This window comes from Capricornis sumatraensis, chromosome 2, assembly GCF_032405125.1.
Source record: "Capricornis sumatraensis isolate serow.1 chromosome 2, serow.2, whole genome shotgun sequence".
NCBI classification, from domain to species: domain Eukaryota; kingdom Metazoa; phylum Chordata; class Mammalia; order Artiodactyla; family Bovidae; genus Capricornis; species Capricornis sumatraensis.
This window is the reverse complement of record NC_091070.1, coordinates 88,120,227-88,245,700: the sequence shown is the minus strand read 5'-3', so window position 1 is coordinate 88,245,700 and position 125,474 is coordinate 88,120,227. Positions and strand designations below refer to the sequence as shown.

Genomic DNA, 125,474 nt, shown 5'->3' with positions numbered 1-125,474 from the left:
GTTTGATCCCTGGGTCAGGAAGATTCCCTGGAGGAGAGCATGGCAACTCACTTCAGTGTTCTTGCTAGGTGGCCTAACATGTTTCCTAAACGAGGGGAGTCAGAAAGCCAGCTTCCAATAATACTCAAGCCAGGTTTATGTATATTTAAACTTATGAATATACAAACAAGTACTCACATAATTGGGAATTAAAGGAAATCTCTCTGAAAATGGCCAATATGGGGCTCTTTATTGTATGCGCAATTAAGTTAGAGAAATCCAGCTTGATATAATTTTTTTTTTTTCTTTTCAGAATTCTGACCTTAAAGAAACAAAAGCCCTTCTAGGGAGAATTTGTAGTTCTCTCTTTGTGCTTTGAGATGTGAATGTGCTGCCTGATATTCTTAGCTGGGCGTGTGTGTGTTGAGAGCTTGGTCTCTGTCATCTGGAAGGTACACATATGGTGTTCATTTGACAGCTGGTTGAATAGACTGGAATTCTGAGCAGTTTGTTTGTTTTTTGGTCTTTCTGGTCTGACTGTGCCAACTCTTAGGGAAATTTGTCATAGGGGCCCAGCCCAGAAGGGGCCTTTGTCATCTCCACCTTCATTGCATCCACCTGTACAGTGGCTGTACAGGTCCTTTACTTTCTTAGACTGTTTTTGGGAATAAGCTTTCTAGATTTTGTGGAGTCTACATCTTTTGCACTCTGTCATGGGGATGCCTCTTGGCATCTTACTGGTTTGAGTCACTGTTAAGACCCTACTCATCAGTAGCCAGACAGTGGATCTTCTCAATTGAAAAAGCTTCTCAATTGACAAAATTTTTAGAGAACTCTCATTATAACCAGCTGTTCTATTGGTACCTATGAAAAAAACAGATTATAAGGTAGAAAAAATACATACATATAATGATTAATCCAATGCTCCCTTATTTAAAACAAATAAACCAGTTTGGGAAGCCTTATTTGTGGTTTCTGCTTCCCCTCAATGGGTCTTGCTGCTGCTGCTGCTAAGTCACTTCAGTCGTGTCCGACTCTGTGTGACCCCATAGACGGCAGCCCATGTGTGACTCCATAGACAGCAGCCCACCAGGCTCCCCCGTCCCTGGGATTCTCCAGGCAAGAGCACTGGAGTGGGTTGCCATTTCCTTCTCCAGTGCGTGAAAGTGAAAAGTGAAAGTGAAGTCGCTCAGTCGTGTCCGACTCTTCGAGAACCCATGGACTGCAGCCCACCAGGCTCCTCCATCTATGGGATTCTCCAGGCAAGAGTACTGGAGTGGGGTGCCATTGCCTTCTCTACAGTGGGTCTTACAGGTCCTAATAATAAACATTAGGATAATTAATGCTAATTAGGTTGATTAATAGGGAAATAAGGAAAAACTGAAGGGAAAGTCTAGAGACTTCTTCCCAACAAGGTGGAAATTTTAAATGGACTCATCCCAAAAGGATAAAGAAATCTTTAGATGGTTATTAAGAAATGGGGTAAATAAAATGGACATTAATAGGATTAAAACAGAAGGTTTTGATACAATACTACTTAGGGTTGGATAGGCCAGAGCAACCTCATATTGGTCCCCAGAAGGCCCCTTCTCAGTTTAAATACTGGGAGATATATGTACTGAATATGTATATACTACAAATATATATTTACTGACTCTTGATTTTCAGTATATATTTATTTAAAAGTCTGGAAGAAGATTATACTGAGCTACCTGGCCAACAGTTACTTGGGGCCATAGGCCAATTAATAAAGTTAAAAAATTGACGAAAGGGCCTGGTCCCTCAGTCCCTCCATGGGGACCCCAGAGCCTTTTATACAAAAATAGATAAAATGATTAGGGGATAAAAAGAAAGGCAAGTTCCTAGGACTCCTTGTAAGACCAAGGCTTATTGATGGGGTCCTAATGGGAACTAAAGTTGATAGATTTGAAATAAAGCTTATAAAAAATTGGTATATTTAAATAAGCTTTATCTAAGATGCTTATATCTCTTTTGCCTAATTATATTGTGGGGGTAGACATTGTATCTTACTGGGGAATGCTTCCCCTGCCTGGTATTATAAGATAGGGCATATAAATCTGCTTGTAGACAATATTAACGAAATATGCTAAAGGAAACCAGTAGGGTTACCTGAGTTTGCACTATACAAAGTAGAAGCTGGGAGTTGATATTCAGGGGCTAGTAAAAATAATAATAGAGATTTGTTTTTTTGCTCTGGGTTTAACCTGTACACTCAGATAGAGGACCTTTGTTAAATGCCTTGTACAAACTTCTGAAGGCATGATAAATTGAGCTAAGTTCTAGAACATAGCACTTTTGATTTTCAGTTTAGTTGGAAATCTTTTCCTTGATATACAGTATATACATATATATAGAAAGCAAATTAAAGAGAATATAGTTGGGCAAATTAATATTTTAATATCACTTAGGTGGCAGACCACTTCTTTGGGGGAATTAGAAGCAACTGTCTTTCCCTTGCAGATCTCTACAAAGCACAAATGTAAATACAGCCTCAGAGACTGAGGCTGAGCCTAATTAGCTCAGTCAGGTAGGATCTAAAACCAAAAGGAAAAAAAAGACTTTTTAAAACTCAAACATTGGAAAGGCTCCATTACCCAAAATCTAATTTATAGCCTCTGTAAGAGTTTGTTGTGCACAAATGCAAATCTTAAAAATCTGTTCCACAAATAGCAAAGCCTTAGTCATTTAAGCGAGCAAATTTAACTCATTCCAACTGTTATTTATAAACTAGAAAGTTTATATTGTGGTGCCTGATTTGTATTTGTTAAAGTGAAGCTATGAGGGGAATTTCCTGGAGGTCAAATGGTTAGGACTCTGAGCATCCTCTGCAGGGGGCCTGGGTTCAATCCCAGGTCTGGGAACTAAGATCCTGCAAGTTGTATGACACAGCCAAAAAAAAGAAAAAAAGAAAAAGTGAAGCTATGAGATTTCTCGTTTTGTCTGTTTATATGTCTGTGTGTAGAGAGAGATGTCTCTACCTCTGGAGAATATTATCAAAATAAAAGTATGAGAGTTCTATTTAATTGACTTTAAAGTAAGCACTTACAAATTAAATATTTCTAAATAAAAAGGAATCTGGCCAGAATAAATTTCAGGTTCACATAATTTAGGAAATAGTCAATATTAAATTCAGTCCAGTCACTCAGTGGTGTCTGACACTTTGTGATCCGTGGACTGCAGCATGTCTGGCTTCCCTGTCCATCCCCAACTCCCAGAGCTTGCTGAAACTCATGTCCACTGAGTCAGTGATGCCATACAACCATATCATCTTCTGTCATCCCCTTCTCCTCCTGCTTTCAGTCTTTCCCAGCTTCAGGATCTTTTCCAGTGAGTCAGTTCTTCCCATCAGGTGGCCAAAGTATTAGAGCTTCAGCTTCAGCATCAGTTCTTCCATTGAACATTCAGGACTGATTTCCTTTAGGATTGACTTGTTTGATCTTGCAGTCCAAGGGACTCTCAAGAGTCTTCTCCCAACACCATAGTTCAAAAGCACCAATTCTTCGGTGCTCAACTTTCTTTCTGGTCCAACTCTCACATCCATACATGACTACTTTAAAAACCATAGGTTTGACTAGATGGACCTTTGTCAGCAAAGTAATGTCTCTGCTTTTGAATATGCTGTCTAGGTTGGTCATAGCTTTTCTTCCAAGGAGCAAGTGTCTTTTAATTTCATGGCTGCAGTCACCATCTGCAGTTTTTGGAGCCCCCCAAAATAGTCTCTCACTGTTTCCATTGTTTCCCCATCTATTTGCCATGAAGTGATGGGCCTGGATGCCATGATCTTCGTTTTTTGAATGTTGAGTTTTAAGCCAGCCTTTTTACTCTCCTCTTTCACTTTCATCAAGAGGCTCTTCAGTTGCTCTTTGCTTTCTAAAATAAGAGTGGCGTCATCTGCATATCTGAGGTTATTGATATTTCTCCTGGCAATCTTGGTTCCAGCTTGTGCTTCATCCACCCCAGCATAATAAGCAGGGTGAAGGTATACAGCCTTGACATATTCCTTTCCCAATTTGGAACCAGTCTGTTGTTCCATGTCCAGTTCTAACTGTTGCTTCTTGACCTGCATACAGATTTCTTAGGAGGCAGGTAAGGTGGTCTCGTATTCCCATATCTTTAAGAATTTTCCACAGTTAAATTGGTGTTTGGTATTATAGCTATCTTAAGCTTGTTGGTTTAATCAATACAGACATGTCTTATTTTTATTATACCTATGCTTCCCTGATGGCTCAGATGCTAAAGAATCTGCCTGCAATGTGGGAGACCCAGGTGCGATCTCTGGATTGAGAAGATCCCTTGGTGAAGGGAATGGCAACCCACTTCAGTATTCTTGCCTGGAGAATTCCATAGGCAGAGGAGCCTGGCAGGCTACAGTCTGTGGGGTCACAGAGTCAGACATGACTGAGCGACTAACACACACACACAGATGTACTTACGGTCAATGTGTATGTGTTAGTTGCTCAGTCGTGTCCAACTCTATGCAACCCCATGGACTGTAGCCCACCAGGCTCCTCTGTCCATGGGATTCTCTAGGCAAGAATGCTGGAGTGGATTGCCATGCCCTCTTCCAGGGGATCTTCCTGACCTAGGGATTGAACCTGGGTCTCCTACATTGCAGGCAGACTCTGGCATCTGAGCCACAAGGAAAACCTCCAAAGGTCCATAAATTCATGTTATTTTTGTTGCAGAATTGTCAGCAAGAAAAGAAAAGAAAACTTGGTATGATATTTTCACAAGTTATTAAAGTACAATACATGAGATAAGAGTTTTAAGATGAACTCTTTATGAATAATTATGTTTTGGGTATATCTATCTAAAACAGTTGCTTCATATTCTTAGTAACTTACAACTTTAGAGTTTTGCCAAATTATGTTAAATAATGGGAATTCATTGAATATTTAAATAAGATAAAACACTGGAATATTAATTACTAAACTGGTCTAAATTTATCTACTTTTGTATTCCTATGAGAGGAAAACTAAAGATGTTTGGGGTTTATTAGACACATGTCTTGGAGAAGGCAATGGCACCCCACTCCAGTACTCTTGCCTGGAAAATCCCATGGGTGGAGGAGCCTGGTAGGCTGCAGTCCATGGGGTTGCTAAGAGTCAGACATGACTGAGCGACTTCACTTTCACTTTTCACTTTCATGCATTGGAGAAGGAAATGGCAACCTACTCTAGTGTTCTTGCCTGGAGAATCCCAGGGACAGGGGAACCTGGTGGGCTGCCATCTATGGGGTCGCACAGAGTCAGACACAACTGAAGCGACTTAGCAGCAGCAGTAGCAGCAGACACATGTCTTGCACTACATTGAGAAAAAGAATTTTGCCATGAAGAGATCTATATTTAGATAGAATATTTCTAAACTTGCCAACCAGGAAATACTGGTATGACAAAAATTATACAATTACTTGCTATTGGTTTTATATAAAGATCAAGGTTCTTAAGGGTTAAAATTGTAATATGTAATTAAAGTTACTAGAAATAATAAAGGAAATGTTTCAGTATTTCCTTCGTCAAGGAAAATAGGGTGTGCATTTTTAGCAAAAGATATGGAGAATGGAAGTGTATTTTGTTAAGGGGAAAGTGGTTTTGTGCTAAAGCTGATTATTTCTAAATGGAAAAGGAAATAAAAGGTAAACTAATAGAAAAGTTGTGAAAGGTTTTTGAAAAGGAAGCCCTGAGGAAAAATTTTGTACATGCTAGGCTGGGATTGATTAAATTAATTAGGTAAAGGAATTTTGCTATTGAGAGTGGGCTAGTGCAGGATTAGTGTTTGGTTTTCTCTCTATTAAGAGAGCAAAGGTTCCTGGAATGTTGAGCTACTTTTGACAACAGATTGTGAGGTTTTTTGCTTTCATAATAATCTGTATTTGTTTTAAAAATCTTTTCTTGTCACTTTGGGTGGAAAGTAAGTATTATTTCACAGTGACCTATGATCCTATTTGATCAAGTGCTTTAAGACCTTTTGATATTTTTGACAAACTTCCTTTGGTCAAATTCTAAATAAAGTTCCTTTGACTTCCAGCTAACTTTGGGATGCTTCAAAGGGCCTCTGAAACATCACAAAGAGAGGAATATTAAACTAATTGGGCTTATTTGGTGTGTTAAATTATTTGAGAAGTATTGTTAAGTGATTGGAGATAAATGTTCTTCGATTATATTGTGTGGGTAAATGTCATTAATATAGATATTTCAGTTTATATGGAATTCCTAAAAGTTTGACATATCCTGGTAGTATCAGTCATATTCTAGTTATTATCTTAACATATTGTATGCTGCAGAAATGTCCACGTTTCTTGTTAATTGTGTTGTAATCCAGTCTTTAAACATGCCATTTTAAGTCTTTTGTCATTCATAGACCATTGTTGTTTTACTCTGATGCAGCTGTAAAATGAAGGTTTCCAAGAAAACTCATAAAAAAGTCTTTTTGACAAATATAAATTTCTGATGACTTTTGGATTATATTACTGAACTGGGTAAGAAATTACAAAACTCCAATGGAAACCTGGGAACTTCATCCAGATGAACAAGAATTAATTGCATGGGATTGAATCAACTGATAAGTATGATTTATAATTTTATAACTTTTTTATGAAGTATACTGGCTTTTAAATCTTTGTTTTCCAGAGAACCTTTCCTCTTACACTGTGACCTATAACGAGTTGATAAAGTATCCCTTTGTAAACAAAGATGAAACATTATCTTTTTTGTTTTACCTTATCCCTCCAGAATTTGGCTTCTCTAGCTGGCTCTCTGTGGACTTAATTGCTTATTACAACTAGTTCTACCACTCATTATTTTAATTTTTTATCTCCTGTTGTTTTCAAATTATTTATTCCTTGTATTTCTCACTGCTGTATTATGATTTTATTAACATCCTAGCTGTATTTTTATATCCTATCTATTTTTTGAGATTGTTGTCTCTTACATAAACCAATGTGTAGCTAGGCCTCCAATAAAATTAGTGGTGACTAAAGGACTTCCCTGTAGCTTAGACTACAAATCTGCCTGCAATGCGGGAGATCTGGGTTTGATCCCTGGGTTGGGAAGATCCTCTAGAGAAGGAAATGGTAACCCACTCCAGTATTCTTGCCTGGGAAATCCCATGGACAGAGGAGTCTGATGGGCTACAGTCCAAAAAGTTGGACATGACTGAGCGATTATCACTATGACTACTATGAAATGTCATGAGGCAGCTGATCGTATATATAACTCTGCATAGAATAGTTGTAATAGTGCAACTCGAGGTATGAGAAGCAGCAGCAAGGGAAAATATTTCCTGGATCATAATAGACTAGTAAGATAGAAGATCCAGAGAATGTTTAAAAACAATTATTTATTTATTTACTTTGGCCATGCCATGTGGCTTGAGGGATCTTAGTTCCCTGATCAGGGATTGAACCCAGGCCCTGGGCAGTGAAAGCACCAAGTCCTAACCATTGGGCTGCAAGGGTATTCCAGAGAATTTTAGATTATCAATAGGGCTTGATCCAAAATTAGCACATTAACCTATCAACGGAATCTTTGCTTGATCCGAAGAATTGATGCTTTTGAACTGTGATGTTGGAGAAGATGCTGGAAAGTCTCTTGGACTGCAAGGAAATCAAACCAGTCAATCCTAAAGGAAATCAGTCCTGAATATTCACTGGAAGGACTGATGCTGAAGCTGAAGCTCCAATACTTTGGCCACCTGATGCGAAGAACTGACTCATTGGAAAAGACCCTGATGCTGGGAAAGATTGAAAGCAGGAGAAGGGGATGACAGAGGATGAGATGGTTGGATGGCATCACCAACTTGATGAACATGAGTTTCAGCAAGCTCTGGGAATTGGTGATGGACAGGGAAGCCTGGCTTGGTGCAGTCCTTGGTATTGCAAAGAGTTGGACATGACTGAGCGACTGAACTGACCTGACAGGCCTAGTGCCATGGGACAAACTTGGTCATAAAATGCCTCCTAAATGTTGGTCAGATTTATGACCTAGAGGAGGTGCTATGGGCAAAGAATAACACTTGCCATATCAGTAAACAAAGTGTTATGGCCATCGAGCCATCGGCTTCTGCCTCTGCCGCTGCCCCCACCACCATAGGTAAGGTGCATATCAAAGGAATAATTTCATTAAGCCCAGATTCTTGCACTATTCCATACATAGAAAACTGGTAAACTCAACTTGAGATGTCTGTTTTTCTTTAACTGGCAGTAATCTTTTGATGTTGACTATGTGGGTTTTTTTTTTTTTTTTTTACAAAAACTTCTATATTATTCTGGCACCCCCCATAGCTCTTTGGAACAGTCCCTCAGAGCTATTTCAGAGGCTGTATTCCGGGCTTAAGTCCTCAGCCCAAATAAAACCTAATTCTCCACTTAAAAATTATTTATTTATTTATTGATGGCTGTATTGGGTATTCGTTGCTGTGTGCAGGCTTTCTCTTGTTGCAGCAAGCGAGGTCTACTCTCTGGTTGTGGTCCACAGGCTTCTCACTGCACTGGCTTCTCTTGTTGAGAAGTGCAAGCTCTAGGCACCTGGGCTCAGTGGTTTGTGGTACTTAGGCTTAGTTGCCCCTTGGCACGTGGGATCTTCCAGGACTAGGGATCGAACCTGTGTTCCATGCATTGGCAGGCAAATTCTTAACCACCGGACCTCCAGGGAAGTACCACTTTTCCACTTTAAGGTTGTGCATTTTTTTTCACTTGACAATATGTGCCAGCCTGCACTGGGGTGATCTGTCAGTGGCCTCTCCTCCAAGAATTTCCCTTAGAACTGATAACATATTTTTATGTATGAAATGCTTTAAAGTTTATAAAGTATTTCTTCCACATTCCCTGACTTTTAAAAACTTTTAAGATTTTATTTCTTAAAGCAGTTTTAGATTCACAGCAAAATTGACTGGGTATTCCCTTATTTTTAACTTTGATTTTCATATCCACCCTACAGATAGATAGGACAGGTGTTATTATCTCTGTATTTACATTTAAATTACATTTAGAATCATACAGTAGCAAACAGAGCCTGGTGCTAACTGAGGTCGTCTGATCTTTTAAGCCTCAGATATTTTCACTTGGTTCCCAGAGTGCCTTCTAAATCTTTTCAAATCTATCTTCCCCCTGAGCATGGGAACCGTGGATACCTACTCATTCTCAGAGCTTAGAAATAAGTTTGAGAAGTTCCCACCATTTCCCACTTGAATGCAGGGGCCCACAGAGAACCCACCTATGTCTCTGGTGGAAGGTCTACTCTCTCAGGCTCTGGTAGAGGCAGTGGGACTGAGAACTTGTGCAATGCCCTGATAAGCTTCTTAGAAGCGGGTATTAGCTGGGATTGGATATCCTTCCCCTGAGACGCCCTTCACACCTGACCCTGCCTTGAATTAGGATTCCATAGGGTCAGGAGACAGGAGAATGGGGTGTTTTCTGCTGTACAGCTTCAGACCCACTCTTTGAGACCCTGATTCTGACAAGTTTCCAGAACTGAGAAGACACCCAGATGTCCAGGTTTGAAGGTAAATGATGCGATTAGGTACGAGGGACCAGCTGGGGTGCCAGCTCATCTCTGTTACATAACATCAGAAAGAGATACTCTCCAAAGTTTCTTTAGCAGATTCAGAGTGTTGAATATATGGCAAAGGATAGGGTGGACAGGGAGATGGTGGAAAGACAATTATAGGAATCAAGGACAAAGAAGGAAGTTCATTTATTCCATAAGTCTCCTTTTGCTTTTTAAGACAGCTGTATTTGCATTGCTAATTAGAGGGGTATGTCCAGAAAGACTGGTTCCTTAGAAAGCTCATCTGCACTGCTGCTCACTAGCTATGTGATATTGAGCAAGTCACATCTCTCTGGACCTCAGTTTCTTCATGTCTCAAATGGGGAGTTGTATTAAACAGTGTAATTCATTCCACCTTTAATGACCTAAGATTCTATGTGTTATTCATTTAATTTCTAATATATTACTTCATATACAAAACTGATCATTTCTAGTTATTGTTTTGTAATTGTGGACATTGATTAGAGATTTAATATTTACTTGGACTGGGCCTTAAATATTCTTCCCTTCTGAGTCCTTATATAAATTTAATCCATATGGGGCATCGATTCTGCACAATGCTTTTCATAAACCTTTTGTGTTTTTGCTGTCCCAACATTCCCGTGACATAGGTATTGCTATTGCTATTTACCTATATAGGTATTGTTATTACTATTATTATTTCTATGAAATTAAGTTTAAAAAGTTATAACACACACATGATAAAAAGGTTAAACAGACTAAACAATAGACTTTACTGAAAAGTAAGTCTCCTTCTCATCCCGGATCCTTAGTTTCTCTTTTCCAGATGTCCTTTCAGAGATAATCTTTGCATAATCAAAGTATATGTTAGCATACCCATTTTACAGATGAGGTGCTGAGGTTCAGCCTGTCCAGGGTGACACAGCTAGTAAGCAGGAGGTCTGGGAACCCAACCTTTGACTCTATTCCCCGTATTCCTCCCATGATACCATGCTGTCTGGGAAGCTTTATGACATTGACTTTTAGGCTTTGTCCCCTCTGAATGATGGTGGAATCATTTTAAGTCAGTCCAGTAAAAACACATAGAGCCTCGATGTCTCTGGAACTGCTTTCCATTACTGCCTCTTTCTGTCTAAAGCTTGAAATCATGTCTCCTTACTTCCTTTTTGCCTTTGATAAGTTAAGATCTGTGGCCTGGGCACCAGCTACAGATGAGTGAGCTCTCAGCAACTCTGGCTGGACCTGAGGAGTGTGGGCAGACCTTTTGCAAGGATCCCAAGGAGGGCTGGGTAGACCCAGCTTAGGAACCTGGGCTGCTGGCATGCCTACACAGCAATGAGGACCTCGAGATGCTCTTTTTCCCATGAGGAAGCGTTGTCTCCTGGAACAAAGGATAGTTTTTTTTTTTTCCCCTGCAGAAACAGTTACCTTCTCAACAAAGGCTCCTGTATGAATAGTCACTCTTCCAGATGAGGGTTTGGTGGATCCCAGCTGTCCTTTTAGGAACAAATAACCTTGTCTTTTCTTTTTCTTTCTAGATTTGTGGCTACCCCCTGGCTGGACTTCATGGAGGAATTTTCTCTGCTTTCTAATCTGAATCCCAGAGCATCCCCCATTTTTCTATGGACAAAATGAGAGGCCTTCTATAGCCAGGCATAACTGGCCATCATGGGGAAATTGATCAGGATGGGGGCACAGGAAAGGCGGTCACTCTGGCCAAAGCGGCTTCATTGGAGCCGCCCCCTCTTCCTATTGGGAATGTTGATCATAGGTTCCACCTACCAGTACCTGACGAGCCCACAGGGCCTCCCCACACTGTGGGCAGCAGTCTCTTCCAAACACCCTGTAAAAGTAGCCAGCCGGGACCTTTCCAACAAGGAGATGATGATGGTGAGCAGTGAGACTTCAAAATCTAGCTCTGAAATGGAGGTTGAGGCATGGGCACCTGAAGCCACAGCAGGCAGAGATGGAACAACACCTGGCGTAGCAATGAAGAACACCCCCAGTACACCTAGAAGAACAGCCAGCATCACTCCAACGATACCCAAGAATAACTACAGCCCAACACCAAAAGGCACAGGAAAAGTTAAGGAAGACACCTCAGCCACACCCAGCGGAGAACTGAATCACTACACTCGAAGCAGACCAATGGTAAATAGTTATACCCCCGTGACACCCAGGGGAGAAGTAAAGAGCTCCCACCCAACTCAATCCAGGGGCAAGGTGGAGAAATACTCCCCATCCCCACTTGGTAGAATGGTAAACAGTTATGCCCCATCTACACTCGTGACAATGCCAAGGAGCCATGGGATCACCCCCAGAACAACAGTGAAAGACAGTGAAATTATGGCAACCAAGAAAACGCTGGCGACCAACCCCTCCAAGAGACTAGTGGAGAAAACCACCCCAGCTCCTCTCAAGGAAATAAGTAACACCCCAACCTTCCTGTTAAGTGACTTAGAAACAGACACCTTGACTTCTCCAAGAAATTTGGTAGAAAAGAAGACCCTAACTACCCCCAGAAGAGTGGAGAGTAATATCTCAACCAACCACCAGGAGTTGGTGGGGAAAAACAATCGGACAACACCCCAGGGAATGGTCCTGGAGCACACTGCGGCCGTCTCTGAGGGGCAAGTGACAATAAGCACCATGACACGCAGCAGCCCAGCAGAAACCAAAGCTTCTACTGATGTTTGGAAAGTCAGGAATCCCTTGTCCAGAACCAGTGCACTGACCATCAGAATATCCTCAACCACCTTCAGGGGGCTTTTGAAAAACCCTTCCAAAGCACCCAGCACCCCAGCAACTCCCAGAGTCAGGGCAAATCCGACCGTTCAGGTCCGCCACTGCCTGGTGGTGGAGCCAGCCCCAGTTGCACCCACTGCCCCCTCCCCTAGTTGGACAACAGCTGCGATCCCAGAGATTCCTAGTCCCTCAGGACAGCCAGACCTGCACCCCAAGGCAGAGTACCCCCGAGACCTGTTCAGTGTGGAGGAGCGGAGGCAGGGCTGGGTGGTCCTGCACATCTTTGGCATGATGTATGTGTTTGTAGCCTTGGCCATCGTTTGTGACGAGTACTTTGTCCCTGCCCTGGGCGTCATCACAGACAAGCTGCAGATCTCTGAGGATGTGGCAGGCGCTACATTCATGGCTGCTGGAGGCTCTGCCCCTGAGCTCTTCACCTCCCTCATCGGCGTCTTCATCTCCCATAGCAACGTGGGCATCGGCACCATAGTGGGCTCTGCGGTGTTCAACATCCTCTTTGTCATTGGCACTTGTGCCCTCTTCTCCCGGGAGATCCTCAACCTCACCTGGTGGCCCTTGTTCCGTGACATCACCTTCTACATCTTTGACCTAATGATGCTCATCCTCTTCTTCCTGGATAGCCTTATTGCATGGTGGGAGAGCGTGCTACTGCTGCTGGCTTATGCCTTCTATGTGTTCACCATGAAGTGGAACAAACAGCTCGAGCTCTGGGTGAAGGAGCAGCTCAACAGGAGGCCAGTGGCCAAGGTCATGGCCCTAGGGGACCTCAGCAAGGTAAGAGCAGGTTGGCTTAGGCTTGTTTAACCCCTTTTGGGCAAAAGAACGGAGGGGAGAAGGCAGGTACTGAAGAATGAAAAATGCTGGATCAGACCTCAAGAGATGAGTGAGTGTTCTGGTTCCCTCGCAATTCATTCAATATTTATAGAGTCCTATTCTCTGCCAGTTGCCATGCTGGGCTTTTGCAAGAATGACCTTGGGTCAACACCTAGTCATCCCATAAAATGGTTATTATTATGATCCCCCATTGGCAGGGGAAGAAACTGAGGCCTAATGAAGTTAAAGCACTTGTTCAGTGTCATAGGGAAAATAGGTGGTGGAGCTAGGATGAACCCAGGTTGGTTGGATTGGGTCTTCAGAAATGACATTTGAGCTGGGCTTTGGGGAATGTCCAAGGAGATATCAGGCAGGGAAAAATGATAATCTTTTCCATGTGCATGGTGTTTAGGGTTTATCTAGCACCCTTACTTTCAATTAATCCTGTTTGTTCACATTCCAGATCTGGGGCAGCAGGGCTGGTAGCTTGGTTAGGGTCTGAGAAGGAGGAGGTTATTTGAGTTTGGTTTGGTTTTTAAAATATTGGAGGTGGAAGCTCCTCTCATCCACTGACAGGCCAGGCCTGGGTGTAGAGCTCTGTTTTGGTGCTGACTGGAGATCAGATATTAAGAGCTCCAACTCTGGGGCTTTCTTCTGACTCCACAATTCCGTTCCAAGAATTTCTCTGCCTCTGTGAGGGACCTTCTTGCTAAATTCATTGCTTGAGTCAATAATCTGAACAGTGCGATTTAACTGGAGAAGTGATCTCTAAACATCCATCCCAAAGTTTTTTGTTCCTTGAGACTCAAAAGTGAGAGGACCCTAGGGAACACAGACCTCACTTCTCTCATGATCCTAAAGGTGAGTTTGGGCAAAGGTTGGCTCATAGCCTGCCTATTTCAGATCTCAGAGAAGCCACTAGTGTGAGCAGAATTTTGCGTGCAAAGAGTAGAAGGACTTAGCTGCTTAATCCAGCACAATTTTGATGAGTGGGCAGGATGGAGACCAAACTCAGCAATACATCTCAGAGCTATGTGGTACAAAGGAAATGAAATGCAGTTCCTTTAGGACTTCTGAGATAACATGTGGTGTTCAGAGCATGGAACTGAGTTGGGAAATGTGGGTTCTAATCCAAGGCCCCCTCTAACTATTTGACCTTGGACAGACCCTCTTCCCATCTCTGGGGGAAATGACAGAGTCCAACTAATCATGAAAAGGTTCTGTTTAGCTCTGACATTCATTGTTAATGTCCTGTGTCTAAGTGAGTTCACTTCTGGCAGGCCCAACACAGCAGTTATCTATCTGATCAACTGACCTTCAATTAGTATATTTGTGTGGTGGCCCCAAAAGGAGAAATATCCTGCCCAAGTTTGGATAGCTGGAAGGCTTCCAAAATGGAATGGGAACCTGGTATCCTAACTTCCCATTCAGTGCTAACTTCCCAGATGACTGCTCTAAGAAGCCAGAGGCTTCAAAAAGAAAGGGAGACTCAGAGCATTACCTCGTTTAAACAAACGGGCCTCTCTCCTAACGAAGTTGTCAGGGCAGGCTTTGCTGAAGGTGGCTGTGAAACCTGGTACTCTTTTCTGGGAAAGCATCTGTGGTTTGGTGTATGTTAGACAAACAGTTTTCAAAATGCCTCTGACTTTCCTCCCAGTCCTTTGCAGTAATTCTGTTTTCATTTAAACTCTACAAATTCTCAATTTTCCATTTTATCAGAACTAGAGAAAGCTTGCCAAGCAAGTAAAGTATAATTGTGATTTCAAAAGAGAATTTGTAACTTACTTAAAAGACTCTTCAAGGTCTTTAGTAGCAGCTCTTTGCCAAGCAGTGAGAGCATTGCTAATTACAACTGTTCTTATCTATTTATTAAAGCGGATCCAGTATGAATTTTAATTAACAGCATTATTAAAAAAAAAAAAGTTGAAATACTGGCTGTCCTTGACAGTAAATTTGTGTTTATTTAAAATTGAAAGCCTATAGTGAGGACTTTCTGGCATGAACAGCTGCCTTCTAAAAATTAGTGCAAATAACTAAAAAGCTATAACTATTTAGAAACGGATTTTGAAAACATGTGAATTTGCAGTTTCACCCCAGGTTTCTTATAGCCAGAGACAAGGGCAACTGCTTTTGCTTGTATCGTTAATGTCTGTGTTTGGCTGCCCAAGACCTGTGATCATGTTCAGTCCAGTTCAGTTCAGCCGCTCAGTCGTGTCCCACTCTTTGCGACCCCATGAATCAGGGAGATAAATTAACCTGCCCTTCACTAACAGACTGAGGCAAGCTATTCTGTTTGAATTCTTCAAGGATTCTCTGAAAATCCAATCTTTGATCTGTGTTTTTCTTTTCTTTTTTGGCCATGCCGAGCAACATCAGGATCTCAGTTCCCCAGCCAAGGTCTGAACCTGGGCCATGGCAGTGAAGGCCCAGAATCCTAACCACTAGGTGACCAGAGAACTCCCGTCTTGCAGGGTTTTACTGAAAAGTTGTTGAGATGATGTACGTATGTCACAGGGCCTCCACCAGTGTGGATTCCTTTCCCTACTCCCTTTTCTGTGTTGGTACTCATTTTTGTGATTTATGCAAGGGTGTGTACTCACCCCTGCAAATTACCTTACTTTAACTATGAAACTTTAACTCAGAAAATGAGCTTGCCTTGTATGTCACTCACACTGACCTATCCGTTCACACCTCTTCCCTGACTAATGGGTCCCTTTGAGCATCACTTGGAGAAGGCAGGGAAACTAGGCTTAGTAAGTCAGCCACGCCCCAAAGGTAAGGAAGTAAGAAGTAGGGAAGGGGCAGACAGTGGTCAGGAGTCAAGGAGGAGGAGGGCTGGGGAGGAGTCAGAGCCATAGCTGCTCAGGAAGTTTAAGCAGGGCAAAGAGAAGTAGAGGCCGGTGGGAGCCAGCTCCCAGGAACAGGAAAGACACTTGGGCCTCTCCCTTCTCTCATGGTAGCCGGGGGTGAGGTGTGGCCACAGGATTAGCCTCATCATTGCCATTAAATAGGGGAAATAATCTTTGTGTCTCCCAAAGGGCTAAGCTCAATGCCTCATCCCTAGCAGAAGCTCTGCAAGTATTTGGTTGTTTCCTTAGGGAAACAACCTGTTCCTCTAACAGGTCAGGGTCTCCGGTTTACAGAGAAAAGGGAGTAGGGAAAGGAATCCACACTGGTGGAGGGCCTGTGACATACGTACATCACCTCAATGACTTGTCAGTAGAACCCTGCAAGACGGGAGTCCTCTGGTGGCCTAGTGGTTAGGATTCTGGGCTTTCACGACCAAGGCCCAGGTTCAGTCTCTGGTTGGGGAACTGAGATCCTGCATGTTGCTTGGCATGGCCAAAAAAGAAAAAAAAAAAGAAAAAAGAAAAACCTCTGCGAGAATAGATTGTGATTACCATTTTGCAGCTCAGATGCTTGGAGAAGATAAGTAACTCAGCCAAAGTTGATAACTAGCTGGTAGTCCTTGTCACCAGTTCATGAGCCTGTTTATCTGGGTTTTAACCCTGTTTCCTCTGATAACTTTCCCTGTTACCCTGGGAAAGTCAGTGCAACTTGATAAACCTATATTACTGAGCACTTAGATGAAAAGCAGTAAGAGGGACAGGCATAGACAAAAGCTCCTGTGAAGGGGACATTGTGCAAAGTGCTACAAAGTCGTTTTGCTTTTCTTCCAGATCTCACGCTGTTCATCTGTAAAGTGAATAGGATGAACTAGGGCAGGGTTTGGCAGACTTTTACTGTAAAGGGCCAGACAGTAAATATTTTAGGCTTTTGCAGGCCGTATAGTCTCTATCACAACTACTCAACTCTGTCACCATAGCCTGACAGCAGCCACAGACGATCAGTAAACAAATAGGAATGCCCTGTGGTGTTTTCCTGAGAGTTCTCCCACCTGAACAATTTGAAGGTGTAAGATCAGCATAGAACAATTCATTTTTTAATGAAATATTCACCCAGCTGTTATTTGTAGAGTTTCTCAGCTAGAGGAGCTTTCACTTTTTATTCTGCTCTGATAATCTAGAATCAGAATAAAGTGGCTTTTTGTTTTTTTTGGTGAATGATTCTATTCAGAGTTCACAACTGAAAATATTTCCAGAAAAAAAAATGATATAGTACCAAACACAAACACATAGTAACTAAAGTCTTTCTTTTAACACTGGCTGCAAAAAAAAAAAAAAAAAAAAAAAAAATCAAAGCTAAGAATATTTCAGACAACATTGTCAAACTGATATGTATTGGTTTGAGAGTGCCTTTTATGAACCCAATAAAGAAATGGTAAATGTTTGTATAGTTATCAACACAGTCTAACTTAGCTTGCTCTGAAACTTTTGCACCTGGGTTTGAAGCTCTCAGTGTTATTTGTTCTGGTCCCAAATGATAAATATCTGACCTTCCTTGACCATGCATAGTTGCAGAAAGCTGAAGCTGAGGCTCTAACCTGGCTAAAACGCCTTATTGTGCTTGAAGGATGCTGGGCCCTTCTTTGTAGAGAGAGCTGCAGGCTTAGGTAGAAAGAACCGGCTGTCTGCATGAGATGCTGGCTGGCGAGACAGCCCTTCGCCACAGAGCACGAGAGGTGAAAAGGTATGCAAGCTGGGGAATGAGACTGGCCCAGGCTCCTTTGGAAGCCGTATCCTCATTCTGCCCCCGAGCATACTTCAGAGTGTGAAACCCCAGGAAGAAGTCTGTCACTCTCTTCTTCAGTGTGTTGCAGGCTATTTTCTTCCTGGCAGTTTAAAAAAAAGAAAAACCAACAGGAACCCCAAGCAGACAGACCTGGTGTCTCTTTAGGAACCAGTCTTCCCTTTCTTGTCAGGGTTCACATTTATTCCAGTGCCTGCGCTGCCAGCCAGCCAGCTGTCTGCTGTGAACAAGCAGCAGCCACCAGCGCCCTTCCTGCCTCTGTGGGCCTGCCTCTGCCAGCTTGCCTGTGCTCCCTCCCGAAGCACTCACCCTAGTTAGTCTGAGGGGTTCCCTCCTCTGCTTCTCTCTCTCTCTCTTTTATTTTTTGGCTGCAGCATGCAGCTTGTGGGATCTTAGTTCCCCAACCAGGGATCAAACCCAGGCCCTTGGCAGTGAGAGCGTGGAGTCCTAACCACTGGATCACCAAGAGTTCCTTAAATTCTTAAATAATAGTCAGCTTCCCCCTAGTTATCAGGAAAATATGGCAAGAATCAAATCCTGAGTGTTAAGGCTTCTTTTCCTCATAAAATTCTCTTAAGCTTTCAGCATTCATCTGCTGCTGGGTGCTAGCAGAGAACAAAATGAATCATAAGAAACAAGCAAATATTAACAGAAAAACTCAAACATCCGATCACACATTTAGAATGACTTATTTTTTCCTATAGATGTGTGTAAAATCTCTTCTAGAGATTTTATATCTACTCATACAACAGGGTAATCTTTTTTCCCCTAGTGTATGTGATGGGATTAGATATGAATTTAGGTAATCATGTGAATTTGGCTGTGAAGTCGCTCAGTTGTGTCCGACTCTTTGCGACCCCATGGACCGTAGCCTACCAGGCTCCTCCATCCATGGGATTTTCCAGGCAATAGTAGTGGATTGCCATTTCCTTCTCCAAGGGATCTTCCCAACCCAGGGATCGAACCCGGGTCTCCCGCATTGTAGACAGACGCTTTACCGTCTGAGCCACCAGGGAAGAAAACAGCATGACTTCTGGATGCTCTGCCACCTGAATACACTGGAAATATAAAACTGACAGAAAATGTTTTAATGTGGCGGAGTGGGCATGTGGATGATAGACAAGTAAAATAAGTTAACACGTTTCCGAGTATGAAAAGTGCTGTGAAGACCATAAGCAGTGCACGTGATGGAGAGTGAAGGTAGCGGGCCCTCGTCAGCCAGGGAGAGCAAGGGAGGCCTCCTGGAGAAGTCCAAGTAGACATGTGCAGAATGAGGATTCTTCTGGATTTCTTCCCCATGCTCCATAGGGGACGATGAGGAAACATTTGCAAAGACTCAAAGCAGGGACAGACCTTGATGCATTAGAGGAAAGAATTAGAAGTCAGGATTCTTGCCTGGGGAATCCCATGGAGCCGGGAGCCTGCAGGCTACAGTCCATTGAGTTGCAAAGAGTGGGGATACAACTTAGCAACTAAATAGCAACAGTAGATACTTAGTGAGTAAGGGGAGAGTTGCTTCTTCAGGGCCCTGTGGTTCACATACGGAGTTTGGGTTTTATGTGAAGTTCAGTGGGAAATGATGTAATGAGGAATCATATTTAAAAGGTCACTACCTAACTGCTGTGTATAAAGTGAATGGTGGGTGTGCGAGGGGGGAAGCAGGGAGTCAAGTTAAGAGGTTATTGTAGGTATCCAGCATATATTTGTGTGTGTATCTTTGAGAGGTATTTTGAAGACAGAATCACCTGGGCTTGGTGGTACTGTGGATGTGGAGGGCCAGTGAGAGCGAGGCAAGGAGTTGGCTTGAGCAGCGGGTTGGATGGTGGCACCATCTAGTGAGAAAAGGACGAGTATGGGAAGAACAGTTTCTGGGGAGACAAGTTCCCACCCTGGAATGAGTTTGAGGGTTTATGTCACCTCCAAGTGGATGCCTCTGAGAGGCAGTTGCACAAATGGACTGAAAGCTTATGAACAAGGTCAGGGCTGGAAGTAGAAATTTGTGAATTACCAACAAATGTATGGTTATTACAATCAAGGACCAGCTGATGCTACTCTGAAAGAGAGGGAGAATGGGAGAGAGAGAGTTTAGGATTAAGCCCTAAAGAATTCCAGTGTTTGTTTATTTGGCAAACATTTATGGACTCTCTTTGTCAGAGACCTGTATAGGAACTGGGGATACAGTCAGAAATAAGGCACAGTCCCAGCCCACAAGCGGCTCAGCCTGTCAGAGAAACGAGTTGATCCAGGTTTTGTGGGGTCTGACACTCTTTAAGAAAAGGAATATAAAACCATTGCTACAGAATTAAACATGAGGCCTTGGAAAGGTTTGTGTAGGGGAGAGATGGACCCTGAGGTTTAAGGACCCTGTGGTAAATTCCTCTTAGTGGGGAAGACAGAAAAGTAAGACTAACCTTTACCGTATCACGTGTGATGATATAGTTAAGTGCTGAGGGATTTAGCACTGCTGAGAGTGGACATCTCAACAGAAAGTCAAGGAAGGCTTCGTAGGGGAGGTGATGCTTAGCCAAATCTTGAAGGACAAGCAGGGGTTGGCTGACGGAAGAAGGGATAGGAGTCTCCTAGGCGTGTGTAAAGGCCAGTGCAGCTTCACCATCTCTCCTTCCCCTGGTCTTTATGCATGTCAAGGCACGTTTTTAAATAGTAAAAAAAAAAAAAAAAAAAAAGGCATGTGAAACTAATTTTAATATTGCACTTCTAGCTACTGAGTTCTTGAAGTGAGGCTAGTCTGAATTGCGATGTGCTGTAAGTATGAAAGGGTTTCAGAGGGTTAGTTTGAAAAAAAAGGGGCTTCCCAGGTGTTTCAGTGGTAAAGAATCTGCCTGCCAGTGCAGGAGAGGTGGGTTCAGTTTCTGGGTTGGGATGATCCCCTGGAGGAGGAAATGGCAACCCACTCCAGTAATTCTTGCCTGGGAGATCCCATGGACAGAGGAGCCTGGCAGGCTGTAGTCCATGGGGTCTCAAAGAGTTGGACATGATTGAGCAACTGAGCACGCATGTATGAGAAAAAAGGTAAAATTTTTTGTTAACATTTTAAAATTAATTACAAGTTGAACTATAATTTTGATATATTGAGTTAAAGTACATTATTAAAATTAATTTCACCTGTTTCTTTTACTGTTTAAAAATGTGGCCACTGAAAAAATTAAAATTACATATGTGGCTTGCATTCTGTTGCTATCAGGCAAGCACTGGACTGTAGGTAAGCAGGAGGCTAGAATATGCTTAGCTAAGGAGACTCCCCCCTGAGGACATTGAGCCCCCAAGGTGCAGGGAAGGGACATGATGTCCTTCTCTCAGAAAATCACTCTGGCTGAGGGGTGAACAACGAACCAGAAGAACAGACCAGGAGTCAGGAGGGAGTTATGGGATGGTAGGCAGGAGAATAGAGAAATGAGGCCACATTTGAGGACTTTCAGGAGCTAGGTCTGACAGGTGTACATGAGCTGTGGGGGCAGGAATTTGGGCAGACTTTCAGGTTTCCAGCCTAGACAAATGAGTGGGTCAGGGTGCTAGACTGTATTCAGTGAAGTTATGGCTCAGACCAGGGATTTAGAAAGTCTTTATTGAGTGAATGTCTAAAAGAATATCACAGACTCGCACGCACAGTTTAGGAACTGTGTCTCAGATGATCTAGAAAGGGAGAGGTGGGTCACCTGGGAACGGGAGGTCAGGAGGACAGGCCTTTGAGGGGTTGCCCCGTGTGCCACCATTCCTGTGAGCAAGGGACCCTGCCGCTCATCCTCATCAAGATGCCTCACAGGTGTTGGGGGCTTGGCTGGTATGAAAGACGTCTTTAGTTTCCTCAGCCTCTTGGTTAGTTTTCATGAGGAGACGGTGGGCTGGTGGGGCTGAAGAAAGAGGGGGATGATTGGTGTGATGTGAGAGGTTCATGGGGGAATGTTTGCAATAAGGGCATACTCTGAAAGCACCTCATTGCCGGTGCCAGTACCCGTATATGGACCCATCTGTCACACTGAAATGTAGGCAGACGTTTACATCCATTTACCTGAAATGTCAATAGTTTGAAACAGAGCCACTAGGAAATATAAATTTGACTTCATGTGATTTAGTAAAAGTAACACCAAAACAAACCTCTGAAAAGAGATTAGGAGATGGGGAATTCTGGCACTATTGTGAATGTGGGCAAGTCACAGACCCCTTCTGCATCTCCGTCTTGTTATCTGCCAAGATAGCTATAATACTGGTCTTGTCTGTTTCATAGAGTTAGTATCAAGTGAGAAAATGCATGTGAAGGGCTTCAGAAAGTTAGAAGTGCCTACTGAGGGTAGAGGACGTTGATATGTACAATGAAGACTGAACCCACAGAGGAATACTTTGATTTAAATAAGTCTGAATGGAAGAGAAATCACTAGGCATGTGCTTCTTGGGGCAAAAGTCATTCTCTCCTTTCCTTTTGTGGACAGAACCACTCATCCCAAAGGGTAGCTTGGCCGCTCATATTTCTCAGAACTCACTGGTGAGAATCGGACATCATAAATAGTGAGGTGGCTGGGTTGTGGGGTTTGGTGCTGTAACCTCCTGTATCCCAGTGAAAGAGCGAATTTGTCCAAAAAATCCACAATGCCCCCTTCATAATCATACTGGTTGTTTCTATTTTGTTTCATTCGTTGTATGTTCGTTCATCCATTCAACAGTGTGTGTCCAGGCATTCCAACCTCTACCACCCTTCAAAGATTACCTAGATTTCACCTACTTTTCAGAGGCTTCCATGTCCATCCTAGCACATGTCTCTGTCTATGTCTCTCATTTCTTCAGGCACATTCTGCTTTGTCGTGTGTTGATGTTATCGTCGGTCTTGATTCTTTTCTGTAGCTAGAATCCATGCCCTGGACACCTTTGTATCCCCACAACACTAGCACAGTTCCAGGTAGACAGCAGGTGCTCAGACAATAAGAACTAAATGATGAGCAAATTGGGTGGATAAATGTTGGGTAGCCCCGAATCAGGCAGCATTTTCTGATCAGGCTGAGATGGGAGTGTAGGAAGTCCAGTTCTGCCGCTTTCCATGGAAGGTGATGGGATGGTGGCGGCAGTGCTAAGGTGAAGACGATTACTGGAGGAGGCCATTGGTGACTGTTCACTCATTCAGCCAGTATTTACTGAACCCTTGCTAAATGCCAGGCAGCGTTCTTATGCTTGGCATATAAGCAGGTATCATAAATGAAATAGATAGTCTATCTTTAAGGTTCTAGTGGGACAGTCAATTTATTTGTGTTTGCCAGCACACAAATGAAAGTGACGTGTTAGTCGCTCAGTCGTGCCCGAGTCTGGGACCCCATGGACTGCAGCCCGCCAGGCTCCTCTCTCCATGGAATTCTCTAGGCAAGAGTACTGGAAATGGGTTGCCATTTCCTTCTCCAGGGGATCTTCCCGATCCAGGGATTGGACCCAGGTCTCCTGCATTGCAGACAGATTCTTTACTTCTGAGCCACCAGGGTATCCCATACAAATAGCATACAAATTGGGGAAAGTGCTATGAAGCAAAAGAAGAGGCGTCCGTAAAAGATACACACCTTAGCTTCCCGGAGGAAGATGGCATATAAATGCAGACCTGAGCCATGGCGGGTGGGGAAGAGGGCTCCAAACAGAGGAGGAGGGGCCGTGTGATGCGAGTGAAGAGGGTGGCGCTGAGGGGCTGAAAGACGGTGTAGCTGGGTTGCTGCGCCTCAGCGAGTGGACACATTTGACTGGGAATGCATGCAGACTGAAGCCAGACTGTGGACGTCCAGGCAGCTTATGTCTGGGTGTGTTTCTGTGTTTCCGCACGAGGGCTCCCTGGAGAGAGAGGGAAGGGGGAGGGTCTCTCTAAACATCTTGTGATTCCTGTCCCTGTTTGCAGCTGGGCGATGGGACAGTTGTGGTGGATGAGCAGCAGGATAACAAGAAGCTGAAGGTGGGTGCCATGTGGAGTCTGCCCAGGGGGCCACTGCAGGGTTTCAGAGGACGACCACAGACCCGGGACGCTATGACCCAGAAGCCGGGGATCCTGGGCTGGGCTCAAGCCTGGGAAGCTCCTGGGAACTCTGTCCAGGGTGAGCAGGGAGGGAGCCAGAGGGACTGTCACCTCCAGGTGGCCTTGGAGGGGGCGCTAGCTTGGGAGCTAAGCCCAGAATGTCACTGCTCACTGCCTGTGTGAGCATGGGCCTCAGATTCTGCATCAGGAAAATGTCTGGACTAGACAAACTCAAGTCCCACTTTAGCTCCAACACTCTAATCTAAAAGCTGAATTACTTGTGGCTTTGGAATGCCCTAGAACTAAGAGAAACATACAAAGGGCGGGGCAAAGGGATCTGAGGTTTCTGAAAAACTATGTCTTAGCTGCCTTTGGCCTGTGGGGCATTTGGGAAGAAGTTTGAGGACCTTAGAAGAGGCTGGGTGCTGAATGAAACTTCCCCCATCCTACGAAAATTCCTAGGACTGTTGTGAAGTATTATGTGACCATAGCCACTAGATGGCAGAAGAGGTCAGATCCAGAGGGCTGGAGGAGGACCAAGCAAGCAGTTCGTCTGACTTTGGATGTTTCCTTGTAAATCAGATGGTGTTTCTATGTGTGTCACTAGTGTAAAAAAATGAACAAAAAATCCAACCGAGTCAGTTTAAAGATCAGATTGGCTTTATTCAATAATTCCTGAATTGGGCAGCATCCCATTTAGCAAATAGAAAGGAGTTCCAGTTTGCTTCAGGCAGGGTCACCTTCCTTTGGGGGATAGCAAGGGTCTGTCAGTAGACCACCTCACAAGTGTGCTAACCAGGTCTTTCCAGACTAACTGGTTAAGAGTACGGTCCTGGGAGGGGCTGGAACTGCAGTTAGGTTAGGTGTCTTATGTTTCGGTTTGGTGATGTGAGCAGAGCACAAGCGACTCCATTTCGGGCCTTTGGTCTCTCTTTCTAACGCTATGAATGAGTAGGTGTCACACCTGTGTGTCTGCAGATGCAGACGTGTGTATGTGTGTACCTGTGAAGGTCTCTTGAGCCCATGGGTAGAAAAGAAAGGCCTGATTCCGAAGACCTGAGTCCCCGTCTTAACTCTTTCACTGATGCCCCAAAGACGGATAAGCACTCGGCCTTGGTGACTTTTGGTTTTCTCTGTAGGTGGGTGTCACAGCCTTGCTTGTCTCCGGGGGTGGGGCAGTGACACACCGCCAGGGTGTTCTCTGGGGACTGTCAGGGGCTGTGCGCATGCGCAGTGGGGCTGTCTGTGAGGTGTGCGGGTGAGACTGTTTCTTAGAGGGTGGACTTGCAGGGATGGACCATCCCTCAGGAATGTGGTGTCCTTAATATACATCGTCTGCTCCCTGTCAGGAGCTTGGGGAATGACTTGGTAGGTAGAATTAACCAGTCATGGAAGAGTTGAGGGGAGGCTGAGAAGGGAAGCGCTGTAACTCTCCTGTTGAGGTGAAGGGAGAGGGGACGCCAAGATAAGGCTCTGATCTTTACTTTTCACGAGGCCCCCCCTGTGGTGCCTCCCCTGGCTCTGACGGGGGCCCAATGAGGCCTGTGCGGCTCTTTCCTGTTCAGCTTTCGTCCATGCTGACCCGAGGGAGCAGCTCGGCCTCTCTGCACAACAGCACCATCCGCAGCACCATCTACCAGCTCATGCTCCACAGCCTGGACCCTCTGGGGGAAGGTAAGCAAGGCCTGCCCAGCCCTGCGTGGTCTCCCTGTCCACTCCTTCCCTTCTGAGCTGGACAGAACTGGGGCTTGTGAAGCGCAGAGGCAGTGGAGTGAGGGCGGGAGAGGGTGGGTGGCAAGGGCAGGCCGTCGGGGAAGCCTCACCCAGAGGACCCTGAGGAGCTGAGGCCCTCCGTTACGCACATCCCCTACCTCCCTGTCTCTTTGTCCCTCCTGTGAAACAAGAGGGTTCATCTGCAGTGAGTGAGGCCGTGAGGGTCGCGTGCCCTGCAGTGGTCTCCATGGGGGCTGCCCTCAGTGACTTCTGCAAAGCCCACTCCCATGAGTTAGCTCCAGTGTCCCACAGAGTCTCCAGCCAGGTAGTGTGGCCAAGGTTGCTTCTGGGGGCACCTCCTGTGGGCCCCCACGGCTGGAAGTTCTGGCTGGTACCTTCCTTTGCTCTGTATTCAGCTTTGGAGTCCTAGGAAGCTGGCTGACCCCTCCCTCAGCCAGGAATCCCAAAGGACACCCTGAGAGCCAGCAGGACCACTTCTGGGAGTCGTGAGGGTCCAAAGTCTAACTTGACAAATGATAGAAACAGCTGAGAGTCTCACCATCCACCTATCGCATCTCGCCTATTGCCCCGCTTCCTCAGAGAGCCGTCTTGGACACGCTTTGCGGGCCCCGAAGGGCACTCTTAGGTACACTCCTATTCTCTTGGGGCGCCTCTGTCTCTGGGACGCTGGTACAGAACTGGAGCCGGGCAGGAGGCCCATCAGAGAAAGTTGACTTTTGGGCAGAAGCCAAGGAGTGCAGTTGGGCAGGAGGCTGAGGCCTGAGCTGAATGTGACACCAGAGACTGACCCGTGAGGCCCAGGGACAGATTTTAGGGGCTTCAGATTTCTCAGACCCTGAAGCGTCTTCTTCACATAGGATATTGGTTGTTTAAGACAAACATATTGTACTGTGTAAAGCAGAGTCAAAAATAAGGTGATCAAACCTTCCCTACAAAATCTTGAAGGAGAGCCTCCACAGACATTGGGAGAGGCCACCCCCATGTCAGCTCCAAAAAAACAGCGCCCCTGGGGTTCCGGGGTGCAGTCTGCAGCACCGGCCACCTGCGGGTGGTCCGTGCTGGGGGTGTATCTGGCCAGGGCACCGTGAAGGAAGCTGTATCCCTGGGTTAGGCCTGGCTCTCCTTGTGGAACTGTCGGCTCTAGTAAAGTCCTAAAGATAAAGACTTCTCCCTGAATGGGCCTTCAGGGGCCCCTGCCTGAGCCTCTTCCATGACCAGTAGCTGCCCGCTGGCCTACTTGTCCTAACAGGATTATGTGAAGTCCAGGCCGTGTCCAGGCCAGGCCGAGGTCAGAGGAGATTGATACTAAGGAGATGATCCGGCCACGCTGAGAGCTGAGAAGCCACGTGAGGAAACAAGCGCTGGGGGAGCCAGTGACAGTCATCCCCGGGAAGACAAGCATGTCTTGTGTGGGTGTGTGGCGGGTGTGCAACTGCCCTCCTGGAGAAGGTTTGCTGATGTTGCTGGCGTGCGGCCCTGCTCAGAGAAGCCGGCCCTGATCCTGCACCCCGAGAGTCCATCCAGGAGGGGCTGGGATGAAGGCCTTTGTTCCGAGCACTTTCCAGACACGTTTGTGTTTCTGTATGCTATTTTCAGATGGCTGTCCAGATGTTTCTACCCTTTCCAAGTGTTCCAGCTCTTTCCACAGAGCTGATCCGTGGTCTGAACTCTTACCCTGGGCAGGAGCTTTACCTCTCTAGTACCTCATGCTTCTTCTGGTGACTTCACATGGACGTGTGCGTGTGTATATGAAAGAGACGAAGGAACAGAGAAAGGCCCTGAAGCTGACCTGCATTCCTTAGTGGCGTGGGAAGTGAGAGGTTAGGGCGTGTAATGAAGAAGAAGAAGAAGAAAGAGGGAAACTTGGTTTTCTTGCCAGCCCCTCCAGGCAACAGTCCACAGGTATTCTTGGCACCAGGACAGGGGTCAGGGGAGCCCTTGGAAAAGTTATGTGTTGTTCAGCAGAAGACTGCAGTGCTTGATCAGTGTCCATGGGGGCGCTGGAGCTGTCTGCGTGAGGGAGGCAGTGGAGTACCCACTTGCTGACATTTCAGTTCTGATGGGACCTGCTGAGCAGGCCCACTGGGACAGGATGCTTCACGGGATCACACGTGCCGGAGTGATGGCTCTGTGGGGGTGGAGCCAGTTGCCAGAGGCAGCTGCAGCTGAACCACCCTGATTGCTCAGGAGGCAGGTTGAGAGAAGGAAACTCCAGACCTGCTTCTGCTTCTGGACCCAGGCAGAGTTGGATTCCCAAATCTTGAGTGTGCCGGTGTTGTGGACCAGAGGATCTTCGGGGTCCCTTCTAACTCAGACCCTCTGGAATGCTGGGCCCCAGCGGTGCAGAATTGCTTCCTGGGTGGAACAGCTGCTCTCAGCGAGTGTTGTCAGCTCATCCTTGTTGTCATAGCTAACACTTAGGTAGTATCTTGTAGCTGCCAGGTGCTGATTTAAGCATGTTCGAATATAAATTCACGTATTTCTCCAACAACTCTGTTAAGATTTTATAGGTGAGGAATCTGAGGTACAGAGGATCACCCTGCTGGATCCATAGCTAGCAAGTAGCAGAACTAGGATTCAAACCCAGGCATCCTACTCCAAAATCTAAACTAACATGGCAATATTTAATGCAGCAGTTAAAGTATTTCTGTTTATTTTGTCCCTTGGACCCCCGCATCAGTGTTCTGAGTATATCATATTGTTGCTTCTTTAGAGAGGGGACACTGAGGTGTAGCGGGGGTGCACAGGCTTCCCCAGGCCACCCGGCACCCACGGGGCACCAGCCTGGACCCCAGATAGACCCACGGCCTTGCTCTGTTGCCGTGCCCTTGTCCTTGCCCTGCGGCCGGCCCAGCTGTGAGGAGGGCCCTCCTGAGCCCCTGCAGCTCAGGCTCGTGCCTCTCAGCTGAAACCGGAGCGCTTTGCATGTTGCCTGGAACATAGTCATTGAAAGAGAGTTGACTTCCCCATGTTTCTTTTCTGGAAATCAGGACAGCAGTGTTCTGTGCATGATGCTCTGTGGACCACCAGCAAAGCATAAGGCGTGCACAGGGGTCTGGAAGGAGGCTCTGCTGGTGTTCCAGGTGTCTGAGGTCGAAAGGAGTGTGACAGGAGCTTGATGGTCCGTCATTTCCCTTTCCCACTGGAGAGGGGGGGCTTATGAGCATAGCCACCAGGAGTGCCCTGGAGCCAGAGCAAAGTACATTCATAGATGGCAACCTGCAGACCTTACAGGGGTTGCAGGAACACCTCCCTGTCATTATTTCCCCATTCCCTGCCCATTGCGGACATCACCAATGAATCATGGTGCTCTGCAGCCACGCTTGGAGCAGAATTCTCAATTCAGCACTCAGGCAGCCATCGCTTGAGTTCATAAAGGACATAAATACTATTTGTTGCCCCCAAGTCTAACCATGTCATTTTATCAGAAAAGAAACAGGCCTAGAGCGGGGAAGTGACTAGCTGAAGGTCATAGCCAGTTAGTGACAGTGTAGGGAATCTAAGGCAAAACTGTGGGAATTGGGCACTGTGGACAGGCCTACGGGGACCAGAGTCTGCATGTTGCAACTTCCAGGCCAGACTCCTTCCACCCACGTCAGCTGCTCTGGCCGTCAGCTGACCAGGCTAGCTGAATGGTGTAGCAGGGACACTGCAGTCCTGGATAAGACGTGTTTCCTTTCTCATTCACAGCCCGGCCCTCCAGGGACAAGGAGGAGGAGACCTTGATTCAGGAGGCAAAAGCCACGCCTCAGGCCAAAGCAGAGAGCAGACCAGAAGGTGAGAGGATGGTGAGACCAGTTGGCTTTCTCCTGCCGCCTCCCTCACTCCTGTCACCAGGGTCCGGGCGTGCCTTCTGCCCTCTCTGGGCCAGTCAGCTGGCGTGATGAGCTAGCGCTGCCCCGTGCCCGCTGTCATCCGGCCTCCTCCTTCCACTGTGCTCCCTTCCTGACGTGGCTGCAGGCCCGAGGGCAGCTCTCTGCAGCTCCTTCTGTACCCTCCTCACATAGGGTAGGCGAGGCCTGGCAAGGGCGTTGGACTTCTTTGCTAAATCTTGTCCCAGATGAGAGTCTGTTGGGCTCTGTTTCTTCTTCCTGTCGCTTCTACACAAGGACTCAGCTGCTAGGGAATTGGTATGAGACCAGCAGCCCCAGTAATGGAGGGCCGTCAGGGGTCTGGTGACACACAAGTCCAGCATCCGTGTGGCAGCCGGGACGAGGGACTGAGACAGCTCTGCACAGCACCCCAGGCCTGCCTCATCCACCCAGCCGGCAGGTACAGCAGCATTGTTACCACTCTGTAGACAAGGAAACTGAAGCTCAGAGCAAGGTAGCCAAGAAGTGAGAGAGCGTGTTCCTAAACCCAGATCTCCAGACTTTGCGATTCTCTTTCCCGCCGTCCTATTCCAAGGCTCCCTAGCTGCTGCCTTGGAAAGCAATGGGCTCCTCTCCATGTAGCTGGTTAGGGGGAAGGGCCAGGCGCTGAGGGCTGGGGCTTTGCCCTCTCTCCCAAGCTGTTCACAGTATCCTTGGCCACAGTGCCAGGATGTGAATGCCTGGAAATCCAGGGAGAGTGAGGAGAGCGGCTGCCGGCTGTCCTCACGTGCAGACATCTCTGTGGACAGGACGGGAACGATTCATGTCACATCCTTTTCCTTCTCCGGTTGATGGGGAGTGCCCCCAAACAGACCTTCTGAGACCCTGAAGTGGACAAATCCAATAGCCCTGTAGCCACTCCCACCATCTCTGCCAACTGCCCTCAGCACCCAGCACACTCTTCTGACCTATCCCATGTTTATCCTTTAAAGAGGAGGAGCCGGCCAAGCTCCCTGCGGTCACGGTCACACCAGCCCCTGCTCCATACGTCAAGGGAGATCAGGAGGAGGATCCTGGCCATCAGGTAGGCACAGGCCTCTTCCCAGGTGGCGGAATTTGAGAGGCCCAGGGAAGCACTTGCCATCCAAAAGTCAGTCCTTCCTTGAAGGTTGGAAATGGCTGTTGGAGGTTCATTCCTCTGGGGTAAGCATTGCCCTTTCTTTGAAGATCGAATACCTCATGGGGCCAGTTAATTCACTGTAATACCTTAGTATGAGTGAGATAATATGTATGAGAATATGTTGCCAGCTGTCGCATGCTTTAAAAACGTGAGAGTAACTGTTGAGGGGGGGCGGTGGTTCTGTCAGGCGCTAGGGCACAGTGGAACCAGGCAGTGGGAGGCGCAGCGGGAGGATTGCTGGGCAAAGGCCTTGGGGCCTTCCAGGGTGCCTCAGCCTGGCTCACAGGCCTCCTGAGTTCTGACACTGCTGCCTTTACAGTCTCACAGCCTCTCTTCCACCTTGCTGCAACCACACTGAACTTGTCTCCACGCATTTTACCTCCAGGCCTTGCTTCACATGGCCTTCTCCCTCCAGAATGCCCCTTTCCCCTACATCTTCATATATCCTAATCTCACCCGTTCCTCCAAGCTAGTGTAAATGCCTCTTTTGCCACAAAGCTTCCTTGACCCCACAGTGTGAATGCCCGTGGTGCTCTCTTCCTCTCTTAGGGCCCTTACTGCCTTCCCTGTACTCTATTTGGGAGTCTCTCCGAGTGCCCCTGCGAGGTGGTGAGCTTCCGGAAGGCAGGATCCGAGTCTGAGTGGTCTCTGTCCCCCGCTGCTCCCCTCCCCTCCCGCCCCAGAAACACAGTGCTCTGCATGTGCTCAGTGAGGGGCCAGTGACGGACAGTACCTGTGCATTTGGCTCACAGATTCCAGCCCTGACATTCTCCTCTCCTGGACCCCCAGTAGCACTCAGTTACATCTCATCCTTAAGTCAGCAACTTTGGGTTCAGTGTCTAAGACATCTTCAGTGGTAGCATGAGTGTCCTGAGTAGGCCAGTTACAGCTGGCTTCAGTAAAAGGGATTGAGAGGATACAGAGGCGTCTCCCGGGACCCCAGGTCAGGAAGTGAAACTTGGTCCCACAGTGAGTTGGACCTAGGCCTGGGAAGGCACCTGTGGCCCTGCTGGCCTCCCTGCACGTCGCACGCTCCCTCATGTCCTCCTCCGTGTGCAGCTTTATCACTCCTGGCAGCTGACTCCATCGCTTCCTTATTAGCACACGGAGACCTAAACTACTACCCCAGTCCTCCAGTCCACAATGGGATCATTCAGTGACTGGCTCCCTGTCTCAGAAGACAGCGAATCCATTCAAACCGGGGCACAGGTCAGGGGTCAAGCCTATGTCCAGTCAACTGTGGCAGGGAGAGTGGGGTGCTTTGACTGCAACGTGGGCGAAGGAGCCACCTGTCAGGGACTATTGGGGTTGACAGTTCTCAGAGAAGAGGATGTTATTGATTTAAGTGACTTGTCATTTTCTCCAGATTAGCTTGGGGAAGGGAGGGCAGGAATTATTCATTCCCATCTGAAAGCACAAGCCTCATGGATATTAATATTTGACTTCTTCTTTGGATGGTCTGAACCCTGGTTGCATATTAAAATAATTTGGGGAAACTTTTTAAAAAACCACCCAGGCCCCACTCTCAACCAGTGAAGTCAGGATATCTAGGGTGGGTCCTTGGGCATGAATGTCTTTAAATCCTCTGCTGCTGCTGCTGCTGCTAAGTCGCTTCAGTCGTGTCTGACACTGTGCGACCCCAGAGACGGCAGCCCACCAGGCTCCCCCGTCCCTGGGATTCTCCAGGCAATTAAATCCTCTAGGTGATTTTAATATGCAGCAGAGTTTAGAATCACTGAGCACCCACTGGGGATTGGCAGTGTCATGAAATTTGTTATGGACGATGTACTTCATGAGCACACAGCCCGGGTCATTTACTCAAGGGATTGGATCAGCACATTGTGAAGTTGCTCAGTCGTGTCTGACTCTTTGCGACCCCTTGGACTATAGCCTACCAGGCTTCTCCGTCCATGGGATTCTCCAGGCAAGAATACTGGAATGGGTTACCATTTCCTTCTCCAGGGGATCTTCCCGACCCGGGGATCGAACCTGGGTCTCCCACGAGGCAGACGCTTTAACCTCTGAGCCACCAGGGAAGCCCTGTTATAAGTTATTAGGAGCCTAATCTGAGGACCCTAAGAATCAGTGGCTTATAGAGCATGTGGAGTCAGTCCATGGTACCCAAACATGTCTACAGATGCACTTATTAGAAGTACTTGGCAGCATATGAAAACAGATTCCTGGCTTTCAGTCCTACTTCAGTTGGTTCAGTGGGGCAAGGAAATCTGTATTTCTAATAAGCTACTGGGTTTGGGAACCAAATATCTCATTCAGTCCTGGCATTTGGGAAGCAGGGTAGCTTGGTGGTGAACAGGCTAAGTGTTGGGCGATTCACATTCAAATCCCAGCTTCATTACTGACAAACTGTGTGGACCACGAGCAGGTTATTTAACTACTCTGTACCCTTGCTTCATCTGTCAGATGGGTTTAGTTCTATCTGTATGATAAGTTATTTGACTCAGGAAACCTACTAAGTGCTAGTCGTCGTTGTTATTATTATACTACTTAGCATGATGCCCGGCACATAAAAACCTTCAATGAATTGGTATCTTCATCATCATTTTACACATATAATATTGCTGTTGAGTTTTAGATGGACTCAGAAATGTGATGTAACCACCAAACATGCCATTTTAAGCAACATTGATGGAAGCATTGTATCTAAAATAAGGGGCATGATAATCCTGTTGGATTCTGTGAGGTGTTATTTTAGAAGCCTCCTCATGGGATATAAGCTAACTAGAATGAGTTCATCAAGAAGGGGAGGAGGCTGTAGGACATAGCATGGGGAACCATAGAAGGACCTGGAAATCTTCAACCCAGGGAAGAGAGGCTGTCTCTGTGTGGAGAGTGTTCTTTGTGGCTCCAAAAAGCAAACCTGTACACAGGGGGTGGAACTTTGGTATAAATTTTGGACTTCAAACCAATCAGAGTTGTCAGGAACTGCTTTATGTGGTGAGTTCTCCATCCCTAGAAATCATCAAATAAAGACAGGACTGGGTAGGAGTGTTGTAAAGGGAATTTTGCTGAATGATTGCACTTGTTTCTTCCTCATACTCAAGCTTTTAGATACATTCTGAGAACAACAACAACAAAATGGTGGGGAGAAACAGGAAAGGGAACAAGCAGAGCGGTCATTTCCCATTAATCTGTTGGCTTTGGATTGCAGGGGGTAGGGGCCGAAGCTGAGAGCACAGGTGAAAGGACAGGTGGCAAGGCGGCAGCTCCTGCTGAAGGTGAAAGTGGAGAGCAAAGCGGAGGCGACGCTGCCTTAGAAGGTGAAAGTGAAGGAAAAGGAGAGAATGAAAGTGAAGGTGACATCCTGGCAGAAAGGAGAGGAGGTGATGAAGATGAAGGTGAAATCCAGGCAGGAGAAGGTGGTGAAGTGGAAGGTGATGGTGGTGAAGTGGAAGGTGATGAAGATGAAGGTGAAATCCAGGCAGGAGAAGGTGGTGAAGTGGAAGGTGATGATGGTGAAGGTGAAATCCAGGCAGGAGAAGGTGGTGAAGTGAAAGGTGATGAAGATGAAGGTGAAATCCAGGCAGGAGAAGGTGGTGAAGTGGAAGGTGATGAAGATGAAGGTGAAATCCAGGCAGGAGAAGGTGGTGAAGGTGAAACTGGAGAGCAGGAATTGAATGGTGAAATTCAAGGTGAAGCCAAAGATGACGAGGAAGGTGTAGATGGTGAAGGGGGAGGTGATGGAGGTGACAATGAAGATGAAGAGGAAGAGGAAGAAGAGGAAGACGAGGAAGAGGAAGAGGAGGAGGAAGAGGAGGAGGAAGAGGAGGAAAATGAGCAGCCTTTGTCCCTGGAATGGCCTGAGACCAGGCGGAAGCAAGCCATTTACCTCTTTCTCCTGCCCATTGTGTTCCCGCTGTGGCTGACGGTTCCCGACGTCCGGAGGCTGGTGGGTTTGCCCAGCTGTCCCCAAGTCGCCTATCCTTAGGGAAGCTCTGGGGCCTCTCTGCCTGTCCACTCAGAGGAGGGAGATGATAGGGCAAACCAGCTCTTCGGGGCTCAACCACAGAGGGTCTGGGATGGAACCTGCAGCTCTAGAGGGGACCATGCACCTAAGGGACATACTGATGGACTTGGGAGGCCCTGGAATGAGTTTGTTTCCACCACCGGAAGCAACGTGAAATAATCTCTCCTTAAATTCTCAGTTTCTTGATTTGAATATGGGAATGATGCCACTGCACCCCCTCTATATTTCATAGTGACACTGTGAAGACCTAGGGTTCTAAGTGCTGTTTCTACTCTGTATTCCTATTTATAGGGAAAGGTCTGACTAATGTACTCCACCCAAAGGGGAACCATATTCTGTCTCTGGATCCAGAGAGGGGCAGAGTGGGGAAAAGTTGCTGAAGTCAAACCAATACCCAGATTGGCTGGTCCTAGTGCAAGCATATGGCTCTCTTCATTTTGTCAGTGCTGAACCCCCCATCTAGTCTCATCTAGAGTAGGCCACTAAGCCCATCCTTTTCGAGGTCCTCACTGGAGACAGAGGTCAAACATCTCCACATCTCTGTCACTCCTGCAGATCTTCTGGGGTTCTCTCAGAAGGGCCAGAGCCTGTTAGCCTCTGCAACTTATTTCTCTTCCTTTTCAAACTTTCAAACAGGAGGCTAAGAAGTTTTTTGTTATCACCTTCCTGGGATCCATCCTGTGGATAGCCATGTTCTCATACCTCATGGTTTGGTGGGCTCACCAGGTGAGTGTGGGGCAGGAACTAAATCCTGCATCCATGGGCCAAAAGGACTTTCTTCCTTCTGGGTGAATTTCTGGCAGCCAGGGAATGGTGAGCACCAAGTGAATTTATAGTTCATACATTGTTTGTAAAGGCTTAAAAGTAGACTTTATACTTTATATATATATGCAGTACTTTTCAAGCAGGGCTCTTCTGTCCCGTCCACACGGCCATCTGACGGAAGGCCCTTCTCAGCCTGATGCAGCTGACCACTCCTTATTAGCCTTATTCCCTGCTTTCTGTCCTGCCTCGGCCACTTCTCTCCACCCGGTGAGGCGTACACACTAGAGACAGCAAGCTCAGTTTTGCCTCCTTTCTGGCATTAATTAGTCTTCTTGAGTGCGCATGGCTTTTCTCCTCTACCTGGGACACTGCACTCAGCACAGAGTTTTATTACTGTTTACATGCTTTTCTCTTTTCTCCCCAGCTGTTAGTTTTGCATGACCTTACCTTACTCAGGCCAAGGGAACATTAACTCTGAGGAAGGTGATGGTTTTGCACAAAGTAGTATATGGTTAGTGCTTCAAAGAGTAGGGTCAGTGTTGCACTGTTCATACTTCTGCCTCCAGCCTCTAAAAACTGCCTGGCACATGGCAGGTGTCTGTGGCTCTGGGAAGGGAAACATACCTGAACAGGCCTCTGGAGGAGCAGTTCTTCTGGGAAGGTAGAGGTGTTGTGGTTAGAGTGACAGTAAGTGGTAATCACAGATGGACTTGAGTCAGGTTAGAAAAGTGCATCCTCCTCCTCTGAAGCCTTGAGCAGAGGCCCTGTTCCTTCTCTCCATGGCCCATCTCCCCAGCTGTGAGTTTTGCATGACCCTACCTCACTCAGGCCAAGGGAACATTAACTCTGAGGAAGGTGATGGTTTTGCACAAAGTAGTATATGGTTGGCGCTTAAAAGAGCCTCAGATTTTTCACCTGCTGTTGCCATGGTTTCTCCATTTACCAGGTTGGCGAAACAATAGGGATTTCTGAAGAGATCATGGGTTTGACAATCCTAGCAGCAGGCACATCAATTCCGGACCTCATCACCAGTGTGATTGTCGCTCGGAAAGGCCTGGGAGACATGGCTGTGTCAAGCTCCGTGGGCAGTAACATATTTGATATCACCGTGGGGTGAGTGGCAAACTGGCTTTTCTAAGGCATATCATGGCTGGAAAACACTGTGTTAGCTCTGTCCACTCACTATACATGGAATAAAATGGTGTTTATGTTATTGGTTTCCACAAGGTAACAAAGTATCCTCCTTTCATTCATCAGAGCCAGAAGGATAATAGAACGAAAATGCTGCCTGAAATCTGACTGGAATTTATGGATAAATTGAAAACCGAAGTCCATTAAATTCCATTACCAAATACAGTCAAATGCTTGGCTCATTGACCCCCAAGGTGGTGGAGGTGGGGTTGGAAGGAGCAATGACTTTCTGTCTTACTTCCTGGTATTCCTGCTCCTTTGCATTTGGACTCCTGCCTGCTCAGAGGGTCTAAAAAGCATTTTGTATAAACAAGTAAATGCTGCGTCTTCTGTAAGGATTTGCCTACTGGCTCCTCCCAGCTCCGTCACAGCACCGCGCCTGTTTTCACTTCCCCAGTCACCTCCAGGATTTGGGTGTGGCTGTGATTTTTTTTATTTGAATTTGTTTATGTGTGTGTGTTCGCAGGGTGGAGCAGGTTAAAGGGCTGAGGCGAGCCCGAGCTACAAACAAGTGTCAGTAAATGTCCTGAGCTAGGCCTTATTGTAAGGATTTAAGAGATTTAGGTTAGTCATACAGAACCCACAAAGTATGAAGAAAACAGTTCAGACCCAGAAAACCTGTTTTAATCTAGGGTTTCCAGTTACTATCTGTGAGTATTGGGTACATAATTTTAATTTCCCTGGACCTGAGTTGTTTATGGCAACCCACTCCAGTACCCCTGCCTGGAAAACCCCATGGACGGAGGAGCCTGATAGGCTACCGTACATGGGGTCAGAGAGTCAGACGACTGAGCGACTTCACTTTCCTTTCATTTTCTAACCTTTGACATGAATATTTTCTGTTCTATTTCATGTTTGTGTAAAAATAAGTGCTTTGTAAATTGTGCAGTACTGTTGTGTATGTGGGACTATCATTGACATAAAGAACATTCACACCGTTTCTTCTGTCTTGCAGCCTGCCCCTTCCTTGGATGCTTTTCTCTCTCATCAATGGATTGCAGCCTGTTGCTGTCAGTAGCAACGGCTTGTTCTGTGCAATTGTTTTGCTTTTTCTGATGCTCCTGTTTGTGATCTCTTCAATTGCATTATGCAAGTGGAGAATGAACAAGGTCCTGGGCTTCACCATGTTCCTCCTGTACTTCGTATTCCTGATCATCAGTGTGATGCTGGAAGATCGAATCATATCCTGCCCTGTATCTGTCTGAGTCAGAGTCACTGTTGCTCAAAATGGACATGGATCAGAAAACCACGCCAGAAGTTACTGCACCTCTCGTACATTAAAGAACGAACGAACCTGATCTGGGAGAGGGAAGTGAGTGGCCAAGAACCTCTGATGTGGGTGTGATGGGGGCTGAAGTTTATCTTTGGAAGCACCTGCAGCTCATTGCGGATTAGGACTCTGGAGGGGTGGTGTTCCTACCACCCCTTCAAGGAGGCCAAGGGCCTGAGTGAGAGGCTTTTCTAAAATGAGGTAACTGGGAGGGAGGGTTGGGACAGGCATCATAGCGCTAAGACGAGCACCCATGGGACAGTTCCCTGATTACTCCTGAAGGGCTGCTGATCCCAAACAGGCAGGTGTGGCCTCACCCTCCTGGCCCTTGCCTCAGCACGTGCTGCCATTTGCTGTCTCTTCTGCTGTTCAAAGTACGTGCTTCTAGCAGGTTTGTACTCCTTACAGTTCAATTATTGGTGAGTTTAAGGGGATGAAATGTATAGATTAAAAAAAAGTGTAACGAATCAGTTATCAATCATTACACATCATGGTGAAGTCGCTCAGTCGTGTCCGACTCTTTGCGGCCCCGTGGACTGTAACCTACTAGGTTTCTCCGTCCATGGGATTCTCCAGGCAAGAATACTGGAGTGGGTTGCCATTTCCTTCTCCAGGGAATCTTCCCGACCCAGGGATCGAACCCAGGTCTCCTGCATTGGAGGCAGACGCTTTAACCTCTGAGCCACCAGGTCCAGTAAAATGTGTATCAATGTTTTACAGCTTTTTCAAAGGAGGACATTTGGTCTCATTGTTGTATTTCTGAAAAGTCAAAGTAAGCAGCCCAAGAAATTATAATTTGCTGTTCAGTTGGAAGGTGTGGATATTAGGGGAGGAAAACTATTCTGAGGGTCATTTAAAAATACGTACTTACCCAAGTTTGTGTGGTCTCCATTAGGTGAGCACCTTGAGCAATTAGACATTCTAACAGAGCTGTCCTGGCTGTGCCCCACCCCTCTCATATTCTCACCTAACAGTGGGAGCTGCTGCCAGTGAGGGAGAAGCAAAGTAATTTTTAAAAAGAGTCTAAAGTCAGTAGATCCAAATCTGGTTTACAAAGCAAGAGATCCAGTGGGGCAATGCTATTTTTGTATGTCATCTGAGACAGGATTATAAGCAGGAAGATTGATTTCTTATGTGGATTATAAGTGGATATTAAGGCGATTACAAAGGAGAAATGCTTAACACAGTGCCAAGATGGAGAGGAAAAAAAGTGTTACTACCTTCAAGGTAGCTGGTGTAAAGGACACCTGTGTTTTTAAAAAATTGTGTGGTTAAACATTTCATGTGGAAGCTGAAATGCTTGTATATTAAATATTGCTGCTTGCTGCCTTTTACTGGCATCAAGTTAAGGGGCACATTAAAAATGAAACAGTGCTATGAAGCAGAAGGAGCTCAGGTGAATGTCGTTTATGACAGTGAATATGGCTTCAATTACAAACATGAGAAGATTCACTGAAGACTAGAAGATAGCTGGACAGATGTAAAATGGGAAAAAACCTGAACATTTTGGTGTTGAAGGGCTGTTTTCAAAGTACTTCAGTCCCTAATCCATCCCCTAAAATGGGCTGGTTAATTTAATTCATGGCCTCACTACTCCCAAGATTCACCTTGTTTGGAAATGACTTTTACTAAATTTCAATAAATTGTGAGTCCCAATGATCTTTTATTTTACAAAAATGGATGTGTTCATGGCTCCAGAGAAGACTGATGAATATAGGATCATATTCAAATTCCACATTCTTAAATTGGTCATCTCATTCCTGACGCTGCCGCACTGCCTGGTCTCCATACGCTGTGGCCTAGGAGTGAGAGCGGGCAGTGGCCACGGAAGGGAGCTCCCCCTGCCAGCACCCTGGGCCGCAGCCTGGTCTCTGCCCCCAGTCTCAGCTGGCCTCAGGGATGGCTCCTCCTCACCAACAGCCTGGGAGCCGATAATCTTCCCCAGTACAACTGAGGAGTGATGGACAGTGAAACGTTCGGTAAAGAGAAAGTGCTGGACCACCATTTAATGATTAAAATCAATTAATGATCGAATATCCTTTTCCTGATCAGTTTGCTAAGTTTCTGGCATTTATCTTTGCTGAGAAAGGAAGTTCTGACTTCACACTCTGAAGAAAAGGGTTAAGACATAAAATGAAAGTTGGGTCTTGATGGACGAGCACCTGGTGGGGAGAAGGAGGAGATTGCAAGGAGATGGAAAGCTTGTATAACTTCCAAAAGATCAATTTGTTACGCTTGAAATTAAGATTACTGTCATATATTACAAATTGATAATTTATTAAAATTGTACTCATTTAGAGGTTAAGTACCATCTTAAAATATCAAGATAATGGTTAGATGGTCCTTTCATTTGATGGGTAAAATGACCTGTGTAGCTAGTTACATTCAGCCTGGAAAGTCAGACCTGTCCTACGCGAGTATCTAAATTGGGACCAAGTGGCTGAATAGATGATTTCTCCTTCATCCCTGTTGAGGTTGCATTTCCTTGATGGCCCTGGTAACAGGTTTGGGCCATATTTATAAAAATGTAAAACTCTAATTTAATGGGTAAGATTCTGTATAGTAACAAAGGATATATTCCAAATGTTTTAAAATTAGTATATTTTTTTACTATACATTTTGAACACTCTATTCTCATATAGATCTGAAAATGTTTCTATCAAATCAGAGGCATGGCCTTTTATGATACTATAAAGTATCATAAAAATTCTATATCCCAATTACCGTTTAAAGATTGAGTACCAAAAGAGGCATGAATTGGAATTTAATATTTAAGACATAGCTTGGTAGATGCATTTGAAAAGCAAGTTGGCTTTATGGCTCACAGAATATCCTTAGTTCTGGCCCCCTTTTTGTGGGAAAGTCCCGCTGCAGACGCAGCTTGCAGTGTATTTTTGGCCTGGTTACCGTGAAAAGTATGAGATGAGGATGAGATGAGAGAGGATGAGATGGTTGGATGGCATCACCGACGCTATGGACATGACTTTGAGCAAGCTCTGGGAGTTGGTGATGGACAGGGAAGCCTGGCGTGTGCAGGCTTATGGGGTCACAAAGAGTCAGACACGACTAAGCGACCGAACTGAACTGACCATGAAAAGTACAAAGAGAGGGCCCATGATCAGGGCTGCCCATCCCTGTGGAGTCACTAGAGCCAAGCAGGACACCCTGGCCTGAGGCTGTCCTCAGGGCCTTCTGGGATGAGCCAGTCAATATGGAGAATCTCATTTACAGAAAATTCCATCAGTTGCTCCAGTGGTTTTATCACAGTACTGTGTTTGAAAAGAAAATCTTTAAATGCAAAAGGAAAGAGCCATCCAAATGAATAGCAACTGTGGAAAGGCTACAGTAACTTTATCTGAAGAGTCTGTTACCATCTCACACAGGCACATGGACTTTTTGAGTCAGACAGAAATTGCCATTAATTTGTGCAATACTAACTTTGTAAATAATAATTAAGCTGGCAAATGTACTTACTCTTCAGAGAAAGAAGGTGGTATGAAGGGGTAAGAAGATACCAAGCACTGAAGATATTAAGGTAAACTGACCTGCAGGCACCAGAGAATTCAATTCTGAAATAAAACTTGGACATATCTTAACAGGAAGGGCAGAGCATGCCAAGACTGGCACAAAGGCAGACCAAGGACCCTCTCAACGCGGCAGCCTTGCCCTTCCTGCTCAGTGACAAAGTGCCTAACAGCAGCTGTCAAGTCCCAGTGAGAGAAATAAAGCTGGGCTACTGCACATTCTCACGCCACTCGTCATCTTCTTACCATGTACTCACAAAACATGTAGAAGGACACTATAACTTACGTATGTAGCACTGGCTAGTTGCACTAAGGTATCATTAGTCACCAGCATAAAATAAAAAGCTTATCACTTAAAATTCTGAACCGGCACTTTCACGGGCCGTTTCTCCAGGTACAAAAATGGAAAGATTTTATTAGAAAACCTTATAATAAATAAACTAGCGGCTTTAGGATTTTAAAGCAAAAAAAAAATCTTCCCCCCATCAGAAAAAGAAAGATAAAAATCAAAATACTGCATAACTCCCTTTCAAGAGGAAAAAACTGAATATTCAAATATGATACACAAATTGTGACATTCAAAACACAATGGAAGGAAGTAGTAAGTAGTAAACAAGTTATACCAGGACACGGCATGATTTATTTTCAGCTAGTAAACATATAAACAAAACCAAGAGAAAATAAAAGATAATGTAGTAAAAGGGAATTTCTTTCCAACGTGATTGACCATAATTCTCTACAATGTATGGTCAACAGAGAGAAAACTGAAGAAATGTTTGTATGGAGTTATTTTAAAGGATAATTACATATTTTCTTTTGATCAGGATTTACCACTTTCTATTCATGTTTTAGGTTTTGAGAGAGTAAATTTGTACAAATAATATTCCCTGCAGATTAAAAATAGGGGAAATAGAACCCAACCAAAAGTAGAAACAAAAAACTTGGTGTCGGGGGTTGGGGGAGGAGAAAAAAAATTACATTCACTTTTCCAGATGAGTCTGAATCATCAAGAATGGGCTTTACCTTTTTTTGGTTAGATATTTGAAATCAATAAACTGCTATTCATATATATATTGCTTGTGTTAAAAGACAAGGTAATCAATAGTGAAAGCTGTTCTTATACAAAACAGACTAGAACCGTAGAATTCTGTTTGGACGGATGCTTGTCACCAATGCCAAAAGCCTCATCTATCAAATGTTTCTCTCACTGGATAATTTTCAAATGATTATGATTCTGAGACTGTAAGACTGAATTCGATTGTGAAGTGTGGACCTAAATAGTAAAGAAGGTAAGACAAGAGTGATATTTACAAAGAAGCAGATACATGTGCATAGCACCAGATTTTTCAAGTAAGCAAGTTCAGCCCCAAACTAACTGAAGTAAATTTTACATTTTTAAGTTTTCCCCATTATTTCCCAGAGTAGAAAGCTGTGAAATGTTTCAACTTGGTGTTATTCACCAATGGGGTTTACGCAAAAGTGTTTTTTCTACAGCTGAATGGTTCTGAGTCTCAGCATTTTAAGATATCTCCAAGTCCAAATGTCCTGAACCCTACCGGCTTTGACATATCTAATTTAGGACCATTCATTTTTTCCTTCTTTGACATTGGCTAGAGAATTCCTTCATTATGACAATGTACAAACACACACTACATGAACATATTAAAATCTGTGATTCTAACAGCTAAAGGATACCTTTTTTTAAATCAGAAATTATTGAAAGAAAGTGATCTTAGAAATGATGGGACTATAAGAATTTTTTAATATTCTATTTAATACCCATGATACTTAAACATTCAGTTTACTGTCTTATTTCTGGATATTTTGGATTTAGATTTCATAAACCAGATTCAGAAGGCTTATTAAAAAAGCCAAGTTCCTCAATATGGGAAATTCTATCTGGCTGTCCTTTTAGTGAGTTACTAATTTTCTACCTTTGAAAAAATATTTTGAATATTTATATATAATATATATAAACAATACTCCAGTAGGTCATATTCCAGATAAATATAATTTGTACCATACCCAATATTTTAGATATTAAAATAAAGGTAAAATTTGGGATAAACTGACATATTTCCCAACATAAATGTTCATGTAGAATATTAAAATTTAAATTGATATTTGGCTGTGTAAGCTATTTCCCCTATATATCTAGTAGCAGTAGAGAAAATTCTGGAATCATGGCATACTGAACCTGATTTTGCAGAAGCAGACTTGGAACCTCTCTGGCTTTCCTCCCACAAGGCTCAGTGAGTCAGTCTGGGCGATGTGCACCCCGCCATGACTCACCCACTGCAGTCAGGCTCAGGAGTTCTAACACGTGATCCTGGGACAACACTGACGCCAGCACTGACGTTTTGGAATCATTCTTCCAAGTAATAAAAAATATATAGATATACATACAGAGACCTGCAGCTGCACTAATCACTTCACACAGCAGCAGACAAGGAAAATAAGCACTTAACTGCCTTGCTTCGTAAGTTTAAGTTCATTTTGTTGCTATATTAAGTTTAAAAATTAAAAAAATATCAACTTACTATAAACAATTTAAAATACGTATAATACAACTTCATGGTCAAAACATTTGAGCAGTCTATGAAAACAGGAGATACTCTGATCTTACATTTATGTCCCATACATGATTTTTCAATCTGCCTCTTCCAAGAGAATCCATAAAACAGCTGTCTTATTTTATGGGGACTAATTTTGTTTAGGGATTTTTTTTTTTTTAATCACAAAAATACTTAATTGTTACCGGAGAAGAAGAAAAGAAACGAGACATGAAGTGGCTCTCTCCCACTTATCATTATTTTCTTCTCAACACTCTGTACATAAACTATCTGAACCTCCTGAAACATCTTACAAATGTGTTTTCAAAAATCGAAGAAAAAAGTTTAGAGTCTAAAAGTGTTGTTTTATACACTGACTATACAATACATATTGAAGGTATACACACATACATCTTAAAGATAAGGTTCTCCAAAGGTTTTTCGGCATTCCATCACCCCTGTACTTGGTGGCCTGTCACAGTTGTGGGTGCTCTTGACTTGACTAGGTGTGAGACGATCATATGCCATCTTATATTCTTTATCAAATGCATCTGTAAAAAGTCATCAGGAAAGGCATGAAGAAATTTATATTTGATATTATCCGCAATCGAGTTTTGGTAATACTACAGAACCACAAAATTAGAAGCCAAGAAGGAATATCTAGGTCATTTCTGCCAACTAAGGGACCACACAATTTCAGAGCTGGAACGGGAAACTGAGAGTCCCCAGCGACTTTTTTTAAGTCGACAGGTTTGGAGTTAGGCTGCACAGACCAGTGAAATGTAAAATACTAAGACATCAACTGTTTACAATTATTTTTTCCCCATCTTAAAAAATTTGGTGAAATACATATAAAGTTTGCATCTTAACCATTTTTAGGTGCCCAGTTCTGCGGTATTACATACATTCATAACGTTGCGTAATCTTCGCCATCCATCTCCATACCTCTCTTCATCTTGTGAAACTGAAATCTATGCCCTTTAAACCAGAAGTCCCTAACCTTTTTGGCACCAGGGACCGGTTTCATGGAAGACAATTTTTCCACGAACTGGAGTGAGGAATGATTTTGGGATGACTCAAGTGTATTACATGTATTGTGCACTTTATTATTATTACATCAGCTTCACCTCAGATCACCAGACATTCGATCTTGGAGGTTGGGGACCCCTGCATTAAACAATAATACCCTTTTCCTCTCCCCCGAGCTCCTGTCAACTACCATTCTACTGCCTCTATGATTTTGACTTCTTTAAGTACTTAAGTGCTTCTTAAGTGGAATCATACAGTATTTGTATTTTTACGACTGGCATATTCCACTTAATGTCTTCAAGTTTCACTTATGTTGTAGCATGTCAGAATTTCCTTCCTTAAGGCTGAATAATAATTCACTATGTCTATAACCCATTCTGCTTATCCATTCATCCTTCAATGGATACTTGGGTTGTTGCTTCCACATTTCAGCTATTTTGAATAGTACTGCTATAAACATGTGAGTACTAATATACCTTTGAGACCCTGCCTTCAATTCTTCAGGGTATATACCCAGAAATGAAACTGCTGGATAACGTGGAAATTCTGTATTTAATTTTTTAAGGAAAATGCCATACTGTTTTTGACAGCAGCTGTACCATTTTATATCACAACCAACAATGCACAAGTGTTCCGATTTTTCCATATTCTTACAAACACTTGTTTTTCTGGGGTTTTTGATAGTAGCTATTCTATCTAATGGTATGAGATGGTATCTCATTGTAGTTTTGATTTGCCTTTCTGTATTAGTGATGTTAAGCATCTTTTCATGTACTTAATTTGCCATCCATATATCTTCTTTGGATAAATGCCTATTCAAGCTCTTTGCCCATTTTGCAATGGCTTGTTTTTTTGTGGTTGAGTTTCAGGAATTCTTTACACATTCTTGATATTAATCTCTTCTCAAGATATATGATGTGTAAGTATTTCCCCCCTATTCTGTGGGGTGTCTTTTTACGCTGTTGATGCCACTTCTGATGCACAGAAATCTTTCAATGCCCTATTTGTCTGTCTGACCTTTTGTTACCTGTGTGTTGGGTGTCATATCCAAGAAATCTAACAAATCTATGTCATGAAGCTTTTGTCGTATGCTTTCTTCTGATTGTTTTTGGACTCACATTTAGGTATTCAATCCTTTTTGAGTTAATTTTTGTATAAGGGTCCAAACTGATTCTTTTGCAAGTGGATATCCTATTTTTCCAGAACAATTTATTGAAAAGAGTCATTTCCCCACAGAAGAGTCTTGGCATTCTTGTCAAAAATCATTTTTACCGTAAATGTGAGGGTTTGTTTCTGAGCTTTCTATCCTATCCCATTTGCCTCTGTATCCGTCTTTATCCTGGTACCACTGTTTTGATCACTGTAGCTTTGCTGTAAGTTTTGCAATCAGATAGTGTGAATCCTCCAGATTTGTTCATTTTCAAGACAGTTTTGGCTATTTGGGATGCCTTGAGATTCCATAAATTTTAGGATGGGTTTTTCTATTTCTGTAAAAAATACTACCGGTGACTGTATTAAATCTGTAGATTGATTTAGTAGTACTGATATATTAAGAATATTAGTCTTCTAATTTATGAACATGGGGTGGGTTTCCATTCATATATGTGATTTTTAATTTAGGAAATGTTTGTAATTTTCACTGTACAAGTCTTTCACAACTTCCTAAGCATTTTATTCTTTTTGATGCTACTGTAAATGGACTGCTTTCTTAATTTTATTTTTGTATTATTCATTGCTATAGAAATTAAGCTAATTTTTGTATCTTGATCTTATATCTTATAAACTTGCTGAATTTATTATTAACTCTAATACTTTGGGGTTTTTGTTTTGTTCTGTTTCAATTTGGTTTGGAATCTCTAGGGTTTTCTATATACAGATCATGTCACTCATAAACATAGTTTAACTTCTTTGTTTCCAACCTGGATGCCTTTTATTTCTTTTTCTTGCCTGGCTGTTCAGCTAGAGTGTTGAAGTGTGGAAGCAGGCATCCTTTTCTTGTTTCAGATCTTAAAGGGAAGACTGTTTTTTATCATTGAATATGGTGTTAACTCTGGGTTTTTCATAAATGCCCTTTATCAGGTTGAAGATATTCCCTTCTGTTTCTAGCTTTTCTAGTTTGTTGAATTCTGTCAAATGTTTTTTCTGTGTCTACTGAGATACCATGTGGTCTTGTCTTTATTCTATTAACATGGTATTACATTAATGTAGTTGTTTTTATTCTGAACCAACACTGCATCCTTGGGCTATATCCCTCTTTGTCATGGCATACGATCCTTTCTATACATTGCTGGATTTGCTTTACTAGTATTATGTTGAGAATTTCTGTATCTATATTAATAAGGGATATTGCTCTTCAGTTTTTTTTTCTTGTGACATCTCTGTCTGGGCTTGGTTCAGTTCAGTTCAGTCTCTCAGTTGTGTCTGACTCTTTGCGACCCCATGGACTGCAGCATGCCAGGCTTCCCTGTCCATCACCAACTCCCAGAGCTTGCTCAAACTCGTGTACATCAAGTCAGTGATGCTGTTCAACTCTCTCATCCTCTGTCGTCCCCTTCTCCTGCCTGCAATCTTTCTCAGCATCTGGGTCTTTTCCAATGAGTCAGTTCTTCACATCAGGTGGGCAAAGTATTGGAGCATCAGCATCAGTCCTTCCAATGAATATTCAGGACTGATTTCCTTTAGGATTGACTGGTTGGATTTCCTTGCAGTCCAAGGGACTCTCAAGAGTCTTCTCCAACACCACAGTTCAAAAGCATCATTCTTTGGCGCTGAGCTTTCTTTATGGTCCAACTCTTACATCCATACATGACTAGTGGAAAAACCATAGCTTTGACTAGATGGACCTGTGTTGGCTAAGTAACATCTCTGCTTTTTAATATGCCATCTTATGTTGGTCATAGCTTTTCTTCCAAGGAGCAAGTGTCTTTTAATTTCATGGCTGCTGTCACTGTCTGCTGTGATTCTGGCCTAATGCATAGAATGAGTTAGGAAGCACTTCATTTTCTTCTACTTTTTTAGTCAGAGTTTATGAAGGATTAGTGTCTTAGTTTGGGCTGCTATAACAGGATACCATAGACTGGGTGGCTTAAATGATGAACAATTATTCAAGGTGTCAACAGATGCGGTGTCTGGTGAGAGCACTCTTCCTGGTTTGCAGATAGGTGTCTTCTCCTAATATCCTCATGTTGCTGAGAGAGAGAGGGATAGTTCTCTTCTCTCTTTTTTTTTTTGGCTGGCTTGCAGGATCTTAGTTCCCTGACCAAGGGTTGAATCCAGGCTGCAGCAGTGAAAGTGCTGAGTCCTAACCACTTGGACTGCCAGGAAATTCCCTCTTATTTTTCTTATAAGGATACTATCCCATCCTGGAGGCTCCAACCTCCTGATGTAATTACTTTCCAAAAACCATCACATTAGGGCTTCATAAATATGTGAATTTTGGGAAGGGGGACACAAACATGCAGTCTATAACAAATAGTGTTAAATTCTTCTTTAAACATTTGGTAGAATTCACCGTCTGGTCCTGAGGGAGATTTTTGTATACTAACCCAATCTATTTACTTGTAACAGGTCTATTAAGATTTTCTAATCTTCAGTCAGTTTTATAGTTTGTCTTTCTAGGAATTTGCTTGTCTCCTTTAGGTTATCTAATTTGTTTGTATATAATTATTTATTATAATTCTTTTTATTTCTGTAAGCTCAGTAGGAATTATCCCCCTTTTTATTCCTGATTTCAGTAATTTGAGTCTTCTTTTTCTTAGTCTGGCTTAAAGATTTTTCAATTTCATTGATCTTTTATTTTTAAAATAAAAATAAAATTTTTTTGGCTGCATTGGGAGGTACAGCATGTAGGATCTTAGTTCCCCAACCTGACCACTGGCTTGGTAGCATGGGGTCTTAACCACTGGATTGTCTGGGAAGTCCCTATTGGTCTTTTTAAAGAACAAACTTTTGATTTCATTTTTTCTATTTAAAAACATTTTCCCCCTTTTTTCTCTAATTTATTTATTTCCACAAATATTTATTTCCTTCTCTCTGCTTGCTTTGGGTTTAGTTTGCTCTTCTTTTTCTAGTTTCTTAACGTAGAAACTGCTTTTAATGAATCTCAAAGTTTTGGTATATTGTATTTTATTTTCATTTATCTTGAAAGTATTGTCTTATGACTTTTTGGACCAATCTGTTATTTAGGAGTATGTTGTTTAATTTCCATATACTTGTGAATTTCCTATTTTCCTTCTATTATTGATTTCTCTTTTCCTTGTAGTGTGGTTAGAGAATACACCTTGTATGATTTCCAAGTTTTTAAAGATGTATTGGGAGACTTACTTTCTGGCTTAACGTCTGGTTTCTCTTGGACAATATTCCACGTGCAGTGGAGAGGAGTGTGTGTTTTGTTGTTGGATGGAGCGATCTGTAGCTACTTCTTAGGTCCAGCTGGTTTACAGAGCTGTTTCAGTCTTCTGTTTCCTTCTGACCTACTGCCTAGTTGTTCTACCCATTACTGAAATATCCAACTATTAATATTTTGGCTGAATGTCTATTTCTCCCTCCAATTCTGCTGGTTTTTACTTCAGATATTTGACGGCTCTGTTGTTAGCAGCATATACATTATAATTCTTCTAAATAATTAATAATTCTTGGTGGATTGTTTCATCATTATAAAATGTCCTTCTTTGACTCTAAATTCTACTTTGTCTGATATTAATACAGTCACTCTAGCTCCCTTGTTAGTGTTACTTGCATGGAGTATCTTTTTCGATCCTTTTAAAAACTTTATATTTGTGTCTCTGACTAAAGAAGCCAAGCACAATAACTGAGAGATGATCAACCAGAAATGTTTGAGGCCTCCTAAAATACACACTCAGCTGCCTTACGTCTTTCTGAAACAAGCTTAATGCCGTTAGTGATATGACACAATAGTCAAAAGCACAGGATTGGAAATTAAGGCTGCTTGTTCAAGTATGGCTCTGTTATTGTTGGGAAACCCAAGTTCAAGCTACTTAGCCTCCTGGATCCTCAGCTGCCTCAATAGTAATATGGAAGTGATGACAGTACCTACCCCGTAAGACTTTTGAGAACTACATGAGATAGAGCATGGAAGGTACTTGCTACAATGTAAAGCCCATCATAAGCCCTCAAAAAATGTTAGCTTTCATCATTTATCATTGTTACTACCAACATGACCAAAATATCAAAGTATCTTTTACATTATATTAGGAGAGAAACCATTCTAATATATTAAATATAATCATATTAAACTAATACTACCAGTATAAAAACATTTTGAAAACTATACCATGGTATATAAGTATTATTATGCTGAATTACCTATATCGATGTTTTCTCTTCCCAGTGCCACCAGTGAGAGAAATAGTATTTCTCTATATAAACTCCTAGGGGAGAAAATGAATGGAGAAGACAGATATTACTATTCATACATCTGTATATATCTATAAAATTTTTTATGTTAGTATAAGCATGAGATATTCTAACAAGTCACCAAAGAATATGAATCTGCTTAGAGGAACAATATATTCACTTAAGAGAATGACTTACCTCTGTCTTTTAAAATGAGGACATTTATTCAGTGTGTCTAAAATCTGACTCATTGGTCCATAGACATCATTCATTTTAATGCTTTTTACCATATTTTTCAACAGTTCCTGGTTAAATGAATTATCACCTTTTTGCAATAAATGGACCATTGGATACTTTTGGGCTGTAAAAGAACAAAAGAGCAGATGAACAAAAATGTTCTGTGTATAAAGCAGAATGTAATTAAGCAGCAACTGATAGCTATTTAAAAAGCTACAAAGCAGTAAAAATAAATTAAGGGCAATAGATAAAAGAACTGAAACCTAAGAATGAAGAAAGAAAAGAAAAAAAGGAAGAAATAAGACAAACAATGATAAAAATAAGCTTTTTGTGGTCTCAAATACACAGTAACTAAAAATACTATTTTCCGTAATACAGCCCCTGGAAGGAATTTTAAATCAGCAGCCTGGGATGGAAACAAAAAAAATAGGTAAAAAGAATAGGGACAAGCGATGTGCTAAAGATGGAACTGTACAAAATGTAACCCCTCCACCACACACAGAGCATCACTCAGAAACAAAAACCCCTGGACTTCCATAGCAGATAACACCAAAAACATCAAACTTAACACTCACTCTCAAACAAAAGAGTACGATTTTGACCTGTAAGACAAAAAGTAGTACAATAAAATAAAAGTCAGTTGCACATTAGTTTAGGCTATTTAAAGCAAGTAGAGCGTACTCTTATATGAAGGAAATGGGCATTCTATGACAGCACTTACTATGCGCATTCCAGAGGATGTACAAGGGTTGTCCTGGATCCTGATGTAATTTCATATTGTCCCACAACATCTGTATTAAAACATATTTACTATCTTCAGACATACAGTGGCGAGGAATCTGTGTTGAAGAATAAAAAAATAGTCATTAATGATCCTTACATGATAATGCTTTGTAAATATTTTATAAAGATCCTTAAAAATATTTTTTAGGATGTATGGGTGCAAAAGAGAAAAGAACAGAAAAACCACTGGTTTGTATACATTTTATAACCTACTGAAGGGAGATGACCTGAGTTGAGTTGAGAAGTCAGTGGTCCCTAAAGTCGCAGATTTAACAAAGTACTAAGATCATGAAGAGGTAGTCTTGACCGGCTTTCGACTGAGGCTCCACAGAAAGATAAATCCAGGAGCCCCATTCTCCAACATTTCAAGGCCGTAGCACAGATACTCTGAGTCAACCTCTCAGTCACTCCTTCACTGACAATCCAAACACACGCACAGTCATAGACGTGAAGTACAAGAGAGAACACAAAGCTCCTAAACTGAGACCTTGCCATTTAGTGGCAGTGACAGCATAATGAAAAAGGAAAGAACATATCAAAAACGCAAGTGAACGTACAACAAACTACCTAAATGTTAAATGACAATTTAGAGGAATGAAGAGAACAGCAGCTAGCACACGACTGCAACGCGAATCACAGACGTCCTCCTAAAGCCTTAGGCTTCTTCTTGAAGGAGGTATGAGGCATGAGTGGAGCCAACTCACAAAGTCATCTTATAAGAGTCATTTACAGTTTATTCTTGAGGCTATAACAAAAAGCCAAGCCCATTTTGTGTAAACGTTTGTAAGAAGTCCAAAAAACATGACTGTCTTACTGCTGAACTGCAAGAAGAAAAATTATTTACAAGAATTTTATTGATTTGGATGGTTACTAAAAATATTTAGCATAAAATTACTTTTTTGTCATTAGGAATATGCAAACATTACAGTGGTGATAGTAGCACTGAATTTTAGATAATTCTTACTCTCGTACCTTTGAATACTTGTTACAATGCTCAGAAGAAAGAATCAATCCAGGTAAATTACTGGGTAAGTCAAGACGTCTAAAATACCACACCAGGTTCCAAAAAACAATTGGATGATGGTCCACAAAGTCTGCCACTGTTATTGCACGATCACCTTCATTTTCCAATAAGCTTTCAAGTTCCTTCCATACCACTAGTGGACTAAGATATGGAACAGTGATAGGATCTGGACTTGGGAGGTGCCATTCTAATCCTAAAGAATCCTGTTGAGTAAATAAAAACTGTAAAGAGCAAATACAAGATGATGATACTAAATCATTCTTTTATATGCCTGTCAACGACTTCTACATAATTAGAAATGTAATTGTATAATGTAACAAGATACCCTTCTTAATAAAATTGAAGCTTATGAGGCTGTTTAGTACAAGGGGAACAAAATCAAATGCAAATAATCAATATCCAAACTGAAAAACACTGAAATACGTACTGCAGCGCCTTGTAAAGTAGTTGGCAGGCTGCCTGTAGGAACGAGCTTCTGCCCTCCAATGTCTTCCTTATCCAAGGTGCCATAAGTACTAACACTCCTGGCCATTGGAAATATCGGACATTTTGACATAGCTGCTTTTGATCTATCAGCAGGGATCTGAATACTTCGGGCACATGTATTTTCCAGCGGCTTAGATTTGCTTGGGCATTAAAAAAGGAAAAAAAACATATCATTCTCTAGATTTATTTTCCTCTGACCATGTTCTCTTTAGAATCAGACCTGCAGGTAGCAAAGTGAAACAAAGGAAAGATGTAATCTGGCTTTGGCTTGGGAAAAAGGATACAGTTTAAAGTAGCCTAGTCATGTTAAATTTCCTTTTTATCCTGTAAACTTTAAATATAAGTCATTCATTTGTTCAAAACATTTAGTGGACAACTTATACTGAGAACCCACAGTAGGCCCAGGGATACAAACCAGAAACAACAGGCACCTATTCCTCCAGGAGTCAGAACTAGTGGGAAACAGTCAAAGAAAGGGCCACAGCAGACTTGTGATGAGAGAATGCACACACCCAGACTCGCAGTTCTGTAGTCTGAGCAGTCAGGATCAAAGCAGGCTAGCAGGCCATGCTAGCCTGCCAGTACTACGCATGCATTTTCTTCTGCCCATGCAGTTACCAGTGTGACTTCTGCCCAGCTCGATTCGCTGCAGTTGGCACTTCTCCAAAATGGAGAGGATACTAGCCTTTGTTCTAAGCACAGACTTACTTGTATTAGGCTTACTGTATAATCCTTAGTTTGATTTTGACAGTTCATCTAACATCTCCAAATGTTTTCTTAGATTATTAAATATTCCTAAGTAGAAAATTAAATACTACAAAGTAGAAATATGTTCAGTTCAGTACTGACTTAATTCAAGAGAGAGGACAGAGATAAGAGAAAGATGTTCATTTTAAACTTCAAGTGTTCTACAGAATTTTTACCTTTAAAATAGTAAACATTATCAATCGTGAATTATACAGCTTTAGCTCTGGGGATTGAGGTATAAACGTTTTAAAATCGTTCATTTACTTATGGCTACGCGGGGTCTTGGTCGCTGTGCGTGGGCTCTCTCTAGCTGTGCTGAGTGGGGGCTACTCTCTGTTGGGGTGCACAGGCTTCTCACTGCGGTGCCTTCTTGTTGTGGAGCACGGGCTCTAGACTGTGGGGCTCAGCAGCTGTAGTCACGGGCTTAGTTGCCCTGAGGCATGTGGGATCTTTCCAGATCAGGGATCAAACCCGTGTCCCTTGCATTGGTAGGCAGATTCTTAACCACTGGACCATCAGGGAAGGCCATAAACCATAAACTATTAACTGTTGAAACATTTAGATTATGAGAGAATTTCAGTATTATTTTAATTAGGAATAAGAATTTAAGATAATAAATCTATTATATATAGGGATTTAAATCTTAAAATGGTCAGCTAATTTTTCTGTCATAAATGGAAATGTATATGTTGTTAACATATAGTTCCACATAATCATAATTACCTATTCAGATCAAAACTCCCTTGAACAGAGAGAAGAGATGTGTCAAGACCAGAGGTTGATGTTGAGATGCAAGACTGCCTTGTCTGACTTGAAAAGGAGGATGGAAAATGTATATTTTCTGTAGATGGGCTTGACTTCAAAAAGTATCTGTAATGTGAAAGAAAGGAGCTTTTTGAGAAAAGAGACAGTCTAGGAAGCATGATCCTTAAACACGAAGGGAAAAAAAAACGTAAATCATTACCTTCCAGGTCGTCTTAAATCTCTTATCTCTATATTCAGAAAGGGTAAGAAAAGATTGCCACAAAACGGGCAGGTAGTATTGAGATTTGAGTCATCCGCTGTCCAGCCAGCCATGATTTCCTCATCGTGGACTAGACAATCACAGGTTTTACACCGAGAGCAGCTTGAGATAAGGACCTACGGGAGAAAATAGCACTTTACAAAGTAAGCTAGTGAGTGCATAAAATTATTTCAATTAACAAGTCTATTGGAAAACTAAAATTCAGAATGATTTAGAAGTTACAAACAAAAAAATGGATTATTATCAGTACATTATATAATACACTCATCTTTAACTACTTCAGCTAAGTCTATTCCAAAATTTTTGCTGGAAGGGAAACTTGCATTTAAGTGAGCATCTTTACCATTATAATTATGTACTATAAAATGTGCCATGATTTTATTTGGCTTCCCAGGTGGTACTAGTGGTAAAGAACCCACCTACCAATGCAGGAGACATAAGAGATGTCAATCCCCAGGTTGGGAAGATCCCCTGGAGGAGGGCATGGCAACCCACTCCAGTATTCTTGCCTGGAGAACCCCATGGACAGAGGAGTCTGGAGGGCTACAGTCTACAGGGTTGTAAACAGTTGGACACAACTGGAGACTTAGCACAGCACACACACAAACAAACACACAATTTTATTAATGGAAAACTAAACCCAAGCATTCATTTATTAATACACAAAACAGGTACTGGTAATTCCATGTTATAGATCTGTGCTACTCAAAGTGTGGTCACCAGAGAAGAGGTGGTCTACAAACTCTTACTGGTTTGTGAGGAGCTAAGTAAAGAAATTGAGAAGAGGATCTGGGGACGTATAAAGTAACTGGTCATTCCTGCAACAGCTAAGTTGGTGATCAACAGATTTTACAAGTGTATCAGCCATGACAGATTGGAAATTAAAAACAGCAACAACCAAAAAACCCCTGGTCCTTCATTACAGACAGTTTAAGAAGCACTGCTAGAGAGAAATGCAAATACTGTTGTCATTACATTAATAAAATATAGAATTCCTGAAGCCATCAGAAACTCTGTAAATTGCAACATTAGTGTTCATTATTTATTTCCAACTACATGCAAATTTATTTTCCAAATTTATGCAAATTAGTGTGAAATAGCAACACTCACAAATGTATCTGAAGCAATTTTTGCACAAAAATTAGGGGAAAAATTTCAAGTATAAAAGTAAAACCTTTCACTGTGAGAAAATGGGATATAGCAGCATATCCAGCAGATATATATATTACACTGATACAAAGAATGGAAAACATGATGGAAAAAGTGGACACAAATGCCAAAACCGCTCCCAGTATCCTCATCCAAAAAGTGTGCCTACACAGTGAAACTAGTTAAAAGTGTTTGAGAAGCGAAATAACTATTGAAAGAGGACATACATAAAACAAGGGTCAAATATAAATGCTGAAAATAAAAGTGCAATCAAAGTATGGAATTTTTCTAAACAGAAAGTCATAGACATTTTAAGTTTATTCAGGTGTAATATACATTCTGAAATTTTCAGATGCCATATATTTAATTTTATCACTCTACCAGAGACTATCAATATTTACGAAATTTTATTAAGTAGCACATGAAGATATTCTTTTGATTAAAATTGTACCTCCATTGCATAGTTCTGGAAGATATTTGTATTACTCGTGTTGCAGGAAGATGCCACCTCTGATTTCCCAGGTAAGGCAAACTTGGATAAGGATCCTGTTCATTATTAAAAAACAAACAGCAAAACCATTAAAATTAATAAGAAAGGATGTGAGAATCTCTCACTCTCATAAATTCTCTGGTAAAATATCAAACTGTCCTATTCAAAATTTAAGAAAAAACACATAAATAATGAAAAATGCTTTCCAAGTATGCATTTGTCTTTTGCGTATACACCTAAGGAAGTGTGTTTTAATTCATTACTCACTTATTTTCATTACTCACTTATTAAGCACATTGCATGTACAGGCTAGAAAGCATACTGGTTGTTTGTAATTACTATTTTGCTGTTTCTGTTCTTACATGTTTAAGATATAACAAAGTGTTTAGTTCTAAGGCTTAAAAAGTATAAACAGCTGATCTTATTTCAGATCATGAAAAGAATTATTGGCAACTTTCTGCCTTGTAAGACTCTAAAATCTGTAAGAGTAATCTTGCTCTTAAGCACTAGGGAAGAGTCTCCAAGTATATTCTTAACAGCAAAAAGATATGAGTAGGTATTAAAATGACAGCAACAAAGAGTGAGAACAGTTCTGTGGTCGATTGCTGACAGTGGCTCTATCTAGTTAGGAAAACTGGAGGTAATCTATACTTCTATACTTTTTCCTCTGTAGTTACTACATTTTATGAATGAACACTGGTATTTTTTATAAATATAAAGGTATTAAAACAAAGTAACGGTATAAACTAGCGGTTCCTGAAACAGAGAGGAAAGGAGAACATGAAATACCACCATGGGGATGCAATCAGCAGAATCCAGACTAATGATCCAACTGCTTCAGCAAATAAATCACAAGAGGAAAAAAGCTCTAGACTGTCCATTAGCCAAAGCCCCTGCCTCAGGGAGATGCAGAGAGCGCGGAAGCCTCGTATCATCCTGGATGCTTAGAAATGGTCATCTGTAGTTCTTTCCTGATGGTCGCCCAAGAACCTTCTGTAATTCCGCCTCCCTCTGCTAAAGCTAGTTCAAAACTGCTCTCTATTAGCCTTGACTAATTCAGTCATTTATGCTGGCAGTCTACCTTTTGTATCTGATCAATTTACAGCACAGAATATTCTTTTTAGCAAAGTGAATCAGGATGTGAGGTTATCTTAGTTAGTTCAATAAATTCTTCTTGTATGTTAGAAAAAAATAAGAGGGGGGAGCTAATCACCTGAGTATATGACAAGGGAGGGAAAATACAGGGAATGAAGATGAGAGGGAGTTAACAGACATCAAACAATGCAACAAATAGATCCTGTCTGGGTCTCAACTTGAACAAACCATCTATAAAGAGTTTTATGAGATAGTTGTGAAAGTTTAAACTATGTATATATTTTATACATTGTGTAATAAACCTTGACACATTAAGAAATATGATATTAAAATTTTGTTTTAAAAAATGAATGCTTCACAAAAGATACATACTGTGAAAAGTGAAAGTTGCTCAGTCATGTCCGACTCTGTGACCTCATAGACTATACAGTCCATGGAATTCTCCAGGCCAGGATACTGGAGTGGGTAGCCTTTCCCTTCTCCAGGGGATCTTTCCAACCCAGGATTGAACCCTGGTCTCCTACACTGCAGGCAGATTCTTTACTAACTGAGCTATCCTCTAAGGTCTAAAGGGCTTCCCTTGTGGCTCAGCTGGTAGAGAGTCCGCCTGCAATGCAGGAGACCTGGGTTCAATCCCTGGGCTGGAAAGATCCCCTGGAGAAGGGTAAGGCTACCCACCGCAGTATTCTGGCCTGGAGAATTCCACGGACTGCATATAGTCCATGGGGTTGCAAAGAGTCGGACAGGACTAAGTGACTTTCACTTTCACTTACATACTGTATGAATTCATAAAAATGTTGACAAATGGCTGGCTATAGTGTTAAGATAATGCTCACCTGTGTAGGGAGTGGTGAGTAGATGTGGACATGAGAGGGGGATCTGGATGCTGCTACTGAACTGTTATCTTAACCTGATACTGGTTATTCAGTTGTTCTCATGGACAATATTTACATGCATAAAAATGCACACAGTACATGTATAACAGAGTAAATAATAAATTTCTTAAAAAAATAAGTAACTTTAATAAAAAGTTAAAAAAGATATAACATTAAAGTCCTTATGTTTTAGAAATACACGCTGGGATGACCCACAGAGATGTTATGGGGAGGGAGGTGGGAGGGGGGTTCATGTTTGGGAACACATGTAAGAATTAAAGATTTTAAAATTAAATAAAAAAAATTAAAAAAAAATACACGCTGAAGTATTTATGAATAAAATTGTATATTGTCTGGGATTAACTTTAAAATAATTCAGTGGGGCAGGAAAAAATGCTGGCAGCAGAAGACAGAGGGGATAAGATAAAGCAAGACTGGCCATTTGCTGATAAGTGTTAAAGCTGCATGAAGGACACACGGGAGCTCATTGTGCTAGCCCTTCTACTTTTGTGACTGTTTGAATCCTTCCGCAAGAGCTTTTTAAACCAGTAGAGATGCAAATTTAAGAAATGTTATAATGCGTTCATTCCTCACATCATATACCAGGAGAAATTTCAAATGGATTAAATGTCTAAATCAGGAGTCAAATCGACTTTTGTTTAATCACAAGAATGATTTTTACATTTTAAAAGCACTGTTAAATATATATATATATATCCCACAAAACTTAAAACTATTTACGATATGGCCCTTTATAGAAAAAGTCTGCTGATCCCAGAAAATGTTAAAGAGGGAATGAGAGAAGTATTGAAGAAAGTAGTGGTGAACCTAGGGGAAGGGAAAATCTTTTCCAATGACTCAAAATCCAGAAGTAATAGGGCAAAAACTGATACTTTTAATGATACAAAATTGAAAACTTTTATGTGGGGGAAGAAAACCCCGAAATTTGACACCGTTGGAAAAAGCATCTGCCACTGATATAAAAGACAAAGGATTAATTCCCTAATTTAAAAAAGAGTGATTAAAACTTAAAAAAAAAAAAAAAAGGTGGTGGGGGGACCAACAAGTGAAAGTCAAATGTAGGCAAAAGACAGTTCACAGAAATAGTTCCTGAATGTACAACTAGATATGCAATTTAATTTATAAAATAAATATAAACAAATATTAATTGAAATACACTCTTCACCTATCAGACGGCAAATTCCAAGTGTGCTAAACATATTTTCTTCACAAGGCTGCTGGGAAATAGGTATTCGTCTATACTACCTGTGGGAATACAAAATTGTATACCCCCTGAGGAAGGAACTTGGCAATATCACTTCAAGGAAGAACTTGGAAGCATCTTCTAAAGCTACCCTGGCAAAAATATAACATGGCATATGTGCATCATAGCATTATTCATAACAGTTAAAGACTGAGAATTTAAAGCCCATCAACAGGGAAGTGGCTAAAATAAACTGATACAGTCACACATGATGAACTGTGCAACCTTAAAAATGAAAGGGGGACAATGCTATGTGAAGATATGAAATGTTCTTCCGAATACAGTGTTAAGTGAAAAAAGCAAGTCACAGTTAATTGTTTAACAGTTATGTTACCTTTTGAGTAAGAAGACAAGGAGGTGTGAAGAACACACAAACACAATACACATGCTTTTAAAGAAGTATATATTTTTCAAAAAAGCAACAATGAAAGGATAAATCAAAAATGAACAAAAATGGCTGCCTCGAGGGACAAGGAGAAAACAAGCTGAAGGGATGAGGATGGAGGCCAGCGTTCTCTGCAAGTGTGTTGGTTCTCTGTTGCTTTGAGCCATGCAAATCTTTTACAAAATTAAAAATGTAAAGGAGAAAAAGTAAAGGTACCACATATCAAATGCAGGATGACAGAAGGGTTTGGACAAACCTTCTAAGGAGGCAGAACTTTCCAGGCTTGTTCTGCTGAAATCAGCTCCCTTAGTCCCTGAAGCGGTGCTGCTCTCCTGAGAAGTGGCTCCTTCCAACTCATGGCAGACATCTTCATCTGTTAAAGAGGTAGATTCAGAATCCTGGGCTCCCACTGAAGAAAGACTGGTACGGTCAGAACTTTGATCCTAAGGACATAATTATAAGCTTAATTTCCTTCATATTTAAAGTTATTTAAAAGGTCACTTCTAAGGCAGAGGAAATGCCTAATTACTCAGATGATCAATTAATCAACATTGTAACTTCTAGGGGAAAAATAAAACCAACCAACTTTACAAGGTCATCCGAATTTGGACAAACATGAGCTGGAGATCAATTTTTATGGCAGCATTTCTTAGTTAGATCAAAGCAGATACCTGTTAGATAACTGTTAGCTTTAAGCCTTTGTTTATTGTTAATTTTCTTTCCTGCAAATCCTAGTCCAGGGTGATATCACCAGAAAACTACATTTTATTCTCTTTTATTCGTTCACATTTTATTCTTTTCCATAGCAATCCAGGTTATTATTTCTGGATCCCATGAAAGTTACTGTGTAGTCTGGGTACTGTTATATTCTCTTGGAGAATGTTGTACTATTGTTTTAGCAGACAGTCAACTGAGTTATGTTCAGCTTTTAATTTGTGTTTTGATTTTTGTAGGTGGTGATTTAATACTCAGTTTAATTCTCTAAGCCTTGTCCTCCATGCTGGTCTGCAAGTATGCCATGTACGTGTAAGCTCAAGGGTGAGGCAGATACTTGTGTGAGCCATACACAGAATCAGGACTCCTTCTTTCACAGCTTCCCCTTGTACTCTCCTGCCCAGAGACCCCCCTTCCCTGGTTCCTCTCTCCAGGAAATATGGGGACTCTCCTGACGTTTCAGCTGCCAGGATGCCAGGCCACACTGTGACTGGGACCTGCTCTTGGGGCAAAGATGCATGAGAAAGAAAACAGGAAATTTTCTTCACAATCTGTCGCTTTTATTTTTCAGAATCCTTAGATAGTTGCTGTTTTGTATTCTGTCCAGAGTTTTTAGTTGTAAGTTGAGGGATTAGTTTTAGTGGCCTTATGTTACCACAGTGGAACTAAAATTTTCACCCAAATTTTTAAAGAATATTTTTGCTGGGTACAGAAAAACACGTTGGCAGCATTTTCTTTCAGTACTCTGATCAAGATGTTTTTCCGGCATCTTTTGACATCACTTTCTTTTCAGAAGACCACTATCCGTTTTCTTATTGTTGCTTTTTTTTTTTTTAAAGAAATTAAAGCTTTGAGAAACTTACTTCCAAATTACTTTTATGTGTTTTTAAGTCATAAGGAGTACCCAAGAAAAAAACATATACAGTTTCCATAGGAATAAGGACAAAAAAATAGGGTTGATGACTGCCCTAAATGATAGTTCCTAAAGGAAAAAAAAGTAATATGTTTTTTTGAGGCAGGGTAAGTGAACTACATACATCATAAATAAAATTTTCTTATTTTACAAGGAGGAAGGACTATGATCCTGTTTTTGAAGCATATTAAATACAAAATCCACTGTTCTGATCAAGATGAGGGAAAAAAGATCATTCTTCAACACTTCAGTTCTCACGCAATGAAATCCAAAGGTCTGTTGAATCCACCTTTTCAACTTATGTACTGCCTATCCTTTCTCTTCTGAGATCCATTTATGGCATAGGCCTTTACAGAGCCATCCACCTTTTTCCCTTTTGTGGAGGCAAATCCCATTAACGTCACCATTTCTACTCCTCTCTCTGTTGTGCCCTCTGTATTCCTCAGTTATCTGACCTTCTTTGCTCTCTGTTTCTTCTCCTCAGCTCTTCTTTCTTTCAGTTGAGAAGGGTAAGGAGATGTGGATCTCTGGCGTCTTGGGGACCTGGAACGCCTTCTGTGCGGCCGGAGAGTGGCTCCCAGGACCAGGACCTTTCTCGGCGCCTGCGTTCTCTTTCCCAGGATGCGGCCTGGGACCATCTAAGTACCCTCTGTGGGGAGCGGCTGCGGCTGCGACCCATTTGGAATCCTCCTTCAGTACTAGTTGCCCCGGAAACGTATTGTTGCTCTTTTGAAGGTAATATATCTCTTTTCTTTGGCTCCTTTTAAGATTTTCTTTGCATTTCATTTTCGTCTAACGTTAGATGCCTATTTTTTTTTTGGCACTTATTCTGCCCGACATTCATTTATCTTCTAAATATGTGAGTTGACATCTTTAATCACTTTTGGAAAATTCACGGCAATTAGCTTTTAAATTTTTCTTTCTACCCTGTTCTTTCTTTTTCTGGAACTCAATTACGTCAGTGTTAGGCAGTTCCACTAAACTGCACATTCTTTTCAATATTTCCCTCCCCTCTTTTTTTCTATCTATACTTCCGTGTGGATATTTTCTATTAACTCCCATCGAGTTCACTAATCTTTCTTCTGTGTTTTGTTTGCTGTTAAATCCAACAACTGTATTCTTAATTTCATATCTTTTTCGCTTCTAGAATTTACACTGGTTCAATAGATGATTATCTGGGGAAATTTTCCATCTTTCTAGCTTTTTTTTTTAAACCCTTTCCTCTATTTTCTTGGACATATTGCAATTACTTCCAAGTTCCTTGCTAATTCAAATACTTAGATCACCTGCAGGTCTATTTCCTCCACCATATGGTTTTCCTTTGTTTTTAGCTATGGGCCTTGTCTCTCAGTATAGCTGTTTTTTCTTCTGGCTGCACTGGGTCTTCGTTACGGCGCGTGGGCTTCTCTTGCTGTGCGGCGCAGGATCTCGAGAATGTAGACTACTTGCCGCACACGGGCTAAGTTGCTCTGTGGCAAGGGGGATCTTAGTTTCTCAACCAGGAATCGAACCCATGTCCTCTACAACGGAAGGCAGAACCACTGGATCACCAGGAAGTCTGTCAGTATAGCTATTTTTAATTGAGTAACAGAATATAAAAAACCACGTAGAAAAAACTGTAACTCCAGTTAATGTTCTGTTCCTCTGGAAAGGACATACTTTTTCCTGTTAAAGCAAAGGCTGATTGGTTTGATCTAATCACAGACTGAGCTGAGTCCAGCACAGGTTGCAGTTTTGGTCAAGTGGAGTTTACCTTTGGTTTGCTCGTGTTCCTAAGGCATAGCTCTGCAAGAATTTGAACTAAGGGCCTGGTCTGTGTACCAAAGATTCCCTGCCTCCACTCCTCTCAGCTCTCAGCAGTTAAATTATTGTATTCCCAGCACCATAAAATTGCTGAGAACTTTGTTTTATCAGAGTCTTCTTGCTTACCTTTTCATACTCCTGTTTCATGCATTATTTGGAAAGCGTCTTGAAAGAAAAAAACTTGTGCATCTGAGGACTCTCAAATTTGTCAAAGGGACAAATATTTTTGTCTCTCTAGTTCCACAAGATCCCCAAAGTCCTGCTGGCCCCCTCACTTCTCCACAGTCCTCTGATAAGACAAAGCCTGAATTTGCAACCTTTTACTCTGTGCTCAGAATAAGCAAATACTCTCATGGAAAAAAGTAGCTATAGGACTTCAGCTCATCTCTGCAATTCTCCTCTCTAGAATCTTGCCCATCTATTTTCTAGTTGTTTTAGCCGTTCTCTGATGACTTTAAGCAAGTACTTAAGGGTACCTACTCCAGTATTCTGGCCTGGAGAATTCCATAAACTGCACAGTCCATGGGGTCGCAAAGAGTCGGATGTGACTTTCACTTCACTTCTCTATTTCATCTAGCTTTTTGCTTTGGGAGGTATGTGGGTGTATCACAAGGTACTCCACTCTAACCAGGAAGAAAAATCCTATGCCTAGCTGGTCATTTTTGAAGGCAATAAATAATGAAGCTCAGTAAGCATTTTAATTCCAGCTACAAATCACTTTCTTTCAAAACTGAACTACAAATAAAACCTTAGTTGGTGAATTCTTTCCTTTTGAAATTATTATTCAAGTTCAAATTCTTATACTTACAAACCTTATGCATCCCAAGAGTCCTTTCTGTAAAGCTGCATTTTAGGAGAATGGGAAAAACACATCTTTGCAAGTAAGGGACTTCTGGTGGTAGAGGAGGGTAAAAGGAAACGTAGAAAATACTAATAAACCTACCTTAGATGATGCTGTGTACATGGTGAATCTTGAATACCATTTGCTTGCTTTCTCTGCAACTCCTTTTCCAGCAGTGAACATACTGTTTCTTAGAACATCTAGTTTAGGTACTAGCAGTGTATCTAAATTAAATGAAGGTGATGAGTGGGTTAATGCATCCTGAGATTCTTCCCTAAATGGACAAGTAGGTGAGAAGGCTGGAGAAGACCAGAGCCTATCCCTTGGCCTGTCCTCATTTTTTGAGTAACTTTTAGATTTGGTAAGTCTCACTGGTCTGGGAGAATGAGGAGGCAGGCTGGATCTTCTGCATGCCTTGACCAATGTTGGACTTCTCTTAGTGGTGACTTTATCATCACAGGCCCGTTGTAAATCAATGCTTGGTGTTCGACTTGTCAAAGGACTGCTCATGTTATTCATATACATCTCAATTTCTTCAGCTAAATCCCGCCTAGCAGATGGTGTTGAAACACCTTTGCTATCATCTTCCTCCTCTTCCTCCTCCTCTTTTTGCTGCTGTTCAGTCTCAGCAACCAAAAGTGAGAGGGGATCAAATCCTGTGGCAACATCAGTTTTTTCAAAAGGTTTCATTGAAAAGCTGCTGTTCAAGCGTTGTCTCCTCTTGGGATTTTGTGGAACAATGTACCTCACTTTTGAAATATCTGTTTCATTGTCTAAGTCTTCTAAGTCAAAAATAACAGGAGAATCCACTTTATCTGCCAAACAATTAGAACCGTCAAAAGGTATATCATCATCACTCGATTCCTTTTCTATACTGTCTCTCTTTGATCTTAAAGATGGTTTTCCAATATTAAGACTATTTGGTCTTGTGCTTTTTGAGATTACATTTGAAAGAATTTTTGCATCAGCTCCTAATTTTTCAACCATATTTCCAGGGTTTGCTTCCTGGTTAATTCTATTGAGCATAAGTCCCATAAGTACTCCTCCACTAAGATTGCGGTTTCTATTTGCCCAGGACATTTGCTGCTGCAAATTAGGCTCATTGTCACTTTTATGTCTTTTCCTGAAGCATCTACTTTGAATGTTTCCTGTTTCATTTGTCTCCTCAAAAGACGATATTAACAGCGGCTCAGATGTGCTTTCTAAAAAACAAGAAAAGTGCTTTAGCTATGAAAAATGTAATATGCAAATATAAGTTGTCTTAAATATTTAAGATACCAGTAATAAAAATGATAACAGCAAGAATTTATCAAGTACCTGCTATTTCACAGATGCTATACTAGGCACTTTATTTACATTATCCACCATAATCATTCCAACATCCTTATGGGTGGAGGAAAAGCTTATACTCAGAAAGATTAATTACCTAGCCCAAAGTTACCTAGCCATTAAGTGACAGAAGTAAGTTAGTAAGTAAGTGTTAGTCACTCAGTCGTGCCCGACTTTTTCCAACCCCATGGACTGCAGTCCATCAGGCTCCTCTGTCCATGAGATTTTTCAGGCAAGGATACTGGTATGGGTTGCCATTTCGTTCTCCAGGGGATCTTCCCAACCCAGGAATCGAACCTGGGTCTCCTGCACTGCAGGCAGATTCTTTACCCGCTGAGCTACAAGGGAAGGTCTGACTGGGATTCAAATCAAATATGAAGGGTACGCTCTGAGATTTAAGGATGCACTACTTTTTAAAATTTATAAGACTAATATTTACCCTTGGTACATTTATAATAACAACAATAATAATGCATTTGTGTCCATTTCACCGAACTGATTAAATAACAATGGTTATACAATTGTGGTTGTGCTAGATAACCTTAAGATTCTGAGTCTTCTGCCTATAAAAAGAAAAATGAAACCAAAAACACTAAGCCAAACCAAAGACAGCTATGTGAGCTTTATAAATAAAACTTAATTTTAAAACTCTAAATCCTCATGACCATAGATGTGGCTAAATAATTTTACTTATTCTTTAAATATTGATTCAAGTTTATAATACTTGAATGTGAACAGCCAGTTTCTGTTCAGAAACACTGTTCGCTGCTTCTAGCCAGAAGCAGAAATCAAGACTTTTGATCACTTTAATTGTCCTTATTATGTGGGAGTCTCCTAAAGCATTAGTCAGGCATAGTATTGTCAACGACTCTTTTTACATGTTTTATACAACAGAATTAGCTCTCTATACCCAGGCAATCACTAAAAATGGGCCTTTTTTCCTGTCATATGATGCATTCAGGTAACAGGATAGGAAATAAAAAGGGACTACTAGAGACCTTAAAAGCCTACAAACTAATACTGTTTAATACACATATATTAATAGCATTAACAAGGAAAACAGAATAGTAGAGAGGTAAAGTATATTCTTTTTTTCCTATATCAGCTTATGATTAAGACTATAAGAAACCAAGAATACACTTTCTTCTAATATTCTGGGAACTTTCTACTGGACAGGTTATATATTATCAAAGACCTAGAGGAATCTTATAAGCCGAAGATAAAACTCAAGGACTGCATTCAAATAGAAGAGCAAGGGTTCCTTCACAAAGTAAGAACTATGCAAATGGCCTAAAGACAAATAAAGCTGGTTATCCAATTATACCAGGGGTCGGCAAACTGCACCATTGAGCAAACCGGTCTGTGGACTGTTTTTATACAGTCTCAAATGGTATTAACATTTTAAGAGTTGTACACATGACACACGTAAAGAACAGGCACCTGGATTTCCCAGTGGTGCGGTGGTCAAGAACCCACCTGCCAATGCATGGGACACAGGTTTGATTCCTGGTCTGCAAAGATCCCATATGCCACAGAGCAAGTAAGCTTGTGCGAGTAAGCCACAGCTACCGAGCCTGCGCTCCAGAGCCCGGGGGCTGCAGCTACTGAAGCTCATGTGCCCTGGAGCCCGTGCTCTGCAACCAGAGAAGCCACCACCACAAGCAGCCTACGCACTGCAGTGAGAGCGCAACCCCCACCTGTCACAGTCAGAGGAAGCCTGTGCACAGCAAGGGAGACTCAGTGCACTTCAGCAAAAACCCAGCATAGCCAAAAATAATGAGAAATTAAAAAAATAGAACAGGCAATAGAGGCTGTATGTGGCCTCTAAAGCAAAACTATTTACTGTTTGGCCATTTACAGAATAGTTTACCTGATTCTAAGTTGATATGCATGCTAAATGCTACCGGACTAGGCTGGATGCTGCTCTGGCCCAGGGGGTGCCCTGCTTTAGATCTGTGAACAAGCTGTATTCCCTCCTACTATACAGTCCTGACACACTGCTTCCCATTGCCTGGAATGCTCCGTTTCAACTTCTCCTTCAGAACTCCTGTGTGCTCAGCTGCTCAGTCGCGTCCAACTCTTTGTGACTCTGGTGGACTCTAGCCCACCAGACTCCTCTGTTTATGGGATCGTCCAGGCAAGAATACTAGAGTGGGTTGCCATTTCCTCCTCCAGAGCATCTTCCCAACCCAGGAAGTGAACTTGTGTCTACTATGTCTCCTGCACCAGTAGGCAGATTCTTTACCAGTAAGTCACCTGGGAAGCCCACATCCTCATTTATTTTCTATTCATTCTTCAGATGTAAGCTCAAAAACTGTATTACCAAGGAAGCTTTCTTGACCAGTTTCCCCTAAATCCAGGATAGCTTCTCTATTACATGCTCTCACCCTTCTTGACAGTATTTAATATCAGGGTGTTTTCACATTTGCTTGATGTAAATTAGATTAATGTTAATTAATGTTATTACATTAATGTTATTAATGTTTTCTCAACCCTCCCATGTGTTTCTCTATGAAGTCAGGGACCCATGTTTATTTTTTATTCTTTACTATACCCTAGGTAGCACCTGGCATATGGTAGCAGGTAATAGGTGTGCAAAAAAAAAAAATATTGCTGAATGAATACTGTCTTCTGGGAAACAACTGCAGCCAACAGACCAACCCAGACTATAACATAGCAGAATATATTACAATATGACATGTTATAGCTAAATGTAGTAGCTAAAGATAAAAAGCTAAAACACACTTAAAGCAGAATTAGGCCTAAGAACATATTTCAAAGTATGTTTTCAAGTTTAGAGTATGTTTCACTTCAGAGTAAATTTTTTTGTGCTTGAACGCTCAGTAATTCAATATGCATTTATCAAAATGTTAAAATTCCTGGGCTTCCCTGGTGGCTCAATGGTAAAGAAACTGCCTACCAATGGAGGAGACTTGAGTTTGATCCCTGCCCTGAAAGGTTTCACACACTGCGGAGCAACTAAGCCTAGGCGCTGCAGCTGCTAAGCCCATGTTCTAGAGCCCAGGAGCCCAGTCACCTTTGGTAACTGCTGCAGTCCGCGTGCACCAGAGCCTGTGCTCTGCAACAGGAGAAGCTGCTGCAGTGAGAAGCCTGCACACCGCAACTAGAGAACAACCCACCCAGCAACGAAGACCTAGCATAGCCAAAAATAACTTTTTTAAATGTTGAAATTCCCAAGATAATCATGAAGTAACTAACTACAGGGTGATGCTTTTAACTATCAAACATTAAAACATGTCTTTGGTTATTCCATTCCCACGTCTTTTGGAAGCTGTTATTTATTTATGTAATGATGTAAATAAAATATACACATATTGTACTGCAAAACATAAAGAAACTTGAAAGGTGTTTTGAATCCTAGGAGTACTGGTACACAAGAAAAAAGATACAGAAAAGTTAATTATTCCTATAAATCCCACATACAGTCTTTGGTAGGAGTGGTAAACCCAAAGTACTTAACAGATAGAAAAGTTTTCAAGTCAAAAATCTTAAGGATAAACTAACAACTCCAGGAAACACCTAGGAAACCTATCACAGGCTTTGAAAAAGTGACTTGTTCAGCACAGAGGGCAAAATCAAAAGCTATATGCTGAGTCAGATGCTGATGACTCTGACAAAATGTCAGAAATACAGGTTCGTTGACAATCATGTGAAAATAGAAAGTTCACAAAAACAGATCTAAGAAAACCGCGAGCACGAACAGAAAGGAATAAAAGAGCAAGAAAGCAAAGATTACCGAAGGCCAGTTATTAAGAGTCAAAACTAGACAGTGATTAGGAAGAACTAAATGGCTGTGAGGCAATCATATGATACCAATGAAACAATTTTTAATCTTTAAGTTATAACAATTATCTAACAAAGAAATGTGAAGACAGACGGCTGTAGATCATTTAACACTTTTTTTTTTATAGCTGCAGCAGGGTCTGCACACTTTTTCTGTCAAGGGCCAGACAGTAAATATTTTACCCTCTGCAGGCCATACAGTCTCTGCGGCGACTCCTCAGCTCTGCTGACACAGTACCAAAGCAGCCACACACAAGACGGAAGCAAATGAGCTGGCTGTGCGCCAGTCAGCCTTTGTTGATGCACACTGAGCTGTGAGTCATTTAATTTTCATGTGTCACAAAATCAGTGGTAATCGTCTTGATTTTTTACCATTTAAAAGTGTGAAAAACCATTCTTTGCTTGTGGACCTGTACACAAACCAGGCTGCAGGCCCACTTTGGCCCATGGGCCACAGTTGGCTTACACCTGAATGAGAGGCATATCTACTTATGCTGCAGAAAAACGGACATCATAGCAGCAGGGCCATTTACAGAGATATCTCAGCCTTCAAGCACAGGTCCTTCAATAATCGTCTAAGTTAAAACGATGCAGAACTGAGCTAATACAAAAATAAAATAATTATGAAATCAGACTGAAATACTAGAAACACTGAATCTTAGGTCTGTTTTGTTCCCTCACAAAGTTTGTGAGACCAAATATTACCCAGGATCCTAAAATGATTTTCCCATTAACTAACTGACAACTTATGTGACATGCCAATAGTCTGACTATGCCCAAGTTTTCTCATCTTTGAAAGCGTGCTAATATTTCCTCTCTCACTAATATAAGCACTGCTATAATAATAAATATAAAATACTATATATGAAGTGCTTTGGAAAGAAAAAATATTACATATTCTTATCTAAACTATCTGAAGAACTATCCTTTTGCCTCTGAAAACCAGGAATAAGAAGACTAAGGAACTCATTTAAAAACTGGTGAGATGTATAGTACCCTCAGAACTGATCATCTTACTTGCTTCCCATTTCCCCTCCCCCAAACTTCGCACATTCCAAACTCAAAAGATCGTTCGTGGCTTGTATGTCCCCTTAGTTTGTTATAATAAAGCTTGAACAAACTGTATTATAAAATACAGAATTTAAACTACTAAACTGTACTGTTGAGAGGCGGCACTAATATAAAACAAAAACAAAAACAAAAACACCCTGGAGAATTAAGACTTTAAAACTAGTCGCTAGAAATACAGACGCAAGGTACTCTGCACGTAACAGGAGGGTACTATTCCACTTACCTGTGCTTTCTCCTGATATTTCATCAGCACTGTTATTTGTACCACTGAGGCGAACGATACTGGAAGAACTTTGATAACTGAGCTTAGGAAGGCAGTCGGCACTTCCTTTTGCACTCTCGCACTCTGACACTGTAAAGATTAAAATGCAATTTGTTTAGATGTAATCTATACACATCAATGGAGCCATAAGGAGAAGTGGCTTTTAGTTCTAAATAGTTCCACCTAAAAAAAAGTGATAAGAAAATATTGAACACCTCTGTATCTATTTGTCAATCAGAAATAAGTGATGTCATTTGAGTCATCAAGGTGTGTATCAAACAGCTAAATACTGGTCATGCATGAGGTCCACGCATACAATGCATGCCTTTTATATTTTATTCTTTAGTTACGAAACACTGCTTTTGATGGGGAGAGGTAAGTGAGAAAAATATAAATCACAGATCACTAATAAAAGCATTAAGAAAAATATTATTAAGCCCCAGGAAAAAGCCACTGTTTGAAGAAATATGTATTTCTACTATAAGAATAGTATTTGATTGGAGAGTGTTTTGCCACTGAGACCACACACTTCACACATAAGGTATTTGCATGCTGGAATATTAGGTGGTGGAGAAGGCTTATAAGGTGAGGAAAGAGGAGTTTCCATGGGAAAGTAAAAAGCAAAATTAGTACTTTGACACAAAGTGACTTGAATTTTCTATTAATGTAATCTCACAATTTTATACCATATCAACTTAGAACCTACAGGAACTAGAATCACTCCCTTTCTTATCTTTTTCTTCTTGAATGTCCTCAGTGGATGTATCCCCTCTTCTAACTTCATCCTTAGATAGCGAATTATATCCAAGGTCAGACTGGCCACCTGGAAAAGGAAAAAAACCCTATGTTGTTTATCATAAAATTCTTTAATAAGAGAAACTGGATTAGAAGATACACATTGGTATTTAGGTTTACTCATAGAAAATTTTCTGGGTAACTTCCAATTGAAAGCATTACTTTGTTAGCTCTTCCCCATCTCTATTAAGGTAAGAAAGGAATGATCACAAAATGATCATATTTATTTTTGTCTCCACTTTATAGTCAAAAGTAACTATGTGTGTTTACACTACTATCTGGGCTCCAAAAGACACAGACAAACCAAACATTCTTTATTCAAGTCCATGACCGTTCTAGGTGAAGGTCTGAGATCCAACTAAGCAATGGAGAAGAAAAATCTGTAGGGAACTCTTAACAGAACACCCACACACAGATCACTGAAGCCAAATGTCTAAAAGATCTTACCAAAAAATGGGCCTGTTTAAATTTGTTGATACATAATTAGTTTCTCTGAAAATTCAGTTGAATAATTACTGAACTGCACATGAGTGCAAATACATGGGAATGAGAAAAAAATCTAGTGTTAAATTTATTAAGCAAATGTTGCATCAATATTAGAAAACTTCTAATATACTGTTCTATTAAAGAGGCACTCTATAATTTTCAGCAAATTGTTCTCACTAGACTGGCATCAAAACATAAGGTTTTGAATCCTAGTTCTCGATCTTAGGAGACATGATTTTAAGTAAACCACTTAACCTTTCTCTTTGACTCTCAAGTTCCCAGAGGTATAATATAAAAGGCTGTTATATGAGAGGCCATACATAAAATGATTTTATAAACTTGCAAAGAACTATGTAAAGAAATTGTATTATCCTTAGGTGTTTACCTTAATATCTTTTTTATAATTTTGAGTTTGTATTTTTTTCTAATCAAAGTTTCAGCTCTATTTCCAAAGAAACAACAAATTAAAAAATGTAAATATAATCTTGATGAAATTCAAGGTTTTATTAGGTTCTTCACTGCAGATATCCTTTTTAAAGGCCATTAGTTAAAAGACAGAGCTCTTCATTTTTAAGAGATAATGCCCAAGGATGACTACTACAACTCTGATTAAATTCACAATTGCATGAACAAGAAACAAAACCAGCCAAGGAAGAACTATGAAAATGATACTTCAATGTACACAGCTTATATTTATTACTCTCAAAAGTACACGTAAAAAGAGATAGACCAAAATAATGTTAAAATTTACGGAGCCATAAGTCTTCATATTTTATTATTAATGCTTGGATTTTTAAGTTTAAAGTTTCTGCTCCTTAATATGAAGCTCTTACACTATATTCAAAAATCATACCTAATTTTTATAATGTACAAATGAAAAGGGCAGAATTATTCAAATAACATTTTTTATGTGTATCAGTTTTCATAATACTTACAGAAAGCTTACATACAAATCTTTTAATGAAAGTAATGCTACCTTCAGTGCTAGAATGCTATTTTAAATATGTTTAAATTTTTTATTGTGATTTTTAATATAGATGAAATCTCACAAGAAGTTACAAAAATAATACAGTAGGAAGAGTTCCTTTGTACCCTATACCCAGCTTCCCCCAATGATAATATCTTGCATGAAACATGGAACACTGTTAGATCTTGGAAACTGATGCTGATATGGTACTATTAACTCAGATTAGGGATCTAAGTTTCTTTCTTTCAAACCCTAATAACATAAAAAAAACTCTCATAACATGCTCCTAATACAAAGAACTTATCCTAAGAAAAGGATATGATAAAGAGACCTCTGTGCTATTCAGAGTTAACTGGATTATCATGGGCTAAAAACTCAAATAAACTCTCTTAACCTTTCATTTTGACTCAGGTAGAGAATGCATAAAATTACATAGATATTAAATATACTATCAAACGCCTACCATATAAAATTTAAAAAGACAATTAAATATACCATTGAAAATTAAAATCTAAAAAAGATAGGTTAGCAAACTTAGTTCTTAAAATGTATTGCAATGAATGTATACATAAGCACACACAAACCTGTACTAGATCTATCATCGGAAGCATACACTTTGATTAAACCCGTATTAAAAGGTGCCTGCTCCACACTGTGTGTCCCATGACCACTATCCATGCTGCCATGACTAACAGCATCCAGGTCACTGCCATCTGCTTAAGAACACAATTTGACAGCATTTTACTACTCAGGGAGATAACCAAAAATACATATTAGTTTGTTGTTCAAGCTAATAATCTACTAATACTGATCATGAAGACTGTCTCAGAATTAGCAAAATACAACTATAACAAAGACGCTTACCATGAATTATTAACGAACACTAAAGCAAGACCACCAAAGGTTGGTAACAGTTACATGAAAAAAAAGTAACATTTGGTACTTTTTAAGTGGTAAGAATAATATTAGAATTTGCTTAATGACAATAAAAACTAGAAAACATTCAATATTCTGAAACATTAAAATTTCCAAATAGTGTACATTATAACTAGTCAATTAATTTTAAAGAAAAAGTACAACATACACATCCCTTAAAAACCTGGAATTACCTGAGAGAGCTGTTTGTGATAAATTTGAATGCTTCTTTAAAGCTCTTTTGAACTGTGCTACTCCTAAAACCACATTTCTCACTTTTGTCCAAAGAAGATATCCACTACGACTCCTTGAAGGCCAAGTGCTTTCCAAAACAGCCTATTCAGTCAGCAAAATAAAACAATCAGTGAAATCATTTTTATAAATGAACATTCATTAGCTCTAGAGTTAATCTAGAGAATAAACACACGGTACATCCCAAAATAGAACAAAGAATCTTATTTTCAATTTACAAACTATACTTTAGATACTCTAAAGTAAATACCACAAAAGCCCTGCATCATTTATTTCTGCCATTAAACTAAGGTTGTGAAATGACAAAAGTTATACCTAAGTCAAAGTAATTACCTTATTGTAATATCCATAAGTAATGGCATTTGGGTCAATACCAGCTTTCTGCATTTCAAAAAGCACTCGAACTGCAAGCACAGGCTGATCATATTGTCCACAGAGCTGCATAAGAATGCGGTAGCACACCTGGAACACAGAAGTTTTGAGAGTGTACACCCGCAAAATATCTTATCTGCATAAGTCTTGAATAAAATAATAAGGATAATTGTTACCTCATCAGGTGGATCCATCTTCTTTGACTGCATTTTTTTAAGTACATCATATGCTGTTTTCAGAGCCCTGACTTTTGAATGACATACTTTCACATAAGCTGGGAGACAAATAAACCAGAGTCCGTAACAGTGACGCAATAGACACCTAGACCACATCTGAGGAATGGAAGAATATCTCTTGGCAATTTTATGGGCTGATTTAATTTCCTGGAAAAAAATGCAAGGATCTTATTAATAAATTTACATACTTAAAATGTCCTTATTTAACTGAAGGCTGAACAAGTGTAACTCACATGCTTTTATAATGTTTCCCTAACATCTGTCTATAATTAATAAATATTCAAGCCTCTGCTTTAATCTGTATTATACAATATGTAAAATAAAGTTCGAGGACAAGAGCACTGGTTAATTTTTTGAAGTCAGATTATTCTACATTTTCTTCACAATGCTTCAGGGAGCTTAATGTGTGGCAGTAAAATATGGGAGGAAGAGTGTCATTTATTTTTGTTCTAATGCATGATTACATGAAAAATACAAAATCATCGAAGCACCTGTTTTGTTCTTCTGAACATGGGAGAAGGGCTACTAGGACTACTTGATTTTGAAGGCAATTTGCTCTTTCGTGTTTGTAGAAATCCTTCAGGTCTCTCAAATAAATTGTTCCTAAGAACTGGAAATCCATTATAGCTGTTTTTGAAAAGAAAAGAAAAACTCAAGCACATATAGATGAGCATACTGGTTACAAGCTAAACAAATTATGACCAATAACTTCTTAACTTATTTTAACTTCTTATTTTAACAGTCTTCCTCCATAAGGGTTCGATATATAATCAACAAATATTTGTATTAATGATGCTTTTCTTACTATAATAGTTTAAAATGTAATATCCAAATACATATTCAAGGATATATTTTGGAGAGAAAAAAGTGAAACACATTTAAATTTTGCTAAACTTGGCATCAAACTCCAAAGTAACTCAAACAAATTTTACAAGTGAGTATTCATGCAGATAAATAGCAAACATACGAGATAATATGAGAATGGGTAAAAGGCCCACCAAATCAATACTCTCAGACAGGAGAGTTATTGATAATATCAATGCTTGGATTAACATATTACTATAGAACTTTCTTCTTGAAAAATGCAAATAATATAAGTCAACCAGGACAAGCTCTCACATTATTATGAAAGGATTTATCAGGTTAGCTAAGTAGATCCAGGGCCTCATTTATGAGAAAGAAAATTGAAGAAGCTGGAGAATAGAAGAAAAGATTAGACGGGGTGACTATGAGGAGGTGGACCTAACTTGGGGGCTAGCGTAGTGTGTTTGGGCATTTAAAAGGTAGCAGCAGGGACTTCCCTGCTGGTCCAGTGACTGGGACTCCATGTTCTCAACGCAGTGGGCCCAGGTTTGATCCTTGATTGGGGAACAAGATCCCACAAGCTGCAACTAAAGATACAACATGCTACAGCTGGGGCCCAGCACAAACAAATAAATATTAAAAAATGGAAAAAAAGGTAGCAGCAGCTGGGTAAAAGAAATGCTAAAAACAACAGAAGCCTCTGAGGAGCAAACCTATCCTACTTTAGATTATTCTTAAAGGCATATAGTTTTAATTACCTAAGAAGAAAACTAACTATAATAAAAGATAAACTGTATCTATTATATGTTATTATAGGCAAACCCAACAGAACAAGAAGCTATTAGTAATGACTGAATATTGAGTAGGAATAAAATAGCAAAGAAGTTCAGGAAAATCATGTCCCTTAAAAAAGTTCACTGGATGTATATGGTGTGATAATAAGAAACAGTGCATCTTATGGAAACTTAAAGTGTCTTATCATTTTATACAGACTATGTAAGTATATATATGAATTGCTACCTCTTACTAACAGGATCCACTGTGCCCATTAAAGACATTTAAGTTTATTTCCGATGATGGGTATGATTACACCAAAATCATATTAGTAGTCTCAAGAAAAAAAAATGATAGACTCTTTTAAAAAATGAGAACTTTTAAGGATAAGTAGTATTCTTTTTAAAGGACTAAATCTAAAGGTAAATTTTAAATTAAATAATTAAAACCAACCCACAAAAATAAAAAGAAAACAAAACTATATTAATGAAATATACCAAAAGATGTCTCTTAGAAGTATAATGTACAAAACAGAAAAAAGAAATGAGATCTCATTTAGAAAGAAAAAGAAAGAGAAACTATCAGAAGTATTTTAAATGTCTTTGAGAAAAGGCAGACCTTTAAAAAATTATATGAGCAACATCAGCAATAGATAAAAATTAAGGGTAGGAATCAGGTAGCTTATGAATTCATCAATATTCAAAACATCAGTTACGCCACTTGTAAAAGGAAGAATTTAATCCAAATGATAAATAAGGATGTCCTGAAAAATATCTTTTCAATGAAAATGGCACACTATGATTTAATTATAGGTATAAAATGGTTTTAGAATCTTTAAAATAAGAAATTATTATGGAAAATTTTAAAAATCATTTACAATCTGAATGGAATTGCCATTTTAATGGTATATTAGAAGCTATCTCTAGTTACAACAAACGTTATATATATATCTGTGTGTGTGTATCTAGATAGATAGACTATGATAAATCCACTTCTATCATAACACTATCACTGTGCTCAGAGCTTTTCTCTTTTCTACTAGACTTGAAGGCAAGAACAATATATTATTCAAGTCTATATACCAAGCACTTAGCAGTGTCTGAATGAACTTCCTAAATTAACAACGACTAATTCCAACAGTTTTGAATTTCCTTGACTTTAAAACTCATGGAAAAATTAAAAGCCTAAAAAATTAAATCATACAAATCAAAGCAACAAATATCAACTCTACAATTGAAATATAGCTGATAATCCTTTTGTAAACCAAGTTACACTAATCGGTATGTGTTGGGGGAGGGGATGAAAGTGAGTAAACCAATCTTAGTGAGAAACAAAAATCAAAATTCTGTAATAAGTGTGCTGCATTTTGGTGGGTCCTAACTTAAAATTTATGAGAACATATACTTATGGAGATATAGAGAGCTTCCTAAGTCTGTATCATGCAAAATTATATATTTTTTCTTTTTATACCTCAAAACTTAGTAATGGATGTGGGATAAGCTCGCTTACCCCCTAAAAATTAGGGATCTGTAAAGTTTGGATTTTTGAAAATACCATAGTCCTTAGAAAGCTACGTCACAGATGATGGACTGCTTCTCTCTTTCAATCTCAAACATTCTGCCTCTTGAATACCTGTACTGTAAAGGGGGTTCTTCACCATTGGGTAGATGGGGGATCTCAGGAGGTGTTACAAAAACAGTATGTTCACTTTTGAAAGATTCATCCAATTCTATAAGCCGCACTTCACCACTCTTGTCCATATCCACCTGAAGGAGTTAAAAATATATATTAAAAAGATACATTGACTAGACAAGTGTTCATCTATAAGGGAATGGTTAAATAAACCATTTACACAACTAGATACTAAGAAGCTATTTTAAAAAAGAATGAAAAAAATAAAAAAAATAAAAATAAAAAAAGAATGAGCAAGTTCTCTATGTATTACTATAGAAAGTTCTCTGAGATAGTTAAGTGAAAATAACATATTTAGTTTTCTCTTGTACTCACATAAAGAAATACTCAAAAATACCTTTTTAAGAAAGTAATTATCTATATGGCTAAGAGGCAATGAAGGGAATGTACTAGAATGGAATAGGACCCAGATTTCCCAACATATTACCTTTTAATGTTGTTTTGCATTTTGAATAGTGAAAATTTACTCAAGAAATACAACCTTAAAATGTTATTATATTAACAAATACTACTACTTAAATGTGCATGCATGCGTGTGTGTGTATGTTGAGAATACTGGGTCTGTCTTTGATTTCGACTAAGTAAAATAAACTTCCCTAAGTTCTTCCAGTATACGTAGAAGCACATTTGTGTTAAGTTCTAGTCACATCAATATTGAAAGCATTTTAGTTGTCTGTTACCTCTAGATACTCTATGGTATGGTAATATTCATAAAAATAAAAACTTCATAGAGTCTAAACTTCCCAAAAGGAACTCATAAACGAAACAGCACAACATTCACATTAATTTAAACCGGATGTCATACATATGACAAAACAGAATGCACAGAATTTTATCAGGTTAGACAGAGTTAGTGTCACATAACAGGAATAGATGGAGAGTAAGCCTGATTAACAAGTTAAATCTTAAGGTGGGGATTTACGGAAGAGCAGACCAAAGCAGGGCGGAAACAGCTTTTCCCACTTTCCTAACCTTTGAAAAGAGGCAACAAGTCCAGAGTCTTCTTATGTAAATTGTTGATTATAATTTCACAGCACTACCTGCTGTAATCTCTAAAGAATGTTTTTAATGGTACATCCATATAGTGAACTAGGCAATAATTAAGGCGTGTTTCAGAAATGGCAACCCACTCCAGTATTTTCGCCTGGAGAATCCCATGGATGGAGGAGCCTGGAGGGCTACAGTCCACGGCGTCACAAAGAGTCGGACACGACTGAGCGACTTCACTTTCAAAATTATAATTAATGACAGGAGAAAATGTTCACAATAAAAAACTACTAAATAATATATATGTGTATCTATATACACACACCACACACACGGAGTATGATTCTAACTTTTTTAAGACTGTGCCTTATCTGTTATATAGATATATTTCCATGTGTGCACACTCTCCCACACACACACACACACACACACACAGATGCACACACACAGTTATCAAAATGCTACCTCTGGGTGGTTTTATTACTGGCAATACTTTTCTTCTTTATATTGTTATTTGTTTTCCAGTTAAAATAATGGATATGTATTATTTTTACTTGCTTTATAAAAATTACAAAAGCAACAAATGTTCAGAATAAAAATGTAAACAAAGAAGACTACATTACTTTTAGGATAAGCACTTATCTCAATTCTGTCAAAGGGTTTAAAAATTAATCAGTATATTATAAAAGAAGGTATCTTTCTTTTTAGTCTTTCAATACTTTTATACAGTGAAACAAGCAATTATATAATAAATATAGTAAACTGCATAATCACAAACCCAGCTGGTACTCAAAATTGATACAATCTTTTTTAGAAAGCAAGGTATGTTTAAACACATCCACCATATCCTTTTTTTCCCCCTTAGGCTGCACTCCATTGTGTCATGGATCAAACCTGTACCCTCTGCAGTAGGAGTATAGACTTAACAATTGGACTGCCAGGGAATTCCCTTTCTCCTTATTCTAAGGAGAAAACCTAACAGAAAAAATTATCAGTACGAAAGTTTTTTTTTTTTTTTGCAGGACTGCAATAAGCTTCCCTGGTAGCTCAGATGGTAAGTAATCCACCTGCAATGCAGGAGACCTGGGTTTCATCCCTTGGTCAGGAGGATCCCCTGGAAAGGGAATGGCAACCCACTCCAGTATTCTTGCCTAGAGAATTCCATGGACAGACCATGCGGTTGCAAAGAGTGGGACAAGACTGAACAACTAACACTTTCAGTTTTGGGGCTTCCCAGGGGATGCTAGTGGTAAAGAACCTGCCTGCCAATGTAGGAGACGTGAGAGATGTGGGTCTGATCCCTGGGTTGGGACGATCCCTGGGAGAAGGAAACGACAACCCGCTCCAGTATTCTTGCCTGGAGAATCCCATGGACAGAGGAGCCTGGAGGGCTATATATAGTCCATGGGATCGCAAAGAGTCGGACATGGCTGAGCACACATACGTACACATACAGTAACAATAAACTGGAAGTCACCTACATGGCAAAAAATAAGTAAATAGCTAAAGTGTGATACATAGATGACATATAGAGTCATCAAAAATGAGAGAGTATGGAGAAGGAGATGGCAACCCACTCCAGTACTCTTGCCTGGGAAATCCCATGGACAGAGGAGCCTGGCGGGCTACAGTCCATGGGGTCACAAAGAGTCAGACATGACCGAGGGAAGGAGACAGTCCCAGGAAAGCTGCGGTGCTTGCCAGAGGCCCCAGAGCTTTTGATGGCAGAGCCACAACTGTGGCCGAGAACTCCCAGTTCCCAGGCCTCTTGATCCTGGCCTCTCTCACCAGATACGCGTGTGGAACACTAGAATCGAAAATACGCCCAAGGGCTTCCCTGGTGGCTCAGTGGTAAAGAGTTCCCTTCCTGGTCTGGGAAGATCCTACATGCCTAGGAGCAGCTAACCCCGTGTGCCTCAACTACTGAGCCTGTGCTCTAGAGCCCAGGAGCCCCAACTCCTGAACCCACTTGCTGCAGCTACTGAAGCCCGCACACCTTAGAGTCTGTGCTCCACAACACGGGAAGCCACCACAGCGAGAAGCCCACGCATCACGACAGATAGTAGACTCTGCTCACTCCAACTAGAGAAAAGGCCATGTAGCAACGAAGACCCTGCACAGCCTTAAATTTTAAAAAAAAATCATTAAAAGAAAAAAAATGAAAAGAGTAAAGGTTACACAGGCTTCTGGTTGGACAAGACAAATTAAACACAACTATTTACCTGCAATCCTTCCTGAAATCTCACCAAAACAAGAGTAAGGAGATTAAAAAACAATGAAGGCAAAATGAACTGGAGAGCAGAGCTGAGTTCAAAGCATTTTAGAAGCCGCATAGTAGCTTGATGAGACCTATGAAAGCTGAAAACCACACGTCTGGCACTGGGGAGGGGATAAAGAAGAAAAACCATAAAGTCAGCCGTTTGGCTCTACAAAGCACCAGAAAGGTCAGGAATGAAGAGCATGATGCCCCTGAAGACAGGACGGCAAGTGAGGTTGAATCAGGAGAATTAGTTAAATGCCTGCATTTGAGAACTCCTAGACCCTTGCCCAACCCAGTACAGTTAGGCCATGATCTCTCCCCAGCAGCAGAAAACTGGGTTGGGTCTTTCTGAGTCAATCAGAGAAAGCTTACATTTGAGGATGCCAGGCAGAGCTGGGGAAGATGAAGGAGATTAATACCATAAAACAGGAGAAATGAGTAAAAGCTTACATGTTACAACAAGTGGAAAATCTTAGCTACCTTCCCCACTCAGCTCTGAGAGTACTTGTGGTCAGGCTTATGCATCCCAGGCTAAAGACTGGAGATATCTCTTGGGGAAACTCTGCAGCCTAAAAGAATAACAGACACTGATCAGATAGGGACTCTAATGAAATAGCTGAGTTCCTTTATGATCATCAATCTCAGACCTAAGGAAGCTCCAAGCCTCACCTTCTAGAAAGAGCTCCACTGAGTTCTCTGTGCCTCATACTTGGTAACAAATACCAACTAGAGATCACACACACAAAAAACCAAAAACCTGAAAAAGAATAAAACAAATATTAAAAGGTTCTCAGAAGGAGAGACAAGGAAAGGGGAAAAAACCCTTCAAAATAACTAAAATGAATAAGCCTACATCCATGAAACAAGAAGATGCTATAACACATACACACATAAGAAAGGAGCATTCAGAGAATGAGAAGGAGCTTATGGCAATTATAAATATGATAGCAGAGGTTAAAAGTATACTATAAAGGCTGAAAGATACGACTGAAGACATCTGGAAAGTGGAGATATGACAAAGAGACAGAAAATAAGATGAAAACAACAAGCAAAAGAGAAAGAAAAAAGAAAACTAAGATCAGGCCAGGAGGGCCAATACACAAACAATACATATTTTGGAAAAAGAGAACAGAGAAATTGGAGGAAAGTATATCTAAAAAAGGGAAAAAAAACACAGCAATTTCCTGGTGGTTCAGTGGCTAAGAATCTGCTGTGCAGTGCAGAGGACATGGGTTCGATCCCTGCTGGGGAACTAAGATCCCACATGCCTCAGAGCAACTAGGCCTGTACACCACAACTACAGAGTCCATGTGCCACGACAAAAGACGTGGCGTGAGGCAATGAAGATCCCGCGTGCAGCAACCAAGACCTGATGCAACCAAGAATATAAATACATCTTTAAAAGTTGTAGAAAAGAAAAATATAAAGCTTCGCACAACAAAGGAAATGACCAGCAAGGTGAAAAGACAGCCTTCAGAATGGGAGAAAATAATAGCAAATGAAGCAACTGACAAACAACTAATCTCAAAAATATACAAGCAACTCCTGCAGCTCAATTCCAGAAAAATAAAAGACCCAATCCTAAAATGGGCCAAAGAACTAAACAGACATTTCTCCAAAGAAGACATACAGATGGCTAACAAACACATGAAAAGATGCTCAACATCACTCATTATCAGAGAAATGCAAATCAAAACCACAATGAGGTACCATTTCACGCCAGTCAGAATGGCTGTGATCCAAAAGTCTACAAGCAATAAATGCTGGAGACGGTGTGGAGAAAAGGGAACCCTCTTACACTGTTGGTGGGAAGGCAAACTAGTATAGCCACTATGAAGAACAGTGTGGAGATTCCTTAAAAAACTGGAAATAGAACTGCCTTATGACCCAGCAATCCCAATGCTGGGCATACACACCAAGGAAACCAGAACTGAAAGAGACACATGTACCCCAATGTTCATCGCAGCACTGTTTATAATAGCCAGGACATGGAAGCGACCTAGATGTCCATCAGCAGATGAATGGATAAGAAAGCTGTGGTACATATACACAATGGAGTATTACTCAGCCGTTAAAAAGAATACATTTGAATCAGTTCTAATGAGGTGGATGAAACTGGAGCCTATTATACAGAGTGAAGTAAGCCAGAAAGAAAAACACCAATACAGTATAGTAATGCATATATATGGAATTTAGAAAGATGGTAATGATAACCCTGTATGTGAGACAGCAAAAGAGACACAGATGTATAGAACAGTCTTTTGGACTCTGGGAGAGGGCGAGGGTGGGATGAGTAGGGAGAATGGCATTGAAACATGTATAATATCATATATGAAACGAATTGCCAGTCCAGGTTTGATGCATGATACTGGATGCTTGGGGCTGGTGCACTTGGATGACCCAGAGGGATGATACGGGGAGGGAGGAGGGATGGGGGCTCAGGATGGAGAACACATGTATACCTGTGGCGGATTCAAGTTGATGTATGGCAAAATCATTACAATATTGTAAAGTAATTAACCTCCAATTTAAATAAATAAATTTATATTAAAAAAAGAAAAATAGGAAAGAAAATACCCCAGAATTTGAAGGCCATGAGTTATACATTAAAAGGGCCTACATATGTCCAATTCAGAGACGAAAATGAAGGCTGATACCAGGCATATCCTTGTGATTTCAGAACATCGGGGATCTTAAATGCTTCCAGAAAAAAAAAAGAGATCCGGCACAAAAGATCAGAAATAAAGACAGTACTAGACTAGATGTTATTCTCAACAGTAACATCTGAGGCCAGAAGACAATGTAGTAATGACTTCAGATTTTACATCCGACCAGACTAGCAATCAAGTATTAAGGGAGAATAATGAAATCTGCAGACAGGCAGGGCATCAAAACATGTAACTCCCATGAAGTCTTTCTCACTAAACCACTGAAACCTGTGATTCACCATAACAAGGAAATAAATCAAGAGGGAAGTTACTGAAGCCAGAAAGCTGGGGATCCAACTCTGAAGGTGTACAGAGGTCAGTACCGTTCCCAAGATGATGGTGAGGGAAAATCCTAGGATGACAGTCTAGAAAGCAGTTCAGACTGAAACACAAAGATGGAAAGCTCCAGCAAGAATTAAAAAAAAAAAAAAAACAACTGATAGACTACCTGACAACATTAGAAAAATTGAGATTTTAGATTTTTTACCTTCATAGAAGAGCTTAGAGATGAATTAATAGTACGCACAAAATTAGAAATATAGCTATTATTAACTTTGGGAAAACAAAGTCCATACGTAAAAGAAAATTTAATTACAATATGTACATATGACCTATCTGTGACTGCATACGAAGTGAAATTAGCAGACAGGCACATTGATAAAATATCAATTAAAATATCAACATTGAAAACCATTTGACCAACTATGGGAGAATTTTGGTGATGGTAGTAGATACAACCTTAATGGATAATATATAAAACAATAGGCAGCAATAACAAGACACTATTTGGAAACCATAAAGTAAATGCCTGATGAAATAGCTGAAAGAGAAAGTGGTTCCTCAGAGAATAGAAACTAGGGGTGGGAAAAAAATGGGACCTAAGCCTTGTAAAATCATTTGACTTTTTACACTATGCTATGTTTTAATGTGGTAAACAATTAAAAATTACTTTTTTGAGATTTGGCAGCAATATAAAAATGTTTATAAGATCTGGTTATGTAAAAAATTAGGAAGTATATCACAATTATGTTAAAAACATTGAAAGTAAATGTAAAATGGATATTAGGGCACTAAGCTTATGGAGTTTTTCCACCCTTTTATTTTCCACACTTCCTGTTACTTCCTAAAACAACATTAGGAACATGTCAATAATAACTGAAAATCACTGGTGTCCCTAGAAGGATATAATGTTTATCAGTTTAGATTAGTTCAGTCGCTCAGTCGTGTCTGACTCTTTACGACCCCATGGACTGCAGCATGCCAGGCCTCCCTGTCCATCACCAACTCCTGATGCATGCTCAAACTCATGTCCATCGAGTCGGTGATGCCATCCAACAATCTCATCCTCTGTTGTCCCCTTCTCCTCCTGTCTTCAATCTTTCCCAGCATCAGGGTCTTTTCCAATGAGTCAGATCCTCGCATCGGATGGCCAAAATATTGGAGTTTCAGCTTCAGCATCAGTACTTCCAATGAATAGTCAGGATTGATTTTCTTTAGGATGGACTGGTTTGATCTCTGCAGTCCAAGGGACTCTCAAGAGTCTTCTCCAACACCGCAGTTCAAAAGCATCAATTCTTCGGCACTCAGCTTTCTTTACAGTCCAACTCTCATATCCATACATGACCACTGGAAAAAACCATAGCTTTGAATAGATGGACTGTTGGCAGAGTAATGTCTCTGCTTTTCAACATGCTGTCTATGTTGGTCCTAGTTTTCCTTCCAAGGAGCAAGCATCTTTTGATTCCATGGCTGCAGTCACCATCTGCAGCAATTTTGGAGCCCCCCAAAATAAAGTCTCTCACTGTTTCCATTGTTTCTCCATCTATTTGCCATGAAGTGATGGGACGGGATGACATGGTCTTAGTTTTCTGAATGTTGAGTTTTAAGCCAACTTTTTCACTCTCCTCTTTCACTTTCATCAAAAGGCTCTTGAGTTTTTCTTCGCTTTCTGCCATAAGGGTGGTGTCATCTGTGTATCTGAGGTTATTGATATTTCTGCCAGCAATCTTGATTCTAGCTTGTGCTTCATCCAGCCCAGCATTTCACATGATGTACTTTGCATATAAGTTAAATAAGCAGGCTGACAATATACAGCCTTGACGTACTCCTCTCCAGATTTGGAACCAGTCTGTTGTTCCATGTCCAGTTCTAACTGTTGCTTCTTGACCTGCATACAGATTTCTCAGGAGGCAGGTTAGCTGGTCTGGTATTCCCATCTCTTGAATTTTCCACAGTCTGTTGTGATCCACACAGTCAAAGGTTTTGGCATAGTCAATAAAGCAGAAGTAGATGTTTTTTTGGAACTCTCTTGCTTTTTTGATGATCCAACAGATGTTGGCAATTTGATCTCTGGTTCCTTTGCCTTTTCTAAAACCAGCTTGAACATCTGGAAGTTTGTGGTTTGCATACTGTTGAAGCCTGGCTTGGAGAATTTTGAGCATAACTCTGCTAGCGTGTGAGATGAGTGCAACTGTGTAGTAATTTGAACATTCTTTGTCATTGCCTTTCTTTGGGATTGGAATGAAAACTGACCTTTTCTAGTCCTGGTCCATGGGCAACCCCAAAATAAAATGAGGAGCTCTATATGATATGCAAACATTTTTATGTAGATGAAAAGAGGTTAATGTCATTATAACAGCAGCAGTGATAATGTAGTAGAAGAGATGAACCAGAATAAAAAGGTTACAACCAATACCAAAGGACACTGGAAAGGAAGCTGGAAACCAACCACTCTGGTCTTCATAATGGAATATTATAAGAGAACTGTCTTGTCTGTGAGCATTAGGTGTTTTTAAATTTTTATTTATTTATTTATCAGCTGCTCCCTGTCAGACCTGTCCGTTTGTCTGCATAGGAAAAAACCTATAGACATGGACAACTGCTCTAAGTATTGTAAAGTCTACTAAAATATTAAAATGGTGCTCTGTAAATTCAGTACCTTGGGATAACTTCCCTTAGCTTGTCTACTAATAAAATCTCATTTCAACATTACCAACACTACCATGTAATAAATGCTTCATTTATCAGTTGGGCATTTCTGTCTTTTGGAAAACGCAGTGACATCTGTCTCTATTGGGAGAAAAAAGAAATCCAACACCCACGGCAGGATAAAATTAAAATAATTTTCATATTCTCTTCGTATTTTTTCACAAGACATTAATATGCTCAGAAAACACTGCAGAGGGATGCTTGGGAGACCAAGAAAAACCTTACCAGACTATTTGTTACACAAAACTGCTTTCGGTTAAGCTCCATCCTATAGGAACAGATTGTAAGGATTTAAAATACAATCATATGAAGAAAAAGAACACATGGCTTTCAAATTAGTCATAAATGAAACACAAATAAGTTTCATATATTGTTCTTCTTAGTCCTAGTCAGCTTTACCCACTTCAGGTTTTTTAAAGTTGATCAAATGTTTTCTGTTTGGATAGGCTAAGATCAAAAGAGGAATATGTCTAACTTTTGTTCAATCTTAGTCATGGATTGGCTGAAGCACTTAATGAATATCTAATATTATTTTGTTTTCATAGCCAGACTGCCAGAGGGGATCGGTTGGTTCACTTAAAAAATTAAGCTCACAGTCACTTAGCTAAGGAATAATCCCATATGAATGTCTATTTTAAAAGTATTACTGATATTCAAAAACCATTGACACATTAAAAGCAAGCACTGACTTTCTGTGCTTAATGCACTGAAACTGTGCTAGTAAAATATGAAAAATAGTAACAGCACTGTACAATTATTTACTATTTCAGAGAGTTCTGCTAATACTAGGAATACAATTAACCTCTATTAAGATATATTTTATGATATCACAAATAAAATCACTTTTAACTAAGAAAAAAATCCACTTTGGATTTTTGACATTTTATTATTTTCTCTAAGAGTTCCTTGAATTATAAAAAAGCAAATACAAGTAACTATGTTTTAGTGAGTAAATTTTCCAGTTTTGACTTTCTTAGTAATCATCAAAATTCTTAAGTATAATATGAATCCACTATATATAAGTGATATTTTTTTGGATCCAGACTTTGAATAGGTAAAGAGCATTTTAGGGAAACAATCTGCCTAGACACAATAATTATACACTTAATTGGGTTGTTTCTTTTTTGAGACTTCTCAGAATTTATATTCTTTAAGTCAATCATGCCTCACACTAACTTTTATCAACTAAACAGTAAGTAACCTATTTTCAGAAAATCCTAGACAATACAGAAATTTTCAGTAATAAAATATCCTTCTTCGAACACAATACCCTAAATATCTAGCAAAATTATAAATCCCGTTTGTCTTACAATATTGTAAGAATTTTTTTAAACCATGTGATACCGTTATGAGTTTTTAGCTGAAACACAAACTTGTGAAAGCAAGATACACAAAATGAGCAAGAAGTAAAAGGGAACAATACAAGATTTTTCTTTTCTGCACTGTTAATTGGATTCTTCCAACTAATTCAGTGTTCCTATGTAGATTCATAAATTTATTGGCTAAAGCAGGCTATTAGCAAACCCTGTCACTAATTTGGTCCCTTATGATTCAGTTGACTTGGCACAAGGAACAATTGTTACCCAATTATTAATATATGCCATTGTTCACAAGGGAAGCTCAGCACCATAGAGGAAGCCAAGCACTACAGAGGAAAAACATTCAAAGTGCATGTTAGTCAGAAACATTTTTATTTAAAAAACCAACAGAATTATTCCTATAAAAAAGGATTTAGAGAAATTATTCTTTAAAGCATACTCTCTTATTCATTGTACACCTTTTCTATTTATTTATTCTTTTTACTAATATTTAACTTTAAAAGCACCAAAAAAGAGCAAACTTAAAAATTTAATTAAAATATTGAAAAGCGCATTCTTAGTATAATGCTACAATAAAGACAAAACTACCAAGGACATATAATGTTACGTCTCAAAATAAACAGGATTTCAAGGCAGAACTCAACTTACAAAAAAGCAGGGTTCTAAAGTCTGTCTTATTTAAATAGGTTATTTAAACTACAAAAAATGAATTTCCCAAAAAAGTAATATCCTTTTTGGGGTGACAGAAATGTTCTATGTTTTGGGGTCATGGTTACATGGAAATCTATATTTGCCAAAACTTACCAAACTGTACACTTCAAAGGTGCATTTATTGTTTATATATTTATTTCAATAAATTTGGACTCTAAAAATTTGTCCTAAAAGGTGGTCAGAATACCAATCCACCAAAAAGAAATTTAATACATATTTCTGGCACGACACTATAGCCATGCACCATCTGAACTACAGATGGTCACCACGAATATCAGTGTTTCTATGAGAAAATGAATTCTGAGTTCTAAGAAATGCTGGCATATATCCACCTTTTCCCTATTCTAAAGGATTTCAGGGTTTTGCTGATGGCTCTGCAATGAAGGGAGATGCGGTTTGATCCCTGGTTTGGGAGGATCCCCTGGAGGAGGAAATGGCATCCTGCTCCAATACTCTTGCCTGGAGAATCCCATGGACAAAGGAGCCTGGTGGGCTACAGTCCATGGTGTCTCACGAGTCACACATGACTGAACAACTAAGCAAGCAAAGCAAAGCATTTCAAGGACTAGGGTGGTTATTTCTGGGCATCTTAAGCTTGTCAACTCTCTATCAGCACCAGAAACAGTATTTTTCCACATCAATTATGCCTCACATGTTCTAATTTCCAGATCAAACTCTGATACCTCATTTGCTCACCACCCAATGGGAACACTCAGACTCTGCCTTGCTTAGACGCTGACACTCTCTGCTGTCCTCATGTCTACATGGACGTATCCTGTTTAGGTTCTGACCCCTTGGAACAGTCTGTCCTCCAGCATGGACTCTCTCTTCATCCTGCTCGTCCTCTGACAGCACCCCCCATGCTACCCTTGCGTGGATGAATGCTCTCCTCACCGTTTTGGGCTTCAACACCCCATGCTCAGCTGCTCCTCCTTCACCCATTCAGATTCTGGCACCCCTCTCTGCGCCACTGTTCCCCAAGCTCCCCTCTAGCCAGCATGAATACTCACTTTGCTCTACCTCACTAATGACAGTGGACTACAGGGGAAGGGAAGGTTTCACAGATGAATATAATAGAATTAATTCACTTAATTTATGCTACAAATGCACTCCCAAATTGCAGAAATGTTCAGGTGAAGTGTTATGTTCTACTCCTACTCTCAGTGTGTAACAATTCACTTCAGACCAAAAGGAGAGGTGAAAATTAAGGATGCTCAGGTTAGAGGCCCACAGACTTGGATAAAATCCCCTCAGTCTATAAATGGACAGGAAGGGTTACAGACGTGGCTGCTAAAATAAAACTCATAATAGTAAAATCCTGCAAAGTTATAAATTCCATAACATCTAGGAGGCCACCAAAACATTCATAATAAAGGGTCAATGATTAAATGGAATTAATTAAAGTTTTGTTAAAAGCTGGTTAAGTTATAAATAGAAACTGTAACTCAAAACATTTATAATAGTCACACGAAATAAGTTAGGGCACTGTGCAGACATACTATATGACTTACTTTGTCTACACAATCATCAAAAAACGCCAGGCTTGCATCTTTATCACTGACGAAAGAACATTCCTCAATGAAGCGAATAAACATCTGTGTTTTGGTCATCATGTTATAGAATTTCTGATGTGACCGGTCCCGACTTCTTAAGAAAGCTGTTCAACATAAATTTGCAATGTTAGTATATGTAATACATTCATAGGTTCAGAGAATTTTTGAACTAGCAGGAACTAGATCAAACATGTCATCTATACCCTCCACACTCTACCGTTTTGCAGAAAAAGAAACAGACTCCTGAAGGAGACATGACCTGACAAAGATACAAATAGGAAAGGAACCTGAACCCATTCCTTTGAAAGGAATCTTTTAAATCCCCCAACCCAGGGGCTCCTATGCTTGCCCAACACTGCTTGGCTGCCCTGAAAGCTGAAAGCATCAATATCTTAACACACCTGTGACAAAACAGAGTACAGTGGTACTTTTCAAACAGTCTCTTCTGTGTATTTTGCTACTGGGGTTGTATTTAATGTGCCTGAGAAATAACTAATTCTATGGAAATGGATTACCAACTGAGTTGACAGACACATACTGTTGAAATAGACAAGTGTATTTTGATAAATATGAGCTACTAACCTGGAAAGCAGTCATCGCAAGGTCAAGCTGAATAACATGAAAGCTGTAGTACTGTACAATCACTTACCTTGCAGAGCAAAAAGAGAAGTTGCATCTGTGGCTGTTTCAGATGGGGCTTGAGTTATCGGTCTTAAGTATGATCTATAACCTTTTAAAATAGAGGCCATGAAACACAAAAATGCCTCTTGGATTTCCAAATCTATCATGTGCAACCTCTTTCCAGAATTAAAGTCATAATCATTCATTGCTAAGTCCATAAGTCCATCATCTCTCGGTCTCTGCTGTACTGTGAAGAAATACAGTGTTAATGTTTTCTCCAGAGCTGTCAAAACTAAGGTTCATAATGGTATCAATTATAAATCTGTTGCATATGTGATTCAAGTCATTATGCTGAACACCTTATACAGTCCTGTATTTCAATATCTCAATAAATTTGAAAGAAAAATAATAAATGTGTTGAGTTTTCAAAAGAGCTCAAGCTACTTCAACCATTGTTTACGTAACTCCTTAACATACAGTAAAACTTGAAATTGGTCTAAGGATGGCAGCAATGCTCAATGTTAATTTCCTGATTTTCATGGTTATTGCATACAGTAGTGACGTAGGAGAATGTACTAGTTGGTAGGAAATATACATTCCATTTGGAGATGATGGGGACATCTATTCTCAAAAAGCCAAAGGAACAATGTTTGTGACTGCTTCAAAATGTAAAAACTTTTTAAAATATGAGGAACAATAAGTCATCTTAGGAAGTTTTTGTGACATTCTTATTGTCTAAGAAAGCAAAAAAGAAAATGGGCACTGGAATGGAAGACCTAGGTTTTAATCTTAGCTTCATCCTTATTAACTGTATGATATCTGACAAGCTACCTCCCTCAAATTTATTATCTCCATATTTGTAAAAACAAAAGAATGTATGTGAAAGTTCTCTGAAGCTGTAAATTGATATATAATCCTAAATAATATCAGTATTTTTTAAGCCTGTAATTTTAAGCTTTAGATTCTACCCCTCAGTAGAGCTGGATGGGCTATTTCACTTATTTTAATAATATTTGAATATTGCCATAAAAGCTGCTGGACTTCTCAGCTATTCAAAAGAAGCACATGAATTAGAAAGCAGTTAAGTAAGTAGCTTAAATAAAATTCCATATGTAATTTATTTGTTCCATAGGGTAAATTTTTTTCTACTTTGTCATTTTTTTTCATATCCCAATACTTTGAGCCACTTTTGAATTATCTACTTGTTGTAAGGTTCACTTTATGAACACTGTCTTTTCCTGTGTCTACTTCCAACAATAGTACAGGTACCCTTGAACTCTTGAGAATGTAGGCCTCCTCCCATGTTTATATTTCACTTATACATAAATGAGAACCGCAAATATCGCTACTTCATTACTGACTACTTTTCATACAACAGCATCAAATTATGAACCCTGAATGGACTGTTCTTATAGTAATTCTGGATCACTATCAAGATACTCTTATGTAAGCTTTGAACTGAAATATGCCAATCAATTTTCACTTTAATTTCTGCATGCTTTTGGCAAACTTCTGTTTTCAAATTATTTGGGGTAGGCCACAGCATTAAGATCTACCGAAGGTGAAAGCATATGACCATGCTCCCACCCCATGGAAGTCATCAGCATTTTCTAGTGTAATTTAAACCATCTGTCTCAGACTTTCAAAACTAACTTTCTATTTTATGTACAAAGAAAACACATAAGTAGAAAACAGTATTTTTCCATAGTATTTGAAAATAATCACCTTAACCTCTTTTTGAATTTTATTATGATATAAACTTCATAAAATCTCCCATTCAGTTTCTAAAAACTTGTTTTAATGCTCATTTCTAAAAAATTTTCTTTTAGATAAAAACTATCCTTTAACAAGTAAGGCAAAGTAATTGGAGACTTTTCTTCAGATTAAATTACTTCCTTTAACTAAATTATACACTTACATTTTGCCAGCTGCTGATGCAAATTATTCAGTGTGTTCATCAGATTTTTACATGGTTTCTTTGGAAGTATCTTCCAGGCTACATTTTTCTTGTCACCAGTTCTGAGATTAAATGATAACAATAATATATTTGTCAGATTAACATGGGGAGAGGTGGGGCAGGTATATACCTGTTATTCATAAAAAGGGGAAAAGAGAAAACACACTGAATAAAAATAAAGCATACAGAATATTCTTGTTAACAGGAGAAAAATACTTCAGGTGTAAAATGGACTGTTTAATGTTGTAAAATTAATTTATTTTGAGGGTAGAACTTTGTATTAAATATAGCTCAAAAACGTATACTTATGTTGATACTGAGTCAATTCCACTTGCACTGGAATCATGCAAATCACTCCAAAACTTAATGTGGTGGTCATCAGATACCCCAAAGCAGGAAACAGCAACCTACCCCAGTATTCTTGCCTGGAAAATCCCATGGACAGAGGAGACTGGTGGGCTACGGTCCATAGGGCCACAAAGAGTCAGACGTGACTGAACATACACATGTGCACACATTATCCTTAAGCGAATTTAGAGTCTTTAGACACTTAAATATTGGGGAAAGCCTACTATTGGGACTTTTGTTTTTCTCTTATAGACTCTGAGACAAAGCACTCTAGAATACATTCAGTGAACTTATGATCCCTAAACCTTATCAAAATACTTTGATATATTCAATATTTAGTTTCTCAGTTCCCTAAAAAATAAGTAAAATTTAGTTTCTTTCAGAAAAGAAATAATCTATAATGTTAGATTATTTGAAAGAAGTATAACGTCCCCCAATACTTTTCTAGCTATAAAAGAAGATATCTGACAGTGCTATCTTTGTTTCCATGATGAACTCCAGTAATCTCCTTTATCACAACTACTACCACACAGTTGCTCTCTAAACTATAGATGGAATAGAAAAAGAAAAGAGCACGGTGATAAAACGTGGTAAAGCTTTTGGACTTAACTATAACTTTGTTGATTCCATTCTCTATTTATTAAAACTTTTTACTATTTCAAAAGCAATAAACACTCATTTTAGGAAACTTGAAAAAATGTAGAGAAAAAGGGGAACAAAAGTAAATCACTTATGTTCTAACCACCAAACTCAACAACATGGTGCAGGTGTTAAATGGAACATGCTGAACTTTTTTTTTTAATGTTCCCTAAATTTCCCACAGAACAAAAAGGGCAAATAAAACTCCACAAACTAAACAAAGAAAAAACGAGTGGATGGGAAAGCTTAAGCTGACAAAGAACTGTCTTGGAATCTACCCTATCTTTCCACAATGAGAAAAAAAGTATAGACAGGGCAGGGTCAAACTGCAGATGTCCTGCTGTGAGATTTTATTTCATTTATAATGTGACCAGGACTACAGGAACCCTGTATTAAAGTGAGAACACAATGTAAAAATACTTGGCATTATTTTCTTGCTGAAAGTTTCAAACACAGCACTCCCACTGTGCCTTAGCATTCACTGTGTGTCCCTTGCTAGATTATTAGCAATTTAAGAGAAAGGAGTGTATTTGGTTTGTTTTTTTATTTCTGATGCCTAGCAAAAAAAAAAAAAAAAGGGCGGCGGGGGAGGGGGGGGCGGTGGGAAGGACACTTGAGATGTCTGTAGCATGAATGAATGAACAATATTTTCATATCATTTCATTACATCGAATTACTACTATTTACTCACATAATTTTCCTCCTCTCACCCTTGATAGCATCACTCTAAAATTTAGTTGAGGAGAAGCGCTTTATCTAGTACGTAAGTTTGAATCTATGACAACCTTTTGCATTTTTATTCATGGTGAGTTCCATTATTAGATTACTATTACAGAATTAGTTAGCCAATAATTAGTGAAGGAAGTACTGGTTGTGGAGTCAGACCATGATGTTTTCAAAATCAGTCCTGCGAGTATAAGTTATGTGCCTTTTGATAAATTAGTTAAAAATCTAAGTTTTGGTTTTCTTATCTGTCTGGCAGAGTACTTAGCAAAAACTACCTCACAAAATACAGAGGTTAATAAGAGATACCTTAGGCTATGCATACAGTTTTATGCCTAGAACATTATCACATATTAATTTCCCTTCAGAAACTTGACATTCATAACATGTTCTTTATGTATTTATGAGTCAGAGAAGGGGAAAGGAAACAACAAATTTCATATTCAGGAGTTTTCTTTCAAATTTCAGGTTGAGGTTCCAGAAATTCAGGATGAAGGAAAGTAGAAAGTGAATGGTTCACTCGTTCAGTCCTCCCATAGGCTTGAAAGGGCAATGGGACCAAGAAGGAAGACCACTGATGAGTGCAAACAACTCATGTTTTTTTGATTTTTTTAACTCATTAGTGATCAAAACAGGAAGTTAAAATAAGAAAAAAGTTATTTTAACAAATTAAGTATAAAAAGAAGGAAAATGTAGTTTATTACCATAATAAATACAGTATACACTTATTTACAACACTGCATTTCAATTTTTAAAAACATTACGTCATGTAACATTTAACAACTGGCCAAAAAAAGAGATGTTACTTTAATATTTGAAGAATTAAACTGTAAAAGGTACTAATTAGCTTTGGGGCTTTACTAACAGGATAACTCGCAGTTATTTTAAGTATGTCCTGTGGATGCAATGTGGTATTGCATCAATTTCCTCTTTGCTGAAGAGCTTAAGTATGATTAAACTGAAAATAAAGGACACAAGAGAAAATACTGAATTAAAGAAAAGCTATATAGTTACAGTAGGTACAACTTAAATATTATTTCAATAAAGAGAGAGAAAATTATAAAATCCTTATATTCCTTATATAAGTTTCTAAGGCATAAGATTATAATATTTCTTAAATATTTAAATATCTGAGGATTAAAACCTTCTCTAGTACACTAAATCCATCTCATCAAAGAATAGTAAGAACTGATTCAAACATGGTAAAAACCCCAAATATAAAAAATATATAGCTCAAAAGAATTCTAGTTATTATCACAAGATATACCACACAAAAAAAAAAACCCTACAAAGTTGCAAACTACAGAATGTAGAATCACTGAAACAAACTTACTGAGAAATAGTGTTGGTATCTAGGTCAACACAACTGACATCTGGTGGAGGGTCATAGAGATCAAAGTATCTTGAATCAATTCCTACTATGAATGGACATGGTGCACTCAAGACATCTGCTAAAGCCAGTGGGCAGAGAGGAACATAGGGGCATGGCCAGTGGAAAGGGAAAATCATCTTGGATAAAAGAAAAAAGAATATTTAGCTGTTTTAACATTGAAGCATAATTCATTGGCGACACAGAAATTGTCTTTTAAATATTTATATCTAAAGTAGTTTAATACTTGTTAAATAATTACCATTACTGATAATGGTCAGAAAATTAAAATTCATTACACTCTGGATTTTAGTTAAGCATTGAAATAGCTTTTAATTATATGAATAATTAGGTTTACAATGAAACTGACCGCCAAGAAAAAACTGTGATACTCACAGATACTAATGCTTCTGTCACACTGGTAAGCACGGAAGGCCGTAAGGAATGAATGAGAATTTTATGTTCTGTTACTGCAAACACGAGGAGTGTCACAGCATTTTCAGGGCCTAAATTCTGGAGCAGTGTTGAAAACTTGCCACCACTGTAAATCCAAACAAAGATATATAATTTTAAAAATAGAGATCCAAAACCTCATTATACAAAATAATGTTTAAAAGTTTATGATTAGGGTAGGGTTACAGTTCACATTATGTATTCAACTTTAAAGATGACTGTTGCTCTTCTGTAGGGAAAACGCTGCATCAGAAACACACTATGAAAACAATGAAGTTTTATGAGGTTTTGAAGTCATCTGTGTCTTCTGCCTTGTATTAAATATGGAAAATGAAAACTTATCTGCTTATTTTTTCTATAAAATGATCTGCCATGTAGATAATGTTCAAATAAAGAATTCAATGTATATACAAAATGTTGTTATATGATTACATTTATACAAAGTGTCCAGGACAGGCACATGTGTAGAGAAAGAAGTAGAGAAGCAGTTGCCTAGGGCTGGGGAGGGTGTCTGTTTCTGTAGGGATGGTAGAGGTAAGGGAGGGTAACTGCTAAAAGATATAGGTGTTTTTTGGAGCTACAAAAATGTTCTGAAATTGATTATAGTCATAGTTGCAGATATATTCATTGAATTGTACAATTGAACTGTATAGTATGTGAATTATATATCAATAAAGTCATTACCAAAAAAAAAAAAAAAAGTCTTTTGGTAGTCTCAGTATTTCCAGTTTATTCTCAGTTCAAACAAAGGTTAAGAAAACACTGGTCACTCAGGGCCAAGACCTGGTGATGAAATAATCTGCAATTCTTAGAAAATTAACGTCAAAGATGGCAGCCATTCTCCCTTAGGTATGTGCCACCAAATAACTTAATTATATTTTAACTACTTCCCTGCTAGAAAAAGTACATGGCTAATTAAATATCAAGAAATGATACTTTAGAAAAAACATACTTCATAATCTCTGAACTTTTAAGGTGATGAAATACATTATTCTATTCCATGGGCTAGTATTTATAAGTAACTTTTTATTTGGGGGTTAATTTTAAAATGAATATTTTTCAGAGGATATTTAAAGCTAAAAAAGAATCATTTTCATAAACTATATACATATGTAATCATTTATGCATTAATAGTTGTACACACTTGATCACAGTTAAGTGGATATGCAAAATACCAAACACTGTTGTAAAAGTTTTTCTGTGTTCTTCAAGAACTTTAGCCTAAATTTTAAGTAAAAGAAATTTAGATAAGAAACAATTAGATGAGAAGTATTTCCATCAATGTTTGCAATTTTCCCTAGGAAAAAGAGAAAATACTGGAATGCTATTTTAGTTTACACTAAACATTTAGAGAAACACAATGAAGTTTTACTTGCCTCAATGGAAGAGGTGAAGAAACAGGCTGACTGAGGATCAGATTATCATGTGGTGATAACTGAAAATAGATAAGAAATAAAGTATTTCAAATATAAAGATTAAAACGCCACCTTCCAGTAAAAAAATTTCACACACATACATATAGATGATGCCCATAAAGTTTCAATATTCCCATGCACCAGTTATAGGAATAGTCTAAATCACTTACTAAGATCCTAAAAGATATGCCCTGATGACTGACCTAACTACTAATTCTTCTTACTCTAAACCATATTCTTTTCTTCTGTTCCTCAACACTTTCCTGATGCCATGTTAACAAACCTGTATTGAAAGAATAAACTGCTCATTTAATATCATGAAACCAGGGTTAACTAATCTATGGCCTCAGGGCAAATCCACAGACCACCTGCTTTTATAAATAAAGTCTTATCAAAATAGAGCCATGCACATTTGTTTACATGTTACGTAGAGCTGCTTTTGTGCAATGAAAGCAGAGCTGAGCAGTTTTCAGAGAGACAATACAGCCTGTAAAGTTTGAAATATTTACTGTTTGGTCCTCAGTAGAAAAAACTTGCCAACTTCAGCTATAAGATAAATTTTTTATGTGTATCCAACCTGAGTGTGCTGTATATTCTGGCACTAAATATCAAGAAATAACTTGGGATGATATGTGGATATGCAGACTATTCACAATGCTTATCAAAATGATATATTTTTTAGACACTTTATCTGTATCAATATATTAATACAATTAATCTACATTTTAAATTTTATGCATATTTTTACAAATCTTAAATATCTATTTACAAATAATTTCTAATTTTGAATGATACTCCACTAAGGTTTATGATAAATACAATAAGGCACATACAGAGATAATACATGAAATATTTTCTCAAGATCACTTCAAAAATTATGCTTAGATAGATTAAAAGAACAACTTACATATGGAGAGTATAAACAAAAAAGAAATACAGACAAAAAAAGAAGGATAAAGTCAACTGGGAAAAGAGATGGGGAAAATTAATTTATGTTCATTTTAAACTTCCCGTCACAAGGATGTGAGCAATTGTTCCCGCAATTAGGAAAACACACAACTTTTTATTTCATCTATTCTAATACACTTAACTTAGGGAATAAGTGCCAAAGGCAAAACTTTTAAATACCAAGAATAAACATAGGGAAAGCAGTCCCTTTTTATGTGTTCAAAGTGTCTACTGCTGTCTACTTCTTCAAGTCTACAACCCTTTATCTAAGAGGAAATATTAGATGTTGGCTGGGAGGCAGTTAATAAAATCATAAAAGTCCAAACTCCAGCATGAAGCAGCATCTGGTTCTCTTTTGATTCCATTTGATGTTTTTCTCCTCTTATAAAACTGTTTTACTTAGGTTACATTTTGACAGAGTCCATAACCATTCAACAGAGCACTTACATCAAGAAAATCTTACCTGAACTAGAATCCGTGGTCTCTGAGGAGATGGAAAAGGAACTTTATGCATAAAATGAGAAATATGCCTTAAAAACAAACAAACAAAAACCTAATTCATTCCAAAGAGAATACCATATGCTATAAAGGTCAACATGTCACCACAAGTTCATGTTGAGTCAAAAGCTCTGTGTACCAATAATTTCGAAATCCCTACTACCACAAAAACAAGCGAACAACCAACCAAAATCATTTGTACCATTTAAGCTGCTTCCGAATAAACCCACCCCCAAAATTTTCATATTAGTACTCTCTCATATCCAGTAATAATTGTGTTATTAATGTCTCAAAAGCCACTGTAAGTTCTACCTTATATGGACATTACCAAAGAAGCTAATTCTTACACTGCAATACACTTATTTTTAGTCAATTGCTCATATTTTTAAAATGAAGCAACCATTGAGTATTTCAGAAAAATGAAGGAGTTTAACTATTTCTAAAATAAGAACGATATTCTTTTGATTAACATTAGGTTAAAAATTCTATTGCTGATTTTTTGGGCTTTTTCCCCAGAAGAAGACAGATAAAAAGATAGATTGATGGGTTTTGTTTTGAACACCATGGAAAAGGAAAAAGGAAACAATAGTAAACAATCCATTTTAAAGAAAGAGTTATTTTATTTCTATATTACTTTTAAACCATTTCCAAATCATCTTGGCTGCAGAACAGATAATTTCATCTGGATAGAAAACATCAGAAGAGCATGATATGGTATCGAAAATATCTAAAGTGAAAGTGAAAGTGTTAGTTGCTCAGTCGTGCTCAACTCTTTGCGACCTCATGGACTGTAGCCCTCCAGGCTCCCCTGTCCATGGGATTTCCAAGGCAAGAATACTGGAATGGGTTTTCATTTCCTTCTCCAAGGGATCTTCCCAACTCAGGGACTGAACTCAGGTTTCCCAAGCCACCAGGGAAGCCCCAAGATTCTAAGTTCAATTCAGTTGCTCAGTAGTGTTCCACTCTATGAGACCCCACGGACTGCAGCACACCAGGCCTCTGCATATCTAAAATGATATCTAAATGATATCTAAGATATCTAAAAATAGTAAGAAATATAATAAGCCAAGATTATATGTAAAATAAGAATCATAAAACCTGTAAAAAAAAATTCCAATTAGGATCTCCAAACTTCACAAGATCTTAAAAAATGAAACATTTATGTCATTTTGTTAGAAATAAAATTATCTAAAATAACAAAACTGTAGATATAATTGGGGATTTCCAGAGGGCTCAGTGGTAAAGAATCCACCTGCCAATCCAAGTGATGTAGGTCGGGAAGATCCCCTGGAGGAAGAAATGGCAACCCCACTCCAGTATTCTCGCCTGGAGAATCCCATGGACAGAGGGGCCTGGCAGGTCACATCTCATGGGGTCGCAAAGAGTCAGACATACTGAGCAGCTGAATACACATACACACACAGTTATAGTAAGAGAAACATTACCTAACTGAATCAACCAAATCTTTTTTTTCTCTTGAAAAATTTAGTTTCCAAATAAAATCCATTCAATTACCAGTACAAATATACCATACATAGTGGAAAGAGCTGCCAAATTTTGAACCGAGAAGGCTGCTAACTTACTTCTCAATTGGAAGGACGTGAGGTCCTGAGATGGAATAACGATATAGAAAAGTCAAAAACTTCCTGAATGCGTCAAAAAAAGGCCAGTGAGAGAGAAGACAGATGCATTTACTAGTGTGAATTGTCTTGGAACTATCAGACTTCTCATTTGCTGATGATGCTAAACCCAAAAGAAATCTCTGTTTTTCTGTGAGATTCTCCTCGGAGTATGGTTCATAAAACTGAATAGCAGCACCATAGACCTGGAAAACAGAAAGTACATTTGATAAATATGCCTTATATCATTTACTCAAATCACATCATTGGTTAAATATTTAATGGATGAGCTATTATGAGCCATTATATGCCTATGAGCCAGGCAAGGTGCCAGGCACCAGAAACAGTGGTGAAGAGACATTGCTCTTGCTTTCTCGAAGTACATTAAAACTTCATTGATGATGTCAACAACAAAACTACACAGTGCAAATGTCAGGTCCCCTTATTTATCACTGGAAAACAACAGGTTTAATTAAATTTGTTTTATGAAGAGTGAAAGCAATTGTGTTGACAGTCTGTATAAGAAAATGACTGAAAACAATGAGTTGGCCAGAAAGTTCATTTGGGTTTTTCTGTAAGATGCTACTGAAAAATCCAAACAAACTTTTTGGCCCGCCTAACAATTATTTAGTAGAGAGTAGGACAGAATTTTAGATAAGGAAATACAAATTTCAACTTCAGACAATTGACTGAATTTCTCTAGACTTCAATTTCTCAATATATAAAATGAAGATATTACACTAGAGATCATCAAAGTCCATTTCAATGATAATAGGCTATGGTTCTAAATAGCACTGCATATTTAATAAAGTCTTTAGTATTACTTTAAAACTTTTGTAACACAGAAAATGAAGCAATGCAGGATCATCATTTGATAATGAAAAAAATCTTTCGCCGTATTCACAAGAAAGGCATTTGGGTATGTGAGACAGACTGAAAATTTTCTTTTCCTATGTCTCCAGATATAGTTATTTTAACAACGTGAAAGAGGTGCATATAATAGATCCAATTTAACCAGTTATTGTTTCTATTGTTACTGCATATAAAACTTAAGACTTGAAAATGTACAAGAAAACTGCAGATATCATTTATTAAACACAGAGTACCTTCTCAGCTGAGGCTCCAGTTAACACGAACGTAGAAAATACAGGGAGGGGGTATTTGCTATTTGACGGCCAACATTCAATAGTTGCGCCCATTGGTAAACAAAACAGGGGAACAGATTCTGGGAGTGAGAATGACTCGTAATCTTCTTGAGGGTATCTACAAATTAGACCTATAAAAACAATAATAAATATTAGCTCATCAGCTCTTGAATTTAGCAGCTCATAATTTGAATGATGCTAAAATGCTTTATTATTTAACACATCTGGAAGACTAAAACACTATATATGTTCACCAAGTAACTCTGAATGCTTTAATAGGATTCAAGTGGATTTTAATCATTGAACTAGTCATATTAACTACTTAATATTTATCAAGCTTCATCCACAAAGGCTAGTAAGGTAAACAGGAAAAGACTATTCCCTGGTAGCTCAGACAGTAAAGAACCTGCCTGCAATGCAGGAGACCTGGGTGGGGAAGATTCCCTGGAGAAGGGAATGGCAACCGACTCCCGTATCCTTGCCTTGGAAAATCTCATGAGCAGAGGAGCCTGGTGGGCTACAGTCCATGGGGTCGCCAAGAGTCAGACATGACTGAGCAACTAAGCACACACAAAGAAACATACACAAATATGCACATACTCCTAAAAAAAGAAAAATTCAGACTTCCCTGGCAGCTCAGATGGTAAAGCATCCGACTACAATGCAGGAGACCCAGGTTCGATCCCTGGGTTGGGTAGATTCTCTGGAGAAGGAAATGGCAACCCACTCCAGTACTCTTGCCTGGAAAATCCCATGGACGGAGGAGCATGGTAGGCTGTGGTCCATTGGGTCGCAAAGAGTCAGACACGACTGAGCGACTTCACTTTCTTTCACTCTCCTAAAAATTCATTTTGTGTTCATACTACCTTACAGCATATAAACATACTATTTTGGGAGGAAATTTTCAATATGCATATATTCACTTTACTAGGTTTTGATAACTTTACCTTAGGGTTTTCTTTTCACACATTAAAACAGATATTCCATAGGACTATATATATATGACTTCTAGCACAAATATAAGAAAAATTATACATAAAAATAGAAGTCACATATTTACAATGTCTTTAAAACAGTATCAACTTAAGCCCAGCTTCTGAATAATCTCAGATTATTTGAAAATAGAGTTTCAAGTGGTATATGATTTCATGTTAAACAGACTAGCTGACAAAGCAGTCCAGGTGTTTTCCACTTAACAAACCCTCAAGAACAGACTCTTTTACTGGATTTTGTGGGACCAGAAACAGTGATAGGTTTCCTAAGCTTGGATCCTTAAAGTCAAGTGGAAACCATCACGACACAATGTTAAAAATAAAATGACAAACTGGGAATATGACTGGTTCATTCATTCATTCAGTCACTCAGTCGTGTCCAACTCTTTGCGACCCCATGAATCGCAGCACGCCCGCCAGGCCTCCCTGTCCATCACCAACTCCCGGAGTTCACTCAGACTCACGTCCATCAAGTCAGTGATGCCATCCAGCCATCTCATCCTCTGTCATCCCCTTTTCCTCCTGCCCCCAATCCCTCCCAGCATCAAAGTCTTTTCCAATGAGTCAACTCTTCGCATGAGGTAGCCAAAGTACTGGAGTTTCAGCTTTAGCATCATTCCTTCCAAAGAAATCCCAGGGCTGATCTCCTTGCAGTCCAAGGGACTCTCAAGAGTCTTGTCCAACACCACAGTTCAAAAGCATCAATTCTTCAACGCTCAGCCTTCTTCACAGACCAACTCTCACATCCATACATGACTACTGGAAAAACCATAGCTTTGACTAGACGGACCTTTGTTGGCAAAGTAATGTCTCTGCTTTTCAACATGCTATCTAGGTTGGTCATAACTTTCCTTCCAAGGAGTAAGCGTCTTTTAATTTCATGGCTGCAATCACCATCTGCAGTGATTTTGGAGCACCCCCCAAAAAAAGTCTGACACTGTTTCCACTGTTTCCCCATCTATTTCCCACGAAGTGATGGGACCAGATGCCATGATCTTCATTTTCTGAATGTTGATCTTTAAGCCAACTTTTTCACTCTCCTCTGTCACTTTCATGTAGAGGCTTTTTAGTTCCTCTTCGCTTTCTGCCATAAGGGTGGTGTCATCTGCATATCTGAGGTTATTGATATCTCTCCCGGCAATCTTGATTCCAGCTTGTGTTTATGAGTGGTTGTCTGTCACTAATGGCTGTTCGACTTCAGGCAAGTCATGTACCTAATAGGTCTCCAGTTTTCTCATCTATAAAGTGAGATGAACTAGATATACTGGCAATTCTAGGTCCAAGGCAATTCTAAAATTCTCTAATTATATGCTGGTGCTGCTGCTGCTAAATCACTCAAACATGTCTGACTCTTTGCAACCCCATGGACCATAGTCTGCCAGGCTCCTCTGTCCATGGGATTCTCCAAGCAAGAATACTGGAATGGGTTGCCATGGCCTTCTCCAAATTATATGCTAGCCAACCAGTTGATCTCATGAGGATTTACACTTAACTGTCCATTACTTTCTCAAGTCATGAAATAATGGTATAGCCTTTAAGAAACTACAGAAACAGCAATGAACTGTGGATCCTAGAAAATCACAGGCAGAAGAAGGCAGGAGTCTAAGACACTAACTTTAAAATTTTAATTTTTGAAAAGCTGAATCTGCTTTCTTGTAAATAACTTGATATTTTGAGGCTCTTGGCAACTGAAAATTTCAACTATGCATTATAAAATTATAAATTATTTACAATATTTCTGATTATTTTGAAATATAATTACATAAAACTACAGACTTGACTAAATTTAATATAAATATTAGGCTTCCCAGGTGGCGCCAGGGGTAAAGAATCTGCCTACCAATGTAGGAGACACGAGAGATTCAGGTTAGATCCCTGGGTCAGGAAGATCTCCTAGAGAGGGAATGGCAACCCACTCCAGTGTTCTCTCCTGAAAAATCCCATGAACAGAGAAGCCCGATGGGTTACAGTCCATGGAGTCGCAAGAGAGTCAGACGTGACTGAACGTGCACACAGTACAGTAGCAATATAAATATTAAGGAAACTAATTCAAAAGGAACATTAATATTTTCCTCACATTTTCTGATTTAAGACTCTAAGAGAATGATATCTACTTAGTATTTACTTAAACCTATTATTTTAAAAAACCTTACCTTCTTTTAAAATATTCCACTAAGCATCCAAAAACGTATGGATAAAGACAAAACAATCAAAACATGTGTGTTCTAGTCTCAGCCCTGACATTAACACATTTTAAGACAGAGTTTTAAAAAATCTTATTGGTCCCATAATACATTATATATTAAGTATTCCATGAAAAATTATACTTACCAGCTTTGTAAGATATAGTGTTAGTCTTTGCCACTGATTTTTTATAACATAAGTACACTGCTGATCCCCACTGAATTTGAAAAAAAAAAAGAAATATCATTAAACTTTAAAAAGGCAGTAACTTAATAAACAGAATCTCTTTGATTTCTGCAGTATGTAATGATGGATTTCTTTTTATTTTCAGTTAGTTATTTTGCTGGCATTTTATTGGAGTTATTGCCCAATTTTCTTTCAGAAATAAAATTTAATGTATTTTCTCCTTGTAACAGAAATAACATGAGGAAAACAACTATTTAAAACAAAACCAAGCCACAACAATTAGATTTTATTCTAAGTTCAAACTTTGGACAGAAATGATAAACAAGAAGTATCCACTCATGTGGATGCAGACCTTCCTTCTGATTCCGCAACACCTTTCAGATACTGCCAGATGCTTCACAGTTCTTTATACCAGACTCGAGAGCTGTACTTTGCCGTATCCATTTCCCTATTTCCTATTCTGTCATCAATCTATTCCAAACCAGGTTTTAATCCCACCATTTTTTAAAAGAACACCTTAAAAACTTTAATCATACCAATTCTAATAGTCAATTCTCAGTCTTCATCTTTTTCAGTCTCTCAACAGATCTTGATATCACTAATGACCCCCTTCCTGAAACATTTTTCTTTCTTGGCTTTTGAAGCGTCACACTCTCCTGGTCCCTCGCCACTACATCCCTGGCCAGTCCTCAGTCTCCCTTGTAGAATCCTCTCTTTCCCTGATCATTAAATGTGGTCTCTTTACTTCCTCTAAAGGATCTCATCTGTTTGGTACCACGCTTTTAAATAATAGCTATTTTCAAAAGAGTCTCAAATTCCTAGTCCCAAAAGGAGATGGAGAAGACTGTGGGTAAAGCAAATCTGAGAGTAAAGGAGTTTTAGACACAGTAAGTTTGGAAACATCTATTAGACATCCAAGTGTAGAGTCAAATGGAGGTAAGGTGAGAAGCCTGAAATGGATGTGTAACTTAGACGATGCCACCACTTGACAAGAGGTGATAACAGATTCATTCACAAAGCGTTCCTTCCTTTAGGTTTCAACTCAAACGTCACTTTATTAGACAGCCCTCCCTTCATCACTTCATATGCAATACCAAGTCTCCCTCTCCCTTCCTTGGTCCTCCTGATTGCCCCTTGCTTGTTGTTGCTGTTGTTTTCCTCCACACATAGCACTCACCACCATTTGGCATGTAGCATATTTTGTTATTTATTATCTGCCTCCCGCCACTAGAACATCACAAGCTCCATGACGGTAGAAGCTTTGTTTTGCTCACTGCTGTATCTGTGGGTGCTGTAGCACCCGCAACAGTGCCTATTACATAAAAATACTTAATAAACACTTGTTAAAGGAATGAATGTGAGGTGATGTGTTTGTGCATACATGATGGAGAGTGCTTGCACGGACCAGTACCTGAGGACAGATACTTAGCACTGAGAACAAACACATATAAAGAAGATACACTTACTTTAAGAAATACATTTTAAAAATATTAAGAGACTACCATAAAAACACCCATTTACTCACCACCCAGCTTTAACAAATGTTAACAATGACCATATTTGCTTCCAATATTTTAATGTATAAACAAAAAAAATTACAGATTTAACTAAAGCCTCATCTTCCATTCCTTTCTGTCCTCTGAGCTAACTATTGGCCTGAAGCTAGTGCATTTCATTCACATGCATTTTAAAAATTTCTACTACGTAAATATATATATCTTTAAGTATGTATCATTATTTTATATGCTTTATAACTTTACATAAATGGTGAAGTGTTGAACACATGCCTTTATGGCTTGCTTTCTCACTCATCAAAATGTTTTTGAGTATTAGTAAAACTGATACAGATCTACTTTCTTCATTTCAACTGGTAGATAGTATTCCATTAATGAAACACTTTACTTTATCCATTGCCTTCCTGAGGGACATTTAGGTTGCCTCCTCTCAGGGGGTGCTGTTATGAACAAGTTGCAGTAAGTTAGCTCCTCATCCAGAAATTTCCCACTTTTTAAAACTTTTTTAATGTGTCCCCAAGCAGATTAGCATGTTAAATCATACTTATTTGGACATTAAGTTATGCTTGTTACTCTGTTAGATTTTGATTCTAATAAACATTTTAATATTTTCACTTCAAAAGAAGGGATGTAAAAATTCAAGTGGATATTTTGAGTGTCAGCAGATTGGGCCTTTAGTTTATTTGGTGGTAAAAATTTTACAAAAGGTCCTGTATAGCAAAGTCCCAACTCCAGTTCCTAATAAGCCAAATTTGTAAAGATAATAAAAAGCCTTCAGTAACCTTTGTGATGATAAAAAGAGAACTATATGTGACCATGTAGATGTGGTGGAAATCAAAAGGAAAATCCTAAAATAAAACATAAGGACTTAGAGATAAAGTAAAAGTTATAAGGCCCTGGAAGAAAAGAGCCATGGATATCAAAACCAAATATAAGAACGTTTTCTAAATTTTTTCTTATAAAAAGGTTCAGCAAAAAAGAAAGTAGGAAGGGCTGTTGTTCTTAAAATACTTTAAATGTTTAACCCATAAAATATCCATACTGTGGTTTGCCATGGCAAAAACATTTCTTCTGGAATTATGTACATGATTTAACTATTTGCTTGGTTAATAACTCTGCTTTTCTAAGTAAACTTGCTAAATCAAGTACTGCCATTCTTGAAAGACTGTAAAACAAGAATCATTTGTACAGAGTATTAAAATAAAAATACTCTCAATGAGTCAAAACTGAAGGAAAAGTCCCAAATTAGTCCAAACGTTTGCTGTGTGCATCAAAGCACCAGGTCTAAATATCCTTAACTATACATTTTTGCAGTATTGGACCACATGACATTCTTAAGTTCTCATTCTATTCTAAACAATCACTTAGGGCTTATGGTTCAAAGCTTAAAAACTAGTCATTCTTGAAAACTTTTCCCATAAACTTTTAATGGGAGGTGGAGATGTAGGGGAAATATATTTTCAGACCAAAGTTGTCAGCCTGGTAGAAAAATCATGTAGGAATTTGAAGAAAGACTCAATATGCATTTCCTCATGTTCATTAGATTGATTTCATTCTTTTTTTTTTTTTCAAGTTTCTTGTTTTTTAGGTTTATTTTCTCCTGTTTTCAAAAACTAGAAGATGCTTTCATTTAAGCTACCTAATCTGCCCAAACCAAGAATACTCTATAATATAACTATACTCCTGAGGATTATCAACACACCAATAATTTATTCCTAACCATTTCCTGATTATATATACAATCAACAGATATGAAAAGAAGTTTCCTGCATTGCATGTCTATTTTAGTATTTCTGAAAGAGTTAGAAGTCATTGTATGTCTACTCTGAAGATCTAAATTTACTTTTACTACCTTATAGACAGTAGCAACAGAAATTGTTAATAGATATAAACCACAACCCATTGCTTAAAAAAGACACCAACCACCAAGATCAGGACAGTTTCTCTACATTTAGGACTGATAACTAGATTTAAGAGTAAGGAAATAAACATTTAAAAGGTTTTTATTCCTATAATGTTTCTTAAGGGAACTAACAGGAGCTTCAACATTGGGCAAAAATAAAAGTTCTTCCTTACTGTATGTTAATTATATCTCAAAACTCAACAACCAACAAAAAAAGAAAAGCTCTTTCTCAGTCATTAAATACACATAGAAGGGACTGAAAAGGCAGAGTTAACTAAGGAGTAATTAATATCAGTTAACTTTTGTTAGCTCAGATCATGGACTCCTTATTGCCAAATTCAGACTAAAATTGAAGAAAGTAGGGAAAACCACTAGACCATTCAGGTATGACCTAAATCAAATCCCTTCTGATTATACAGTGGAAGTGAGAAATAGATTTAAGGGGCTAGATCTGATAGACAGACAATCTTGGTCATCCAAGTAGGGATCACATAGCTGCAAATAACTCTTAGGACACAACCGAGCTATTACCGATCATACATAATGATCTGTGTAATAATGGCCTCAGGCTACTGGAAGAACTTTGGCTTTTACTACTAAGAAGAGTGAGATGGGAAACCACAAGGGTTGTAAGCCCAGGAGAGACATGATCTAAATTATGTTTTAAAAGGATCCTTCTTGCTGTGATGTGAAGAACAGGTTGTAGGAAGCAGAGGAAGCAGTGGTCAGTTAAACCAGGGGTCTGGCAAACTATGGGCTGCATTCCACCCAAGGCCTGTTTTTGTACAACTGAGCTAAGACTGATTTTTTATGTTTTTTAAAGATTGTTTTTAAAACAAAAGGTGAATCTGCAACAAAGACTGTATATGACCTGCAAAAGTTAACTTATTATTTAGCCCTTTCTGCCAAAGTTTGTCTAACTCCTGAATTGCAATAATCCTGTTAAAGATGATCATGGCTTGGACCAGGGTTGTAGCAATGGAGAAGTTGAAAAGTATTCAAATTGAAAATATGTTTTGAAATTGCAGTCGACAGAATTTACAGAAGAATTGAACGAGAAGTAGAAGATGAAGGTTAGGGATTAGGATTCTTAGTCTGAGTAACTAAAAGAGTGGAATTTCCTTTTACTAGAGGAATAAGACTATGGGGATAAGTAGATTTGGAGAGGGACACTAGGAGTTCAGTTTTCAACGTGTTATATTTGAGATGACCTATTTGATAAGATATCCAAGAAAAGAAAATGAATTAGAAAAACCCAGTGGGGACACAGAAATTTAGGATTAAATGATTAGATCATCAAAGAAGTGAGTTTAGATTATAAACATAAATGGTCTGAGGACTGAACCCAGTGACACTGTTGCACAGAAATTAGGGAATTGGGAAGGAATCAGCAAAGGCTTTCCTGGTGCCTCAGACAGTAAAGAATCCGCCTGCAAGGCAGGAGACCCAAGTTAGATCCCTTGGTCGGGAAGTTCCCCTGGAGAAAGGAATGGCAACCCACTCCAGTATTCTTGCCTGGAGAATTCCATGGACGGAGGAGCCTGCTGGGCTACAGTTCACAGGGCCACAAAGAGTCAGACACGACTGCATCTTCTCTTCTTGCCACTGTTTCAAGAAGGAAGAAGTGATCATCTTTGTCTAAATGTACTGAAACATTAAGATGAAGCGTTGAATCACTGGATTCAACAAGAGAAATCTTTGGTGGAATGATGGAGACAAAAACCTTACTGGAAAGAGTCACAGTGAGGAAGGAGATGGAATATAGCCAACTCTTCTAAGACCTTTTATTATAAAGACAATCAAATGGGGGAATACATGGAGTGGGATATAAAGATCAAGAAGCTTTGTAAAGATGGGAGGTATTGTAACATGATTTTGCAGGCTGAAGGAAATAATCCATGAGAGTGAAAAACTGGTGAGTCACAAAAAAGTAGGGAGGATTGTTGAAGCCATGGCCTCATTTCAAATAGGTGAGTTTATGGGATCTAGTGCACAAGTGGAGGGGTTACCCTCAGCTAGCGCGTTACTTTTGCAGTAAGGGGAAAAAATTATTCTTTTTAATTAAAAAAAAAGAAAGAAAGCTTTTTGCACAGTTCTTTTTGAAAGTACAGCTAAATTACTTTCCTAAAAATAAAATATATGACATCTTTAAGAAATCTATTTTCTTAATTCAGTAATTGTGCTATGCTATTTTCCAAAGATTTATTTTAAATTATGCTCTTTTCATGGGTGGCTAATTTTATCCATGCAGAAGAGTCACTTACCATACTGTTATTGAGATTCTTGTCAACTTTGCAGAATGTGTGTGGTGGACTTTCTCCTTTACTGGGTATAATAATACATATGTCTGTAACAGCCAACGTATTCTGAGTCATGTTTTCAGAGGCTCTTCGGTAAGTGATATAAATTCTTTGTGATGAGGTACTGCCGCTAATATTTGCAGGGCGTCCATAAGGAGTACTCTGGATAATTTCACACCCTTGTTTCAATCTTTCTTTCCAGTCATATAAAACCCTAAAAAATAAATTAGTACACAATTACAAAACACCCTCAAATATGAAAGGTAATATTGTCAGGAATCAAACTGATCCTTAAATGTAGCAAATATTCCAACTGTACTGCAAGTTTGAATTGTACAGCCCCATATAAAATTAAAGAACAACTGTTCTCCCTACTAAAAATTAATAATGTAAGGAAAACACAGATTAACCTCTGTGTTTATTGACATAAACCACAGAATGGCATTTTGCAGAATGTGCCAAGGTATTTTAATAGATAGATTGACAAATAACATAGATAGGTGTACGTATGTATGTCTCTAAAACCAAGCATCTTTAGAAAAAGCAACCTTGTATTTTGACCAAAGTTAAAGTTTTTTAAGGCTTTCAAAAGAGAAAATGACCTCAAATCTATCTGTCATCAAAGTATAAGTGAAAGTTCCCCCATTCTCCTTTATGGTAAAGTCGTAAGTTTTTAATAATAGGCCAGGCATCCAATTCCTTAAATTTTCTAAATATTATTACATAAAGTACTTGGGAACACAAAGAAAACATCACACTTGAATATTAGTTTATTCCCTCACAGAATTCACTAACTTGGACTTTAACACTGCCTTTGACCTTAGCCAAAAAACTAAAGAATTTAAATTAAATGAAAAGTGAAGTGAAAGCAAAAGTCACTCAGTTGTGTCCAACTCTTTGTGACCCCATGGACAGTTCATGGAATTCTCCAGGCCAGAATACTGGACTGGGTGGCCTTTCCCTTCTCCAGGGGATGTTCCCAACCCAGGGATCAAACCCAGGTCTCCCGCATTGCAGGTGGATTCTTTACCAGCTGAGCCACCAGGGAAGCCCAAGAATCCGGGAGTGGGTAGCCTATCCCTTCTGCAGTGGATCTTCCCGACCCAGGAATTGAACCAGGGTCTCCTGCATTGCAGGCAGTTTCTTTACCAACTGAGCTATCAGGGTAAAAATGTTTCTCCATTTGCTGTAAAAAATTATTATAGAAGGCAATGTCTCCAACATTAATCAGTATTACCTTTTATAAAATCTCATTATACAAATAAAGTGAAGTGAAAGTCGCTCAGTTGTGTCCGACTCTTTGCAACCCCATGGACTGTACAGTCCATGGAATTCTCTAGGCCAGAATACTGGAGTGGGTAGCCTTTCCCTTCTCCAGGGGATCTTTCTGACCCAGGAATTGAACCAGGGTCTACTGCATTGCAGGCGGCTTCTTTACCAACTGAGCTATGAGGGAAAAAAAATTTGACCAATTTTTGAAATGTAGTGCCAAAAATTGGTCAAATTCTAATATAATTTTTAATTTCCTTTTGTCTCAGCTGTCAGCAAACTTAATATTTTTCTTTCTTTTGACATTCTATTTTGAAAATTTACAACAAAATTTGATGCTTGATTATAGCAGCTATGTATATCCCAATGTTAGCCTAACTGCTAACTCCTCGATTTGATCTTGTTCTTTTTTTAAAAGAAAGTTTTATTGGAGGATAATTGCTTTACAATACTGTGCTGTTTTTTTTTTCTTAATCCTAAAAAATGGCATTGTCAACCTATTACATATGGAATGGATAAAAAAACAAAGAACTACTGTATAGTTCTATATACAATATTCTGATATTCTAATACAAGGAACTATATACAATATTCTGAGACCATAATGGAAAAGAATATAAATGTGTTATATATATGAATAACTAATACTTTGTTGTACAACAGAAATTAACATTATAAATCAACTATACTCACATATTTAAAAAAAATAAAAAATTTTTAAAAGGTATTTGTAACAGAGAAGTTAGACATATCTGGATTTGAATTCCTACATCCTGGTACCAGCTGTTTATCTCAGGTTGTTACTTAACTTCTCTGAGCCTTATAATACTCAGCTATAAAATTTAAAAATTTAACTCATAGGATCTTGGCAGAATTAGATGAGAGTACAAGTAGGGTCTCCAAAATAATGCCTGGCACACAAATGCTCAACTGAAATCAAGAGAAGAAAAATACAACACAGAGAGCCATTTTTAAAAAACCACCATTTATCACCTCAAACTCTTAAAAGATACAGGAATATAAGCACATTTGATATATAAGCTACCTGTTTCCTTTAGTCAGGTATTGTGCTGTTGTATATACTGCTTGTTTTGCTCTTTTATATTGTTGGGTAACTTTTCCTAGTTAAACTGTGAGCTTTTTAAAGGCAACAGTGATGTCATATCCTCCACAATGACAAACATATGAGGATAGCCATAATAGTGGTTAATTTATTCATTCCAGTTCATGTCCTTCCCTGTTGGAAAATCTTTTCTATGCCTGGAAAATTTCTCATCTTTAAGCAACTCCAACACCCGAACAAGAATCTGCAACATTCCCTTCATTTCATCTGCAAGCCAGAATTCAGACAGTGATTAGTGATCATAGGGGCTACTTAACCTAATCTTTTGAAAATACAATCTAACAGTTGGCTTATTTTCCCAAGCCATTTACTAATTATGTAAGCTTCATATGAAGCAATATGGTAGCTGTTCTGAAACCTACTTAAAATTACAGCAATTGAGTCAAGAATTAGCACAATAAAGAATGAGTTTAAACATTAGATAATAGAATTTTAAAAACAGAAGTAAGTTTCAGGAGCTCTTCCAGTTCATCAATCTCCACTCAGGCATGAGTCAACTTGACTATTCACTTTCAGAATTAATATATTAGGAGATGGAACTTTTATAGCTCTTTGCTGATATTAGTAGGGACATTGCTATCTTCCTTATTTTTAACCAAAATATTTTAAGTTAAGCCCATCCTCTTTGGCAACAGAGCCATGGAAACAAGAAGGCTTAAAACTGTCAGTTATTCAAAAGGTTAAACATAGAATTATTGTATGACCCAGCAATTCCACTTCTCTAAGTATACACACAAGAGATATGAAAACATACATCCATATAGAAATTTGTACATTAATACTCCCAAAAGTATCATTCATAACAGCCAAAAAGTGGAAACCACTCACATATCCATTGTCTGATGAATGCATAAATAAACTGTGGTAGACCCATAAGACGGAATATTATTCAGCTATATAAAGGAGTAAAGCACAGACACATATTACAACAGGGATAAACCTTGAAAATTTTATGCTAAGAGAAAGAATCAGCCACAAGATAATCATATATAGTAGGATTCTACTGACATAAAATGTCCACAATAGGCAAATCCACAGACACAGAGAGTTAACTAGTGGATTGTCTATAGGGAAAATCAGACAAACTATAATGAATATAGGTGGTATTTATTTGTGGGGACATGATAAAAATGTTCTAAAATTTATTGTGGTGATTCAACTCCATAAATAAACTAAAATTTACTGAATTGTACCATTTAAAAGAGTGAATTGGATGGTGTAAACTGTAAATCAGTAAAGCTATTATTTAAAAATGAAACTACCAGGTCAATACAACAGCCTAAATAAAGCACTAATTTACCCAAGACCCTTGTTTCATGCACACTGACTTAAACTCCCAACTATAAGGATCATTACAACGGATCCTTGAAAGCCATCTTTTTCTCATATTTTAAAAATAATAAAGTATATGATCAGAATAATACATTGATTTCTGATATTTTTCTGTAAATGATTTTCAAATTATCTCCCCTATTTTTAATAGAAAGAACTCAGACAAAAGTGGTAGAACACAGAGACACTGAACAATGGAGAAGGAAATGGCATACCACTCCAGTATTCTTGCCTGGGCAATCCCATGGGCAGAGGAGCCTGGCAGGCTGCAGTCCATGGAGTCACAAAAAGTCAGACACGGCTTACCAACTAACATTAACACTTTAATGCCCAGGAGCGATGTTCTAGCTCCAAGTCACCCTTTGAGGAACTGTCTCTCTTTGTACTACTTTGTGTAAATATAAAGCCAATATTTTTTAAGACAACAACAACAAAAACAGAGACACTGAAAAGATAAAAGGAGCACAGGAAAAGAAAACATGATTCTGGATATAAATGTGTCTATTTTTTTAAAGTATTTACTAATAAACAAGTTGAACAGTTAACTTCCAAATCTACAAGGCATATTATTTGAGTCAATAACAATAATTCTTTAAAAAAAATACTTACCCCAGATCCGTAAGTGGAGGCTTATCTCTTCCTCTTCTATAGCAAAGGAAAATCTGTGGCCCCACAAGACTTCCATTATTGAGATCAGCTGACAGTCCCGTTGGGGTAATATCAATACATGTGTAATCCCGTGGCACTTCCTCCCCAAGAGATTTAATAATAACTGAAACATCTGTGATAGGCTCTTTTGGTCTGGCTACTTTATGACAGGCATCATTGAAGTGAATTTCTTCTTCAAGAGGTTTTGAAACATCAGTTAATCCTGCTACAACAAAGTAGTCAGCAACACGAGGCCCCTTATCTTCAATCATCTTCCATTACAGAAGGTACATCTAAAAGGAAAGTAAAAGACCAGTATTTTCCTATAATAAGTCAAATAAATATAAGTGGTTTGTGTACAAACAAGGATAAAAACTAAAAAAAAGTGTACTATACCTCTGATAAAACATGCTAGTATACATTTCACTGTCATATGTTAAAAGTATTTTTAAAGAAACGGGACTATATATAGCATTGGGAAAAGACCCTGATGCTGGGAAAGACTGAAGCCAAAGAAGAAGGCAGCAGAGGATGAGATGGTTAGACAGCATCACTGGCTCAATGGACATGAATGAGAGCAAACTCGGAGATAGTGGAGAAGCCTGGCATGCTGCAGTCCCTGGAGTCACAAAGAAATGGACACGACTTAGCAAATGAACAACAACAACAATTTTATTATAAAAGGAATGCATGAATTTCCATTTTTGGCAATATGAAAGTTTAGATTACCTAAGTAGCCAACAACAAAAAGACACACACCCCTCTAAATGCATAGTGCTAGTCACTCAGTTGTGTCCGACTCTGCAACCCCATGAACTGCGGCCTGCCAGGCTCCTCTGTCCATGGAATCCTTCAGGCAATGATACTGAACTGGGTTGCCATTGTCTTCTCCAGGGGATCTTCCCAACCCAGGGATCAAACCAGGTCTCCTGCATTGTAGGCAGATTCTTTACCGCCGGAGTCGCCAGGGAAGCCCTAAATGCACAGACCAGCTTGTAAAAATGTAAGGAAGGCCTTCCCTGGTGATGCAGTGGGTAAGAACCTGCCTGCCAGTGCAGGAGACATGGGTTCAACCCTGGTCTGGGAAGATTCCACGTGTCACAGGAAAACGAAGCCTGTGCACCACAACTACCGAGCCTGTGTGCCACAACTACTGAAGCCCTACTAAAGCCCACGCACCCTAGAGCCTGTGCTTGGCAACAAGAGAAGCCACCACAGTGAGAAGCTGATGCGCCTCAACGAAGAGCAGCCCCCGTTCACTGCAATTAGAGAAAGCCTGTGGGCAGCAACGAAGACTCAGTGCAACCAAAAATAAATACAAAATTTAAAAAATAAAATAAAAAAAATTTTTAATGTAAGGGGAAAACAAACGAACAAAAAAAGGAAAAAAAAAAAAATGTCATGGCAATTCCCAGGGTCCCAAAACAGTAAGGAAACTGAAGGCCAGAATGCAATGTATAAGCTGATATTGGGTGGGAGAATTCTGCTGATCTCATCAGTAATCAGTAATCAAGGGGCCTGTGTTTTTAAAAGGTGTTGCAGGGACAGGAGACAATGCATTGGGACCACATAAAATAGGGAATTGAAACTGAGACATCTGTATAAAGCCAAGAGCCTCAAAGGACTATATCCTCTGTTAAAGAGCGGATTTTAAAAATCCATTCACTGCTACAGGGAGATAATCAAGTTTGCTTCAATCTGGGCCCTACTTTGATGGGAGTAAAATCTCTCTTCTGAGAATGTATAACAAAAGGCCTACTCAAGCCATCTGCATGGCCCCAGGAAGGTCCAAACTAAGTTATTAATAATAACTGTGTTCCCAGGCTAGTGATAACCCTGGGGGAGCAAATATAAAAAAGTTCTAGAGGGTACCCTCCACACAGGCTTTCCACAGAGAAAGCCCCACTGAAGATGACCTCCTATTCTAAAATTACAAAACAAAAAAGAAAAATCCACCCTAAATGAGTTTTAGCAGATACAATAAATAAAAGAACTTCAAATAATAAAAGTAGGGCAGTAATTATAACACTAATACATGCTTGTAACAAATCCAAAGAAAAAATTACACAAAGTGAAATTCATCGTGTATCAATATTCACAAACATTTAACAGCAAAATCTCCTTCAGTTGTTTAGTATCCCTTAAATCTTACTTGTTTCTTGAACGAGAAGACACCCCCTCTGTCAGTACTGTCATTACTAATATAACAATTATAGGAAAACAGTTTAACCTAAAACAGAAATTTCCCAACATGTGTCTCATGTTAGACTCAGTTTCAATAAATGCAAAGAAAGGATTTTATGGGCAAATAAATTAGATATACATACTATATGCCTCTTCTGTGTATTTATAATATATATGTAAAAATATTAAAGATGTCAATACCAAAAGCAGGTTGATTATATTCTTTGCAGCCAAAGATGGAGAAGCTCTATACAGTCAGCAAAAACAAGACTGGGAGCTGACTATGGCTCATATCATGAACTCCTTATTGCAAAATTCAGACTTAAATTGAAGAAAGTAGGGAAAACCACTAGACCATTCAGGTATGACCTAAATCAGATCCCTTACAATTATACATTGGAAGGAACAGAGATTCAACGGATTAGATCTGATAGAGTGGCTGAAGAACTATGGACGGAGGTTCGTGACACTCTACAGGAGGCAGTGATCAAGACCATCCCCAAGAAAAAGAAAGGCAAAATGGTTATCTGAGGAGGCCTTACAAATAGCTGAGAAAAGAAGAGAAGCTAAAGGCAAAGGACAAAAGTAAAGATATCCCATTTGAACGCAGAGTTCCAAAGAATAGCAAGGAGAGATAAGAAAGCCTTCCTCAGTGATCAATGCAAAGAAATAGAGGAAAACAACAAAATGGGAACGACTAGAGATCTCTTCAAGAAAATTAGAGACACCAAGGGAACATTTTATGCAAAGATGGGCTCAATAAAGCATAGAAATGGTATGTACCTAACAGAAGCAGAAAATATTAAGAAAAGGTGGCAAAAATACACGGAAGAACTGTACAAAAAAGATCTTGATGATCCAGATAACCATGATGGTGTGATCACTCACCTAGAGCCAGACACCCTGGAATGCAAAGTGGGCCTTAGGAAGCATCACTATGAACAAAGCTAGTGGAGATGATGGAGTTCCAGTTGAGCTATTTCAAATCCTAAAAGATGATGCTGTTAAAGTACTGCACTCAATATGGCAGCAAATTTGGAAAACTCAGCAGTGGCCACAGGACTAGAAAAGGTGAGTTTTCATTCCAATCCCAAAGAAAGGCAATGCCAAAGAATGCTCAAACTACCAAACAATTGCATTCATCTCACACACTAGCAAAGTAATGCTCAAAATTCTCCAAGCCTTTAACAGTACATGAACTGTGAACATCTAGATGTTCAAGTTGGATTTAGAAAAGGTAGAGAAACCCGAGATCAAATTGCCAACATCCGCTGGATCACTGAAAGAGCAAGAGAGTTCCAGAAAAACACCTACTTCTGCTTTACTGACTATGTCAAAGCCTCTGACTGTGTGGATCACAACAGACTACGGAAAATTCTTAAGGAGATGGGAATACCAGACCACCTAACCTGCCTCCTAAGAAATCTGTATGCAGGTCAAGAAGCAACAGTTAGAACTGGACATGAAACAACAGACTGGTTCCAAATCGGGACAGGAGTACGTCAAAGCTGCTTTGTCACCCTGCTTATTTAACTTATATGCAGAGTACATCATGCGAAATGCCAGGCTGGATGAAGCACAATCTGGAATCAAGATTGCCGGGAGAATTATCAATAACCTCAGATAAGCAGATGACACCACCCTTATGGCAGAAAGTGAAGAACTAAAGAGACTCTTGATGAAAGTTAAAGAGGAGAGTGAAAAAGTTGGCTTAAAACTCAACATTCAGAAAACAAAGATCATGGCATCCGGTCCCATCATTTCATGACAAATATATGGGGAAACAATGGAAACAGTGACAGACTTCAATTTTGGGGGCTCCACAATCACTGCAGATGGTGACTGCAGCCAAGAAATTAAAAGATGCTTGCTCCTTGGAAGAAAAGCTATGACCAACCTAGACAGCATATTAAAAAGCAGAGACATTACTTTGCCGCCAAAGGTCCATCTAGTCAAAGCTCTAGTTTTTCCAGGAGCCATGTATGGATGTGAGAGCTGGACTATAAAGAATGCTGAGCACAGAAGAATTGATGCTTTTGGATTGTGGTGTTGGAGAAGACTCTTGACAGTCCCTTGGATTCCTAGGAGATCCAACCAGTCCATTGTAAAGGAAATCAGTCCTGAATATTCACTGAAAGGACTAATGCTGACGCTGAAACTTCAATACTTTGGCCACCTGCTGCAAAGAACTGACTCATTTGAAAAGACCCTCATGCTGGGAAAGATTGAAGGCAGGAGGAGAAGGGGACAACAGAGGATGAGATGGTTGGATGGCATCACCGACCCAATGGACATGAGTCTAAGCACGCACCAGGAATTGGTGATAGAAAAGGAGGCTTGGCACACTACAGTCCATGGGGTCGCAGAGTCAGACACGACTGAGCGACTGAACTGAGCTGAAAAATATTAAATCCTCAGAAATTCTCTGATAAACGTGCCTGATTGATTTTGCTTTTATCCATGATTTCCCAAGTTTATTTGAACAATGAACCCTATTTTCCAACTTAAAAACTAGAAGAAACCCTCAGAACATGCTTTAGAAAATGCTATTTAAAGTAAATAACCATTTCCACCATTTTCATCATAATCCCAAAAGTCATTTAATTTTTTATATGGGTAATTTCATGGTTTTCAGAATTCATGTCACATATTTTGGAATTTATATCCATCGCTCAAATGGTCTCTGTAAATATTCTCAGTATTTGCTTAGAAAACATGCCTAAAGAAGGACCAAATATCCCTACTTGTTTTATTTGGTATATATGGCTCCTGTGTAGCAATTTCCTAACATATAAGATTTCTGCACAAAAGAAAGAGCTTAAACTTTCAGAAATCTCTCCCAGACTGACTGTAAAGAGAAAGTAATAACCTGTTCTCCTGACAAAACTCTGTTAAACACTATTACCCTATTGCAGGTGTTCTACGAAAAAAAAGGCCAGCACACACAGCTAACTAGCTCTCCATTTTTTTAACGTAGGAAAACAAAAACAGTTCTTTAAAGCACTTTTGTATTTAACTTTTTTCATTAAATAGTCTTTGAAAATAATTCTTTAACGGCTATATTTTAATGCGCATAACATTACTGACCTGTTTCCTTACTGTTGATCATATACTGTATCTACTTATTTTGCTAATATTTTAAAATGCTAAGATAAATAACTTTGAACATAAACCTCTGGCTACAACTCTTATCATTTCTTCAGGACAAATTTATTAAAGTAGAATTTTGGGGTCAAATAGACATATACACTTACAGCTTCTATAAGTGTTCATTTGCTTTCATGTGGGCATGAATTTTAAATTAAAAGCTCTTGATAGGCACGAGTCTTAAAGAGTACCTTAGTAGAGCACTTTCCTTTCATCATAATGGAGATTAAATATTCTTTTTCCTAAACTCTAACTTCACATTATTTAAACTAAAGTATACAGTTACTATTACATCAATAAAGTTCTATGTCTTGTTATGCAGAAAGAAGGGAAAGAGAATGGAAATAATACTATGATGAAAACATATATATATTTAATAGGTTCTTCTGCAAGCTACTACCTTAGCCATTGGAAATAAACAGCTATTATACTATTAAGCAGATACTGGGGGAAAATTGCATGAAAATCTTGTTTTTGTTATATCTTCCTGGCTCACAAATTTTAATAATTTGATTTGATTCACAATTGAATATGGTAAATAACTACTAAAAGGGAACAAGTCAAAAGTTCTTCATCAATACATATAAGAGTAATCAGGAAGTTCCCTGGTGGTCCAGAGGCTAAGACTTGGAGCTCCCCATGCAGAGGGCCTCGGTTTAATCCCTGGTTGGGGAACGGAATCCCACATGCTGCAGCTAAAGGATATGCATGCCACAACGAAGACCAAAGATCTAGCGTGCCACAAGTAGGACATGGTGCAGCTAAATAATTTTTTTTTTAATAGAGCAATCAATTTTAAAGTGGTGATAAAGTTATTTTATTAACAGAAAAGTAAATTATATATCACTTCAGTTATCTTGCTTTTTATTCCATTTATTCATTTAGGTGTGGAGAGTGGTAAGGAAAGCAGGCAAAATATTTGAAGGCATTCTCTAATGACAAAGTATATAAAGTTAAGAGCATCGCTGGCAACATCCCATATGACTTCTAGATCTCAATGTTCTTTAATTCACTCAAGAAGAGTTTATAATACTGAAAATGCACCTCTACTTTTTATTTTAAATCAATTGTTTATAAAATAAATTTGAGGTTTAGAAACTAGGGGTTAGATACTGTTACAAATTACAAGGCAAAGAAAATAATGAAAATCTTTAACATAGGGTAGTTATTTCCTAACAATTTCAATAAATCATGAGACTTCCACTGGAATGTGAAATTTACAATCCTCACAGAAAATAATAAACATATATTAAGACAAAACGCCTTATGTTGGTAAGAGCCAACAAAAGTTACTTGGAAAAAACATTTAAGGAAAGTATTCGTAGTCATGTACAAAACTTGGACTCTCAGTGTAGAACATCACAGCAAAACCCCTAAACAAGGGGTGTAAAATTTAGGAGGTAAAATTTTCTTTTTTATTTTTTTTTTGGAGGTAAACTTTTTAAAATTCATTTTGGAAACTGGAGGCCACACAAAATAAGCATTTGATCCGATAGTTCTCTACGTAATCATAGTAATGTAAACCCATGAAACTACTAAAGCTCGAGTAACAATACCACATCATTAAACAGTTATTGTTTTTTTAATTCTTCTTTGTTCAACATGATACAGATAACTTAAAGAATTAGTTCATAATATGTTTACAGACATCTTTTTTAAATTTCACATCCCTACTTGGTGTATTTAATTTCAAATTACATCTATTTTCTTTGAGATTAGAAAACAAGAAGGATGTGCTCTCTATTCCTAAAAGGTTCATGAGAATGAAATTGAGAAATCATTACAAGAAAGCTCTTGCCCATTCAGCAACTAATGGAGACTGACTTGCTTTTCTCCCTTTCAATCTCTGCCCAATCAATTCAGATTCTTTTTTATTTATTCTATCAATCCATTAAGTCAAGTAGTAAAGCATCTGGTATCTAGGCTAACTCTAAGGACAAGAAAAGGCAAGAGTGGAAATCAGAGGCAACATTTTAAAGATATATGAAAAACAAAAATATCAGAACATAAATTTTGCAAAATTGTAGACTTACTGAATTGGTAAAACGAGCAAAGTCTTTCAGATAGGGCCTAATATAGACATAAACTCAAGATTATAGACAAAAATGGCTGATAACACAATGGACCAGCTTAATGGCCCCTCACTCCAGTTCACTTAAATAAGCTGGAAGAAATTTTTAAAAAAAAATTTGTTTAAAAATTAAAAAAAATTTTTTTTAATTAAAAAAAAAAAACCCACTGTAATGTCACAGTTAAAGCCTAACCAAGCTCATCTTTTCTTAAATTATCAAAACTGGAGACTATCATTCCCATCTTTTTCTAAACTTCATCTCTCATTGTTCCTCCAGGCAAGGCAATCTATCTACTGTCCTGCAAGCGCACCTCTGCTCTTTCCCTTTGATGATACACTATTACCTTTTTCTAGTTAATATATGTTCATCTTATTTTTCAAAACAATTTAAACGTATGTGGAGTTTCATTTAAACTTTATGAATTGTAAAAAACAGAAGAAAAAGAAATTCAATAATTCCATTCACAATAATAAATCTGGTTTATATTTAACTAAGTTTCCTAGTTTTCTTTGAGCATAGAAACATCTTTCTAATCTTCATCTCCCTCTCAGTCACTAAGTTGTATCTGACTCTTTGCAACCCTATGGACTATATAGCCCGGCAGGCTTCTCTCTCCACAGAATTTCCCAGGCAAGAATACTGGAGTGGGCTGCCATTTCCTTCTTCATGGGATCTTCCCCAACTAGAGACTGAACCCGTGTCTCCTGCATTGCAGGTGGATTCTTTACCTGCTGAGCCATCCGGAAGCCCTCATGCACAGTTATAATACAGAAGTATTTTTATTTTATTTATTTAATAAGTATTAGTCAGCTATAATCTTCATAATTATATTACATGACCACATAATACTCCATTAAGCAGACACTATAATCAGTACCCAATACTTCCTCTCCCTGCTAGTGCCCAAAGTACATAGGTAGGTGCTTAAAAAAATTTAAGTGAATAAATAGTTCACTTTACAAACTTCCCCAGGTATATAAACTTCCTAAATGTAAATGTCTTTTTTCTATAATTCAGAATCAATTTTCTGAACCTAGATTACCTTAAAGACTATAGCTATTGAATGGAGGATAAACACAGACAAACTAGATTTGAGTCTAACTTATCAGGGACGTGGGCAAAAGTACAAATTTATTGAATAAATAATTGATTCATTCATCCAATGAATTTTTTACAAATAGTTTTTAAAATCTAACACTATTCTAAAGGTCGATGACAGTACCGATGAAAGCTAGCCTGTGCCTTCTTGCTTAGCTTTACCTTTCCGTATCTCTCCATTCTTTTATTCCACCTCTAGTCATCTTTTCTCCTACCACATTTCCAGATTTCAGTGGCTTGCCTTCACCCTGCCCAAAGTTTTTCTACCAGTTTCTCCCTAAGGCCCCAAGGAGAGAAGTGACTCCTACTTTGTTTTCCCTTTCCCCCAGCTCCATGAAAATTGGCACAAGCTGCTTAGAAAATGGCATTCTAGGGAGATTTTGAAAGGAAAAAAAAAATCTTATTTGTATACCATAATTAACACGTTTACTTTAAAAAAAAAAAAAAAAGGTTTAACCCACCCAAGCCAACTGACTTTTTAAAGGTAAATTTTAGTAACAAAAACTGATGGGAGTATGTGGGGCAAAGTTCTTAAGCAAGGGGGGGGGCTTATTTGTCTTCTAGACTACTTTGAAACAACTTCCCCTCTCAATACCTATTCCCAAGAAAGCACCAATAGTAAAAAAAAAAACAAAAACAAAAACAAAACCCACAATATGTAATTTGGCAGCTCCCTTTTGAAAGATTACCAACACCTAATTTATATTTTAAAAAAAGTTAGGATAAGAATAATAGACATTTAAAGGGGAAGAGATCTTTTCATTAGTGATAGTCTTAACCCTTACTTTAGAGCCAAAGAAACTGAAGCACAAAAGGTAGCTTACTTAAGGATACCTAGTTAGCTGTAGAGCCTAGGCAAGCATTCAAGTCCCTTAATCTAGAATTCTCTACACTTGGAGATGCTATTTCTAAGATGTTTCTAATAAACAGTGTTGAATTAATACTAACCCAGGGCACACCTGAAACATCTTTTTTTAACAAGTTATTTCATGTCACTTGTTACTTAAAATCATTACCTGGTGAATATAGGCCAAATTCTTGTAAGAGATCTGATAAATTAACATTTCACTGTGTTTATATAGCAAACAGTTAATAAAAATAAATATAAATGTAAAAAAACACAAAACTACTTACACATTACTGAAAGTCTCTCTGAAAATGATGCCAGATCTCAATTTGTGAATTCTGCAAGCCTCAGAGTTTGAGAAATACTGTATTAAAAAGAGTAAGAATTGAGCTCAAATTAATTCCAATCAAGTATTTTCCCCTAAGATGCCTGTGTATACTTAAAAGTTCTGTTAATAATGATAATTTTCAAACAAAAAGATTGCATGTATTGTTTTCATATGGTTAAGAGTCCATAAGTAATTTTCATATACCAGCTCTTCCAGAAAACACATTTCAGTCAAGAATAAATAACACTTGAAAAACAGATAAAGGGGACAAAGAGAGAGAGAGAAAAAAATAAGGGCACAAAAGAGTAAATGTGTACAGAAACAAAAAGAAAGAAAAACACGTCAATTTCTGAGACATTAAGTATAGTAT

General features: G+C 39.3%; 2 protein-coding genes and 1 pseudogene across 5 annotated transcripts; 1 reads left to right on the top strand and 2 right to left on the bottom strand.

Moving 5' to 3' along the window:
• The first annotated feature begins 11,174 nt into the window (after positions 1–11,174).
• SLC24A1 (solute carrier family 24 member 1) lies at positions 11,175–37,602 on the top strand. Of its 4 annotated transcripts, XM_068964349.1 has the most exons (11): positions 11,175–13,046; positions 23,617–23,670; positions 25,296–25,404; positions 29,155–29,241; positions 30,269–30,360; positions 33,626–33,770; positions 33,864–33,971; positions 34,059–34,363; positions 35,078–35,167; positions 36,153–36,319; positions 37,353–37,602. In XM_068964349.1, exons 1-11 carry the CDS (start codon positions 11,175–11,177, stop codon positions 37,600–37,602), a joined length of 3,279 nt encoding a protein of 1,092 aa, XP_068820450.1. The 4 variants fall into 4 exon arrangements, with proteins under 4 accessions (XP_068820450.1, XP_068820451.1, XP_068820452.1 ...); XM_068964350.1 differs by lacking the exon at positions 23,617–23,670; XM_068964351.1 differs by lacking the exon at positions 35,078–35,167.
• A 4,242-nt stretch (positions 37,603–41,844) lies between these two features.
• DENND4A (DENN domain containing 4A) lies at positions 41,845–115,700 on the bottom strand. Its single transcript, XM_068964348.1, has 30 exons — positions 115,390–115,700; positions 111,021–111,270; positions 105,301–105,370; positions 101,939–102,108; positions 100,797–101,038; positions 99,179–99,245; positions 97,729–97,787; positions 96,296–96,440; positions 95,864–96,039; positions 92,782–92,882; positions 90,892–91,110; positions 90,201–90,346; positions 77,657–77,790; positions 74,938–75,073; positions 74,387–74,593; positions 74,172–74,300; positions 73,781–73,922; positions 71,130–71,246; positions 70,385–70,513; positions 64,060–65,159; positions 59,943–60,129; positions 56,029–56,123; positions 54,369–54,544; positions 54,128–54,274; positions 52,599–52,797; positions 52,120–52,374; positions 51,086–51,203; positions 50,326–50,488; positions 50,098–50,162; positions 41,845–44,294 (listed from the first exon to the last, which is right to left on the bottom strand). The coding sequence occupies exons 1-30, from the start codon at positions 115,698–115,700 to the stop codon at positions 44,158–44,160; spliced, it is 5,592 nt and encodes a 1,863-aa protein (XP_068820449.1). The 3' UTR covers positions 41,845–44,157.
• On the bottom strand, positions 61,568–61,992 carry LOC138072986 (U4/U6.U5 small nuclear ribonucleoprotein 27 kDa protein pseudogene; annotated as a pseudogene).
• Positions 115,701–125,474: the final 9,774 nt, after the last annotated feature.

Bases quoted from the DNA above. Each gene is read 5' to 3' on its own strand.
- SLC24A1 (XM_068964349.1), top strand. From the start codon at position 11,175: ATGGGGAAATTGATCAGGATGGGGGCACAGGAAAGGCGGTCACTCTGG. The intron at 25,405-29,154 runs GTAAGCAAGGCC...TCTCATTCACAG, and splicing joins CCTGGACCCTCTGGGGGAAG to CCCGGCCCTCCAGGGACAAG. The intron at 33,771-33,863 runs GTGACATCCTGG...ATGGTGGTGAAG, and splicing joins AGGAGAGAATGAAAGTGAAG to TGGAAGGTGATGAAGATGAA.
- DENND4A (XM_068964348.1), bottom strand. From the start codon at position 115,700: ATGATTGAAGATAAGGGGCCTCGTGTTGCTGACTACTTTGTTGTAGCA. The intron at 99,246-100,796 runs GTAAGTTAGCAG...TTTGTTTTTAAG, and splicing joins CACGTCCTTCCAATTGAGAA to GCATATTTCTCATTTTATGC. The intron at 77,791-90,200 runs GTAAGTCATATA...TAACTCCTTCAG, and splicing joins TTGATGATTGTGTAGACAAA to GTGGATATGGACAAGAGTGG.